The sequence below is a fragment of the Lygodium microphyllum genome, chromosome 16 (assembly GCF_053477565.2).
Source record: "Lygodium microphyllum isolate KBCC chromosome 16, Lygodium_microphyllum_v1.1.10, whole genome shotgun sequence".
Lineage (NCBI taxonomy): Eukaryota > Viridiplantae > Streptophyta > Polypodiopsida > Schizaeales > Lygodiaceae > Lygodium > Lygodium microphyllum.
In genome coordinates, this window is record NC_141150.1 from 60834269 (window position 1) to 60978447 (window position 144179).

The following is a 144179-nucleotide window of genomic DNA, read 5'->3' on the forward strand; positions in this document are numbered from 1 at the left end:
GAACACTTTGTAATTCTTCACTATTGTGCAAGTAGCAATTAAGTCGAGTCCATTGTCATGTATTTCATGTGAGTAGATTATTCTAGAAACGAACTCCATGTTTGATGTTTTGTCATTAGTCCCTTGTATACATTTTGATGGAATATATGAGCATTCACTTTTTGGCATGAATTGTTTGTCTCAATAGTTTAATATGGTGCTTATTTCTATTGGTATGCTTTGTAGTTAAGCCTGAAATGCCAACATACCCCTATGTTAGGTTTGGGTATGACAAGGCTTTGCTACCCCATAGAGCTTGTGCAACCAGTTTGTAGCTGGCGACCACACTTGGCATTTGGGCCCGATTATATTTTTACTTAGAGATAGGGTCTTCAACTCACAAACTAGCACTAAAAGTGTTGCAAAATCCTTGTCTTCTTGCTTTGCATAGACATTGTATGCTCCTTGTATGCTCAATGAAGAATGGCCTTGTACACACAAACAAATGGATAGGATGGTGTCTTCTCTTCATCTCAAGCTTTCCTTCTCTCTTTTTCTTGCTATATTGACGGAAATTCCTTCTTCAAAAACTCCTCTTTTCCTCTCCCTAAAATATCCCTCCTTTAGGTATACTTCCCATCTCCATATCATCATCTTCACCTCCCAAAAACAATGCCTTTTTCCTCTTTGTTCTCTTCAAACTCACCTCTCCCTAAAACCCTTATTGATGTGAGTATGTTCTCCTCCCCTCAATTCAATGTCTATCATGGCTTTTGTAGGCCATGATAACTTTCTTCCTCTCACATTAGCTCTTAGCCTACTATGGCATATTCATGGTCACCATAGATTGGAAGTCCACTAGTACCATATTGGTATAGGATGTGTGCAAACTAGCACCAATATTACTAATATCTAGTGTTCTTTAAAACATTATTTTAATTTATTTATTTATGTCTAAAACATACTATATACATACACACACATGTATGTATGTATGTATGTATGTATGTATGTATGTATGTATGTATGTATGTATGTATGTATGTATGTATGTATGTATGTATGTATGTATGTATGTATGTATGTATGTATGTATGTATGTATGTATGTATTTGCAGATAGATGTGCCAATGCTACTATAGGTTAAAGCTAGGAAACATGTTTTACAATAGGTTTAGTTCTTCCCCATGAATAAAATTTGAATCATTGACTCCACTGTATTAAAAGGGGGGGTTGTATCTTTCATATGAAATATTTTTCATACAAAAGATTCTTTTCTATGGTAACTAAGATAATGAAGATATTTTACAGATTATACAACTCTATTAACTATATAATGTATTTCTAAATAATACATGCATATACATGCAATGGACCAAACATCTTGCTAAAGGAAAATAAAAGATTTCTATAGGGATAATAGTGTTACAACCAAACTTAAGATAAGTGCCACTTCTTTGCAAAAGAACAGTAAAGCATAAAGGATGGTACTGATGTCGACAGGAAAGCATGAAGCAACCAACAACATAAGAGGACTCCAAAGCCTCCCCACAAAAGCAGCACAATACCCAAAGACATGGATGGTATTCTCAACATCCACAATATGAGGCCTAGGCAACAAGGTGAATGCCATTCCATTATTCACATTTTGCAATGAGCTTGTTGACAAACTTTAACTGAAGCTAGCCTTCTGTGCACTCAGTTTGAAACTTTTCATAGTCTTTTTGTAAAAGCACATCAACAAATTAGACATATAAACCCCTAACATCTCAAGCTCCATACCTACCAGTCAGATAGTACCATAAGAAGTAACAACAAACACCATAAGGCGGACAGTACCAAAATTACCAAAAAACTTCAAATACCAAAAAGAATCGAAAGTACTATAGACTAAATAACAAAGGACAGTATCCAAAGTACCAGAAGTACCCTAATAACAATTTAACAAAGTGAAAAAAGAAGCAATAAGAACCAAAAAGTACCCAACACTATCAAAGAAATTCAAGTAGGACTAATTAGTACTAAATAAATACCCTAAACCAAACATATAACTGGAGCACCTAAAGTTTCATACTTGTTGATTAGTACAAATGAAGTGGAAGAGGCATCAATAAAAACCATAAGCCAAGAAGTATAAAAAATTATCAAAAGTACTATAGACCAAATAACAAAAGACAATACCAGAAGTACCCTAACAACAATTTAACAAAGTGAAAGAATAAGCAATCACCAAAAAGTACCCAAAATTACCAAAGAGATTCAAATAGGACCAATTAATACTAAATAAATACCCTAAACCAAACATACAACTGGCAATAGTATAAAGAAGTATCGAACGATACTAGGAGCACCTAAAGTTTCATACATGTCGATTAGTACAAATGAAGTGGAAGAAGCATCAATAAATACCATAAGCCAAGAAGTAACAAAAAGTATCAAAAGAACCTAGCAAAAGGAATTCCAAAACATATCCAAAAGCTCCAAAGAATATCATAAAGCACCAAAAACTCACAAAGAGCATTGGAGAGTGCCAAGGAGTGCTAAAAATGTCAGACATCGTAAAGAGTGTCTTTCTTATCTTGAAGGGCTTTTTGCAACACATTTTGAGAACCCTAGGATTTTAACAAAGATTGGTGAATGTTAAATAACATTGATTGATAATATTGATGCAATTGAAGATTGCCACCCAAGTGTTTGCAATAACCTACTAGACCTTGTTCACCATCCCCAACAAAAAGTGAGCAACGAAGAAGTGGAATTAAAAGGTGGATTTAGCCTAGTGCTAGGGTCGTTAGGATACAAGGAACAGTCTACCCAAAGATTGATATTTTTCTTTCCCTCTAAACAATATTGGGAAGTGGTTGTTGTATCTAGGCCACACTTGCTATAATAAGGGGTATTTATAAGAGCATACTCTTCATCCACTAGAACATGCAAATCCACTTCCCTCTTACGATTACTTATGTTCCTAAGGGGTTCCATTAGGAAATGTAAGGTAGGTGAGAGAATGGAGTAGAGTAAATTTATCACTTAGAAGGATTAGAGAGCAAAACGATACATGAAAAATGCTTATATAATATGGTTAGACATTATTAGAAGTGAAAAATATTGATTTTTGTGACTGAGGAGGAAAAAATACACTTTTTAGGGTCGTAATTAATTCACCCTATTGATGTGGCACTTAGGAGGAGTAGTGGGACATAAAGAGGGAATGTAACTACCTTTGCAAGGTCCTAGGAACTACTTATGAGGGTATAAAAAAGTATGAACTAATTTGGAGGCTATTTAATGCAAAAAGGTGTATTAAAAATGAGTAATTCAACTTGTAATATGATTGAGCACATTTTGAGGGAAAAAAATCCATTTTCTATGAGAAATTTTAAAAAGACATTTTTGGGCAAAAAATAAATCAGAGTTACTCTTGCGATACTTTTGAAAGGGTGGTTGGAGGATGAAAAAGGCTAGTTACTAGAGTGAAAAGAAAAGGAGACCCCCTCCTTTCTAGGTGGAGCCTACAATAAAAAATAGGGGACAAAAAAGCATGAAATGATGACCATAGAAGAGAGACTAATCCAAGATTAAGGATTCCTAATCAATTTCTTATTGATGCCCTTTTTGAGTCCATATTTCCCTAATGTCGTGTTCTTCTCTTGACTCTACCTCAACAAGCTTAGTGGCCTCTTTGGGCAAAACATCAATGGCTAGCATATGCTCCTCAAGCGAACCATCTTCCTCTACAAGTAGATTTGTCATGTCTTTGCCCGTTAGAGACAACTCTTTTCGCAACAACGAATAATCATCACTTGACTCTTTTGATGACAATAATTTAGATTTCTTTCCTATTTGTTGAAATAAATCAACAAACCACTTTTTTAGTGGATCTAAATCAGCCTTCAACTCTTTTAGCTAAAATAAATTAGTCTCTTGTAATAGATTTGGCTGAAATATTTTTGCCTTCTTTCTTTTTTTCTATATAAAAGCAACCCTGAATTCTTTTTACCAAATTGGATTAGCTTTCGACCGCCGTTTTGTCTGAAATGCATTGGCCCTCTACAACTCTTTTGGTTGAAATAATTCATTCCTCTTTTATTTTTGCTAAAATAAATAAGCCGACAACCCTTTTGTCAAGAAAACTCAGCATCAAAATCTTTTTGTTGTATAAAATTAACAATCTCATGGTACATATCTAGGGGATGAACTTGCACAAAAGTGGAACCTCTCTATAATTCTAATTTCAATATAGCTAAAATATCTATAACAAAATCTATATTTGACAGTCCATCATTATCTTGCAATAAGCTGTCTTCTCATCTCTTTCTCTTTCCTGCAAACATACTGCTTGTTAAATGACCATAGTTTTGTCTTTTTTTATTTGCAACCCATATAGTGTATCTACCTATATAAGTTGTTTTTATAGACAAATCCTCTAAAAGTTTTTCCATGCTTCCTTTCCCAAAGTTTGTAGCAATGGGCATTCCTAACTTACTTCTTACACAAATCCTTCCATCTTTAATTCATGAACACTACTATCACACCGCATACATCTTCAAATGAAGGCTTCTCTTCCTGAACTTCTTGATGATGTAAATAGACATGCAATCTTCACTCTTTCTTCTGCCCTTGACATCCTCAGCTATAGCTCCCTCATACTTTTGGTTATCTCATCCATGATCTCATCCTTGGTAGGAGGAGCCAAAGAATCATGTGGTTTAACCATAAAAATAAGTAAAGGCATATGAGTAATTGCTGGGGAAGATATGGTAGTAGATACATGTGAAGGTATAGAAAAAGAGACTGGAGTAACAAAGTAATCTATAATCTAGTGTGCCACGTGTATCTCTTATTCAACATAGAACATCATCCTTCGCATCCTGCCAATTTGTCTTTAGATCCATCACTTTGGTTCCATCTTCAAATAACTTCACTAATTCTATTTGTAGCACATGATTTTCTACCTATAAAAATAGCTGTGCCTTCTTAGGCTCCAAAGTCATCTGCTTCACATTGTCTAACTGACTAAATTTAAGCTCCAACTTCTATAGGAGCTTCGATGTAGCCAAGGGCTTATGAACCCATTTTGGAAATACCAACGATGGGTGATCACTCTTAAGACTTCAAACAAGTATTCTTCCTTCAAAGTTTTCTTAAATTCTCACCATCCAAAATCTTGCACATAAATCTCTTTCATGCACAACTTCAAGACAAGAGTCACAAGTCCTACAATGTACTAGCTTATGTGCATAGGGACCCCAAAGAATTCCACCTTTGCTTCATAGCTTTAGATAATTGAAATTATTTCAACCATCAAATAGCTTCATCTACTTCTCTATAATCCCCATTGCTTTAGTTTTTTCAACTTCATATTGTGCATAAGACTATAATTGAATTTGTTATTGTAGTTATTGTTGATGTTGTAATTGTTGTTGTTGTAGTTGTTGCATGTACATATTGAAAGCTTATAACATCTATTTTATGTCGTCAAAAAACTCCCAATCCTATAGATCATGTAGACCTTGAATGTACTATTGAATCTTCCATCTTGTCGTAACTTAGATATGGCTTTTCACGTTAGGTTCACCAAAAGTCAAGAGGGGAGTATGTGTCAAGCCACAAACCACATGAGTTCAAGGAAAGAAGTAAGACATGAGAAAGAATCAAGAGTACCAAAAGAAACATGTAAATTACTTGGTAAATCACTACAATCTTGTTAGGATAAAGGAAGGTGATGAATGGAAGACGCCTTTTCGCAACACAAGGTATGGGCATTTTGATTATGTTGTCATGCCATTTTGTCTCACAAATACTCCAGGAATTTTTCCCAATGTATGACAAATGATATGTTTTGAGAATACTTGGATCACTGTGATCTATTTGGATGATATCTTGATCTTTTCTAAGAACCAAGAGAAGCATGAGTATCATGTCAAAATAGTCTCAAATAAGTTTTGAGAAGTAGGCATGTACGCAAAGTTGGAAAAGTGTTCCTTCCATCAAATTGAAGTTGAGTTCTTGGAATAGAACATTTTTGGGAAGGGAATTTCTATGGACCCTAAGAAATAATAGTAAGCAAGTGGAAGCCTTATGGAAGAAACCTTATACTAAACCCTAAAGTCAACAATCCTATCCTAAACTTGCTACTACTTGTTTTTGCTCTAACTTTCTTCTCCAAATTCAGAATATGATTGTTGGGGTACTCAAATTAATTGAAATAGACATGGTTTACCAGCTAATGTGGGCAAAACTACAAAAATAATCTCAAAATAGTCGTACAAGTCATAGACTAGAAGCCTTGTAATACTCAACATAATCCCTTGAATGTGTTTTAATCCATCCAAAATTGTCACTGAATTAACAAATCTTGAGAGATTCTTTCTCTTTACAACTCTACAAGATTTTGTCATTGTGCATATACACAAACTTCAAAACAGGAATGGAGGTGTGAACAAAACTCTCTTCATTATACTAGTCCACCATATCACCATAGAGAAAACTCCATATATTGGTTTGTGGATGATTTCTTTTCTATGCAAGATCACATCAACAAGATGGAGGATATGCGGGATGAGCTTGCATCCTTTGGTAGGATGATTTCATTAGAGGATGTGGCAATGATTTTCCTTATACTGAGTTGCCATCTCCCAAGTATGATATCTCCTACACTAGTTTTACTTACTTGTAAGGTTTGGGAAACCCTTCTATGGAAAAAACTAGCTCCAGTTGTTTTGAAGCATGATCCTTTGGTTCAAAAGGCTAAAACACTTTAGCAAGTGACTCTAGGAGATTGGTACTAGTGTATCCAACCTTAGTAAGGCTTTTATTGTAGGTTCAAAAGAGGGCAATAAGAAGGATAATAACAATAACAAGAAGCAAGTTAAACATTTGGAGACTAGAACTCAATAATGGATATTTAGACTATTTTAGAGACCAGTTATGAACCTAAAAAATCTATTAGGATCATGAATAAGTATCTCCTAGACATATATCTGGAATATTTATATGGATGTCTTATTCTTTCTTCATTAAACATGTAACCACATGACATCGTGGGTTCATATTTCTTCAACATGTATCCATTCACAATTTTTGATATAGATCTACCACTTGATAGGTGACATTAGCATATCTTCTCAGCACTTTGTACATACCCTAGAATCTCACTTAGAAATTCTTTTAAGAGCTATGATTCAACTTGTTATTATAACACATCACTAAATTACCTTCTTTAATAACAATATCCTTGTATCCTTGATTCATTTGGTCTTTCCTCTTGCTTTGTTGTACCTTCTCATAATGCTCCAAGACTAGACCTCTATCTAACTACATTTGTTGTACTGCAAAAGCCTTTCTTGATATACATCATTTGTCCCTTCATACATCTTTACAAGTGTAGCTATATGACGTTTTGTAATTATCTTTTTTGTTATTTTTTTGGGTTAAAGAAGGAAAACATAAGCGTACACCCAATATTGAAGAAAATCTTTTTAAGAAAAGCTTTAACATTTGAAAGCTTTTAGGCTTTTCATGTTTGTAAACTACAAAAGCTTTAAAAAGCTTTAAGGAAAACTTTGAACGTTGGGAAGCCTTAAGCCTATATAAAGGGGGGAGAGTTAAGTAATATGGCCATTCTCTTCATTACGAAATTCATCTCTTATTTGAGGAGAGAGGAAGGTCATACACAAGTGTGTGGAGATGCGTATGTTCGTTCATCGGTCATTGCGTTTGCAAACTAAAAGGTTAGATTCAAATCTTCATCATTCATTCTTTTTAGGATTAGTTTAAACAATTTTGTCCTTTGTCTTTTTAGTTTATTAAGGTTAGATTCAAATATTCGTCATTTGTTCTTTTAAGGATTAGTAAATAGTAGTGAAATGAAAATGATCTTTTGAACGCATGGTGAAAACAAAAGCGTAATGAAGTTTTGAATGTACCGAAAAAAATGAAAACGTAAAACTTCAACAAACTGGATATTTTGAATGGATGGGGGAATGGCACCTTCTTCCATAATTATTTAATTATGAAGAGATTTGTGCTAACTCTTTGGTATGCTATATAAAATATTTTCTCATTTCATGTCCTTCGTCTTTTTAGTTTATTAAGGTTAGATTCAAATCTTCGTCAGTCGTTCTTTTTAAGATTAGTCAATAGTAGTGAAACAAAAATGAAAGAAAACGATCTTTTGAACGTATGGTGAAAACGAAAGCGTAACGAACTTTCGAATATACAAAAAAAAACGAAAACGTAAAACTTCAACAAACCGGATATTTTGAATGGATGTAGGGGGGATGGCACCTTCTTCTATAATTATTTAATTATGAAGAGATTTGTGCTAACTCTTCGACATGCTATATAAAATATTTTCTCATTTCATGTCTTTTGTCTTTTTAGTTTATTAAGGTTAGATTTAAATCTTCGTCATTCGTTCTTTTTAAGATTAGCAAATAGTAGTGAAACGAAAATGAAAGAAAACAATCTTTTAAACATATGGTGAAAACGAACTTTCAAACGTACTGAAAAAAACGAAAATAAAAGAAAATGATCTTTTGAACGTATGGCAAAAATAAAAGCGTAACGAACTTTCAAATGTACTAAAAAAAAGGGAAACATAAAACTTCAACAAACCGGATATTTTGAATGGACGAGAGAATAACACCTTCTTCCATAATTATTTAATTACGAACAGATTTGTTCCAACTCTTCTGTATGCTATATAACATGTTTTCTCATTTCATTTAGTTTTTTAAAAGTTGTTGAGGTACTGTTATTGTTTGTTGATTTTATTTATTTATTTTATTAGAATTAGTATTAAGAAGAAAAAAATAATTATCCTCGCACGTCAAAAAAATAAAATGTCTTCTTAAAAAAATGAAATGATGAAGTATAGCATGTTCTTCAGTGAACAAGTGTATTGCAGTTTTATGATAAAACATATTGTTCTCATCAGCATCAATGGACGCTATGAAGAAACAAAGTCACATGGCATCCTTCAAGACTTCTAGAAAAAGGAAAACTATGGCTTTTAAAAAAAATTCACTAAAACCGTTTGTTGCAACTTGGTACGATATAGAAAAATTTAAATCATCTTGGGCGACAGAATGTGAAGGCATCATTGGAAGACTAACAATGTGCACATCCTGTATAGTCACAATACAACATCATGCTGTTAACTCGCAAAAGAACGATCCATCTACAGAAGAAATACAAGTAATTACAACAACTTTGTCAAGCACTATTCTCATCCTTGCATGCCAATAACACGAAGTCAACATGATGATAACTAAATGCTAACCATGTCTCGCGAAGAAAGAGAGAAACAAATATATGGTGTCACTCTTACTAGATACACAAAACGAGTTCTCAATGCAAAGCTGTCACAGCTTCAACTATTGAGCATCATTAATGTATTTATCTTGGTTTGCAAAACGACAAGAGTGATTGCGAACGGAACCTTGGATTGTCGATCTATTCTCAATAACCCTTTAGTCTCTTAGAATAATGGATCGTTTTCACAACCATCTACTAGATTTGAGTTGACTACATCCGATATTGCGGATGTGTTTACTTTTAAATGTTGTGGATGTGTTTACTTTCAACATGCTACATAATCCATTGATCTAGAAGTACATGGCTATAGCAGTATATCCACATCCAAGGACAGGGCTTTGCATCCTCAACATGCAATCCATCGAAAGGATTATAGAGCTCCATTGTGAAAGCTCTCCATTCGACCCCATGCTCCAAGCAGATCATGAGAATGAAAGATGTTATAGTTTGCTCGAAAATGTAGTCGAGCCCAGCTGAAGATAGGCATTTCAAAGAGCCAATTAGCACGAGTTCATATGTATCATATTATGGAATAATAACCGACTCGTTGAAAGAACAACAACGTTCAGGATGGACGGCTTGCCTACAAGAACCTCACCCTACCTAGATATCACCTTGGAAAATGCAGCGTTTCTGTTCTTATTCCCACATGGCCATAGCGCCTATGACCAAAAGAAATATGATGTTCAAAATCACAATCAATGACTCAAACTATATATGCATACATATTCTCCTTTTGACATCCTCCATGTATTTAAACAACACAAAAACTTATCTACAAACATATTTTGCTTCGAAATACGTTTCGCTTTGAAATACGATGCATGTCTAAACATCATCAGTGAAAATTACTACATAACAAACATGCAAGAATTGCATATAAAACTTCAAATTCCTTTACTGAGGTGCACATATAAATCGAGTTCTAAACAACCTAAAAGAGCAAATTTAAACTTCAACAGAAGCAAAGCCTCCTTACCAAACACCGATTTAAAAAGGAAAACAATTAAGAAAAAAAGATAAATAAGAATCAACGTTGGAGTACGTAAGAGTTGCACGTATAAAAAGCTATATTTTTAACGTCCAATTAAAATTAAAATTTAAAAGCAAAACAATTAAGAAAAAAAAGATAAATAAGAATTGTCTCTCCGCTGCACGTGTAATAAAAAAGGTTAATCTGAAGCTTGGACGCGTTCTCATCCAAGCTTAGGATCTCGAGCGGAGACGCGTCGTCGTTCAATTTCCATTTCAATCAAAATACACTCAGGTTCTCGGCATCTCTGGCACGAACCTTCGGCTGTTCGTTGGTGCTTCACGACAGGTTTCTAGAGCCGCCCTCTTCAAAGAAATTCTGTGTCTGGGCCAACACATTCTGTTTGATATCCCTCCTCTGTGACAAGAAAGAATGGCTTCGCCCCTCAATCGAACGGTCCACTGGCACAAGTTCTTCAGGAGGAAATCGCAGTGTTGTTGGGCCTCGGCTGATGTCGCGTCAATCCAAAAACGGTCAATTTACAGCGCCTTTCCTCACAATCCCGTGGATTCTCACACCTCCATCAATAAGGGTACAATTGGGGGAAGCCTTCCCAGGTCGCTGTCATCATCATTGCTTTACCGTGGAACTGGGCTACTCAAGGTATATCGCTTTGTTTCATGCTACTTTTGATGTCTAAGTAATCACAGAATTGTCTTCTCTGTTCGTGCATGTGTGCACGAGACTCTCTGTGGTCGTGTCTGTACATCCGCTTGCATGTTCACATTTTTCTAGTACCAGGGGTAGTAGGAGCACAAGTAACTATGAAATTATTGTGAGTAGTAAAAGAATTCTCTCTCTGTCACGCACACACGCAAGAGTCTCCGCACTTATCTGTGGGCATGCACCTGCACATGGCATTTTTCTAGTTTTAGGGTTGTAGGAGCATGAGGAATAATCAATTTTGGGCATATGACATATTTTGACAGAAGACTCAACATCGAACTGCCCGACCTTGTTCTTGGTGATCCATAGCCTCTGCATGAGCTACTATGTTGTTGGTGGACCTACCTTCAGTTGTCCTGTGCGGTTTAGTATTTTAGGTAATTGCGTAATGGGGAGTGAGGGAAGGACAACTTAATGTAGTGCACTAGCACATGGCAGTTTCATTAATTGGGGGTGGGAGAAAGAAGAACTAAGCAAATACACACTTGCCTACCTTCACTTTGGTAGATCTGGTGTAGCATTGAATCATTTACAACCTAAGTAGGAGCACATTGTGAGATCACGTGGTAGATTTCAGCCCTAGATACCATTGGCCTGAAGCATATGTGGCATTATATGTCATTTTATGTCCTTTGTGCGGAGCATTCATTACATGCCTATTTGCCTATGCTGTGAGGCTATTTCCAAGAGCTGCAATTCAACTAGGGATAGAGATCTGACACATGGGTAAGCCATGGAGAGCAAGGACATGGCTGGTTTTGGGCTGTTTAGTGGGAAGGATCTGGATGGTTTAGCAACTAGTTTCTGGGAGTTTTCATAGGGAAGAATTCTAGGTTTTTCTCCCATGGCTAGCAAGGTTTTTCTCGGAGCCATGATGTCGTGCTGCTACGCACGCACCGTTTAAAAAAATTCTAGAGTGTGGCTTTCTTATTGATTTAGAGCCAATGGCATTTTAGACATTAGTGTTAGTGTCCATGGTTCCAAAATATTAGATTTTAGCCAATTTTTGATATTCTAGATATTATCTCTTGTAAAAATCCATAAAACTGTAGACAACTTCTAGATTAGGATGACATGTAAAAGAAAGCATGAAGCTTTCAGCCAATTTGAGAGGATTTTATGTAAAAAGAGAGATTGACGAAATCACGTGATGTGCGATTGCTGTTTTTAGGCAGTGAACAACACTCTGAAGGGGGAGATGAAGAAGGAGTGATCTGGCAGAATTCTAGCCAGGTGTATTGGTATTTTACCCTCCCTTTTTAGAGCCAATGGAGGCATCAGATTGGCGATCTGAGTAGCATAGAGGAATGTATTATTTTATACACGTTTTTGTCTATTAGAGTTATATCTTCTTATAATGCTGAAAGAAACTGACAGGCTTCATCTTTGTTAGTATTATTCTACATTTTCTAATTCTTTTTGGGAGTATTCTTCTACGTCTTCAATTTCTTCGAACCCCTTCTCTTCCGTCTACTCCTCTCCCTGAATCTATCTTCACTCTGCTCTCTCTTACTCTCGTGGTGGACTCTCAACACCAAATGCACGGACACCGTGTTAGGGGAAGTTTATTCTATCATTACAAGTGAATTTCGGAAGATATTTGGGCTGATTTGGGGCTGATATCTTTAGCCATATTCAGAGAATTAGCTACAACATTGTTGTTTTAATTTATTTCTTACTCTACAGAAGACATATTGTCAAAATATGCAAGTATTATGTGCCCCTGTGGTAGGGCAATGTTTGTAGATAATTCATAGATGCTTTGAGTTGAATTAAGAGGAGCTTTTTCTCTTTTTTTTTGGCTGTGGTAATTTATCCTTATTAGGAACTCAATTTAAAGCTCTCTTGAAGCAAGTCTCTTTGCTCTACAAGCCTTGTAATTGACTCTTAAGCCTTTGTTCCTAACAGTCTATATTGAATGTAATCATGCAAAGTTGATTCATTCTATGGCATCATGTATGAATGATGGGATGTAGAGTTGTTTATGATACATGACAGCATATTGTACTTGATTTTATAATTGGTGATTGCTCTTATAGTCAAGAAAACAAGCTTGATTTGAGATAATACTCTTGTGATCTTTGCTAAGAACATGCAGCTAGAAGCTCTATCAACATCTTTAAGAACTTGGCTTAAAACCTTCAACCCTTCTCTTATCTCTACCATCTCCGGAGTCTAAGCTCTTGAAACCCTATACCTTCTTCTTTCTCAAACCGCTGTGATTGACCGTGAAGTACCTCTTGAACCTTCAAACATTCACTCTAATCTACTTATCTCTTGAAGACACATCTCCATCTATATTGTTCAGTTTTCTTGCCAAACCCCTGTGGTGACCTTCAACCCTATGCGCTGCGACAAGTATATTTTTTGAGTTTTTGACCGGATGCAAAACTAATCTTGGTGTTAAGGTTGAAGGCTCAATATCTTAACATTGGGAGCATGTGTATTGTCATAAAGGTGAATATGATAGCATGAAGGGCCAAAGATGGTGGTTGTGTGGATAGTTTGGATTAGTTGCATTGGAGATGGTTGCTTTTCAAAGTTGGTCTACATGTTGGTCATGTGCAAGACAGAATGAGGTATTGATGGATAGGGTATGGGCTACATGGAGAGAGAGTATGACAAGGGATTGGATCGGCTTGAGGGATCATAGGCATGGAATACAAGGATTATGCCGTAAATACTTATGCGATTATATGCTTTGACTAGGGGAGTTGTGCCACTTGAGGTGGACATGGCTCTAAGTTTGGGGCATGGGAGTGTGTCAATAGTGTGATGCTTAGAAAAGCGGTTGTCTATGTGGATGTTGAGTCATAATCTATGTTAGCATGATGTGGAGCTCTGACAGCCCAACTAGAAAATGGAAGGAGTTGAAACGTGCAACCTTTCGTAGGGAGAGAACTATCCTATGGAGGTGCATGGCGGATTGAGAGGCCAAAGAAAGCTTGTCTTATGATGGGCTTGTGGATGCTTGATACATAGAGCTGAATTGATGCTTATAACCAGTACAAGGGTGAGAGTGAGGGTGGCCTTAGTAGAGAAGATGAGGAGCTGGTGGTTTGCAAGCTTGTTGATGCAAAACAATTGTTGATTATCTTGATAGCTATATCTGATGGCTGTTTTTAAGGTGTCGCTCTATTTGTTGGGGAGCGTAAAATTTTTTAGATGCTTTAATCTTGCTAGTAACATTTGATTGAGTTACTAATCAAATGTGCAAGGTTGTTTAGCACTTGTGATGCACATGGCAGTTATTTCATGGTAATAGACTAAGGACTTTGAGGATACAGTGGGTGCCAAAGGCAAAAGTTGAGATAAGTTATGCAAGTTGGGCTTTGGTGATCGATTGGTGCCAGTTTGGACCCTAGGACAGTTTTTTGGCCACTAAATGTAACTGTTGATACTAGGGACTAAGCATTAATTAATTAATCAATGCTAGTCTAAGGGTCAATAGAGGTTGGGGACTACTCTAGAGTCTAGGTTGCAAATGGCCCAGCCAATTTAATTATGGATGGGCACATTTAATTTTGGGCAAGGTTAGAAGGGTTGAAATTAATTTTTAGAATTATTTAATTTTAAAAATCAATTTAATACTAAAAATTGGGTTTAGAAGGTTGCCACTTGTGGTAGAAACACCCATGCAAACTGAGAACTACATATCAAGGGATAAATTGGTTTGAACGCTTACTGGTCAGTTTTGATAGCAAGAGGCACTTGGATTAGCGGGGAGATAATAGAATATTAGTTGTACTATATCCATTTGCAATAAAGGCTAAAGAAGTACCGCAAGGGGTGTCTGTTTGGGGCCAACGGGTTGTCCATTGTCCAAGATTAAGTGGTAACAGGGGCAATGATATTGGACCCACACTAAAAACAACATTCCTTCTTTGAAAGGATGGTAATGACCTAATTAAGTACCAATTACAACAAGCATAAAATTTACGTAAATTGAAAATTCAAATGTTATCAATTAATCTTGGATAGTCGACTCCTGGTTGGCCCCAAAACCGGTGCTGCTCGCTGTATTTCTTTAGTTTCTATTAATATTAGATGAAGTACATAGATTTGGCTCCAATCTCCTTCAAAATCCAATACAACTTGTTGTCTAAAATAACCAACAAGCCTTCAATTTTATTTGCTCCTTGGTTTATAGGGGATTGATATCCAATTAACCCTTGGTTGGTCAAAATGAGCCGGATTGGGATGGTTGGCCTCTTGAACCCTTGGTCTAATAGGAGATTGGTTTCCAATTGACCCTTGGTTGGTCAAAATGAACCCAGAATTCGATTGAAATAGTTGGCTTCTTGAAAAATCTGGCAATTCCTTGAATTCCAGTTGCTGATTTCAAGTACTAGGCCTTCAATTTCCTAGCATGGGATCTGAGGTAGTTGCTAAACCCTACTTTCTACTGTAAATTAGGGTTTACAACATCTTGAATTCAGCACCTTCAATAGCTATAATGACTGAAATTTATAGCACATTGGAGTTGAAGAAGCCTTCTTTAACTCACTTTGCTTACGTGTGGTTATTGCTAGAGCACCTTTATAACGTGCGGTCTGCCTTGCGCTAGACAATGGTGTCCACTCTATGAAATGAGTGGGATGAGCATGAGACAGAGGAGGCCAAAGCCATGCAACGCTTGTGCCTTAATGAGTAGTTTTGGCAAAAAGTCTGTGCCGTTGTCATTGTCGTGACTTCCTTTTATAGGGTGTTACGTACAAGTGATTGTAAGGGGTACACTGTGCACCTTCTTGGTCACTTTTTTAGAGTGGCATTGGTGGAGACGCGTGCTTGTACAGTGATCACAAAGACACAGCATGCACATGTTTTAGAGATAGTAGAGAGGAACTTTAGGAAATAGCTAAAGAAAGAGAGAATGTTGAGGGGAGAGATTTTCAACTTTTATCGTGAGAAAGGTATCAAATCAATTCTCACCTGGTTTATGATAGTAAAAGTGAAAACAATAGCCAGTAGTCGATCGCTTGTAATCATCACCACTAGCCTTGTTGGAGTCTGTCCAGCCTTAAAGTACCAAAGGTGAATTGCGAGCATATGTGATATTTATCATGTTTTTACGTAGTTCTAGCGGGAATACTCCCTTATCCATGGACACTTTTTACCTTCTAGCTGGAGAAAGGTTTTTCTTCCCATGTGAATATCTGTCAGTGGGTGTGGTACTTATCACCTTAGGGATTGCATTTTCGTTAACATTTCTCACACAAAGGATGTGACCTTTCAGCACTCCTCTCTTGTTAATTTGTTCATTGAGTGTGTGTGAGTGCATGCGTGTTGTTGAATCCTAACTTACCAGTGGTATTAGAGCCATATCTCTTTGCCGCCACCACCACCGCCTTACCCACCGTTGAGCCCTACTCTCTTGCTCATCGGTTGCTCTGCACGTTGCTGCTTGACAATTCTTGCCCTTGTACTAGTGTTTGACAGTGTTCTGAAAGGTAGAGCCCAAGTGGAATAAGAAAAAAAGTGAGAAAGTACAAATGTACATAAAGTACAACAGGATAAGAAATAGACAGCATCTTATCCTGCGCCCATCATCTTCCTAAAGAAGGCAAAATGCTTAATTGAGAGAATTTTATGAGCAGATCTACAGGATTCTCATGAATTGAGATCTTAACAAGCTCAATAGACCTGTCCTTTACCACCTCCTTGATGAAGTGATAGTGCACTTCAATGTGCTTTGTCTTTGTATGGAAGATCAGATTTCTGGCCAACTAAATAACACTTATAGAATCCGAATGCAGTGCAGGAGTAACAATAATACCAAGGTCTACTAGGCCTAACCATAGGGCCTCCTTGCAAACCTCAGTGGCTACAATATACTCTACGTTAGTAGTAGATAAGGCTGTGCATTTTGGCACCCTAGACATCCAAGAAACACCACCTCCAGCAAAGGTGAAGACATACCTAGAGGTGGACTTCCTACTATTTGCATGTTATGGATACATAGTTAGTGTAACCCACGATTGTAGTATCTTGGTCACCATAGCAAATGCACATATTTGTAGTGTCTTGGTGGTATCTCATGATACATTTCATGGCGTCCCAATGTTGTTGGCTAGGTGTAGCTATATAGCATGCCACAACTCCCACTGCCCAGTGTGGATGCATAAGGGATCTTGGCCATCTTGACCTTGTACTCATCTGATTGAGGGAAAAATCAGCTTGATTGACCTTTACATGGAAATGTAAAGGATAGCCAATGGGTTTAACACCCTGCATATGGAATCACTCAAGCACCTTGTGTATATATGCTTGCTGTGATATATAAAGGAGCCCCTTAGAGCGATGCACATACTAAGAATATGTGAGGCTTGCTCCATGTTCTTCATCTCAAAGCTCTTCTTGAGCTGAGTCTTCAAAGTATCTAGCTCATCACTAGCTCTCCCAGCAATCAACATATTATCAACATAAAGGACCAAGATAATAAGGGTATTATCATGGGCGTTCTTCGCGTATAAACATGGATCCATATCACTGTGAGTATATCTCTGCGAATGTATGAAAGCATTGAACTTATGGTAGTATTCCCTAGGTGCCCGCTTAAGGCCATAAAGGTGGTTTCTCAACTTGCATACTAGGTGTTTCCTATCCTTTTCTTAAAAGCCCCTAGGTGGTTGTATATAAATCTCATCATACAAGTCTCCATGTAAGAAAGCCGTCTTAATATCTATTTGATAGAGATACAGATCTAATTGGGCAACCAAGGTCAACACTAAGTGTAGGGTAATCATCTTGACTATAGGAGAAAAAACCTCATCAAAGTCAACACCATGCTCGTGCTTAAAATTCTTAGCAGCCGATCTGTCCTTATATGCTGGCTTGGGGTGTCTAGGGATACTCTTCAACTTGTGTACCCACTTGTACGGTAATGCATGTTTCCCATTGGGCAAAGAAATCGAATCCCATGTATGGCTTTTCTACAACGAGTTATACTTTGACTGCATGGTTTTCTCTCAAGAGTGACTATCACCTCTACGCATGGCCTCCTAATAAGAGGTTCACGAGAATCTGTCACCATAACATAGTCTATGGAGGGTGCAAACCAAGCAAGTTGACGTCTATCTCTAGTAGATCGTCTCAAAATAGGTTGTGGGGTCTATACATCCTGTCCAACATCAGGATCATAGGCCACTGGAACATTATTTGCAAGCTGTTTAGCTAGTTGTACGATAAGAAAAGGATCCTCTTGAAATATCACCTTGCATATCTCAACTACCTACTTAGGCTGCTTATGTATCTTCTCCTCATGGAAGAAAATATCATGGCTACAAATGATCTTCCTAGCTTGTGGATCCCATAGGCAATAGCCCATCTCTCCTGCATCCCCATAGCCAAGAAAGATGCATTTCATTGATTTAGGATCCAACTTATTGCATTTGTTCTTGGGGACATGGCAAAAGGCCTCACATTCAAAGACTCTAAGATGCGCATATGAGGAAGGTTTTCCAGACTATATCTCCTCTGCAACGTGACAACCAATAGCAGTGCATGAGGATCTGTTGATCAAATGTACAGTAGTAGTAACTGCCTCAGCCCAAAAATGCTACAGTAAGCCTGTCTAGCTAAGCATATTACAGAATTTCTCGTGAATCATTCTGTCTATGTGCTCTGCAATATCATTTTGGGGTGGGGTGTAAGGGGTGGTCAATTGATGCTTAATACCCTACTCATCGCAAAACTACTCAATGCTTTAGAGACATATTCACCCCCATTATCAGACCTTAGGCATTTTAGCTTATATCTAGACTAGTACTAACTCAACAAGAGCAAGCCAACACTGAAAGGTAGCCAATACATCTGATTTTTGCTTAATGGGATATGCTCAGATCCTATGTGAATAATCATTAATGAAAGTCACAAAATACTTTACGCTGAAGTGACGGATGTATTGGCTACCTTTCACATATGTGACAGCCTGTTAAAATTTACCAAGGATAAATCTTTAAAAAAATATGAATTTTGTATGAAAAAAACAAGTTGATTGTCGACGGTTGTTGCACAACTTGCACTAAGCTGGGAGCTGCTGCGAAAGATGTCACCTGAGCTGATGGGCACCTGCGCTCATCTGCGGACTTGCAACGCCTAACTTGTGAACCGATGCCTGTGACCAATCTACAGCTTGCAACCTATTGAAGATTGTGATGTGCTATTGGTACAGCTCGAATTGGCTCCAGGAAGTGCGCTTGCGATAATCTTCAACTCTGGTACTAGTTTGAAGTGACCAATGCACAATGGAGATGCGATGGTTAGCAATGGCAATGGCAATGGCAGAGAGAGACAGAGTGAGAGGTGAGCAACAATAGAGAGTAGATAGTGTGAGATGTACAATGTGTGGATACAATTAGTTATGTACATCTTTTAGGTTTTTAAGATAGATATATGTAAAGTGCAAGTGCTAAGGGTGTGTTCATACTTCAGCACGTATAAAAGGCATGGTGGCTCTTTATTTCCAACACACGCCACCCAATGACTGGCAAGGCATGGGACCACATACATTAGAATGCATAAGAGCCAGAGGCTCATCCATGCACGTAATGCCAAACTTCTTATGAGAATTGCGTGCTTGCTTGCCATAAAGACAATGATCATAAGAATCAAAACATTTGTAATCAAGACTTCTTATGAGAATTGCGTGTCTGCTTGCCATAAAGACAATGGTCATAAGAATCAAAACATTTGTAATCAAGAGGCGGAAGATATTGCAAATGAGTAAGCATTTCCATTCCCTTTAAGGACATATGCCCAAGGCGATGATGCCATAAAAATACGTGTGGTATATCAACCATGGTCAAAACATGGTCAAGGGATCTAGATACAAATAAAGGATAGAGGCTACCAACCTTGGCACCTTGAAAAAAAATCAAGATTCCCATAGGTAATCTTCCATACGGAATCACCAAAAGATACATAATAGCATGCATCATCTTATTGTCCAACAAACAGAAGGCTTTTGGTCAAAGCCGGTACATGACGTATATTATGAAGAGTTGTCTGAAGGAAACTGCACTCGTACATTCCCAATGCCAATAATCCAATGCCAAGTCATTTCCTAGTCTAACAGAACTTGTCATGTTCCAATATGATTGAAACCAATCCCTATGTGAGGTAACATGAAAAGAAGCCACTGAATGAAGTAGCCAACATTGAGAAAAAGTGGACGAGGCATCAGCCAACTGACTAGAATCAAGAGAAGTTGCTATCAGGATGTAATCATCATCAGACTCAGGCTCCAAGGCATTTATCTCCTCAAATTTTCTGCTAGACTTACTAGGAACAATGTTGTGATCATCAAACTTATTTTGCACTTTGCCCTTGCCTTTCTCCTTGCACTTATCATTGTGTATCTTATGGCATTGTGGCCTAATAGGACCATACTTTCCACAGTAATGATATGTGAGAGAGGTCTTATGGCCACAAGACTTACTACGAGATTGTCTGTGAGAGTGAGACCTTTGTGAGTCTCTACTACGGCAGTCATTACTGTTCTTACCATCATGTCTGCTCCTAATAGTCAATACATAAGAAGTACATGCTATATCCACATTTTTTTTTGTTTATCCCCTTTCTAAGGCACCCTCAACATCTTGGAGTTTCAAACCATCCTTAGGTATATTAGCACACATGGCAGTATATAAAGTCTCCCATGACTCAAGAAGTATCATAAGAAATAACAAGGGAGACTATCCTTGAACTCAATACCCTGCGAAGTCAATTGGTTGGCTGAAAATAGAATGAGATTCATTCAAATGTGCAAGCACATTAGTCCCTTTCTTCATGCGAAGATCCATGAGCTGTTCCAACTAGTACATCTGTGAAGCAGGACTTTGCTTGTCATAAAGATTGCATATCTTTTTCCATAACTGCCAAGCATTATCCTCAGGTGCCACAACATTGAAACAAATGTATTTTGTCAAAGACAATTTAAGAGTGGATTTATATAGCTCATCCAATTCATCCCAAGTATCTTGATCAATGCCTTTGGGCTTTATAGTCTTGTTTTTCAAAGGCCTAACCTGTTTCTTTTGAACTAGTACTTGTCATATTTGCATCTTCCAATAGGTAAAATTTGTGCCATCAAGCTTTTTAATATTAAAAATAGCACTATCATTCGAAGAACCAGCCTTAATGTCAGTATACCAATGTAAAACCCAAGAGAATGGGCTGTTGTAAATGATTGCAAATTAGCCCCCAAAACTCAGCCAAAACAAGGGCAAAACAGGCAGGAATACCAAAGTATAGAGCTGTCCACCAACTGCAAGTAATAGACTACCAAAGTACAATGTTTGCTCTCCAAGACAATGCTGAAAACTGTAATTACAGCAATGCTGAAATAAAGACAGCAGTACATGTCAATCCAATTGTGTTTGGCAGTGTTTGCTCTCCAAGACAATGCTGAAAATTGTAATTACAGCAATGCTGAAATAAAATCCAACTGTGGGTAAATAGCCAAGAAAGAAAGCTTCTAGTGCTAGGGATATCCGAGTAACAACCAGGATACAAAGAATGCAACTAGCAATTATTAAGCATAAACCACCGGTACCAAAGATTGTACGAACTTAAATTGTTAGTAAACCATATATTCCATAAGCATATACATCACTGACAAATTGTTGATAGAGGTGAGTGCTAGTGTTCAAAGCGTACGGAATCAAATCAGCCCATAAGCATAGGTAACTGCATTCAATAGCATACAAGAGAGCATATACATGAACCAAGAGTCCCATTGTCTCAAAGATCCGAGCTCAACTACATAAAGAATCCAAAGCTCTAATGTTAATAGGAAGTGGCTCCCATTGAAGCAAATTTGAATGCCAAATGAGCAATACAAGCTCAAGATATCAAGAACATGACCATATGGAATCCAAGATACATCTGGGAGAATGAAACCTAAGTAAGTCTTCAAACTCGTAATGCCAATGACTAAAGCAATTAAAGCATAAAGCCAAAGCTCCAAAGCATCCAACATAGCTCAAATCCGAATGATAAAGCCATCCATAATCATATTTGGGTCCAAGTATCAATGCTAGACATCAATGCATATAAGTGGTATACCCGATGCAACTAGCCTTCCTTCTCGGATAGGGTGGTTTAACCTGATTGACCACTTAATTACAGCAATCAACAAATGAACATAAACTGAAATACTCACTTTACCTTCATAAACTTGCACAATAGACACCCTGTTGGCCCCAAAGCTGGCGCCCCTTTCGGTATTTCTTTAATTTCAAATGCTGATGGATAAATTACAAGCCGAGAGTGGTTTAACCTGATTAAGCCCTTAATTACAGCAATTAGCAAATGAACATAAACTGAAATGCTCACTTTACCTTCATAAACTTGGACAGTGGACACCCTATTGGCCCCAAAACTGGCATCCCTTTCGGTATTTCTTTAATTTCAAATGCTGATGGATAAATTACAAGCTGAGATTTCACGATCTCCTTGGCTGATTCAAAAGCCCCTTGCTGTTCCAATAATCAGCAAAGCATTTGGGCAAATTGCCCCTTGATTTTCACCCAAGACTTGCTCTAATGGAACCCCAACTGGTCAAATGCTGCCCCAAATTCACAATAGATGGGCTGGCATTTGAAATCCTCACAATTCCATGAATTTTCGGTGCTGATTTCAATGTACAATGCCTTTGACTGATGGCACGGGTCCCAAGGTGGCTGCTAAACCCTAATTACTGCTGTAATTTAGGGTTTACAGTAGTAAACTCTCTGTTGTCCACCAAATTTGGCCGTACTCTGCTACCAATGGCTGAGAATTGCTGAGAATGCTTGAGCATAGCTGAAGGAGATGAGAGAATGCTGTAGAAAGAGAGAAAATCAGCTGAAATGTATCTTTTGATTCGTAGCTCTGATGACAAATCCGATGGCACCAACAGCTTCAGAAGGAGGGAAAAACACTAGCTCGATTGGCGAGCCCTTCTCTTCTACCGCCGCCTTTCTTGAGGCGGAAGAGAAATCCTGCTGGCCCCTGTCCTGTCGCAGCGCACGATCAGTCGTCGTCGCCTCTCATAGCCAAATCTGATCACCTCCTCTCCCCCTACCAAGCTCCGAACGGCTACAATTCAGCTTCCACCACCCTCCAACAGCCTTCTCCCTAGTTGCATGGGAAAGTTTTGCCAAGTGGCAGCCTTCCTAATGCATTTTCAGCCATTAAATTAATTTTTCAAAATTAATTAATTCTGAAAATTAATTTCAACCCTTTTGACCCTGCCCAAAACTAAACATGCCTATGTGTGATGAAATTGGCTTGGCCATTTGCAACTTGGAGTGGTTCCCAACCTCTGTTGACCCTTAGACTAGCATTAATTAATTAATTAATGCCAGTCCCTAGTGTCATCACTGACACTTAATGGCCAAACAATTGTCCTAGGGTCCAACCTGGCACCAACTGACCACCCAAAACCCAGTTGGCATAACTTAACACAACTTTTGCCTTTAACACCCATTGCATCCTCGAGGTCCTTGGCCCGTTCCCATGAAATAACTGCCATGTGCATCACATGTGCTAAACAACCTTGCACATTTGATTAATAACTTAATCAAATGTTACTAGCAAGATTAAAGCATCTCAAAATTTCACGTCCCCGTGACACCCGAATAGCATCAAGCCTCAGTAGACATAAAGTTATTGTTAATAGCTTGTTATCCAAATTTTTATTATAGCAATGAAATTCTGCAAAACTAACTTAATTAAGCTCTAAACAATCCAACTAGCATCCCAAAGCATAGTCAAAGTATCCGGGCACCAAAATAGCATCATCAAGGCATTAAATATGCATAATGGAGCTCACTGTTTGCTGTCCAAACCGGAACGGTTTTGTTCTTTGTGAAACAGAAAACAAAAAACTACACAAAATCAACTTTGTGAGTGCTCAGATTTGTAGCTCTTGTCGCGCTCTTCATTTCTAGCAATAGAACATCTAAATCTGATATTGTATGCAAAAGTTAAGGCCAAAATATGAAAGTGTTGTCAAGCTGCCATAGTTGTCGACGACTTTTGTAGCATGCTCAGTATCCACTCAAAATGGATAGAATGGCTGCTCCGCAGTGTTAGATTTATTTATCCCTGTGTGTGAACACACATTATTATGTGTAAAAGTGCATGTTTAGGTGTGAATACCTTTAACACCACTTAGCATTTAATAAGGATCAAAGGTGTAGGGTGGATGCCTCAACTTATATATTCAAGTCCTATCACTTGTACTTTTTGTTGGGATAAAGGCCCGTTTTCACCTATGTGTATAGTACATGCACATTATTCAGTTGTACATGTGAATGCACCCTTATATGCCTTAAGTATAAATACATTTTATTCTTTGTGTACCAACACATTTGTTGGTACACTCAAATCTAATCGTACTTTCACGCTCTCCCTCTCTCCGTCACTCTCACTCCTCGAATTGTTGCTCATCCCCCCAGCTGAGCTGCAACTACTGATATTAGAGCACAGATTGTGCGCATTTTTCGAGACCATAGGCTCTAGCTACAAGTTGCAAGACTAACAAGTGACAAGTGTCAGCTTGCGAACACCTCGAGGCAGAAGAAGGTTAGTTGAGTAGGAGTTGGGGTGCCCAGTAAGTAACCAGTCGGTAGCTGTTGAGTGTGTGACGTGCAGGTGACAGGGGTCCACGAGCAGGCATGGTGACGGTTCAGCGCGGGGGCGACGGGGCAGCGAGCAGCGACCAGGCGCCAGTGCGACCAGCATGGGGCGGGTAGGCGATGTGATATCTAATAGGTCATGGACCCGGACGGTGGGTCAACGGATCCGTTACCCCCGTTTTTAAAAAAAACAGAAATCTTCTTTATTTAAAAGCAAAAATTTCCAAAATTTTCTCATTCCCTTTTCTTGATGGGAGTTCACGCGTGAAAGCACAGCCATCAATTATGTGCAAATTTGAGCCCGAAAATTTGGGGCTTTTCCCAGATTTAATCCTGTCTATGCCTAATAGTGACATTCAGGTCAAAAATTGCAAACATTGTGCGTGGTGACCTCAATCAAATTGGGGATTTTGCCAAATTTGTCAGAATTTTACTCTTTTGAGTAAAATTTCTTGACATTGAACCTCGGAAAATTGGGGCTTTTCATGTATTGGTAAAATTTTGCTCAGCTGGGTCAGATTGGCTAACATTTATGCAATATTGGACCTGAAATTTTGGGGCTTTGTGCAGAATTTAGTAAATTTCTGCAGTTTTTTGCTCGTGTGGTGGTTGGTTCATGTACAAATAGTAGAGATTTATTATTGTTTGAGGAAGAACAACAGTGTGTTTGCTGGTTCAGCTTGTGCTTCTGCAGTCCAGGGCATTTACTCGTGTTTGTGATAAAATGGTGCAACTTCTTCCAGTTCAGACATCAAGAGTTTGATGGAAATCAAACGGTTTGATGGTCATGGTTTTGACCTTTGGAAAGACCGTATGCAGGGCATATTGTTCCTAAAGGATTGTGAGGATGCTTTGTAGGAAGATAAACTCGCACAAATGTCTGATGCATATTGGGCTAGAGTCAACAAAAAGGCTGTGGCTTACATTAAGATGGGTGTCACTGATGACATTTTGACAGACATTAAGGGTTTAGATAGAGGTTATGCAATATAGGAGAAGCTGAAAACTACCTATGAGATCACCACACCTGCTAATCAGGTACATTTAATACTCAAGCTGGTGTATATGCGATTGGATGAGTCAAAGCCTGCAGTTGAGCACTTGAGTGCATTTACAGGCATTTTAAATAAGCTCAAGGATGCAAATTTAGATTTTGATGATAAGTTGAGGGCGATCTTTTTGATCATGACACTGCCTAATTCTTGGGAGACCTTGGTGGTTTCTCTCAACAATAACCCCAATCTCTCATATGATGGGGTGAGGGGTTCAATCTTGAATGAAGAAATTAGACGTATGTCTAGTGGAGAAGGCAGTAACTCAGCTTATAATGTAAGAGACAAGGTTGAAAAGAAAAATGCAAATACAGGATAGAGGAACAGAAGCAAAAGCGAAAAAAGGAAAAGAGTGACATTACTTGCTATCATTGTGGTTGGAAGGGCCACAAGAAGCTTGATTGCAGATAATACAAGAATGAACAAGAGAGAAAGAAGAATGCAGGAGACAAAAAGAAAAAGGAGGATAAGACAGATGTATCTGAGGTAGCCAAAGGCAAGGAAAATGCCAATGTGGCCTCCAGTGTAGTCATAGAGGAGCTTTCGGATACAGAGGCTGATGTATTATGTGCAGTTGATTATGATGCCCTTGTATGTCACATGCAGGATATGTAGATTACCAAGGCTGATGTGATTGATGTACTTTTGTCAGTTGATGATGGTGTCACTCTCAAACTTGGATTGTAGACTTTGGTGCCTCTTTCCATGTAACTCCTTGCTTGGAGTGTTTTGCTATGTTCAATGCAGGCAGTTATGGAAAGGTGTATCTTGGAAATAACCATGCTTGTAGGATTGATGGGATTGGCAATGTACACTTGTCTTTAGATAATGGGCAAGAGCTTGTGTTGAAAGATGTCAGATATGTGCCAGGCATTAAAAAGAGTTTACTATCTGTTGGTCAGCTCGACTTGCATGGTTACACTACACTATTTGGTGGTGGTTTGTGGAAAGTGAAAAAGGGTTCCATGTTGATTGCAAAAGGAACCAAGAAGGGCACTTTGTATTGTTTGCACTGTAAAGCTTTGAATGGCAAGTTTCTTGCAGTTGTTGAGATTGGTTGTCATTTGGAGTTATGGCTTAAGAGATTAGGCTATATGAGCTAGAAAGGACTTGATGTCCTTACCCCTCTGAAGAGGGTTGATGGAAAAGGCTCTAAACTTGGCTTTTGTAACGAGTGTCAGTTTGGAAAGCAAATAAAAAATTCCTTTTACTTTGGTGTCTCTCGTAAGTCCAATGTCTTGGACTTAGTGCATTTTGATGTATGTAGTATGCCTGTGAAATCGTTGGGTGGTGTTGCATATTTTATCTCCTTTATTGATGATTGTTCCAAAAAGATTTGGGTATACTTGTTGAAAAAGAAAAGTGAAGTGTTTGCTGTTTTTAAGACTTTTCATGCATTTGTGACCACTCAGACAAGTAGAAAGTTGAAATGCTTGATAACTGATAATGGGGGTGAGTTCACATCTACTGAATTCAAGTCCTTTTGCGACTTGCATGAAATTAAGAGGGAGCTTACAGCTCCTTACAACCCTTCTTCAAATGGAGTCACTAAAAGATATAATAGGACTTTATGTGAAAGAGTGCGGTGCATGCTTTTTTGTCCACTGCTAATCTCCCTCATGAATTTTGGGGAGAGGCACTCAAAATCGCGGTTCACATTTGCAACCGCTCTCCAAAGAGGTCTTTAAATAATGGCATCCCCGAGGAACTCATGAATTTTGGGGAGAGGCACTCAAAACCGCTGTTCACATTTGCAACCGCTCTCCAAACAGGTCTTTAAATAATGGCATCCTTGAGGAGGTTTGGTCTGGCAAATCGACCTCATATGACCATTTACGCATATTTGGTTGTGATGCTTTTGTACATGTTCGAGATGAGCTGAGGAATCATCTCCTAACATCTACATGGAAATTTCACCACAAGTCCAGGTTTTTCTTTCTAATTTGGGTTAACGTTATAATATTCACTAAAAGTCTCAGCAAAGCTCAGCATGATCATTGCATACAACTAGTGGGAGTTGGTTAGAGGTTTAGTTCGGACCTTTAGGTGGGAGGTTGTCGGGATAAAGGCCTGTTTTCACCTCCATGTATAGTACATGCACATTATTTAGTTGTACATGTGAATGGACCCTTATATGCCCTAAGTATAAATACATTTTATTCTTTGTGTATCAACACATTTGTTGGTACACTCAAATCTAATCGTACTTTCACGCTCTCCCTCTCTCCGTCACTCACTCTCCTAGAATTGTTGCTCATTCCCCCAGCTGAGCTCCAACACTTTCATCACAAACTATTACATCAATCTAGTCAGCTTGTTGTGTACTTAAAAGAGAGCTCTCTCTCTCTCTCTCTCTCTCTCTCCACCATGGAGCTTCACCCTCCATCGCTTGTTGGTCATTTTCATTAGCTCCATACCCAATAGTGGTATCAGAGTAAGATTACCATTTCAGCCCATCACAACACTATTGAGAACCCACTTCTTTAGTTTACACACTTCATTTGGGGTTTCGCATTGATAGCCCCAAAAAGGGTTGGTGTCCACATTTTGACTACCTTTTCAGTGGGCACCCACAGCGGTGCGCCACCCTAGACAGCCTATGCCTATACATAAGCAATCACTTCATTCATTCTACACCACTTTAGTCATTCTTCACCCCTCTTCCTCTGTCACTTTGACACTCTTCTCTCCTCTCCATTGCTGCTCATACCCTTACTAGAGGACATCGCAGATCATGGTTATCCTTCCGCTTCTCCTTCAGGCGCCTTGTTTACTCATCATTAGGTCTGTGTTTGGAGGCTTTCCCCATCTTGCCGACAGGTTTCTCAAGCTTGGTGTTGGTTTTTCCACGCAAGTGTTGATATTCTCTAGTTGGTGTCATTATCCACTTTGTGTTTTCATCATCCGGAGGCTCTCCACCAGCAATAGGCGTTAGATTTCATTTTCTTGGCGTCACCCTGGCATCTATGTTTTGCAATTTGGAGTCCTTCCTCCCGGTATTAGAGGATTGCACTTCTCTTCCTCGACAACTGGTGATCTTCTTTATCTCCAACGGCATTAGATGACTGTGGTTCACTTCCTCCACAACTGTCCTTCACCTTCCAATGATTACTTTGATAGCCCATTGTTCGGAGGACTGTGTTTGGCTCCCTTCACTGTGCAAATCCCCAGAGGTGTTGCTACTTGATTTAGATAGGACAATACAATTATCTTTTGAGCTTCGTCTCCGCTATATCAACTTTTCTTCTCATAATATGATTCAATGTATCATCGTCGTCTTCTTCTTGTTTTTTTGAGTTTCTCTTCTCTCTCAGTGTTTGCCATACACACTGTGCTTCTCCCCACAAACCCTATTGTCTCTTTGGTCTCTTGTCATTTTTTGACATGGTATTAGAGCTAGAGACGCTCATTGAGCCACGAAGATCCTTTGCATCAGAGAAGGCAAAGATAGGTTGTGGATTCAACATCATCTACTGATTTTCCCCTTCACTTCCATTGCATCACTAGGAGACAGAGATACCCTTCCCTTCCTTTCCCACACACTCCCTTCCTTTTATAGGTTGACACCAAGGTAATTGCGAAACATTTCACCTTTGGGCAAGTCCCAAGCGAAATGCCAAGTGAAATGGTTGAATAATGTATATGAGATAGTTTTCTTTATAAATAATCGGTTGCAACTTACATATTTATATGAGATGAATCCTTTCATGTCAACAAATGATGTCTATCCTATGTGGAGATCTATCCTATGTGCAAAGTGTCTAAAAGCTCTCAAAAGAGCAAGAAAAAATGATTTTTTTTTTTCAATTTGAGAATGTGGTTTCAGTCAGCTATTTCACTTAGGGCATTTCACGTCTCACTAAAACGGTTCAGGCGTTTCAGGTGTTTTGCGTTTTGGTGCCACCTCTCCCTTTTGGGCCACAGAGTTTATTCTGCACTGGCTTTTAGATTTTTATGCTCAAGGAAGACGCATCCGATGCACACTAAGTCCTATCGAGCAAAAGGATTGATTGGTGCCATGCCCCTCTCGTGACTGCCGCAATGCGCTATGGAGGTTGCTTTTACTTTTTCTAGGTTTTAGGAATGCCATCTCGACAACCCGCGGTTCTACAGTTTGCTCCATTGTGAGACAATGATTGTTGGATATTGTTCCCTTGGCAGTCTACTCCTTCACGAGACAATGACTGTTTGACACCTTTCATTACTTTGGCTCTATAGTCCACTCCATTGAGAGACGATGACTGTTACCCGCCCTTGGCTTTACTTGAGCCTCACCTTTCCCTACCCTCAACTACTCATGTTCGAGAGGCCACCTCTAGGAGTTCTTCGACATCTTCGATACTTGAGATATCTTCTTCGACACAATCGGCGGCGCTTCCTTCGTCATTTGATGATTCGGAGTCTTTGATCCATGAGTCTTCAGATTCCCTATCTCTCTAGAGGGGGATGTACCCTTTTTGCCCTCTGAGGGAGACTTCTACTTCTTCTTTGGCTTTAGAGGATGCTCCTACGTCTCCACCTTAAGAGGGGGCACCTCCTCATCATGAAGTTCGTCAACCACCATTTACTCTTTGGGGATGGCTCTCTTCGAGTAGTCCTTTCTCCTCTTGATTCCCAGGATCTTTAGGTACCACCTAGGTTGGGGCCTTGAAGGTTCAGTCGCAACTTGGTAATGAGGCCTTCACATTCCTTCCAACATGGAGTTATGGAGCTAGTGACTTCTCTCTTGAGGTGGAGTTAGGTTCTATAGTTCATCTCGTCTATTGTTCCTTACTACAAGTTACCTTTCAGGTGGAAATCTTGGATCTCGAGATCCTCTACATCTTCATTGCATCTCTCTTTGCTCCTCTTTCTTTCTCTCTTTTTGGGCCCGAGAAGGGGTGTCGAGAAACCACTTCTTAAGGTTACACACTTTATTTAGGGTTTCGCACTAACAGCCCCAAAAAGAGTTGGTATCCACATTTTGGCCATCTTTCCAGTGGGCGCCCACATAGTGGTGTGCCACCCTAGACAGCCTATGCCTATAAATAGACAATCACTTCATTCATTCTACTTCACCCCTCTTCCTCTGTCACTTTGACAATCTTCTCTCTTCTCTCCATTGTTGCCCATACCCCTACTAGAGGACATCACAATTTGTGGTCACCCTTCCACTTCTCCTTTAAGTGCCTTGTTTACTCATCATTAGGTCTGCGTTTGGAGGCTTCCCCCATCTTGGTGATAGGTTTCTCCAACTTGGTGTCAGTTTTCCCACACACGCCTCGGTCTTCTCCAGCTGGTGCCATCATCCACTTTGTGTTTTCATTATTTGGAGGCTCTCCACCAATAGGCATTAGCTTCCATATGCTTGGTGTCACCTTGGCATCTGTGTTTTGTAGTTTGGAGTCCTTCCTCCAGTTGGCGTCATGTCCTACAGCTTGGTGTCAGTTGTCTTGCACCTAGTGATATCATCCACAATCTGATGTCAGTGATTTCATCTACGTTTGCAACTTGTCTCCATCACACATTTGCGTTTTCAGCATTCAAGTCTCTTGGATTTGCAGTTCGTTGCCTAGGCCATCTCCTCGGTATTAGAGGATTGCGCTTCGCTCCCTCGACAACTAGTGATCTTCTTCTTCATCTTCAATGGCATTAGAGGTCTGCGTTTCACTCCATTGACAACTGTTGTTCACCTTCCAATGATTGCTTCGATAGCCCACTACCTGGGGGACTGTGTTTTGCTCCGTTCACTGTGCACATTTCCACAAATGTTGCTTCTTGATTCACACAAGGCAGTGTAGTTATCTTCTGAGTTTTGGCTCCACTGTATCAGCTTTTCTTCACATAGCATGATTCAATGTATCATCACCATGTTCTTCTTGTGTTTCGGAGTTTCTCTTCTCTCTTAGTGTTTGCTGTACACACTCTGTATTTCTCCTTGCAAACCCTATTGTCTCTCTAGTCTCTTTGTCATTTTTTGACAAACTCTAGCATTGCCACTTTGTCCATCAATCGGGTGTTGCCTTGTGTAGGGTTGCATGTGCAAGAAGAAGAAGAAGAAGAAGAAGCCTAAGAATCTTTCAATTGTAATGCCATATCTCGATATCCCCATAGTAGATGCCATTGAGATAACTTAAATTGAAAAAAGCATCACAGAATTGAAAAGCCCCAATTTTATTGGGTGGATGATGATATATTTTGATAAAAATAAAAAATCCCCAATTTCGCGTGAGCTAACCCTTAGTTTAAAGAAGGGATTTTGAGAATTTGGTCTCAAACTAAAAAATGTCCAAATTTTGTTCATAAAATTTTGAGAGATTGGATCAAAATGTAAAAGCCCCAATTGCTATACCTTGGAAAAAAAACTTTAATTATTAAGGTTTAAGCACCTTAATAAACTTCTCCCTTTGTGGGATAAGTAGATTTGACGGGTAACCGACGGAGGACTTGATGACGTGGTTGGAAATGGGCATGTGGTGACCAATAGCATGCAGGATGTCATGGCAAATCAAGTAGCAACCCAGGCCACACGTGGCTAACATCTCTGTCAGGAGCGAAGCACACATGGCACAAGACAGTCAAACAACTGCATTGTCAAGCAGAAGGCTTGCCTGGAGCAACAATAACCAAGACAAGGCTAGCAGACAACACGGTGTACTAGTGGGGAGTACTCAAGGCTGATGACATAGATTTCCAAGTGACAAGAGAAGCATATGACAAAGAAAGCACGTCTGTAGTAGGCGTTGATAAGACGAGCCACGATTTATGCTCTTGTTATCACATCTGGGATTGAGCGACATGAACAAATTAGAGATCTTCTTCTTTTCCTTATTCCTTTGAGCACTTTCAGGACAACACACAACTTCATCAAGAATGGCTCGAGAAGAACGAAAGTGTAGTCGACATCATCGGGCTGGCCCTCTTTGACAACCTTCTTCATGACCTTGATCTTACAAAAACGGAAAAAGAGGTACAGGATGGCCTTCAAACCACATTTGGGGGAGAGATTAATAATTCCAAATTATTTGTGAAGATGCAATTGTTTAGCATCTCCTATAATCCTTCAGGGACCCTTACGCAGCATCTCGATCATTTATGTCTTCTTTACCAACAATTGTCCACTTCTAATAGCCATTTGGATGACGATGATAAAAAGGCTATACTTCTTAATAGCGTGATGAAAGAAGCACAATTCCATGGAACTGCGATAGCTCTCAAGGTGTCTAGAGAAATGAAATATGAAGAAATGGTCGCCATCCTTTTGGATGACGAAAGACGCAACAAAGATGCTGGCATAGCACTGACAGCCTTCTACACCAAGAAACAATCACCCAAGTGTCGATAGTGCAAGCGTATTGACCACTATTGACCAATGCTACAAGAAGAAAGACAAGCAGCAAGACAAGCAACATGCACAATATGCCACCGCTAATAACTTATTGGATAGTGACCCTGACGAGCCACCTATTAGTTCTGACAAGGTTCTTAATGTAATCGTTCAATCATTGTCTCTTGGCAATGCTGAACCCTATCAGTATGCTTTTTGAATCAAGTCCTAAATTAATAAATAATGTTTTTTGGAATTAGACATTGAGCATGCCAATGCATGTGTTAAGACCTTTCCAGAATCCAAACACTTACTGTGTGGGCAGATGTTTTCTAGCATTTGAGCTATGCCATACCATGCCTTAGTGCCTTTACCTTTTGAGTCTCTTATCAATCAAGTTATTTATGTATGCCTCTTTCCCACCCCCGCCCGTTCCCCAACCCCCCAAAACACACACACACACACACAGCCATTACCCATCGAGTTTCAGCATCATAGCTCTCAGCAGTACCTTTTCACTTTTTTGTATCAACTACTTTAGGTAAAGTATAATTTGTTGAAATGTGTAATGCAACATATATTGCTTTGAGTTTGTAAAGCTGATTCTCTTGAGTTGCCTTTGGAAGTGCAAGATTTGATTTTGATGTTGTTTTCTTTATGTGTCACCTAGTTTGGTTCAGTTCGGCAGCAGAAAAGTATTTTCATTCAGACACAAACAACACCAAATCCTCATTCATTGATGTTTTATCCTGGCAAGCCAGTTATGGAAGTAGGAAGTGCAGATTTTCCTAACAGTCGGGCAGGCATGTCGTCACCGCTTGCAAAGGCTCTTTTCCGAATTGATGGTAATTCCTATTTTTATCACTGCTTACATTTGCTTCTGTGGAGAAACACCTCTAGTTTTTCCTCAATATCAGTGATACATCATGTTGTTTTAGCAGTTTAGAAAAGTAAACAAAAGAAAATGAGCCTTTGTGTTGGTGTTAATATGACAATGTGAGTGCAAGATGCACATAAACATGTAATTTTGTATTGATATGTGTCTCTATATGCAAATTGTGAATGCCTACCCTTTTATGTGGTGGAGAGATTTCATGTACCAAGAATAAGCAAAAGAGCAAGCCATAGAAGTTCAGTTTCATTGCATGAAGAGACTTTTTGCTTACAAGTTGTTGGAGAAGGAGCTTTGGCAGTCCAAGGCATAATTATGAAGTTCTGAGGAGATATAAGAGACTTAGATAATACAAATACACATGCTTGCAAACAATGGGTGAGCACCCCAAACCTTGAAATTGAGATTTTCTTCTATAACTCAAAAGAAAAGTGAGACAATGTGTGGAAGCGAATGAGGCATATATAGCAAATGTGCCATAGAGGCAAACATTATGGTACTCTTTAGGTGCACTAACACAAGTGCAAGTAAACTATATATTCAAACTCTTAGTTCTAGGTTACACAATGTTTAATATCAACAAGATTACTATGGAGGTACAAATCATGATGATATTGCAATATAGTGCATGAGTAGTAGTGTAGTGAGCTGTGGGCTATTTGAAACAGGCCCCTAGGATCCAAAAACTTATGTACAAGCCACAACACAAAGCTGTACCCATGACATGGAAACCATAAAGCGATAATAGAACACAACTAGGAGTAGGGTAATTTAGAGACAATGAACACAGAATAATGAAATGAATGAATTTGAATAAATTACAATGCTCAATGCAACAAACTCACTATGCAGTGAATGAATACTGACCCCCAAACTCCCGTGTCTCAAGGACTAGGGTAGAGAGTATGAGTTGGAGAGTGTGTTGTACTCTGACAGATCCCGAAATGTAGCAAAGCAATCTTCAAAAGTGTCCAAAAGCAAAAAACACATCAATGGAAGCTGGATTAGATAGACGGGTAGTGAGGTGAGAGAACATTGCAAACACAGGTGGTAGCTGATGTGGATGACAGTAGGCAGCAGCTGTTTGCTTGAAATGTAGTAGCAAGGAGAGGCTGGAGAGCAGGCACTAGTAGGTGGACAGTAGTCTGGGATAGCTCTGATTGAGATATCCTCCATGTACGGAGTGTGGACATTGAAGCTTTGGCACTTGCGAGCTGCGAAAACGAGATTGGGTTGAATAGAGGGCAGTTTGTCTATTTATAGAAAGTTTGGGGCCTCCCAAATTAGGGTTTGCATGTGGGATACAAAATCTCTCTAGGACTCCCTTTTTCAAATAAAAGGTTTTAATTCATTAATTAATATGAGTTTTGGGGCTTGGTGGCTAAAGGGTGGAAGTGGTGGAACGCTTAGTCCTTAGGCGTCGGCTTAGAAAGAAACTGGGTCATGTGGTAAAGGCCACTAGGTTGTGCCTCACTGTGAGCAACCACCAGATTAATTTGAGAGTCAAGGACCTTGATTGTGGTTGTTGTAAAGAAGACTTGTTTGCCCCAGCTAGCAAAGTTATTGAATGGATAATAAGTTCACCTTAAGTTGGGGGACATAGTAGACATGGTCCAGTGATTTGAGATCTAGACCTTGGTCAGTGACAAAATTGATGTGACCATGAGCTTGAATCTTGATTGAGGAGTTATTCCCAATCTGGACATGATCGGCTGCAAGGGCTCGAGTGAGAAAAATGTCATGGATGGGAGTCATGTGGTGTGTGGCTCCAGTATCCACAATCCAAACAGGAGAAGAAGTGCTAGGCTGCAAAGATTGGGTCTATGCAGTCACCTTGTCGAGAGAGAACTCGTAGATGTGGACAAGGCTCACATCCTCGGATGTCTTTAAAAAGACGAGGTGAGCCTTTGCAGAGTAGTTAAACAAGCCCTTTGGCTTTGAGAATGAAGTTGACTGAAAGGTTAAGCAAAATCAAACTTCAAATCAAAATCAAAATCAAAATCAAAATCAAAATAAAAAACAAGCAGGGGAATCACAAGGAAACTCCCAATCTCAACTCAAACCCGGGTGGCAGAATGTACCTAAGAAGAATAGATATTGTCAACATTGTCAAAAGACTGGCCATTTTGACAAGAAGTGTCGATCAAATGCAAGAGGCATAGCACCAAAACCCAAGTCACAGACCCCTGCCCCTCAGTTGGGCAACCCCTCTCAGGGGAGGTAGGGTGATGGTAAGGGGCAGTGGAAAGGTCAGACTTACGCTGCCACTGGTCAGCCATCTCAGTCGACAACGTTCTCAACTCCAGAGGGCTTGTCTAACTGGTCTGTAGAGGTTCACATTGTCTCCGTAGAGACATTCGATGTGAGTCTCGCCCACATCTGTGAGTTGCCTCTCGACGAGGTTATCGCAGAGGCCCACTTGTCATAGTCGAGCCCATCAGCATCTGTTTGGATTGTGGACAATTGAGCTACACATCACATGACTCCTATAGAGGACGTCTTCTGCACTCGAGCCTCTGCAGCAGCTGGACGGGTCTGTGTAGGAAACAACTCCTTGGTCAAGATCCAGGCTCAAGGTTGCATCAGTTTTGCCACCGACAAGGATTCGGATCTCGCTTCGCTGGACAATGTATACTATGTTGCTTAGCTTGGGGTAAACTTGTTATCTGTTCAGCAGCTTTGCCGGTTGCGGCGAGCAGTTTTCTTTACAGCAACCACAGCTGAGGTCCTTGACTCTCAGTTTGGTTTAATAATTGCTCGCGGTGACGCACAACCTAATGGCCTATACCACATGACCCATTTTCTTACCGAGTTGACAGCCTAGGACTCCATGTTCCATAGCTTCCCACATCTTGGGAGCCTACGAACAATGAGCATCTTTGGCATTTCCGCCTAGGGCATCTTGGGTATGACTATCGTTATGAGTTGTCTCGCCATGAGATGGTTGAGGGTCTTTCTCGCGTGAAGCTAGCTCGAGATGTTTGTAAAGCATGTCAGCTCAGGAAGCAGCACTATATCCCATTCTCTCAGCAGTCTACACATAGAGCTTAGGTGCCTCTTAAATTGATTCACATTGATCTTTGTGGGTCCATATCCACTACCACCTTGAACGGCGTGCTGTACTTCTTTTTGATAGTGGATGATCATTCGAGATACATGTGGGTGTACTTCCTTAAGCATAAGTTCGATGCTTTCACATATTTCTTTGCTTGGGTGTTGTTGGTTCATAACCAGATGGGTCGTCGTGTTGGTTGCATGAGGAGTGATAGCGGAGGTGAGTTCATCTTCCACGAGTTTTCTGAGTTTTTACACGCAGGATGACATCTCTCGCCAGCTCACCTCTACCAACTCTCCCTCTTAGAATGGAGTCATAGAGCGTAGAAACCGGATAGTCATGGAAATGGCATGTTCTATGCTGTTCGCAGTAGAGCTCCCTGAGCGCCTTTGGGTTGAGGTTGCTAACATTGTGGTGTACATTCTCAGTCGATGCTCGACTACTGTAAACGCCTTGAACAACGTAGTATGCTTAACGATTATGATATTTGCTTGTTTTCGAGATTTAATATAAAAGAGAATGAACACTTAAAGCTGAAAATGAAAATTACTCACAAAATTACAACCATGAAAATGTAAAAGTAATGGAGACAAGATTGAGGGTTGAAGATGGGCAAACCCCCCGGGCCCCCCGAAGGAATGTATTTCTGCTCAACCCAAGTCCCTTAGGGAAGAGCTCAGTTATAATCAACCTGAGAGTGAGGAGAAGTAATTCTCTCTCACAAGATCATGCAAAGATGTACAAACACACATGCATTATCTATTATGCAATGATAAGAACTGATTTCTTTACAGTATGAGAGAAGAAAGAGGGGAAATCAGCCTTTCTTCATCGTTGATCAGCAGTATATGGATAGGGCTTGCTTCTTGTTGCTAAAATGGAAGAAAGAGCTCGAGAAGGAGGTGCTGTAATGAATTTACAGGCTTGCTGTCTTGTAAAACAACAGTGATAGAAGAGGGAATATGGAAGAATTTGATAATGGAGAAGTGGGGGATGATGATGGGGATGGATGGGGCCGGTTTCTGGCTATCTGTGGGTGCTGTACATGAGTTTCCAGCAAAGAAAAATGATGCTGAATGAAGAAAAACGAGCTCTTATTTATAAAAGAGGGAAGAGCTAGTACAAAAGGGAAAAGTGGAGTAGCACAAGACAAGTGTCCAGCCACATGTCATGAGATGTGACAAGTGGTGGGACACTTGGAAACTTGTGTGACAAGTGTCTTGACACTTGTCTCTTCTCTATGGCCTTCCTTGGCTGAATATTGTCAAGAATAGAAACAACCAAATTTAGTAAGCACAGTCAGAGTACAGAATTTAATATTTTTAAAATGACATCCCTATTTTTTAGGACTAGCATTTTTAGGCTAATTCGAGGCTCCTAAAATTTAGGGACCCCCCCAATATGGGTGTCATATGAAAGCTTTTTCCATGTACATCGCAAAAACGGTATCAGAATCTTCATGAGACTTTCCTATGCAAAGAAATGTGCATTTCAAGCTTTCAGCCCACACATGCATATTGTACAAGCATTTCATGATCATGTCATCTTGTTGATTGTAACTGTCTGTTCTGGCGGATCTAGCCCACACTTCAAGGCATCAATCCTTTCTGTGTGCGAGTCTAACCCTAATATGCGTGAGTTCTGGTCACAGGCGCCCAATCGACCATATAGGTGGAAGTGTGAACTATCTTTTCTCTAACCCACTGCGTGGGTCCACCATAACCTGTGACCACTCATCAGTGGCCAGCTCCAATGCACTTTTCTTTATATCTAATTAGTGCAAAGGAAACAAATTTAATAAATTATTATTAATGAAAAAGGATACAAATTTTGTTTCTATAGAGTTGTGACAACTATAGCTCTTCCTTGGAAGATCCTATACGAGGCATTCTTTGGCTCTCGGCCTGTAATATCCCACTTCAGAGTCTTTGGGTATCGTGCATATATACACATGCCTGATGATAAACTAGGAAAGCTCGCTCCCAGAGTTGATCTTCTTATCTTTGTTGGATATTCCTTCGAAGCGAAAACCTACTGTTTATTTGATCCTTAGATGAACAAGGTGATCGTTAGGAGGGACGTCATCTTTGACAAGAGGGATATCGTGCAGTCCTTTGCATTAGATTCTGATCCGATTTCTCCTTTCACATCATTGGAGATCGTGTCTACTGAGCATGGTCTAGTATCCACTCCCAATCTACTTGCGGATTCTTCAGTTCCTAGGCCCCCTCCGCGAGACCCATTACCTCGCTGATACCAGTAGACCTTGTGGGATTCGGGGATCTTACCATTGGATTCCGCTCCAAAGGAACCTAGAAGATCTGCCCGCCGGCTTGCACCATAGGTATCATTTGCATCACTGTTTACAACTGATTACATAGCGCATTCTAAGCTGGATACATTGCAGGAGGCTTTCAGCGCCCTCAATGGCGAGAGGCCATGGAGAAGGAGCTAGAGAGTATTGACCGAAATGAGACTTGGACATTGGTGGATTGTCTGAGCCACAAGAAAGTCATCGAGACGAAGTGGATTTTTAAGACCAAGCTAAAGGTTGATGGGACTTTAGATAAGTATAAGACTTGCCTTGTCATGCAAGGGTTTTGACAGAAGCATGGTATTGATTATGAAGAGACCATGGTACCCTTTGCGCGGTTGACATTTTTTTGGTTAGTACTTGTGCTACCGCTCACCATGGTTTGGCCGATATATTAGATGGATGTCAAGAGTGTCTTCCTGAATGGTTATTTAGAGGAGAAAGTCTCTGTGGAGCAGCCATCCGGATTTCCTTCTGCGAACCCGAGGGATAAGGTATTTCGCTTGTAGAAAGCTCTTTATGGGCTGAAGCAAGCACCGCGGTCTTGGTTTCGTAGGATGGATGAGTTCTTACAAACTTATGGATACCATTCTACTCCTTATGACCCGAACTTATATGTTCGATCTATTGTAGAGGGGGTCAACTACATCTTGCTGTACATTGATGACTTACTCATCAAAGGCTGAGATTCTGTTGCCATAGCGGAAATCAAGGCAAAGCTTAGTGCTACATTTGAGATGACAGATCTCAATTTGTTGCCTTACTTCTTGGGGATGGAGGTAATTCGATTTGGGGGTTGTATTTTTGTGTCATAGCAAAAGTACACACTTTAGCTCGTGGAACAGTTCACTATGGATAAGATACGACCAGTGGCCATGCCTCTCGATTCTAGTGCCCACTTGTCGAAGGATATGCTTTGATGCGCATACCCATAGGTCTGTTGTAGGGAAACTTCTTGGTTGATTCATACTAGGCCAGACTTAGCTTACTCAATCAGCATTCTCAGTCAGTATTTCATAGCACCTAGAATGTCACATTGGATTGCATGTCTTCATATGTTACATTATTTATGGTGTACTTATTCTTATGGCCTCACTTATGGTTTTGGTTTATGTTTGCAAGGGTACATTGATTCTGATTGGGCAGGAGATCCTGACAATCGGTATTCTCATGGCAACTACCTCATCACCTTGGGCACGGCTTCCATTTCTTGGTCCAGCCGCCGTAAACAAGAGATGGTGGCGGCTTCTACGGCTCTCTTTGATGGCACCAGCGAGACCATTGACCTGAGGAGCTTACTGGCGGTACTTTACTTCCCTTGTGACTCTTCTACCATTGTCTATTGCAACAACTAGAGTGCCATTGCCCTTGCGGACAATCCAATCATCACACCACGGATTTAGCATGTGGGAGTCCACATTCACTTTTCCAGAGAGTAGGTTGATCCGTCTAGAGTTTGTGCCTTCATCAGACAATTTTGTAGACATTTTGACCAAAGCGGTCAACTGGTTGATTCTTCAGTACCTTCTACCCAGGATCGGCTTGGATACATTCTCCTCTACTTCTTTAGATTGACGGGGAGAGGATGCTTCCCTCTTGCTTTCCCTTCTAGTTTTGAGGGGGGGCGACTACTTCTCTTGATAGTGATATTGATGATGCTTACAGTTTTTAGACATTGATTTATTGATTTATTCTTTTGTATTGTACTTATGGACATTTGTAACTTCTTCTGCATTGTTAAGATGATATGATTATAAAAGGGCACTTGGGCAAGTGAATAATTTTCCTGCAAGGTAGTGTCTAAGCGGCACCATTGCATTGTATATTGTGTGTGCATGACATCTTGCATCTCCTTTTGCATTATCCCATGCATTGACGTTTTGTTCATGTAAACATGCATTTGTGTGCATTTATCCCTTTTCGATCTTTTGGAGTGGTCGACTCTAGATCCACCATATCCGTGGCATTGAACATGGCAGTCTCCAAGGCAGGTCTCTCTAGCTTGCTTGCTTACTTCACATCTTTGCTATATTTGCGTTACCCACACCTTAGCCATTTTCTTTCTTCATCGACACTTAGTAATGGTAGGGATAGTATGCTTGTTTTGTGAAGGTCTTGGGTCTGACCTGTCAAAAGATGACGTACCAGCGAGACAGTAGGGTTGGCGGGGAGGAACACGGAGTGAAGTCGGCAAACATGGAGAAGAGAAGAAAAGAGAGAAGAAACTCTGATGAATGGAATGATGAAGATCTGAATCATGGAGTGAATGTGATACAAGGGAACAAGGGTATCATAGTACAAGGAAGATGATGAAGACAGTCACGAACCACGAACTGCAATGTCCTCCTGAAGGGGTGTGAGGGTAGTGGGGAGGTTGGAGAGAAGAGGTGACGGACTGAATGAATCAGCCGTGAGGAATGAATGAGAGAGTGGCCTATAAATAGGCACAATCAGTCTGGGATGGCGCCCCTTTTTGGGGCTTCAAACTCTAAATGCAAAACGCAGAAACACAAAAAACGCAAATTGTGGGTGAAGGGTTTCTCAACACCCCCTCTCAGGCCCAAAAAGGGGAACAAGAAAAGAGTGAGGTGGAGATGCAATGCGTATGCAACAGGTGCCACCTGGACAATGTCCTTGGTAGGAAAATTGTTCACTTGCCCAAGCGCCCTAGTACAAAGATGATGAAAACATGCAATGCATAGGGGGAATGTCGGACCTTTGTGTGGTGCCAAGAATCATAAGGATATGCCCGTACTCAATCGCGGGAGGTGGCTCCATGCCGACCAAGTGACCAAGGCAAGAAGATGTAGAGGACCCCTAAGATCCAAGATTTCCAGTGGAAAGGGAACCTGCAGTAAAGACCAGTAGAGACAGAGTGAACTAGAGAACCCGAAACACATCCTCAGGAAAGAAGCTACTAGCTCTGTGCATCCATGCTGGAAGGAATACGAAGGCCTCGTCACCAAGTCGCGGCGGTTGAACCTTCGAGGTCCCGATCTAGGTGGTACTTGAAGATCCTGGATATCAGTAGAAGAGATGACTGGTTGAAGACAGCCACCCCAAGAAAGTACAGGATGGGTGAAGAGCTTCATGTGGAGTAGGTTCCCCCTCTGAGGTGGGAGATGGAGGGGCCCCCACTAAAGTTAAATAAGTAGACGTTCCCTCTGAGAGCAAAGAAATAATATCCCCCTCTGAATCCCCCTCTGAAGTAGATAGGGAATCCAAAAACTCATGGATCACAGACTCCGAAAAGTCTGATGACGAAGGAAGTACCGCCGGTCGGGCCAAAGAAGGTATCTGGGGTGAAAAAGAGCTCCTAGAGGTAGCCTCTTGAACCTGAGTAGTCGAGGGTGGGACTCAAAATGAGCAAGAGGTGGCAACAATCGCTGTCTCTCAGTGGAGCAGACTGGGTAGTCGAAGAAGAGGAAGGAGTCGAGCAATCATTCTCTCTCGAAGGAGCAAATTAACGAGGAGACAATATCAAACAATCACTGTCTCTCAATGGAGCGGACGGTAGAACCGCGGGCCGTGGTAGCCACTGTACCCAAAAATAGGTGGGAGAAGACTGCCGGTGGCATTGCGACGATTTCTAGGAGGTCGTAGCGCCAATCGATCCTCCATGTGCTCAAAAGGACTTAGTGCACATCGGATGCGTCTTATTGCCTTGAGCATAGTACTCTGATACCCGATACAGAATGATCTTTGTGGCTCAGAAAGAAGAGGTGGCATAAGGAGTGCCTGGTGGAAGACGCATATACTCCGGGGGGGGAGGGGGTGGGGAGCAAAGGTCGAAGTCGGGAAGCATCGGTGGTGTGTCCGGTGATGCCATAGTAGGAGCACCCAATAGTTTGGTTATCTGTTGGTAAAGAAGCCATGGATACGAGTGTGCCTTGCTGAAGAAGTAAGAGGTCAGCCACCATGAACCACGAATCGCAATGTCCGATTCTAGGGGTGTGAGGGCAGTGTGAAGCACGAACCGCAATGTCCGCCTTAAGGGCTGGAAGGGCAGTGGAAGGGCTGGAAGTGAGTTGCCAGTGGGAGGAGGATGTGACCAGCAGTAAGAGGTTGCAACCGGTAGAAAAACGCAGGTGAGGAGAGAGAAAAACTAAAAACGCAGGCAGTAGGAGAGAGAAAGGCTAAAAACGTAGGTAGGACAGCCTGTAGAAGAGAGAGACTAAAAACGCAGGCAACAGGACTGTGATGACGTGGCAGGCTGTACGGCAGTAGGTGCGCATAGGAACAATAGTCGCCTGGCTGGAATCAGCTCCAAACTGCGTGAAGAGGGTTGGGAATCAGGCGCCAACTGATGGAGACAACAATGGACAGCTTCGGCTAAGATGTCCTCCGTGAACGGGGTGTGGGCAGCAAGCTGAAACACCTAAAATCTGCAAAAACGAGATTTTGATGCAGCGGAAGAAGAAGAGAAATGGATGCTGAACTCGCCACCGATCTTTACCTTCACTGGAGTGGAGGATCTTCGCTGCTAGGTGAGCAGATCTAGCTCTGATACCATGTCAAAAGATGACGTACCGGCGAGACAGTAGGATTGGCGGGGAGGAACACGGAGTGAAGTCGGCAAACATGGAGAAGAGAAGAAAAGAGAGAAGAAACTTTGATGAATGGAATGATGAAGATCTGAATCATGGAGTGAATGTGATATAAGGGAACAAGGGTGCCGTAGCACAAGGAAGATGATGAAGATAGCCACGAACCACGAACCGCAATGTCCTCCTGAAGGGGTGTGAGGGTAGTGGAGAGGTTGGAGAGAAGAGGTGACGGACTGAATAAATCAGCTGTAAGGAATGAATGAGAGAGTGGCCTATAAATAGGCACAGTCAGTCTAGGATGGTGCCCCTTTTTGGGGATGCAAACCCTAAACGCAAAACGTAGAAACGCAAAAAACACAAACTGCGGGTGAAGGGTTTCTCAACATGACTATCCCTTTTTACTCTCTTGTTCGGGGCTCGGATACTCAATGGGACGCAAATTGATTTGAAACCCTCACTTAATGTTAAATCTATCAAAATAGAAAAAAAAGTCCATAGTTGATTCCATCCGCCTTTGTAAGACTTGGTAGGCCACCGGGCAGTCAACATGGCCTCTCCCTTGGTAAGATAACCATCGCCTTTGTAGTCTTAGTAGACCATTGGGCAGCCGATGTGCACCCTTTGTTTGATGCTTTGGCTGCTTTGGGATGGAACACTTTGGGATAAAAGATAAAGAAAAGAAAGGGCTTGGCTGGCCTACTTCTCGTGGCACCGTTGTTGGGCTTGAGAGAGGGTGTTGAGCTAAAAATGCATTAGCTTTACTTAAACAATCCAAAAACATGCTTAATTAAGAAAGAAACCTTGTTTATTTAAAAAAAATGCGTTCCTAGAGAGCGTATGTGTCCCGTAAGCACAAACCCACTTGGGAGGGCCCAAACTTTCTATAAATAGGTATGCTGAGAGGGATCCCATTCCTTCAACCTCAGAGGGGTCTCTCCTTATCTTGCGGCTCTTCACATATCCTTTACCTTCTTGGGATGGTTGATATCTCGATTCCATCTCACCCATTGATTCCTCTCCCCATTGATTTTCAATGATACCTTGGATCTATAGGTTCTTCCTAGTTCGGGGGTTTGGATGTTTCAGCCATGGCTTGGTGGCTAGACCTTTGTATTCCTTCTAGCATGGTGTAACAGAGCTTGTGGCTTCTCTCCTAAGGTTGAGTTTTGGGTACCATCAGCTCATCATGTCTATTGTTTTTCACTACAGGTCACCTTACAGATGGAACTATTGGGATTCTCGGGTTGATCTTCTCTTTCTTACTTCTCTTTTTCGTTCCGTTCTAGGCTTGAGAGGAGGTGGTGAGAAACCTAGTCATTTAGTACATTTCCTCTATTTCATTTCTGTATTGATTTCCATTTATAGCCCCGAATAGGCTTTATTTGGAGCATTAGTTAGTGTTGGGGTTTTACTTTGGAGACTTCAATAGGTGCCACTTGAGAGAGTTGGGGCAAGACTCCAGACTGTGTGTGCCTATAAATACAAAAATTCCCATCATGTCTTCACCCATCCCACACATTCATTCGTTCTGACACATTGTCACTCTCTTTCACATTCTTCTCTCCTTTCTGCATCCTCTCCACTGCCTTTCACACCCCGCGAGAAGGACATTATGGTTTGTGGCTTTGGCTTCCATCTCCAGCTGGCGACCATCCTCCTCCTCTGGTGTTATCTTTAGGGCTGCGTTTTGTAGTCCAAGAGGATCTTCTTTATCAAGCGTCGGTCTTTCTCTATCTACTGTCATCTTTAGGTTGGTTTGCAGTTTGGGAGGACTTCTTCCCATGTGGCGTCAATCTCTACCTACTTGGTGACATCATCAGTACCGTGTTTTGCAGTTTGGTGGCTCCTTCTTTTGGCGACCTTCCTATCCATCAAGTGTTGTCAGCATCTAGGCTGCATTTTGTTGTTTAGATACCTTCTTGACATCAGCATTGGCTTCGGTAGGCACCCCTATCCCAAGAGGCTGCATTTTGCAGCTCGTGCTTCTTTTGGGGTTGAAGCTCTTCATCTGGCAGGCTGTCCCATCCTTCATCATCCTTTGAAGTACGTGTCAATAGAGTTTGTGATCTTCTTCCTTGACTTCGATGGCCCCTGAAGATTGTGTTCTGCTCCCTCGGCAGCCACACTTCATCCTTAGCATTACTTGCTAGTCTTGGTGGTCAGAACAGTGTTGGGTTTTTGCATATGGATGCTTCCCTTCGGGTTTTGATGTTGGTCATGATTCATGTGTGTGGATGGTAATTGGTTTAAATGGGTGGAATATCACATGCAGAGAGCATGAGCATGGTGAAGCAATATGTATACATGTTGTTTCACTTTGATGCTAGCATATATTTTCAATAGCGGTAACAGATGCTTTTTTCAAATTGCCGTGCAATCGAGGGAAATTCCGAGGATTTTGAGGGGGTGATCTATCACAAGGACGTGAAAATTCGATGCTTTGCTTAGTATTTGATTAAGTGTTAATCAAATGTGCAAATGTAAGGTGCAAATTAGTTATTTTACAATGATAGGCCAAGGGCGTTTAGAAGTTACTGGGTGTCAAAGGCAAAAGTTGTAATAAGTTATATTAGTCAGGTACTAGGTTGTACCTAGTGATAGAGTTGGCCTAGAAGATTTTATTAGCCATTAATGTCAGTGATGTTGGAAAACGGCAGCTAGCTATGGAGAGAGAGAGAGGAGAGACAATGACAGCAAGAGAGTGAGCTGGAGCAAAAAGAGAAGAGTGTACTTGCTAGAATGAAAAATACAGTCAAAGTACAACTTATGTTTAGGTCAAGGGTTAACCTAACCAGCCTTCCACCAACTAACTAGAGTTAGGCTTATTTTACTCTAGAGCCTAGTGTCACTACTTTAAGTTTCTAAGACACTAGGTGTATACACCTTACATTGACACTTTAATAAGTGTCCACACCACACAAATTACATCGGGCACTGCCCATAGAATCAGAAAATTCTAACACCCTCCTGCAGTGCCAATGTGATGAAGTACGAGGATGATCAATTACCAAAGGGTAACAAGTTTAAGGACTTTCAAAAAGCCTCAAACTTCTCGCGTGGTAGTGCCTTGGTGAAAATGTTTGCAATATTTTTCTGTGTAGGTACATACATCAAGTTGATCTCTCCTGCATAGCATCTCTCTCTGACATAATGGTAATGCACCTCTACGTGTTTCGTGTGAGCATGAAACACAGGATTTCGTGCTACTGCAATAGCACTCCGACTATCAAAAAGAATGGATGTAGGACCCTCCAATGGTAAATGTAGATCAACCAACAATCTGCGCAACCATACACATTCCACTGTTGCCGTGAAGGTTGCCCTGTACTCAGCCTCACAAGACGAGGTAGCCACTATAGGCTGTTTCTTGCTTAGCCATGAAATGCACGAACGGCCTAGAAAGAAACAATGTCCACTAGTAGACTGCCTAGTGTGTGCATTACCAGCCCAATCTAAATCACTGTAAGCCTGTAAGTGCAAGTCTCTCCCCCTAGGAAATAATAATGCATGTGACTGAGTACCTTGCAAATATCTAAAGATCCGCTTAACAGCTTGCTAATGTATGGTCTGTGGGCTATGCATATACCTTTTCACCTAAGATACTGCATATTGAATGTTAGGGCATGTGTTGCAAAGATAAATAAGATAGCCAACAGCCTGGCTGTAAATTGCAACATTAGACATCTCTTCACCATCATGCATAGACAGCTTTAAGCCTGGCTCCATAGGAGTGCACTTAAGTTTTCAATCTTGCATACTAAACCTATGTAACAGCTTATCCACATATTGTGATTGTGACATGATGATACCATGCTGATTTTGGGTGAATTGAATCCCCAAATAATAGTGTAGGCGGGTATCTGATGTAGCAAATGCATGTTTTAATTCAGCCTTAAAATCTGCAATTTTTTCTTCTGTAGGTCCAGTGAGCAGCATGTCGTCTACATAAAGAATGATAATCAGCAAGTCCCCCCCTCATTCTTAATGTATAGAGTGGGAGTAGTTGGACTATTTTTGAACCCTTTGCTAGCCAAATAAGCATCAATTTTGGAGTACCATGTACGAGGAACGTGTTTGAGACCATAAAGAGCTTTATGCAGCTTGCATACCATGTGCTCTTTCCCTTTAACCACAAACCCTGGACGTTGTGACACACAAATATCCTTATGCAAATCCCCATTCAAGAATGCTGTCTTAATGTCCAACTGATGTACTTTCCAGCCATAATTTGCAGCCATAGCAATCACACATCTCACCGTACTCATACGGGATGTATTAGCAAAAGTTTCTTCATATTCTATGCCCTTCTACTGTGCATAGCCTTTTGCTACCAACCATGCTTTGTACCTGCCAATTGTACCATCAGCCTTGCGTTTGAGTTTGAAAACCTATTTTGTGCCAATGGCCTTCTTGCCAAGGGGTAAATTCACAAGATCCCATGTAGAGTTAGTGGCAATAGAGTCTAACTCATCTTGCATGGCCTGCATCCAATGTACATTTTGCTGAGCTTCCTCCAACACATGCTCATCACAATCATCTACTTTTGTAAAATCAATCAAATGTCCCCCCCCTGCATCATTTGCTGCATTTCTGGCAGTCCTTCTAGTGCGTTGAGGTATAGGAGCATCCATTTTACTCTCCTGGAGAGTCTATAACAGCCATCTTGGGACTGTTTTGGCTGCATTTACAGCAGCCCTTTCGTGCTGTACTGCTTCTTCCATTGCATGTGGCAAACCATCATTGATACCCTGCTGTTCGGGAGCATATGGTGCAGCAACAGCTTGCTGTATTAAGTCTATCCTGCCATTTACAGCAGGCATAGGCTCCAAAGTAAGTGGCAAAAGACCTCAAAGACATCGCAATGTCATGGGTGGCTGGTATTTGAAATTGATCATGTGAAAATGTAACATTTTTAGCAAATAGAATATCCCTACTGACAAAAACTTTCTTCGTGCGTGGGTCATACAAGCGATAGCCCTTGCTCTCCAAACTGTAGCCAATAAATATGTATTTTACAGCCTTGTCATCAAGCTTCCCACGAAGCTCTTTCGGAACATGTGCATAGGCTATGCAACCAAACACCCGAAAGTAGTCTACTTTGGGTTTCTTGCCATGCCAAGCTTCGAACAGTGTGATCATCTTCAATGCCTTAGTGGATGCTTGATTCAACACATGATTTGCACACTGAAGGCCTTTTAGTCAAAATTTATGAGGTAGCCCCTTGCTTTTTAGCATACAATGAGTCATCTCCATAAGAGTCCGATTCTTCCTTTCAGCAACACCATTTTGCTGAGGAGTCATTCTAACAGTGGTTTGATGCATAATGCCATGATCAAGTAAATATGTCTCAAAAGCATGAGATATGTACTCCCCCCCTGTATCTGTGCGAAGTGTCTGCACTTGTAAGTCAGTTTCAGCTTCAAGCTTTGCAACAAGATGTTTGAAATGCATTTGTCATTCTCAAAGATGACCTGAAAGCCATGCTTATTAAAAGCAGAGATAGACAACAAGTTCTTTGTAATGCTAGGTACAAACAAGACATCTAGAAGCATGAAATCACAACCATCTGCAGCAGTAATAGTGACTGTCCCAATGTCACATACATCATAATTGCTGCTGTTTGTACGTGTAACACGCTTCCTAGCAGGGGCTGAATGCAAAGAGGTAAACTAACACTTCTTGGAAGTGATGTGCTTTGATGCCCCACTGTCAAAATACCATGTTTGCTGCGTTTCAGCAGCATTAAATGCTGAATCAGCCATTGAAGAATCATAACTGCATGTGAGAAATGCATAGTCCTCCGGATCCAAAAAACTGAAGAGCCCCAAATTTTCTTGAGCCAATGTGGAAGAAATTGTGCAATGTCTATGAGTTTGGTAACAACTTGCACAAAGGGCCTCCAATCGGGCAAAAGCCCCAAATTTTTAGTGGGAATGTCTAAGAATTTGAGAAATTTCTTCGAATTGGTTGTCAATTCGAACTTCGGGAGCAAAAATTATTAAAAGCCCCAAATTTTTGGGCAGCACGAGCTGAGATTCGAGAAGAGATGGCTGAAATAGACTGGAAATTCCAGAAATTTCGAGAAAACCCCAAATCTGAAAAAATTAGGGTTTTTGCACTTTTTAGGGTTTGCAGAAATTGGCAGGCAGGACTGAGAAAATGGTGGGTAGAGCTGAGAAAATGGCGGGCAGAGTTGAAAACAGCATCAGCTCTTCCAAAACAGCAGCTCCTCGGGCTGCGTGTGGGACTGCGCGTTGGACTGTGTGCAGGGCTGCACGCAGGCTGAAAACAGCAGATCTGGAGCAGATGACTGAGCTGGACAGATCTGGAGCAAATGGACAGATTTGGAGCTGATGGCTGAATTGGACAGATCTAGAGCAGATGGACAGATCTGGAGTAGACAAGAGACGGCTCAACTACAGCTCCTCCTCCACTTCAGCAGCACCTCACAGCAGCTGAAGGAGTCCGTGCGTACGAGGCTCTGATACCAAATGTTGGGGACCAAGAAACTCAGGCATTACATTCTCTATGAGAAAGTCGTGCTTTATACGAAGGCGGAGGGACTTCGATTATTGATGAATAAGCTACAGCCGCCTGATCGTCTAGCAAAGTGGTTGATCACTTTGCAGGAATTTGATTATGAAATCAGGAGTAAGCCACCAAGGTTGCAAGGCATCGTGGAATGTCTAGTGGACTTTGGGGAGCCGAAAGAATCTGTGGCTGAAGGTAGTGACATGGAGTTGTTATTTAAAATAGATACGGCATCTATTCCCTCCTGGTATGCTGCAATAACGCATTATTTATCGACGGGAGTAAATGGGAGCCAGCTATGGAGAGAGGGAGGAGAGACAATGACAGCAAGAGAGTGAGCTGAAGCAAAAAGAAAAGAGTGTACTTGCTAGAATGAAAGATAGAGTGAAAGTACAACTTCTGTATAGGTTAAGGATTGACCTAACCAACCTTCCACCAACTAACTAGAGTTAGGTTTATTTTACTCTAGAGCCTAGTGTCACTACTTTTAAGTTTCTAAGACACTAGGTGTACACACCTTACATTGACACTTTAATAAGTGTCCACACCACACAAATTACATTGGGTGTTGCCCATAGAATCGGCAAATTCTAACAAGTGATGACATTAGGAATTAGACATTAAATTTAATTAGTTATTGCCAGTTCAGGGCTAATAAATGCTCAAGATTTTCTCATACCAAGCTTGAGATGCTTGGTTTAGATCATACAATGCCTTCTTCAATCTATATAGTGTACACTTTGTTTTCAACCCTCTTTTGAATAAAATCATGCTAATGCACAAATGCTGTGGATTGTGGTCATATGGCAAGTGGGAGCAAAGTCTCATCAAAGTCAATACCCTTTTGCTGAGTATAACCCTTTGCCACAAGTCTAGCCTTATAATGATTAATTCCACCGTTTGGCATATGTTTCAACTTGTAAACTCACTTAATACCAATGAACCAAAAAGGTGAAGAAATACTTGAACACAGAATACAAACACAATCGCATGGCAAAGCACAAACTGATAAAAGAACTCAGTAGCGTTAATGTAACTTAGAGACAATGAACATGGAAGATGAATGAATAAATACAATTTCCACACTATGCAAGGTGAACATAGATCCTCGAACTTTCATTTCTTTGAAGGACCGAGGTAGATGATATGAGCTGGAGAGTGTGTTGTACTTTGTACGGATCCCAAAACGTGCCAGACAGCCTGTGAATGTGATCAGTAGCTGCAAATGCAGATCTGGAGAGTCTAAATCAGGCTGAACACGATTGGGACAGCTTGAACAATGGGAAGTAGTTGGAAAAGTGCTAGAAGGAAGTAGGCGATAGGCTGGAAACTCAAAGCACAGCTGTGTACTGTTTTGCTGATGATGATGACTGCAGATAAGTTGCAAATGCCGGCAGTAGGCCACCTACCAGCAGCAAACACAAGGCATTGGAGCTTCTCTAACAGATGGTGAAGGCTGGGAACTGCCACCAGCATGCTGTAGTCTGTCACCAGCAGCAAATGAAGGGTCTAGAGGGATGTGGGCTCTTTGCTAGTGGCTGGTGGAAGGTTGGATGTAGGTGCTTGATGATAGATACCAACTTGAACTGTGATATCCACTAGGAAGGGGTGTGAACAGCAGAGAATAGGGCGGAAAAAATCTACAAACAAGGAAAAGGGTTGTTTATTTAAAGATGAGTGGATCCTCCCAAATTAAGTTTTGTCATGTGGGACACACAAACTCTCTAGGAAAGTGGTCATTTAATGATAACTTCTGGTAATAAACCCAGTAACACAAAATACAAGTGAATTAAATGACTGAGAATACAAGAGTCACAAGTGAACTATATGTTTGACAATGAGACTGAAGAAACTGCAGCATGCCAAGAAAGCAAAATCATCCCTGGGAAGAATGTCTGCAAGTTGAATGATGCTAAATTGATAATGAAGCAGTCCTCTCAGTTGGGCAATGTGGCTGTGCACTTTAGAAGTAGAATCAAAAAGTTATTCCATCTTTTAACAATACCAATTTTGATCTCAATTGTTGGATGATAATTTGTATGTGTGTTTCTTATTTGTTCGAAAGTAGTCAAAGTTTCTATATTTTTGGGGCTAGTGCAGCTCACATATTGTTTGTCTTGAAAATTTGTTTGTAATGCTTAACGTGGAAGATATATGTTGACTGTTTTTTGGGGGTATTTTTGCACAGGAGTCACTCGTGCTTTTTTCGGTTCAGATTTTGTGACAGTTACTAAGGCTGAAGATTTCTCTTGGGACCTTCTTAAGCCAGAGATCTTTGCAGCTATCATGGATTTTTATACGTCAAAGCAACCACTGTTTTATGATGCAAAAGCATCGGCTCCATCTGATACTGCAATTAAAGAGGTAAAATATAAATGGTTTATACTTTTTCGGTTGTCTGCTTTTGTATCAGCTGCTTCTTGTGATCAAGTGTCTTGATAGCGAAGGCTTTTTGTCTATCTATGATTTCTCAATCTAGTTTTGAATTTCCACTTGAAAGCTTGGATAATCTTAAAATTTTAAGTCAACCTACCTGTAACTGTGGAAAACACTTTACAAACTGGACATTGAACTCCTAATTGTCATATTAGCCGTTTATCAGCCTTCCAATCTTTAGAATGGGAATGTTCTTTTCTTGGTTTTTAGTGATCAGGGAGAGCTAAATATTTACTGATGTGTTTGTAGGATGATGATGAAACGGTGGCAATGATTAAGGAGTTGATAGAGACAAGAATACGCCCTGCTGTACAAGATGATGGTGGTGATATTGAGTACCATGGCTTTGATGCGTAAGTCTTTTTGGCTTGCTAAAGGGTAGGCGAATGCATTCAATTTTATGTTTCTCCTGTTTTTCCTTAAGCCATGTATTTTTTGTATATTTATAATTGAGGCAAGGATATTTAGATATTTTAAGAACTTAATGCAGAGTTAAATTTAACCCAAAGTCTCTAGATAATGAAACCAGATATTTTACCTACCTAGTAGCAAAATCTTGCAAATAAAGCAAAAAAAGTAATGATGATCTTCTGTGCTCGTCATTTTTAAGGTTTTTTGAATATTAAGAGCAGCTGCACTCAAATACACCTGCTGATTAGAGACATGAACATGACTATGAGATGTAACATTAGTACTTACAAGCACTCATCTCATAGTATATGTCTACAAGTCGGCTTTATCATGAGCTTAATGATGTTCACCAAGCGACTTTGAACCTGAGATGGAGCTTCGAGGTTTGCAAGAGACTCCACAAGACTTGAATCAGTGATTAGAATCACTATTAGTGTTAAACAGGTTGATTAATGTTGAAAGGAGAAAGTTTGAAGCTTTCTGGCTATGGCTGCCAGACAACCCACAGCTAGGGTTTTGCTCTGTGTGAGCAGCAGAGAAGGAATTTTGCCAAACCCTCATGGGTGGAGATAGCTCACTGGGGGGGTTAACAAAGCCCTATGGTGGCTTGGATAATTGTGACCTCAGGAGGTTGCGCCATCGAGCTGAATTGATTGCTGCAAAATCTGCGCTAGATTCACGAATTCCAGCAATGGCGTCCTCCTAGATGCCCAATGTTGAGGTTTGTTGTGGCGTGCTGAAGCATCCTGAGCTGGGGAGCAACTCTCTTGAAGAAAGAAAGGCAAAATATGCTCTCTTTTGTTCACCTTAGGTCCTCCAACAGAGGTGGGGATAGCAAGCAGCTATGGAGGTAAAGAGGTATAGTGAGAAAATGACAATGCTCATGTGCATTTAGTGGGAAATGGAGTTGAAGGAAGCTTGTTGGATCAGAGATGGTTCTGATGTCAGAGTGCAGCGATGCGGAAGCGTAGGACAAAGACTGAGAGAGAGTGAACACAGAGAGAGAGAGAGAGAGAGAGAGAGAGAGAGAGAGAGAGAGAGAGAGAGGAAGGAGACAGTGTAAACACAGAAAATCTGCGGTGTAGTATGCTGTATAAGAGTGTAGAAATACACAAGGGGGCAGAGGAAATATCTGCGTATGTCTCTGACTTGATGACCTCGTTCTCCGTCAGCCCAAGCACAGTTGTCTCAGCCAACAGATCTCAAGATCAGAATCTGAAATCACTGAATAATGTGCCAACAATGTGTTGGAGGACTGCTATATAAAGTAGAAATAAAAGGCATAAAATAAATAGGTCAGCTGCATTAAATGCAGCCGACTGCAATAAAATAGTGCCTAAAAAAACTGTCCGACTGCACTGCATGCGCAGTCTGCTGATGTGGCTGGCTGCTGACATGGCACTGTACTCTGTCTGCTGTCCGACTGTTGACGTGTCCTCTGTAATCTGTCTACTGTACCAAACCCTAATTGTGCAGAAACCCTAACACAGCCTGTCCAGGGGATGACTCAAATGCTAACACCCCCTCTCAGATCCTAGACGAGGCATTAGACTGAGGGATTTGGAATGCTGCCGAAGAAGAGCCCGGGAAAGCGCCTTTGTAGACAAATCTGCAAGATTATCCTCCGTCTTGCAATACTCTACATCAATGGTCCCATGTAGAAGCTTCTCCCGAATGAAGTGATACTGGATCTCAATGCGCTTCGTCCGGGCATGGAATACTGGATTCCGTACCAAGGCAATGCAACTCTCATTGTCGCACCGCAGAAGAGTAGGACGAGTTTGGGGGCAGCCAAGCTCCTCCAACAATCTCCGAAGCCACACAACCTCACATGTGGTGGAAGACGCAGCCTGATACTTCGCCTCAGTAGAAGAAAGGGCTACTGTGGGCTGCTTCTTGCTACTCCAAGAGATAACACCTGTACCCAAGATAAAAGAGTAGCCTGTCGTAGACCGTCGTTGGTCCACATCGCCAGTCCAATCCAAGTCACTCCAACCTGCAAGAACCAGGTTTGAAGCATCTGTACCTGTGGGATAAGAAATCCCTAAGTCAGAGGTTCCCCTCAAATAGCAAAGAATCCTCAGGGTAGCCTGTCAATTCACTTGTTTGGGTTCTGTCATGAACCTTGCCAAAAGACCCACAGCAAAACAAAGATCAACACGAGTGGTGAGAAGCCAAATCAAGGATCCAATCAACTGACAGTAGTGTGAAGCATCCATCACGGGAGAATCTGAGTGGGAAGTGGCCTTCCAATTCGGATCCATAGGAGTAGTAATGGGCCGATAAGTCTCCATCTCAAAAGTTACAAAGAGCTCCTGAATATACCTCTGTTGGAGATGAAAATCCCCCTCTGGGACTGATAAATCTCGTGACCCAAGAAGAAATGAAGAAGCCCCAAATCCGTCATCTCGAATGCCTGATGTAAAGCTGTCTTGGTCTCTCGGACCTTCTATGCATGATCCCCTGTCAAAATCAAATCATCAACATACAACACAAACAACACACGACCAATCTCGGAAGTGTGCACATAAAGCTGCGGATCGGCTTTGGAGCGCCGATATCCCAACTTTTGCTGAAGAAACGAGTCAATCTTCTTGTTCCATGCTCGCGGAGCCTTCTTGAGGCCATAGAAGACCTTCTTCAACTTGTAAACTTTTCCATCCGAGGATCCAAAGCCAGGAGGCTGCTCAATATAGATCTCCTTCTGCAAGTCACCATTAAGAAAGGCCGACTTCACATCCAACGGATAAACAGGCCATCTCCTATGGCCAACCAAGGCAAGAACATCTCGAATAGTCGCCATACGAGCAGTGGGGGCAAAAGTATCATGGAAATCAATGCCTGGGTGCTGACAAAACCTTTAGCAACAAGGCGAGCCTTGTGCTTGTCCAAAGAACCATCGCTAAGGTACTTGGTCTTGAAGATCCACTTGACACCAATCGCCTTCTTGTGAGAGGGACGAGGCACAAGAGACCAAGTGCCATTTCTCTCAATAGCCTCCAACTCGGCTTCCATGGCCTTCTGCCAATGATCAGACTACAAAGCCTCCTTCATTGAAGCGAGCTCTCGATCGTGCATAACACGGGTCAGTAAACAATAGTTAGAGCAGACAAGCTCCGAAGAATGTGCCTAATTCCTCTGTGACCTCCGTGGTCCATCTTGCGGTGCCCACTCCTCAGGGACCCCCTCGATCCTTGAATCTCGGAGTGTGTCATGGGCCCAACGAGGAGGAGGACGAACCTCTCACTGTCGCTCTCCATCTACTGAAGACTTAGGAATATCCACCGGCGGAAGCTCTTCGGGGGTGGCTGATGGAAGAGAAGACTTTGAATTCAAAGAAGAATCTCCATCAAGAGGCTCTGGCTCCAAAGAAACTATCTCGGGAGCCCAACTCTCCCTTGGATCTCCAAGGACGGGATGCTCCGCATCCCCCTCTGTGGTTGGTACTTCCACGAACCGCACATCTCGGCTCGTGTAGACATTCCGCTTAACAGGATCAAGCAAACGACAACCTTGGGACTGGGAGCTATAGCCAACAAAAACCTATCGTCGGGAAGCCACCTCGAATTTATCACGTTGCGTCTTCGGAATGTGCATATAAGCGTCACACCCAGAGATCCTGAAATAAGAGACGTCAAGCTTAGTCCCGAAGTAAGTCTCAAAAGGTATCATCTTGTCAACAACCGAAGTGGGAGAACGATTGAGGATGTGAACTGTGGTAGCCACTGCCTCGGCCCATAGAAACTGAGGTGTCTGTCGGTACTCCATCATGGTGCGTGCCATCTTGATCACACTTTGGTTCTTCTGCTCCAAAATGCCATTCTCTCGGGGAGTGTTGGTGTTAGCAAACTCCTGGTGAATGCCCCTATCTACACAAAAACGAGCAAACTCATTAGATATAAATTCACCTCCCTTGTCTGAACGCAAGGTCTTCAGTCGCCGGCCAGAACGGTTCTCTTAAAAGAGAAGCCAATCCTTGAAATGAGAGAAAGCCTCGGACTTTTAAGTCAAGAAATAGGCCCAAGTCATCCTGCTGTAGTCATCTACGATCAACATGAAGTACAAGCTTCCCTTCAGGGACTCGATCCTTATCACGCCACAAAGATCTATAGATACAAGCTCCATGGGTGAAGTAGACCTCCTAGAAGCTTTGTTGGGAATTGCATCCCAATGCAGTTTTCCACGAATGCAAGAGACACATGGCTGATGGCTCACCATTATGTCTGGCAAGCCTCGGATAAACGACCCTCGGGACGCCTTCCGAAGGTACTCGTAGTTCAGGTGGCCAAATCGAGCATGCCATAGCTCGGATTGTGTCTGAGAAGTAAGAAGAAGAGAAGTAAGAGGTGAAGAAGACTTCAATTTGTAGACGCCATTCTCCTCATACCCTGCAGAGAGAACTTTCCTCAATCCACGATCAAGGACTCGAATAGTATCACTGTCAAACTCCACCAAGAGGCCAAGAGCACAAATCTCATGGACTAAAAGTAAATGATATCCCAAACATGGCACATGCAATACCTCAGAGGTGTGGGTACCACCACATCCAAGTGGGATAAGCTGCATCTCACCCTGCGCAACAATAGACACAGAAGAGCTGTCTCCAATGAGAATTTGCCCACACGAAGGTCGCAAATGGGTAACACCAACAGAAGGAGTCATGTGCCGTGAGGCACCATTGTTCACAATCCACTCTCGAGCCTGGGGAGCTGTCATCGCAGCATCAGAAGTTGTTGGTGTAGAGTCCTCAATGACTGCTAAGTGTAGAAAAGCAACTGATGAGGGTGCAGCCACCGCTCCAGAGTCTTTCGTGTCCTTCTTCTTGGTATTCTTCTTGTCTTTGTCGGGGCAATCCTTCTTCCAATGACCGGTCTTTCCACAAATATGGCAAGTGGATTCCTTCTCCTTGTTCTTCTTGGATTTGTTGTCCTCTTTCTTCTTCTTTTGGTCCTTCCCCTTCTTCTGAGAGGCTTGATCAACCAATGCCTCCGATTTGGAAGCATTCTGTCCCTTCAATTGTTCCTCTTGGTCTAAGGCCATAGGAACCAACTCTTCCCACCGAAGAGTCGACTCCTGATCTGAAGCAATAAGAGCGGAATAAAAAGTACCGAATCGTGGCGGCAATTGGGATAGTAAAGTGATCGCCATGTCTTCGGAGGAAATAGACTTCCCCGCATTTTAAACCTGCATCTGAAGCTGCCGAAGCTTGTTGATGTGTTCCCGAATCGAAGAAGACTTATTCACGGACAAAGTCCGCATCTGCATCTCCAAAGAAACCCTCTTCATCAGGGTCATCCGGTTGTACATCTGATCGAGCTCCAGCCATATCTCACGAGCCACCATCAAGTGCTCGATGTGAGCTATCACGACTGTGGTGCAAGACAGAAATAGAAAAGATTGAATCGTGGCATTCTGTTTGTCCCAATGAGATTGGGCCTTGGTCAACCCCGCACGAGCATTGGAAGAGAGTTTGGACTCATCTCTCACCGAGGGCCTGTTAATCTCCTCCATCACCAGTTCTGCCAGATCATAAGACTCTAAAATGGCCAACATCATCACCCGCCAGATGCGGTAAATGTCACCATTAAGCTTTTGATCCGTTGGAAGAGCCAGTAGGATAGGCACCTTCCTGTCCATGATCGCCTGGAACTCCAAATCAGTCTCTGTAGACATATTAACTTGCAATACCTTCACAAACGCAAAAGCAGCCCCCCCTCTGACTGTGAAAATGCAGCCTTCTAGCACTGATTTCTCCGTTGCCCAAACCTTCTTCACCCGCCTGAGGCAATGAAAAGGTAAAATCTGCAATGGAAGGCCTCAAACACAGCCTTCCTTCCCTTCGAACAGTAATAACCTGCAGCAAATTCACCGATTAGTCTCCTTTCCCGCACGCCCATGCTCGCTTCAGCCTTGATCCGATACGCAGCCCTCCCACTCGCCCTTGAATCCTGGAAACGCAGCCTTGTGTCGCGCTGAAATCTCCTCTTTAGATAGGTTCAGCCCTTAGTCAGTCCATCTTCACCGCTTTGATACCATGTTAGAGTGCAGCGATGCAGAAGCATAGGACAAAGACTGAGAGAGAGTGAACATAGAGAGAAGAGAGAGAGAGAGAGAGAAAGGAGACAGTGTAAGCGCAGAAAATCTGCGGTGTAGTATGTTGTATAAGAGTGTAGAAATACACAAGGGGACAGAGGAAATATTTGCGTATGTCTCCGACTTGATGACCTCGATCTCCGTCAGCCCGAGCACAGTCTGTCTTAGCCAACAGATCTCAAGATCAGAATTTGAAATCACTGAATAATGTGCCAACAATGTGTTGGAGGACTGCTATATAAAGCAGAAATAAAAGGCATAAAATAAACAGGTTGGCTGCATTAACTGTAGACGATTGCAATAAAATAATGCAAAAAAAAACTGTCCGACTGCACTGCAGGTTGCCACGTGGCACCTGCGCAGTTTGCTAACGTGGCACTGTACTCTGTCTGCTATCTGACTGCTAACGTGTCCTCTGTAATCTGTTTGCTGTACCAAACCCTAAGTGTGCAAAAACCCTAACACAGCCTGCCCAGGGGATGACTCAAATGCTAACATCTGATACCATGTTGAAATATCAAAGTGAAAGCAAGAGAGTGTGCACAAGAGGGAGAGAGAGAGCTCAAGTACAAGAAGAAGATCTTGCTTAATGAGTTGTTCACAAGTACAACTAGTATACTCTCCTCTACATTGAGAGTGACCTTTAGGCTGTTTAAAAATCTCTAGATGGCTAGAGTTGGGGTCTCCTCCTACCCTCCAGTTCATTCACACTGAGCTACCCTTATCCACCCTTGTATACATAGGGTTCACATGCCTCTCTCTCAAACCACCCCCTCCAAAACAAAAACCCCCCCCCCTCCCCCTTTAAGGCACTTAATGAATATGCTTAAGACAGATGGAGACTAATCTCCTCAAGACTGAGATCTAGGGTAAAAGATCTTCCACCTGCTGATTAGAGACATGAACATGACTATGAGATGTAACATTAGTGCTTACAAGCACTCATCTCATAGTATATGTCTACAAGTCGGCTTTCTCACGAGCTTAATGATGTTCACCAAGCGTCTTTGAACCTGAGATGGACTTCAAGGTTTGCAAGAGACTCCACAGAACTTGAAATCAGTGATTAGAATCACTATTAGTGTCAAACAAGGTGATTAATGTTGAAAGGAGAAAGCTTGAAGCTGCCTAGCTATGGTTGCTGGACAACCCATAGTGAAACCAGTCTATGACTCACATAAAGCGGTAGTTTCTTCAATTAGTACCTGGTCTTTTTACATACACACACAAATAGAGATCTCACTCCCTCGCTTAACACCAGATTGGCCCCGAAGTCCGGCGCCCCTTTTGATATTTCTTTTTTTTTTCAATTAAAAGATGGGAAATTATGAAAAAAAAAGAAATGTTTCAAAGTACAAAACCTGTGAACAGTTGGCTTTCATCTCTTCTGAGTAAATCTTAGCTGCATAAGGACAGTACATCATATCTAGAACAACATTCCTTTTAGGAAAACACTTTCTGTGACCATAACTCAATGATTCATGTGCAGAATTGCTGTATGCAGAACTTTGTATTTACTGTTTTTACTGTCCAGCATATCTAGAACAACATTCCTTTAAGGAAAACACTTTTTGTAACCATAACTCAATGATTCATGTGCAAAATTGCAGTTTGCAAAACTTTGTATTTACTATTTTTACTGTCCAGCATATCCAAAACAACATCCCTTTAAGGAAAACACTTTCTGTGACCATAACTCAATGATTCATGTGCAGAATTGCAGTCTGTAGAACTCTGTATTTGCTGTTTTTACTGTCCAGCATATCTAGAAGAACATCCCTTTTACCTTGGCATCATTCTAGCAGTAAAACAGTCCCCCAAACAACACTAAATCAGAGTTGAAAAACCATGCTCCTGTGTGGTATAGTCATCACTTTCTTTAGTTCTTGCATTGGAGAAGCCATTAGGTGCTCCTAAACCTTGACAATGAGGCTGTTGCCACAGCAGAAGAGCAAAGAAAACATAGAAATGTACATTCGATGGAATCAGCCCATCATGTAAAGCATTTGCTCTAAGAATACAGAGAGAGTTGACGAGAGGAAGCAAGCTCTATGTCCGTACATGAGTCAAAGACGAAGTACTCTCCATAGCTGATGTACTTGCAGCAATCTGCCCTCAGCTCCTCAAAAAAACTTTACTCTCAGATTTGCCCCTCATGTCTATTATGTTTAAAAAAAAAATGCTCTCTCTCTCTCTCTCTCTCTTTTGGGAATTTGTGCCACATAGCATACATATAACAATTTTCTCGTTTAAACCTTCTAGTCTAAAATTCTCCATGATCGGTGCAAGATTTGACCTTGGCACAAATCGGAGAATTAATCCTCGTGCAAAAATGAAGATAATGATGTGAACAGATTTTGGGGTCCAAAAATAGTAACTCCCTAAATTTTAGGAATGGTGACCCGTGCATTCCTCAAGTTGTTCTGAGCAACTTTTATCATTGCAACCATATCAAAAAGTGCAATGTGGCTCAGTTACGGTGACTTTTATTTTGTGAGCATTCTTACATGTGGATCATCTGTCTTGGCCAAGCTCATTGTCCTGCACCATCTCCAGCGGCTAAGCACACAGTCCCAAACCATTCTTCAATGCCCATTCGATTTGGTCCCATGGATTAGGCAAACCATTAGTCCAATTTGTCCCAATGGTTGCCTCTTCTGGCCATGCAAAGATCTCGGCTTAATCCAAGAGAACTCTGGGGGTAAAAAGCAGCAAAAACTAAAGAAAAGAATTTTTTTTAAAAATATAAATAAATAATGAAATCAACTGCAAAAAGTATCACCACCTGGTGACACATAGCTAGGGTTTTGCTCTGTGTGAGTAGCAGAGAAGGAATTTTGCCAAACCCTCGTAGGTGGAGATAGCCCACTTGGGGGGTTAGCAAAGCCCTATGGTGGCTTGGATGATTGTGCCCTCAGCAGGTTGCGCCATCGAGTTGGACTGATTGCTGTGAAATCTGCGCTAGATTCATGAATTCCAGCAATGGCGTCCTCCTAGCTGTCCAATGTTGAAGTTTGTTGTGGCGTGCTGAAGTATCCTCAGCTTGAGAGCAACTCTCCTGAAGAAAGCAAGGCAAAATATGCTCTCTTTTGTTCACCTTGGGTCCTCCAACAGAGGTGGGTATGGCAGGCAACTATGGAGGTAAAGAGGCATAGTGAGAAAATGACATGCTCATGCGCATTTAGTGGGAAATGGAGTTGAAGGAAGCTTGTTGGATTAAAGATGGCTCTGATACCATGTTGAAATATCAGAGTGAGAGCAAGAGAGTGTGCACAAGAGGGAGAGAGAGAGCTCAAGTACAAGAAGAAGATCTTGCTTAATGAGTTGTTCACAACAACTACTAGTACACTCTTCTCTACATTGAGAGTGACCTTTAGGCTGTTTAAATAGCCTCTAGATGGCTAGGGTTAGGGTCTCCCCCTACTCTCCAGTTCATTCACACCGAGCTACCCTTATCCACCCTTGCATACATAGGGTTCACATGCCTTCTCTCAAAAAACCCCCCCCAGTCACTCTACTTTCTTATCTATAGATACACATGTGCACACCACCCCCAGATGCACCCACCCACTCACACCACCACACCACCACACACCATGTGGTTCTTTAAAATCTGCTTTCAGTTAAGTTTGTATCACATTGGCCCCCTACATGGGCTTGGTAGTGTATCCCTCGTAATGCTCAGTTTTATGCAAACATACCCATATATGAGGAACCTCTCAACAATTGATGTTGTGATATGTATTAACATTTTTAGACTTTGTCTTGCACTGCCATTGCTTTGTTTTAAAACACACACACACACACACACACACACAACCTGTGGATATGAGGATAGACAAGAGAGCCATTCCTTTCTCATCATTGGCCAACAACACTACTCGCAGGCACAGTGGACTTAGGGACACGATGGGAGCTGATTGCTAGTATTGTCTGGTATATTTGGATTGTGATTTTGCTATGCTATAGAGCTCTAGGATTGTCAAGACTCTCCACAATTTGGACAAAGAAGGGAGAGGTTGTAGGGTGGTTCTAAGAGGATAAGGAGGAGAGATGCTTTCTTGCAGACTTGCGATATTGACCCCTTTCACCTAGCCCCTCATGTGGCCTGGGATTATAGCCCATTGGAAATTTGACTTGGAAGTCAAACATGCGATTGTTAATAAAGGCCATCCAAACAAATCCGTGTTTTACCATCCTTGTGTGAATGAGACAGCCCATGGCCTAGAGTCCAAGTTTGGTGATCACACAAGATGTGGTACAAAGGAACCCCTGAGTCCTTTTTATAGACTCCTCAAGTGCCCTAGCTTGTAAGCGACCCCCAATGGCCAATGCTGTTGGCAGCATTCTAGGTGTACATACTTGGACATCCAAGATGGGCACTTGCAGCATTTGCTGGCAATGGACAATGCTATGGGTGCTCATTATGAATGTCCAAGTGTATCATTGGACATCTAGAATGTATGTGTGCAGCATTGACCATGGTGGCATGGGCATAAGTCACATAGTGACTCGGAGTGTGCTCCCAAGTCTAGAATTGTTGAGTGCCATAAAATAGGACTGAGGCTCTTTTGTGCTACATCTGGCTTGCTATACTGCTGACGCGAGGCTTGAGGCTCAAGGATGAGCCCATTTGGCTCTATAGCTGGGAGCTGAACTTGATGTCCATCCCTTTTGAGTTTCTTTCTATGATGGCTTGTGTAGGTTGGCTTTATGTGGGCATTTCACCAATGGTGGAGGATGTCTGAGAGAGAGAGAGAGAGAGAGAGAGCATGTGATTTTTAAAAAAACATTCTTGCCTATTTTTCAGTGACACAGGTATTGTCAAGTTAAAGATGCAAGGGGCATGCAGTGGATGTCCAAGTTCTTCCATCACTCTAAAAAGCGGGATACAAAATATGCTGATGCACTATTTACCAGATGTATGGATTCTGTTTGAACCCTTCAGACTGGCACTCATACAGATAAAAAGTTTTCAAAAGTTACCATAGCTGCTAGCTGGGATTTTTCTTCTTAGGATTACTGATTGCTTCATAGGTTTTTCAACTTACCTGCAAGGGTTGTGGTAGTCTGGTGTTATGTTGTCTTCCGCTGGCATCTTTTCAAGACTCTTCATTAATCACTAATTAGAATTATCATTTTTTGTTTGGCCCTTGAATGTCTCTCATAACAAGACCTTTGCTTTTCCTTCAAGGTGTTCTATGAATATTCATTTGCATATCTTAGGTTTCTGTTATGGCTTTGTGTGTGGTTAGTAGACACATTCCATTGTCGTCTATTAACTCTTGGATCTGAAGGAGCTAATGCAACTCATTTAAACAGGTAAAAGGTGTGGAAGAGGTCACAGATGCAGATTCAGCTGAGGAAGAGGCAGGGGCAAGTGGAGCATGAAGGAATTGTTAAGTAATGTACTTACATTCAAGTTCTTATGAGATGGCGACAATTCTGACTCACGTTTACAGGAATATTTGTCAATCTTCAACTAGCTTTTCAGATTTTGTTGTCATCTGAGGACACATCCATAGGTGAAAAGTTCACTGAAGATGGATCATGGCAGCTGCCACACATGTTACATGGATATGGAGAAAAAAGATGCGATGTAATATCCCTTGTTGCCTTTCCTCCAGCTTATCCTAGGTTCCTGCAGAGATATTCCAGGCACACCTAACTGGCAGTTAGATCATGCTAATTATCATATTTGTATGTTAAATCGGAAATAGTGAATCATATGAAGTAAAAATGTGAGCTATGTCAGACTTTGAAAGTACACGTTGAAATCACATCTGAGCTGAAGTTATACATTCTTTAAAGTAAAGAAGAAGATCGTGCAAAGCTTACTAATGAATTCTACACACCATGCATACTTCCCTGCCTGATGTCTGAACCTTAGCTGCCATGTGTTCACAAGCACCAGCACAAATGTTTCACGTTGGGACTGCCTGTGTGATTGATCACTCTGAATACTAGCAAGGTGAATAAGATCAATCATAGTGCATGCAGGGTTCAACAGATTACGTGTGTAATGTGCTTGCTGTGCTAGTACCTGAAACATGGCGTGTTTCACCATTGAAGCGACTCGATGGCTGACTTAATTTCCACGTTTTTCTTCTGATAATATTATCTTTGTATTCATTTAAGAAGGCCAATTGGGCCTTAGAAAAACAAAGAGGCTCCAAAGGGCAACCAAAATTCCCCGATACTCGTAACAGAACTGTGGTTGGCATCCTCATACAAATAATTTCCTCTCATACATGCATACATTTTTTTGGGAAGGGACACATTGACAACCCTATCATGGAGGGGAAAGATCATGCCTTTGGAACTCTCGAAAAGAGTTTATGACTCCTCATGGTGTCTTCTTGGTGTTTGCCCCTCCCCCCCCTTGAGAGGAGAGCACTGCAGAGCCATATGTTAATGCACTTCATTGGAATAATGCTTTTATACGTTATGGTGGGCCTTTTAGATGTGTCATGCCACTGTGGTGTTGATCATTTCCCTTCTTTGACTAACCTATCACTCTATTTGTGAAAAATCCAGGCTGGGTAGAAGGGCCAATTTATGATGATAAGTAGCTTTCTTACAAATTACTATAATCTCTCCCCTTCGAATGGACTTTGTTGAACCTCTTGTTCATGTGGTCCCATATGCAATGTTTGTGGCTTTTCATATGGCTAACCACATTTGAAGCGAATGACATAAGATGGCCTCTCACAACCCAAGCATCTATTGGTAGTTTTAGTAGGTTGTTAACCATAGCAATTAAAACTATGATGCATGCACCTCTATAAAAAATCTGAAGTGCTTGCTTATTTTGTTGGAAGTGTCTTGCATATTTCATTGCATAGCAGCAATTGGCGTTTATTGAATCTAGCCAATTTCATCCTCTTGAGCACTTGACAGATAAATTGTCTAGCACATTGGCATTAGAATGGGTTTCTCCAAAGCCAAGATATTTGTTCTCCTTGACCAACAAATCCACTAATCATTGTGTATTAGCAAAAGACATAGGGTCAGCATGAATTGACATAGGTTCCACCAATTTAGAGATGCTCACTTTCTATTAGCCAATCAAATCCAAGACCTTGTAGGTTGTATTTATAAAATGGTATGCTTTGTAGTTTGGACCTATAATGCAATGCTTTGGTCCAATCTTGGATAGATTCAGGAGACATTAGAGGTAGGGATACAATCTATTAAAAAAGAAAAGAAGAGAAACCAAAATTTAGAGAGGGGACTATCATGCATAGTAGGGTTCTAATGGGAACTAGCCCCTAGAGGGAGCGCATCAAGAGCAAGTAGGGCCAAAGGATTAGGCAAAGTGGCCATTCTATTTAGGAGAACTTTATCCAAGGATTAGTATTGTGATCAAAGACCTAGAGGTCCATTTCATGTGGATGAGATTCTAGGTGACAACTTAGGATGATACATATTATTGTGTGAACAATAATACTTTCCAATGAGCACCTCCCAAGAATGCTATAAATATAGATAATGCAAACATATCCGTAGAGGAGGAGAAGACGAGGGGCTACATCACCATATCACACACTTACTGATGATATCACACAATATATCTACATGTGAGGCATGTTGGTGGTTGGAAACTTTTAAGGAAGGATGTTGAGAAGATAGCACACTACATTTTATTTAAGGGGGATCTCATAGAGTTTCCTCTGCCAAGGAGGAGGAATGTGGATCATAAAGTATCCAATAACACCAAGGAAGTCAATCTATGTTTAGAGCTATTAGAGTTGGGATCAAGGCAACATATTCACATTTATGATGGGATGAGGTGGTAGTCATAGTCAAACAAACCACATCCCACATGGAGAGAACACTATAGTGGACTATATGTTGGGATCCCGAGAGTGTAACTCATATATGACTATTATTGTTCACTTCACCTATGATTGTAGCTGTGTACATCATATTGCTCTCCACCACATGCTTTATCATATAGATCCGAAAGCACCACTAGAAACCCATCACAGTTCATTGACCTATTACACTTATTTGTCAGTGCTAGCTTCCCCCACACTACATACTAGAAACCCATCAGAGTTCATTGACCTATTACACTTATTTGTCAGTGCTAGCTTCCCCTTTAGACCAAAGTAGGAAGGAACCTTTAATAGTTTGTGGGATGACGTGTGTCATGAAACTCATACACATTGAAGTAGCGTAAGGAATTACGAGATATTTATGAGTGTGCACCTTGACAATTGAACCTAATAGGGCCTAGAATATGATGGCACAAGATTAAGTAATGGTGGAAATTATATCACAATATTCTTGAGCATCAAATAAAAGGAGTCTTGGAGCCATATACATGAGTTGTTGGCCTCAATGAGCCCCCAAAAATGGAACAAGGACAAAACTCTTATTCTTTCAAGAGCTTCAACTTGCCTTGGCTCAACTACTTCTCACCTAGTTGGCTCATACTGTTGCTCCAAATTCAACAAAGCATCTCTTTCTCTCTATTCCACAAAATCAAGAATGTACAATAATTTTAATTGTAGTGGATTCCCTTTCTTACCTTCACATATGCACTAAAATGAGATATCTATTCATTTTTTTGCTTTTATTTATTAGGTTTAGGGTTAGGCTTTCTCACTTGAATTCGAATTATGGTTAGGGTTTTCCACTCCAAGTTGGGTATGTATCCTTCATTGTGGCTCTTGACTAGCCTTGCTTTCGATGTGCATACAAGGCTTAATTGGACCTATCCTAAGTGAAGGGAACAGGAGTTTCTTGAAACATTTATAGGTCTTCAAACTATGGCTCTAAAGTGGTTACAACTTGCATAGGAGTGAGTTTGACTAAAATTATAACCATGAATGATTCTCCTTAGAATTTACATGAGAAATTTATAAAAGAAAGGTGTCAAGGTTACACATTAATCTCCTTGAATACCTATTGTGATAGAAAAAGTTCAGCCTTTTGGCTCCATCCAATCTTCTTTTTCTTCTATGCCCATGCTATTTTAGTAGTCCTTTCACATTCTCTTGTGAGGGTTAACATGAACCATGATCATTTATTATGTGTTAGATATGTTCAATGCCCCACCCTTGTAAGGTGCCACCAATGATCTATGGTGCTCAAAGTTGGCCCCTATTATGAGGAGAAGCCATGTATGAGCTTGGACATTGGTTGGGTTGTGACTTCTATGTTAGATGAGCTCTATGTGATTAGATAGCAAAAATGTATCTATTTTGGGTTTAGCCTTTGGGTTAGGTAGAGTAGTTAAGCTGGTAGCAACTTGAGGTTCATAATATGGTTGGATAGACTAAATGGTAAAGGGAATATTCCCTAGCCACCTAGGGAAGGTTTATAATATGGTTGGATTTGCTGACTAGGCTACCTTCTCTAGCTATAAAAGGAACACCCCTCCAAGGCTATTATCTATCTATCTTTCATCCAATTAGAGTTCTTCAATATAGCCTTAAGCTCTTCGCTTATCATCTATCTAGATTGCCATCTAAGATTCATAGTGGAATCACATGGGTGGACATAACCATCTTTGTGTTTATTTGTTTGGAATTAAAGAAGTTTCTATTCTTCTTATATTTGTTGTGTACTCTCTACTCCTTGCTTATATTCTATTTGTTGCACCATGATATTTTTTACATTACCAACCTTCATTTGAACGTTATGTAGGGTTCCTCCGTTAGGTCTTAGATCATGCACCAAACCTGATCCCATACCTAGCCTATTCACCTCCAACATAGTACAAAAATCTATTATGAGGCTATATCAAGAAAAATCTACGGATCATTCAAGAATGCAAGGGGAGCATTTATGTTCTTATACCTCTACCATTATATCTTCATTTTTAGCACATATATATAGCACGATCACCCCATTCACAAATGTAGTGACTCTAAGGACATTGGGAATTACAAAACTATTGCGATCTCATATATTTTAGTTAAGATATATGGATACACACTTAAGGCAAAGATCAATGAAATGGAAGAGAAGAATGATCTCCAAGCCATTTGACAAGATGGTTTTTGCAATAATTTTTTCATGTAAGATCATATTATCCCATTGAGGAAGTTTATTTTAGCTGACAAAGGCATGGAGCCATAGAATTTATTGCTACTTTGTGTATTTTTGCAGAACTTAATTTCATAAGATTAGCTTCTCTAAAGGATAGTTTCTTGGTATACCTTAAGAGATAATTTTGAAATAATTTCATTCATAAGAGTGATGGGGTAAAGTAGATTCCATGGTGGTTTATCGCAAGAGATACATAGCAATAGGAGGGGTGAAACATGGTTGATCATCAACCTAAAGATCAATAGTTTTCTTTCCCTTTGAACAATGTTGGGGAGATATTATAGCGTCTAAGCCATGCTTCAAGTCCTTGTTATAACACACTCCCCATTACGAACATATACCTCCACTTCCTCTTATGATTTTCCCCACCAACTCATACACCTATTATACATCAACTTAGCTCAACAGATTCATACTCATAGCATAAGAATTCCAGCAAGAGCAATCAAAACACATCATTAAAAATTTCTAGGTTCACTCATATTCATAACCACTCGCTTATTTGTGCATAAGAGCCACCTTCTTTAGAACATGCACACTTCTATAGCACCCCACATAGACTAAATCTCTTCTATACCAGTGTGCATGTGCACTCTCACTTAAGATGTGCACTTGAGAACAAACCTTGGGTGGGGTTAATTCACACCTTAGGTATTCCTAGGTAATCTCTAGTTTCCATACTTAGCATTTTTAGCACCATTTGTAGGGTAGGATTACTGACGATATCAACAAAGAACCATTATCCCAGAGTATGCACTCAATCATCCCCTTAGACATGCATGCATGCAGTTAGGATAGGTTCCATTTAGGTGCAGCTCACTTATGGCCAACTAGTTCTTGGGATCACCTTTTGGACCATTAGCAAACTTCCTTGGCCATACATTACCAAGCACTTGCAAAGGGTAGCTTAAGAGTCCATGGGCCCAATTAGAGTACCCAAGTTGGTATACAAGAAAAATCTAGAATTATATGTGCCTAACTAGCCATACTAAGGGTAAAAAGGTAATACACCTTAGCATTTGGAGTGTTGAAGACCTCACTATCCATATGCACGAGACTTCCCACTATTGAAATTTTGCATAATCTAGTGTGCTCAATACCCTTAAATGAATATTTTCTTTGTATATGATAATGCTACATCATCATGATGTTTTTGGTGAAAATGAAACTTGATAAGAATTGCATGTGATCTACGTAGCTACAACTTGGCAATGCCTTTTGGTGTCCATTACATCTCGTCCCTTATAATTGCATATTGAGCTCAATCAATGATCATTACGTGTCACTTTTCCAAGGATTGCATTTACAAGTTTTTGAACTTTCCATTGCCCATGTATGTCAACTTGGCTTCTTGGTTAAAGCCAAAACAAGTATGAGGGTTGACCACACTAAATTTATCTAGTGCATGTCTTCATGGTAAAGTTTTAGATACAAATTTTATTTATTTGGAGTAAGTTGAATGTACATCGGCTTCTAAATCTTTCAATTTGATGGTATCATTGAAACAATCTTTTTTCCAAAAAGTTCCAGTTGCATCATATTGTGGATATGGATGATGAAGTAACCTACATTATCACATTAGCAAGAAGGTATCTTTTACATATTTTACTCGCCTGCAATACACGACACACATTTTGGCAATGTAGTTTCTGATAACCTTGTGGATTAGCACCATGCAAGGGGATTGTGCATATGGAAATTCAGAATTGTATCTCATTGTGATGACATGGATAGGGAACTAACTTGCTTCATTTCCTTTTGTTGGCTAAGCACCTTCATAATGTGTATTGCGTTATTTGATATAACTTGCATGCATTCTAGCTTTACAAAAATTTTCATTTGCATGTTTTTTTGAAAAGAAATGTAGATTTGGTAGAAGCTAAAAGGTACATGTTGAAATGATATACTTCATTTTGGCTTGATAATTTGTGTCATTTGCACATCCCCTTTACACGAATATAGATCATGATAGCTAACAAGATATAAGTATATACGAAGCTTCCATATGTTGTATAAATTGAAGTTAATGTAAATTCAATTTTGAGAGGGATAACAAAAATTGATAGTTTGTTGGTGTTACTTAGGTTTTACTTAAAAACATTATTTGCAAATAAAAATGAGGGCTTTGACATTAACTAACAATGTGGACATGAGAGCTTGATTTTAGGATTTGGACCTGTTTTTGGAGCGATGGAGCCCGTTTGGGAGCCGAAAAGTACTCGAGAGGCGCTAAAAAGCCAAATTTCATGCAAAATCAAATGATGGTGGATGACTGAGCTAGAGTTTTCCAAGATGCATTTCGATGCTAGGAATCCAATGCAAGTCTCGGTTCATCGATCGGAGGTCGTTTGACCCCCCATTTAATCCCTACAAGGTTTGGCATTATAAAGAAGCTACTGTATCCGAGAGCCAAAAAAGTGCATGAGGGGGACCAAGTCTATAGATTTCGATATCACGCATCCGTCCAGTTGGATCATGAATTGGAGTCCGGTTGCCCCCTCAAAACTGAAATATCCACTTGTAGGACAGTGTGAACACAAAAGGCTAAACTCGTTATTTTAATGTTTTAGACCTTAGACTTAATAAGAAGCCTCAAATTAATGCAAAAAGTGTCAAACAGAGAGGGAAGCATCAACACCCTCTCAAAATCTGATTAGTGCCTCTCTGATACACACCCGATACACACCCGTTTGGAGGGAAAGAGAGAGATTCTCAATCAGGATGACATAGAGAGAAATGAGATGGTTGTAAGCTTGCCCATTTCAACGGAGGATTTAAAAATCTGATTTTCTAGTCTTTCTCTCTCCTATCTTCTCTTCCTCTTAGCGGTTGTTCATATGCATCAATGAAAGAGAAAAGGAGATGGGGAGTGATGACGATTTTGAAGCAAATGATGCTGATGGAGCGGTAGAGGACGTAGATCGAGGCTAGAGAGTGTGTCAGCAGTAAGAGGGAAGTGTCAGTGGCCTCTCCATCTCGGGATATGCACCTTGAACATGCGGGTTTCTATGAGTAAGTGGTCTTTTTCTTTGTTTGATGAAAGATAATTGAAGGAAATGTTTGATGATGATTGATCTTGGTTGCATATGCTGAATTATCTGTGAAATGAAAGAAAAAACCAAAAATTTTGATGACATAATACATTTTCCTCCAAACATATAAAGCCCGCAAAGTGCGAATTTTGAAGAAATCATAAAAATTGGGGGTTTTAGTGAGTGTTTTGAGTTTCCATGGAGTAAAAGTGAATATAAAAATGGGACTGAGTGCTTTTGATCAGTGGAAGCTCACAAGTCTAATTTTTTATAATTTTTGAAAAATAAATAGAAATAAATATGAAAAAATGGAGAAAGTTAGGTTTTTTGCGATAAATAAATAAGAAAAATATGATTCATGTTTGTGAATGTGTAACAAGGCTAAGGCAAGAGGGATAAGCCTCAGTTCAACCTTATTTTTATATTAGAGTGCGTTTTTGTTGCTTTCTATATGAAAAAAAAAGACAAAAAATGAACCCTACACCTATGCAACATTGCAAAACCTAAACAGAGGGGGAAGAGAGCATTTGTGAGTGTGTTTAGTTGCTAGAAATACATAAAAGTATGATTTATTTGGTTTATGCGTAGCATATAGGCTGTCGATCATTTAAGTTTAAGGAGACTAGTAGCACGAGGAAAGTCGGTGCCAGTCTCTAACAAGCCGCAACAACGCACATGTTGAAAATCATTAAAGAATTGTTTTGCACACCACGTGGCTGATTTTTAATCATAAAATGGTTTCGCACAATGGTCATACACTTCTGCATTTTGCATGCCACATGGTATAAAATCTGGATGCATAGCACTTGATTACCTAATAAATGACCAACGTGGAGTGTGCAAGGATACCCTTTCTGCAGGATAGACAAATGGTTCCTTGGGGTAAGTCTAGTGAGAAAATATCAACTCATGGATTGTTCGATATACAAAAGAGTGGAGCTTGTACGTTTTTTCTCTATGTTGGAACAGCGCATCAAGGGGCCAATCCTCGAGGTGTAGGAGAGCTACAGCGAGGCCACAGTGTTTCAACCAAAAGGTTGCCTCCTATGTATGTGATACATGGTAGATTATACCAATGTGTGGGATCTCCCTATGAGGAGTAAGGGAAGGCAAATGTTGGATTGCGTCCTATTACAAACGCAAGATCTATATTTGAGTTTAGTGTAGTGTGTCCCTTAGATGCTCCTAGCCATGAGGCAGTGTGGGGTGTCTTGTGTGTCTTAAAGGTCAGGCTAGTGCTAGAGAGCTAGTGTCGGGGCCATTTTTGATCCCAACAAGTGATGCGTTTGCTGGGAGCTTCCTATAAGTGGCGGTCTCCAAATCTAGGTTGTGAAGGGACCTATGTTTATTGTGTCCATTAGGAGTGTGCTTAGCTTCCCATAAAATGGGGTTCGTTCAAGGATTGAAAACCTTGGCTTTCCCTATACAAAACTTACTAATGGAATTAGTTAGCTATGTATAGCATGAGTCTTCTACAGAAGATAATTTAGGTGATGAGAATACTAACTAGTTAGTGGTTACCCCATCCTCTAATGCAATGGCATGGGTCGAGGTTCGCCTTGGTGTGGTCTCTACCCAAGAGAAATCAAGTATAACCATCCATCAACCTAGAGGACATGGAACAAGTATGTTGGAAGCGGTCATGGCATCAACAAGTGATTATGGTAAAGTCATAGTGCCATGGGAAAAACTTGACATATAGTGGAGTGCAGTTATGGATGAAATATCCCATGTGGTGGGGCATCATGCAAAAATTTTAGGTATCACAAGGATGTTAGAAGCCCTAGCTATAAAGGGGAAACCGTTGCTTAAAAGGAACGGTTCCCAAGTCCTAAGTGCTAAGGATAAGTTTGCTTTTGATGAGGGGTAGAAGCTCCTAGATAAAACCATCATGGAACTACCTAGGAAGGGCTAAGATATGGAAGATTCTCTAAGAAAGGATCAGAATGACATGCTAAGGGCTATAGGCCTCCCTAAACCACTTTATGAGTTGGCAAAAAGGGATGTTAATGATAGTACTTACCTTCCTACACTAGTAGAGGTGGAAACGGAAGTTGTTAGAGACCCTAAAAGGCTCGGAAACTAGGTCATGAAGAATATGAAGATTTTAATGACCCAGTGCTGATCCCAAGAAAGAGAACTAAATGCCCTCCTCCTTATAGGGATCTTCGAGTGTTTCATGGGCTGGTGAATGAGGATCCGATGTTGCACTTATAGGAATACGACCTAATGTTGTCATGCCGTTATGCGCACACCATGTAAAAAAATCTAGATTGTGGCTTTCTTATTGAATTAGAGAGCCAATGCCATTTTAGACATTAGTGTTAGTGTCCATGGTTCAAAAATATTAGATTTTAGCCAAATTTTGATATTTTAGATATTATCTCTTATAAAAATCCATAAAATTATAGACAACTTCTAGATTAGGATGACATGTAAACGAAAGCATGTAGCTTTTAGTCAAGAGAATTTTATGTAAAAAGAGAGATTGGTGAAATCACGCAATGCGCGATCGTTGTTTTCAGGTAGTGAACATCACTTCAAAGGGAGAGATAAAGAAGGAGTAATCTGGCAGGATTCTGGCCAGGCGTGCTAGTATTTTACCCCCCTTTCGGAGCCAATGGAAGCATCAAATTTGCAATCTGAGCAGCATAGAGGAAGGTATTATTTTATACACGTTTTTGTCTATTAGAGTTATATCTTCTCATAATGCTGAAAGAAACTGATAGGCTTCATCTCTGTTAATATTCTTCTTCATTTTCTATTTCTTTTTGGGAGTATTCTTTTAAGTCTTCAATTTCTTTGAACCCCTTCTCTTTCGTCTACTCCTCTCCTTGAATCTACCTTCACCCTGCTATCTCTTATCTTCAAGAACTGGGTTTTTAAAACAACTTAATGGTCAAATTGTCTCTGTTTTTATTCACTTATATGTTGAGAAAATGCTCTTCTTTGGTATACCGCAACATGCATGGAGTCTCTATTTTGCTAGACTAGCCAAGCATGGTCTTCAAGAAAGAATCCATGGTCTTTTTCAGCAAGATGCGGATTGGGCTGCATTCAAAAAAGTCCTACGTGAAGAATTCTTCTTAGAAGACTCTGGCCTAATGACGAAGAAAAGTTTCACTGATTTGGTTGAGAAACCCAACAAAGGTTTAGTTGAAACAACTTTATACCATGAGTTTGAAAGTAAATTTGAACAACTTGATATTGAAGACCAACAAAGTATGGAAGGTCAAAAGATTGAATTATTCCTTAAGGTTGCAGATCCCATTTTGCAAGAGAAGCTTGCTGATTGCCTAAAAGATGCTACCTCCGAATCAAGAGTCAAGACTGTATGGACAGATGCTACAGATGCAGTTAACATGATTGATCGAAGAGAGCGGATGCAACTAAGATTGGGTTCTACTTCAACTTCAACTCCATTGATGGAGCTCGTTCCACCTTCAAAATCCCCTATTCCTTTGACTAATCAACCAACTCTTTCTTCTTCTATCCTTCTAAAAATGATGTCATGGATGAACTCATTAAAAGCATGCATAACCTTTATCTGAATATTATAGAAATTAGTTCCAAGGTGGAGAAGCTGGATGTCAAAGTTGAAGAACGAGGACGTTTATAAACTCAAAGACCCATGAGAGAAGGCTTTAAGAGGCATTGTATTTGGTGTGACATCCAACAACATGACAAGAGGGAGTGTTTTGCCTTCTGTGAGGCTGAAGCACATAAGCTCGTCTTTTGGAAAGATGGAAAAATTCATGCAGTTGAAACTAGTCTTCCACTGGAGCCAAATTTTGGCAATGGTGGAATGAATAAAAGATTAGAATATTTAGCTGTATAGAATGTGATCCGGGTTTTTTACAAGCCGGATTTCTACCACAAAATTTGGGGCCAAAACCCCTATCAAGAGCCTTACCATATCACTTTGGGTTTACTCTTCAAGCACTAAGTATACTATATTGCTTCTCGATTATGATAACTCTAGCAAATTGAGGGAACAAGTTCTTAGGAGGGATGTCAATGTAAAGGGTAAAAGGAATGGTTATCTTAGTGAAGATGAAAATTGATTACACCTAGAAGTTGAGTGAGTGCATAGATTTTTCAAAGGACTAGCCTCCAACTACACATAGGTTCCACCTGCATCACTAAGATTTGGAATCTATCACCATCATTAGAGGACATCTCACCCTAGTACGCAAGCCAATATCCACATCATGGTGTTATTTGGATCTTACACAAAAGCTTACAAGCATGGACCCCTTATGTCACATGCTTATATATATATATATATATATATATATATATATATATATATATATATATATATATATATAAGGAACTAAAGTCAAAGCAACTTTTGGAAGCCATTTTTTATAATCTCAATAACTCCCAAGGAAAAGAGAATTTCAAGAAAATTCCCACAATGCCCCATCAGTTTCGACCTGATCTACAAAGTTGCAGAAGAAACTTTTTTCAGATTCTTCATCGATTTGAAGTTATGAAGGCGCAGACTGTTGGCTACATGCAATTTTCTTCTCTCTTTCACTATATCAACTTTCTATTCTATCCTTCTTGTAAATATATTATAATAATGTGCTTTGGATACCCACCTCTTGTAATCTAGCTCCCTTTCTCTATTTTGTCTACCACCACCCTTGGATTCTTGCATGATGACCAAGGTGGGGACTTGCCCCATCCACTATTCTCTATATTTTCAAAGATGCCATATATAATCTAGGATTATGTTAATAAAAAAGGTTAGCTTAATCTAATCTCTCATGGAGGCTATATAAGGAGCCTATGGAGATGTAAAGAATGACAATAACAAGCACATGAGAGCACTCTAGAATACCCTCATGCCATCTCTTTGAGGTAAGCTATGAGTGAGTTCTTTTATTATGTAGGATAATGGCAAGCTTTCTCTACCTGTTCTCCTCTTGTCTCCCTCTCTTCTCATCTTCTCATTCCATGAATACATAATGGCAAGCTTCCTCTACCTCTTCTCCTCTTGTCTCCCTCTCCTCTCCTCTCTCTCTCTCTTATATTCTAATATGGTGTCTAGTACATATATTCTCTCTTGTGAAGTTGTGTCTTGGTTCTTTTGATTATCTTTGAGAGAAGGGATGTTCTAGCCCATTCTCCCTTTGGCTAGGTGGTGTCCCTCTTTAGTTCTCTTAGTGAGGATTGGAGGTTGGATGGGTAAGAGGCAACCCATTCATCATTTCAGCCCTCATTTTTGGTGCCTCCATTGAGGAGTTCTCAAGCTATGCTTTACAATTTCTATGAAGGAAAAAACATCTAAGGAGTTGTCCTCTTCTTCAATGAGTGTTTGTCAAGGAATCACTAAGGAGGAATCTTCATCAAACCCTATTCAAGGGATTCATTGCTTAAGAGTACCACTATGGTCTTCAAAAAAAGCTCAAGAGAAGAAGAATCTTTATTGGCAAACGGCACATATGCGGGTAAAGCAAGTTAATTACACACACCCTTCTTTGTTGCTTCAAGAGAAATCTTGCTCTCATCAAGTCTCTAGTTCAAGGCATTGTGTTGAGTTCTTGGTGTCTAGTGTAAAGACACTCCCTAAGGAGCCTCGTCTTCAAGTGGTGAAGGCGCTTTCAAATTCGGGAATTAACAAGTTTTTGGAGGGGGAGTTACACATCAATGGTATGCGGTATTGACGAGAGGTTACATATGGTGATGCGCTTCAACTACTACTAGCAAGAAGACTCAAAGTAATTGAGAAGATAGCTATCAAAGCCTATAAACTTTACAAGGATGATGATGGTCACACCAAAGCTACGCTAATCAGTGGTGAGCAAATCCTTTGCATCTCTCGAATGGTGGGATCTAAGAGGTTAGAGCTTGAACAACATGCTTCATGAAAGTTTGTAGTGGAAATTTGTAGTTAAATGTATAAATGACTACTACTTTCTATAACTTTCAATTGGTTCAAAACATTCGGGTGGATGTGTGCATTAGTAGAAATGTACATTTTCAGCAAAGATTGGTCTTCTATTTTGGAGCTGAGAGGTTGAGAGAGATCTTGTTGTCCCTTGATCCCATAATATTTCCTATTTTGGATTATAACATCTCCTTTAATGTGCATATATTTATTCTACTCTAAGTGTATCCCATGAACCTTAGGGATTTGTACAGACCTATCTATCCACTTGCTAGGCAAACCATGCATATAATAGTTAGCACAAAGCTCAGGTTTCAAAATATCATAAGGGGATTATTGGACCCTCGTTGTCTTGCTGAGATTAATGCATCTGTGAATCAATTTATTCTACCCTTAATAAGATATGACTTGGGCCTAGACGTGTTCATCTTTATTTTGTATTGAGCTAGATCAACATCTTCCTATCATGGCTTTTCCAAGTTTTTTTGGGCACAAAGGGGAGAAAGCTCTAGACTTTCTAAATGACTTAGAAATGGCATTCCTAGTCACAGGTTGGAACGATGAAGCAACCAAAGTACGTGCCTTCTCTTTAGTTCTAAAGGGTGATGCTCGAGTGTGGTATCAAGCTCTCCCGGAGGCTACAAGGGATAACTGGGAGAATCTCAAGACCACATTTATGCATGAGTACCAAGATACAGAGCCTCTTGAAGATATTTGGAGACAGCTCCTAGATCTTCGCCAAACCTTACCAGGGGAGTACCAAGCATATGAAGGTATGTTTATAAAATTGTGGGATAAATGGACAACCTCCTTAGCCGAGGGAGAGAGAGTACATGATTGTCTTAAGAAAGATTGTTTTCTAGCGGACTCCACCCTCTACTAAGGGAGAAGGTCAAAGGAAAGTCTCCCATATCCTATGAAGAATCAGTCACTTATGCCAGGGAAAAAGATAGATAATTGAAGTATCAAGCTCAGTTGAAGGGGGGGAGTTGAGCCCATGCAGGTTTTACCACCCATGCCAAGGCCTAGAGAAATAGCAGAGGCCCCACCTGAACCGGAGATGCCACAGCAAGAGCTCCTACAATGCATTATTAATAAACTTAAAAGCCTTTTGTTGAATTTAGTGCAAGGAGTACGGCCCCCTCCCCTTACAAATGATAGCAATCGAGGTCCAAGGAGACAAGAAAGAGAGTATATTTGCTATAATTGTGGGGAGACTGGCCATGGTATGTACTTTTGCCCTCATCCGAGGCTCTTGCCAGGAAATGGGTTCCAACCAAGGAGGAGACAACAAGTGACACCACCTAGGGAGAGGCTTGTTCTACCGAATCCAGGGCCTCCACCGCCGGTTCAAGTTCTCCAGCATCCTCGATCACTTGTAGAGGTACCACCTCCCTTGCCTGTCTAACCACTAGAGAATCGTGACATCAGGATGATCAGTTTGAATGAGAGTGATATCAAAGGGAAGGCCAAAGTAGTAGAGGTTGAAGCAATGCTGGTGAAGAAAGTCCGTAGAATTGAGAGAATGGAGCCTAGATTGGGCTGAAGAAAACGCTCTACTCACTGAGGTGCAGCGACTTTTGAAGGTAGGTTTCATCTCTCCAATAGGGGACTCAGAGTGGGTTTCACCTGTAGTGGTAACACCCAAGAAGAATGGCAAATGGAGGATTTGTGTGGACTACAAGCCGCTAAATGCTGCAACAAAGAGAGATCACTTTCCTCTTCCCTTTCAGGATAAAATACTCAAAGAGGTGGCCGGGTATGAGAGATACACTGTTTGTGCTGGGTATTCAAGTTATTTTCAGATCCGAATAGCTGAGGAGGATAAACAAAAGACCACCTTTGTCACGCCTTGGGGGTGTTTTGCTTACAAAGTAATGCCATTTGGATTAATAAATGCCTCGACTACCTTCCAACAATTCATGAATTATGTCTTCTAACCATATTTTGGTAAGTCCATCAGGGTCTTTATTGATGATTTTTGTATTTATAGCTCTAAGACTCTACATCTAGGAAAGGTGGATGAAGCTTTCAATCGCCTCACACAAATGGGGGGGTAGCTAAACCATGAGAAGTGTCGTATTGGTGAAAGTAGTGTAAACTTTTTTCAGATTCTTCACCGATTTGAAGTTACGAGGGCACAGACTGCTGGCTATATATAATTTTCATTTCTCTTTCACTACATCAACTTTCCATTCTATCCTTTTTGTAAATATATTATAATAATGTGCTTTGGGCACCCACCTCTTGTAATCTAGCTCCCTTTCTCTATTTTGTCTACCAGCACCCTTGGCTTCTTGCATGATGACCAAGGTGGGGACTTGTCCCATCCACTATTCTCTATATTTTCAAAGATGCCATACATAATCTAGGATTATGTTAATAAAAAAGATTAGCTTAATCTAATCCCTCATGGATGCTATATAAGGAGCCCATGGAGATGTAAAGAATGACAATGACAAGCACATGAGAGCACTCTAGAATACCCTCATGCTAGTCCATCTCTTTGAGGTAAGCTATGAGTGAGTTCTTTTATTATGTAGCATAATAGCAAGCTTCCTCTACCTGTTCTCCTCTTGTCTCCCTCTCTTCTCACCTTCTCATTCCATGAATACATAATGGCAAGCTTCCTCTACCTCTTCTCCTCTTGTCTCCCTCTCCTCTCCTCTCTCTCTCTCTCTCTCTCTTATATTCTAATATGGTGTCTAGTACATATATTCTCTCTTGTGAAATTGTGTCTTGGTTCTTTTGATTCTCTTTGAGGAAAGGGATGTCCTAGCCCATCCTCCCTTTGGCTAGGTGGTGTCCCTCTTTAGTTCTCTTAGTGAGGTTTGGAGGTTGGATGGGTAAGAGGAAACCCATTCATCATTTCAGCCCTCAGAATGCCTATGCAACAATTGATGCAGTTAACTATGGGCTACAAATTGAGACAACTAAATCAAGTTTAAAAGCATATAAAGCTAATGTGCAATCTAAAGTATGGATGCATGCATTAGATCAAATGGAACACGGCAAAGTAGCCAAAGATGATTTGAATGGTTGGAAAGAACCGGTAGATTCTTTTTTTGCCTTTGCATATTTGGCTGACGTCAATTAAATAGGTCTTGATTGAAGAAAAGAGAAGAAGAGAAGATGAACCAGGGCCTTTCTCTTCTGGCCCTTCGAAACGGGTAACTAGAAGAATACCTGAACAACCAAAGCTTCTTGAAAATATAACCCCAGATCAAGAGATGGAAGATGTGCCACAAACAAAGAAGACCGAAGGAAAGAAGAAAGGCAAGCAGCCAGGCTATAAATTGTAATCTGACATAGAATCTACAAGTGATCTCAAACGAGTCCTAGAAGAATAAATTCTGGAAAGGAAAAATGAATTCACCTCAGGAGAAATTCTTAGAATTGCCAAAAGTGAATTCCATGATGTAATTATTAATGTAATCAAAAGGAAAAGACAATATGTTGGTGATGAAGTTGAAGAAACAGTATATGTTTTTTTACAAGTTCTTCGAGTTTTTATGCAGGATGAAGAGAAGCCGACTTCACAAAGAATTCATATTGAAGCAGTGAAAGAATTAATTGCAGTAATTGAAGCTGAAGATAAAGAAAGCATTAAAGAAGTGAAAGCTAAAAATGTAATGGTTAGCTGGTCCAAACCAATTGGGCAGCCTACCTCTCAAAAAGAAGGCCGTCTACAGCGCATGCATGAGGAGGAAGAGGCTCGGCTCATTCCAAGCAGTCACTTCTCCGGTACTCATTGGGAAATAGCAACAATGGAGACAGTTGTCAAAATTGGAGAAAAAGAAACACCATGTATTGCACTCTTAGACCATGGCTCGGAGATAAACATCATGGCAAGGAGTCTCTATGAAAATGGCAGATGGCCCATAGATGTTGATCCAGGTTGGTGAATGAGAGTTACAAACAACTCTTCTGGAGAGTTATATGCTGCATGTCCTAATGTGCAGGTGACTATTTGAGACATAAAAGAAAAATTTCAATTTTTTGTTCAAAACTCTTATAGTTACCCTATCATTCTTGGGCAAACTTACATTTCTAAAGCCCGCTTAGAAACAAAAGCTCTTGATGATGGTTCTTCCTATGCTCGAATCCCAAGCAAGGATAATGAAGGAGCTATCCAATTTCTTGCTGTGTGTGTTAACCATCATCAAAACAGAGATCGACTGCGTGATTATCCTGTGCCTCCTAATGCCTGAGAATTCAAGGGTTTTCGGGCTACACTGCTATAAAAGGAGGCTATGGCAGTGCGTCATGTAAAAAAATTGAACCTCCTTATGCTACAGAAATTGTGTCTCTAGCAAATCTGTATGTATGTACAACCAATAGTATAGGTTGTTATAAGTCTCTTCCAGCCATGACTAAAGCTGAAAGAAAATATTTATGTCATGTAAAAAGGGATCTAAAAACTTATGACATGATGGTTGAAAATAAAGATATTTTGGGCATTTTTTTTGGACTGATTACTACTGACACATTGGCTGAAATATATGCAGCTGCTCGTACATAAAATTAGGTTGAAAATTACTCCATAGAAGTATGTACATTGGATTTTTGTCAAACAATTTAAGAATTTTTTGAGTAGCAAGACATTGGTTTACTCAACAAGGCTGAAGCGCAAGTGGAGACAAAATACAAGACGATGGATAAGAAAGTCAAGCCTATGGCAATCCCACTGCCTCCTAAAAGTGAAGGGTTGGATGATAGGGTAGCAAATTAGGCAAGTCTTTGTGATCCTTCCAACATTGGTCATAAGTTCACATCTGAAAGTATAAAAGAGCTCAAAATAAGTGAAAATTCTTTCCTTTCGTCAGCTGAAAAACACTCTTTTATGCAAATGCTAATGAAACATGGAAAAACTTTTACATTTCAACCAAGTGAAATAGGCTGTGTGGATCCAAATATTATGGCTCCTATGGTCATTTTTACGGTCCCACATGTGCCTTGGAACCTTAAGCCCATTCTCGTTCCAAGGGCGCATTTGCCCAAATTATTGGAACTTATAAATGAGAAGATCAAAATGAAGATTTTAGAACCTTCTTTAGCACCTTACTCAAATCGATGGTTTACCGTACCCAAGAAAAATGGATCTTTACAATTCATCCAAGATCAATAGCCTGCTAATCGTGCCACAATCCAAAATGTTGGTTCGGGTCCAATTGTTGACTAGTTTGCTTCAGCTTTTGTAGGTAGAGAAATTTATTCTATGGGCAACCTATATTCAGGATATGACCAATTTTACCTTTCATTAGAAAGCTGAGACATTATCACAATGAAGATACCTCTTGGATTGGTCTGCATGTGCACTCTCCCACAAGGTGCAACAAACTCCGTAGCCCATATGATGAATGCCATGCACAAAGTCTTAAGAGACTTTATTCCATAACTTACTCTTCCATTTCTTAATGATGTACCTATCAAGGGATATGAAGTCAATGAAAAGAATGAGGAGCTTGATGAAGATGGCTGTAGGACATTTATAGTTGACCATATTCATGATTGTGACAAGATTTTGACAAGGCTAGAAGAGGTACATCTTACCCTTTCTAGAGCTAAGTCGATTTTTGGAGTAGAAGAAGTTCTAGTGGTAGGACATCTATGTGGCCCCTACAGATGTAAGCCTTCACCAATCAAGATAGATGCCATCAGCAGAATGCAAGAAAAATGCACAAATATTTCAGAGGTGAGAAGATTTCTTGGCGCATATGTATTCTATCTCATATGGATACCACATTTTGCTCATGTAGCTCATGTAGCCAAAAATCTTTATCAATTATTAAGAAAAGGCCACAGATTCTCTTGGGGGGAAGAGCATACTCTCACTGTACGCAAACTAAAGAAGTTGTTAATCTCAGTCCCCACTCTCAAAAGGGCTGATTATTCAAATGGTCAACCCATCATCCTTCATGTGGATACAAGTCCTATTGGGATAGGATGGGCTGTTGGCCAAGAAGACCTTGAAGGTAACAGGTATGCAATTCGTTTTGGAGCAAAGGTTCTTAATGAATGTCAAAGAAGGTATACACAAGTAAAAAGGGAATTGTGGGGAGTTGTAACATGATTAAAGTGTGATTGTGAATACTTTATAGGTGCTTTCGTAGTGGTAGAAACTGATTGTCTTCCACTCTTGGGCATGATTGCAAATTCCTCTACACCCAACAATGCTATGCTAAGATGGATTGCATATATTAAATCTCCCAACCCCGAATTAAGAATATTGCAGGAAAGGCGAATCCAATTGGTGACATGCTATCACGTGTAAGATATGACAATGAAGAAGAGCTTATGGAAGAAGATGAAGCTGAAGAATCTATACTTGCTGAATTTCATTCCATGGTTGCTGAAAGTACATTTTCAGTTGCTGCATATACAAACCCAAAGCTGAATCTTGCAGGTGAAGCTGATATTTTTAATGGTATAGCATTAAGTACAGTAAGAACAGGAAAAGGTACTACTGTAAATCAACATACAACAACAAAGATCAAAGATTTATCTATGGAAGAAGGGTAGTCAACTAGAAGCCATCATGCTCATTGGATTGCTCAAGTTCTAGTTCATTTCCTTGAAGAAGATTGGCTGAAGATTGGCCAATATTTGAGCACAATGAAGAAGGAGGAGTCTTGGACTGATGAAGAGTTCAAGCAAATTAAGAGGAAATATTATGGATTTTTTCTTAAATAATGGCATCTATGGAAGCACGCAAAGAAGAAGAAAGGAGTGCCTGTCCGAGTTTTAGGTAACAAAAGATTGCAACAACAGGTAATGAAGGAATTTCATGAAAGCCTGTGGGCTGGCCATAGAGGCATATGGGGAACCTTTAGTAAAGTCAAAGAAAAATATTGGTGGCAAAACATGTATCGGGACATAGCACATTTTGTTGAAACTTGTTATGCGTGTCAGATGTATTCTATGGTCAAGCATCAAGATGGGTTACAACCAACTTATCCTGCATTATAGATGGGTTATTGATCTTATAACTATGCCTATAGGAATATGGAATATGCAATATTTAGTGCTTGTAAGAGAGGATCTAACCAATCAAGTTGAAGGCAAAGCCTTAACAACCAAGACCACTCAAGTTGTTTGTCGTTTTTTGCTTGAAGAAGTGTTTTATAGATATGGTTGTGAGGGTAAGGTAACTGCAGATAGAGGACAGTTGGATGCTGATGAGGCGCGCAATTTCTTTGCTCACTTGGATATTAAGTTGGCTTTAACATCAGCCTACAACCCTAAAGGCAATGGAAAGAGTGAGAGAGGACATCAACCTATTCTCAAAGCTCTAGCAAAGTCTTGTAGAGGAAAGATCAAAGAATGGCCTAAAATGCTACCTTTTGCATTATGGGCTGACTGGACTACTCACAGTACAGTGAACTTATGGATGGACAACAACCAGTTATGCCAATTGAAGAATCCATTCTCACATGGAGTCTTCTACCTTGGGAGGAAGGCATTAGTAGAGAAGAGTTACTGACTTTGCACATATGGCAGCTAGAAAGAAGGCCTAAAGATGTTCAAGTAGCTATTAAGAAGCTAAAGATAGTAATACTGAAGAATAAAAGAAGATTTGATAAGCGACATCGACTTCGGCCAAGAGCAATTCAAGAAAATGACTGGGTGCTTGTCTATGACAGCAATCTAGATAATCAATACAATGCTTCTAGGAAGATGGTAAAGCGTTGGTTTGGCCAGTATTTGGTAAAGGTCGTTCATGACAATGCCACATATTCATTGGCTGAATTGGATGGAACAAGCATGAAGATACCCATAGCTGGAAAAAGAATCAAGCTCTTCAAATGAAAAGAAAGTTCAACATATGAGTTAGAGGACTTGGATATAATTCAAGAGCATGAATACATAGAGGAAGAAGAAGAGGCAGAAGATGAAGACATTGACATGGTAGAACATACTTCTTCTAATGCTGCAAATCCGTAAGACTTTGGCACATGCCAGAGAATGTGCAGGTTAGGAGGGGGTGGATGTTGTGCCTTTATGTGCACACCATGTAAAAAAATCTAGAGCGTGGCTTTCTTATTGATTTAGAGAGCCAATGCCATTTTAGACATAAGTGTTAGTGTCCATGGTTCAAAAATATTATATTTTAGCCAATTTTTGATATTCTAGATATTATCTCTTGTAAAAATCCATAAAATTGAAGAAAACTTCTAGGTTAGGATGACATGTAAAAGAAAGCATGTAGCTTTTAGCCAAATTGAGAGGATTTTATATAAAAAGAGAGATTGGCAAAATTGTGCGATGTGTGATCGCTGTTTTCAGGTAGTGAAAAGCACTCCGAAGGGGGAGATGGAGAAGGAGAAGGAGTGACCTGGCAGAATTTTAGCCAGGTGTGCTAGTATTTTACCCCCCTCTTGGATGCAATGGAAGCATCAGATTGGCGATCTAAGCAGCATAGAGGTAGGTATTATTTTATACAAGTTTTTGTCTATTAGAGTTATATCTGCTCATAATAACTCTTCTCATAATGTTGAAAGAAACTGACAGGCTTCATCTCCGTTAGTATTCTTTTTCATTTTCTATTTCTTTTTTGGAGTATTCTTCTATGTCTTCAATTTCTTCGAACACATTCTCTTCTGTCTACTCCTCTCCCTGAATCTACCTTCACCTTGCTGTCTCTTATCTTCAAGAACTAGACTTGAAACCTTCAACCCTTCTCTCATCTCTACCATTTACGGAGTCTAAGCTCTTGAACCCCCATACATTCTTCTCTTGCCAAACCCCTGTGGTGACCTTCAACCCTACGTGCTGCGACAACGTGCCTTGCAAGTGGGTTTGATGACACACATCGGATGCTTGTGTTCTCTAGCACCCTGAAGGGAGAAGCTAGGAAATGGTACTAGAGCCTTCCAAGAGGGTCGATTAAATCCTTTGATGAGCTATGCGATAAATTTTTAGATGAATATGAAAAGAAGGTGCCTATGACCCATGTTTTAGGACAGCTTATGCAGGTTAGACAAGAGTCCTATCCTTCTACTAAAGAATACGCTAAAGCCTTCGATGCTATTCTTAGGCTTTGGCCAAGAAGGACTACTGTGTTCCCAGGTGATGTGCTATGTGAGCTCTTTATGAGAGGCTTAGAGATTAATACGCAAAATCAAGTGAGGATGGGAGGGCCTAAATCGTTAAATGAGGTCAACATGCATGCAGTTGACCATGAGCAATATACCCAAAGATGTTGAGAAAACTTTTGGAGTTTCCCCCATTCAGTGCAAGTGCATCCAAATATCCAGCCTTTTCTACAAGGAGAATATTCATTTGCTAATACCAAGACAACCTCGACAAGGGATCTCGATAGCTAGAATCTGCAAGCAAGAAATGTCAATTCAATGAGTAGTGTTAATATGCCTCTTGGGGATAAAAAGATTCCAAGCCCAACAAGTCCCATCAAGGCTTGCAATGCTTCCATGAGAGGTAGTTGCGATGGCCACATTGATAGAACCAATGGGCCCACCAGTATGGATGCGTGTCTAATGAGTGGTTCCAGTTTTTCTTTTCTATAAATAAGCAATTGGAGAATGGACAAAGGCAAGTAAAGACATCTCATATGAAGAAGATGCATCATGCCCAAGGTCCACCTATGCTCAATGGAAATCATAAGGATGTGAGGCCTTTTGGCTATAGCAATAAGTTTGCTTTGAGTCCATTAGACCAATGCGGCAAAATGAGACAGTATAAGAATATAAAAAGGAATATGAGATGGGTATGGAGACCCAAATTTCTAAATGTGTGGTTGGTGTGCCAGATGAAAGGCCAGGAATTCCATGTGGATATGCCTTGACGATTTTCCAAGTGGATGAGATCAACAACCATAATGACACATCTGACAATATGCATAGTCCTAAGTTGCATCTAGGTGATGGGCCTAGGGTTGAAATTCTACCTAGTTTGGGTTGTAACATTGACCTATGCCAAAATCCAAACAGGGAAGGTTCAAATGAGCACAAAGCTGTGATTCATGAGCCCAATGAGGTCATTCATTTAGCTCATAGTACCCAAGAAAGGCTTGGGCTAGTGGATCTACAAAAGCCTAAGAAGCTTTGAGCTGACTCGCATAAGTAGTATGTGGCTAGCCCTCACATCTCATGATATCTTTGGTCTCGGCTAGCCAGATAAGATGCCGTATATATGCTAGCCCTCACATCTCATGATATCTTTGGTCTTGGCTAGCCAGATAAGATGCCGTATATATGCTAAAAAAACCATCCATTAGATGCAACCAAATGAGCTATTTTTGTTAGGCCAAGAGGGCCAATTAGTTTGCAATAAAATGTTCTATTTCATTAGGCCAAGAGGGCCATTTGTATGTTTAGTGCAGATGGGTTTTACGGGTTTTGTTTTAGTGCTGTGCTAGATAGATTACCGGGAACTTGGGGGGAGCCTTTGCTGCACTGAAGCTTCTCGTGGCCCAATCCACATGTGATATCTTTCCTTTACGAGTACCTTATTTTTATGCTGCATATGTCTGTATACTTGTGAGGGATTTCTGTTGTTGGGGACCGGCAATCAAGGCATGAAGTCCCAGGTATAGGCCAGCTATGTCTGAGGGAGGTCTAAGTAGTTATTGCCTCCTGTAAAGGCATTGTCAAGCACACTGAAAAACCTATTTTAGAAGGCAATCCTAGTGACCCTGTTCTACTGACCTGCTATGTGGTCATTCTAGGAGTTTTTGTTAGTTGTGAGGTAGCTAGAAAAGCCTCCTAGAAAAAATATATGCAAACAAAAAAAATCATGCATATTTGAAAGAATAAAAATATACAGAGGTGTGTAAAAAAGGGTTCTAACCCCTATAAAAATAGAAAAAGAAAGAAAGAAAAGTGGTATGAGCTCTTGGTCATCGCCTTGCCAAGGCTTGGTAGGTTCCTCGGGATGAGTCAGACCTGAGGCCTGATGCCTTGTCTTCCTAGGGGTGGCATCTAATAAGAAAAAAAGAGAAATAAAGAAGGTTGGAGTGAAAATAAAAGTGAGCGGAAGATGAAAATGACAAATGATTAAGTGTCTCCTCGCGAGGGTTTGGTAGGTTCTTGGATACCGAGATAGGGCCTGAGACCGATGCCCTGTTCTCCTTGGGTCACTCTGCGCTGAGCTCCCTCCTTTTTACACGCCCGAGTATGAAAAAAAAACATTAAAAGCCTAAAAGGAAATGTATTAAATAAAAATATATCTTGATCAGGCTATAGAAGTCCTCTCTTAGGAGGAGCTCCCGGTTAAGTTATCCTAAGTTAGGTAGGTAGTTCATACCACCACTTCGGATTACCTCTTTAATAATTCTTTTTAGCTCATTGGCCATGTTGGAGCAGTCGGTTAGTGATTAGCTTTGGGCTTTCTGTCAGATTAGGCTAGGCCCACTCCTCCTGGATGTCATGCCTTGGTTTTGTTAGTGGATAAGGTGAGAGAGCTGTGATGGGTTTTATTGTGTATCTATTTCGTATCAACTTGATGCTCTTTGTGGTTGTGTTTATGTGTAGGTCAATTCGTGGGATTTGACGGGAAAAGTTTCCCTATCCCGTGGTCGCCAATGAGAGTTTGATTTTAGGACCCGTTCTTAGAGCGCCGGAGCCTGTTTTAGAGCTGAAAAGTGCACGAGAGGCATTAAAGAGCCAATTTTCATGAAAAATAAAATGATGGCTGATGGATGAGCTGGAGTTTTCCTAGATGCATTTCGACGTTAGGAATCCAATGCAAGTCTTGGTTCGTTGATCGAGGTCGTTTAACCCCCCATTTAATGCCCACAAGGTTTGGCGTTATAAAGCAGCTACTGGATCCGAGAGCTAGAAAGTGCATAACGGGACCCAAGTTTATAGATTTCAATGTCACGAAGCCAGCCATCTAGTTGGATCGTGAATCGGAGTCCGTTTGCCCCCTCAAAACTGAAATATCCACTTGCAAGGCAATGTGAATACAAAAGACTGAACCGGTTATTTTAATGTTTTAGATCTTATTTTAATATCCACTTGCTTAATAAGAAGTCTCAAATTAATGCAAAAACAGTTGAATAGAGAGGGAAGGATCAATACCCTCTCAAAATCTGATCAGTGCCTACACACCCATTTGGAGGGAAAGAGAGAGATTCTGGTTCAGGACAGAGATAGGAACGAGATGAATGTAAGCTTGCCCATTTTAATGGAGGATTTAAAAATATGATTTTCTAGTCTTTCTCTTCTATCTCCTCTCTCCTCTTAGCGGTTGTTCATATGCATCAATGAAAGAGAGAAGGGGATGGGGTTGATGACGATTTTGAAGCAAACGATGCTGATGGAGCAGTAGAGGACGTAGATCGAGGCTGGAGAGCACACTAGTAATAAGAGGGAAGTGTCAATGGCCTCTCCATCTCGGGATACGCACCTTGAACATGCAGGTTTCTATGAGGAAGTGGTCTTTTTCTTTGTTTGATGAAAGATAATTGAAGGAAATGATTGATGATGATTGATCTTGGTTGCATATGCTGAATTATCTGTGAAATGAAAAAAAACCAAAAATTTTAATGACATAATAATTTTTCCTCAAAACATGTAAAACTTGCAAAGTGCAATTTTTGAAGAAATCATGAAAATTGGGGGTTTTAGTGAGTATTTTGAGTTCCCATAGAGTAAAAGTGAATATAAAAATGGGACTAAGTGCTTTTGATCAGTGGGAGCTCACAAGTCTGATTTTTCATCATTTTTTAAGAAATAAATAGAAAAAAATGGAGAAATTTAGGTTTTTCGCGATAAATAAATAAGAAAAAATATGATTCATATTTGTGAATGTGTAACAAGGGTGAGGCATGAGGGATAAGCCTCAGTTCAACCTTTTTTTTATGTTAGAGTGTGTTTTTGTTGCTTTTTATATGAAAAAAATAACAAAAAGTGAACCCTATACCTATGCAGCATTGCAAAACCTAAATAGTAGGGGGAAGAGAGCATTTGTGAGTGTGTTTAGTTGCTGGAAATACATAAAAGTCTGATTTATTTGGTTTATGCATAGCATATAGGCCAACGATCATTTAAGTTTAAGGAAACTAGTAGCACGTGGAAACTCGGTGCTAGTCTCTAACAACGCCGCAACAACGCACATGTTGAAAATCATTAAAGGATTGTTTTGCACACCACGTGGCTAATTTTTAATCATAAAATGGTTTTGCACAATGGTCATACACTTCTGCATTTTACATGCCACATGGTATAAAACCTAGATGCATGGCACTTGATTGCCTAATAAATGACCAACGTGGAGTGTGTAAGGATACCCTTTCTGCAGGATAGACGAGTGGTTCCTTGGGGTAAGTCTAGTGAGGAAATATCAACTCCTGGATCGTTTGATATACAAAAGAGTAGAGCTTGTACGTTTGTTCTCTATGTTGGAGCAGCACATCAAGGGGCCAATCCTCGAGTGTAGGAGAGCTACAGTGGGGCTGCGGTGTTTCAACTGAGAGGTTGCCTCCTATGTATATGATAGGTGGTAGATCATACCAATGTGTAGGATCTCCCTATGAGGAGTAGGGGAAGGAAAATGTTGGATTATGTCCTATTACAAATGCAAGATCAATATTAGAGTTTAGTGTAGCATGTCCCTTAGACACTCCTGGCTGTGAGGCCGTGTGGGGTGTCTTGTGTGTCTTAGAGGTCCGGCTAGTGCTAGAGAGCCAGTGTCGGGCCCATTTTTGGTCCCAATAACACTATGGATTTTCAAATTCTAATTAGAATATAGTTTTTGAGCACAGAAGACCAAGGGTCCATAAAAAATTGATAGTTTGTTGGGGTTACTTAGGTTTTATTTAAAATTGACATATTTCCATATATCAAAATGAGGGCTTTGGCATTAACTAATTACGTGCACCTATTTTGAAGTTCTAGTTAGGATATATGTTTTGTCACAACTAGAGCATACATATGCCATTTAATATATAATGATGTGATGCGACTTGTAATTTAAAAAGAATGATAAATGAACTTAGTTTTATGTGATGCTTTGCAGTTGAATGCCACATGTGATGTTAACATTCTGATACACATGTTTGATTATAAAAACTTAGTTTTTAGTAGCTATTGTTTGAAATACACATTGTTTGATTATAAAAACATTTTGATACACATATTGTTTGATTAGGAAAGTAAGTGTTTTGAAGATAACAAGTAAATACAATTTAGTATGTTGAATTATTGGTATTTATACTCTTCCATCTTCCTACAACCTTGTATGATTGCACCATTAGCCTTGAAAGATAATGAAAATGAATGGTAAGGACATTGTGCCTTAACTATTTGATTATATGGTGAATTCTCCTTTGACTTGATGAGTATTCCCATGATCAAAGGGTTTTACATTAAATCAAGTAAACATAGGCTCTCAGGATGTTGAGGTGGCATCAATAAAAGTCCCTTTTCATTATAAGAATGACTAAATTCCAATTTTTACATGTGAGTGTAAAAGGGAATGTAACTTTCCTTCTTTCCTTTCATTTGATAGATAATTTTTTTTCAAAATAAATGGAAATAAGATCAATGCCTTTCTCGTTCTCATGTCACGAATACAATGATCTATATTAGCAATAAAAAACTCAATAGACACCAAGTACGAAGAAATCTTCTCATGCCCTTGGTGCTTCCTTCAACCCATACGATGTTTTCTTAAGCTTGAATACATATTTTTGATGCTCCATGTGTTCATAGACTTCTTCTTGCCATTCACCATGGAAAAAACATTCTTTTCATTAATTTGATGTAAACCCATATTTTTGATATACCACACATATAATAACACAAAAAGTAGCCCTTTTAACTATGGGGCTAAATGTGTCCTCATAATAAATCCCATATGTCTGTGTATAATCTTTTTCCACCAACCTTTCTTTGTACCTACTTCTGCTACCACAAATATCATGCTTATCTTTGTAAAGTCATTTGCACCCAATCATATTCTTACCCTTTGGCAACAACTCCAAGTCTAAAGTCTCAATTGCATTAAGTGTAGCCATGCTCACATCCAAGACTTCATCTCACCTCCATATAGGAAATGGAGAGCCACATAGACATCACATGTCAATAGCTACACAAGATTCCTCTATCTATGGTCATAGATCACTACAATATATTCTATTTCCTACTTGTGACCTTGCACCTAGATCTTCACAGAGGGCATCCCAAAGTCCTCATTAGGACTTTGCTCCAAATAGCTTGAGTCTCCATGTCATGATAATTAATTTAGTTTCATCTTCATTGAAAATAAGTGGATCTAATTACTAGATTTATTGTGCATTTTTATTCTATAAAGTTGATGCATAATAGCTCCATAATAGTGACCTATTGCATGTATAGACATGTAGCACCAATTGCATTATGTTAGCCAAACGACTAACAATTTAATATATTTCATGTCATTGGGAAAATATTCCTAGTGGTTAAGGAGACAAATGTTTCATAATTCTTATATTTTCCAAGAGAGCACTTCTATGGGTGCAAATAATATTTTGTATACCATCATTTGTTTGATGTATTATTTATTAATGCACTTATGCATAAGACTATTTGATATTTTTTATAACCTTTATTTAATAGCCTTATGCTGGGCATTCATTTAATTTATCTAGGTAATAGAAAAATATTAGAAAAGGCAAGGCCATTCATACAAAGGAATATAAAGTGGATGTAATATAATAGTTTGAGTGAAAAGATCTTGGAATACACGAAATACATGCATGATAGTGGGGCTTAGTCATGCATGGGGAGATATTGTACCCAATGGTGCGCCATGCTCTCTTATTTATCTTTCTCTCTCAATTTTCTATGTTCTTTGCAACTTTGGTTTAATTTTTGTTATTTTATGGTGGTGGAAGCTACAACACTCGTATTAGAGCAAAGGTTGAATTAGTGGAGCCATAATTGTGAGCTATAGCTTATTCACTACGATTCCTCCTCTTGTCTGTTGGTGAATAAAATTGTATAGTGCTCCATGGTTCAAGATTTCCTCTCATTCTTTTAGTTGAGAATAAACTTTCCCTTCACAAGGTAAACACATGAAAAAAACCTTATAAAATCTTATTCACTATTGCATTTTAAAATACTAAATAGTGTGCCAAACTGCTATCAAAGGAGGAGAGACGGCTCCAATTTCGATAAGCATTAGTTAAAACTTAAAGCCTTAATTAAATGTTGTCAAACACTGTAAGAAATTGAAGGGAAAAGGCCACGTATCATTAGGCCTATAAGGCTTAATTTCAAGCCCACTAATTTAAGCTATAATTTCATGACTCTTTCATATCTTGTATCTTTCATATCAACTTTCTTTTGTGAGGATATATGCATGTTAAGTAATCCCCGTGACAAGTAATAACTATGATTTTTATTTATGATTTTATATGCATGTTAAGTAATCCCCGTGACAAGTAATAACTATGATTTTTATTTATGACTTTATATATCAATGTGCTTGCAAATTTAATGCACATTTATATCAATGGATTTTAAATGAGTGTATTTTCCTTCATAAGTTGTCTTTTCACACTCAGAACAATACCAAAGGAGAGAAATGTTTTCAAGGACTAATCACCAGTTGTTTGTGTTTACAATTGTGTTTACTTTTGCATTTAAAACAAGATGAATTTAAGGATTTATAATAGGATATTAGTGTGTAAGTTTTCATTAATAAAAGCTTATAGATTCTATTAGAAGTAGTTCAAAAAAGTTATTTTGTATCCACACATATACACAAAAATCTTAATGCAAATTTAGATGCGCATGTAATTGCAATGTAAGGCAATTGTATATCTACTCCAATTTTGTTGATGTGGAAAAGGATATGCCCATTTAGGTAGCGATTTTGCATGTAGCATTGTTGGAGGGGTAGATGTACAGCTATTACTTAACAAATATTTCTTATTTATGCTAAAAAATGTCCATCATGTATCAGATTTAAAGAAAATCTTGATTAGCAATGGAAAATTAGATGAACGTGGTTATCATGTTGTCTTTGGTAGCTACTCTTGGAGGATATGGAAAGAGTTACTTGTTGTTGTAGATAAATGTGGTTATCATGTTATCTTTGGCCGTCACTCTTGGAAGATATACAAAGGGTTACAGATTATTGTTAAAGGATCAAAGTCTATCACTTTGTACTCTTCACGTGCATCTAGTGTGAACGATCTCATTGTAGTGATGACTAAGTAGCCATCCATATCTCTTTGGTATTGATGTTTGTGTCACATGTCTTTGATGACTAGAATTGAAACATACTTGACCTGAAATTGTAGGAAGGGTAGTTTTGTAGTCATCTAGGGATCCTTCAACCCTAGCCATCACTATATATGCTATTCACGAGGGTGCAAACTTAAGCAACTAGGTTTTATCTATACCTCACAAGTCAAGCATCTCATTTCATCTCACAAGGATCGACCTACAGGTTTCTAATGACACAACTACGATCTCTAATAGCATTCTATCATCAGTCTAAGATGGTCAATATTACACGAGCTATCAAAGACTCAATGTGAGTAAGCATCGCACTTAGTTCAATGAGAGTGAGATATGAGGGGGAGCTAAGCCTCAGCCCCTCTTCCCATAAGGCATAGTCTCACATGGCCTCCTAAAACAATGCTAAACTAGTTCTTAGACTCAATCCTAGGTTGATCACAATTTATGGCCCTTTCCTAATTTTTAGGACAAGCCATCCAGCTAACCGGGTCCACCCAACCATAGAATGCTTTCATTGGGAAGACCATCCACCCACTTCTCATTTTAAATGTAGCGTTGTCATATGGTTACACGTTCAATAAAGGAAAAATAAGAAAAAGACATCCATATAAATATTCAACATATATGCCTATGGAATACTTACTCATGAACCTATCAAATTTTTAGGTTTAGAACACGTCTCCAAAATAGCTTGAATATTCATTATTGAGTTCTATTAACTTAAGGACAATTTTGGGTGGATAAAAGACGTGCAAGGAGTTATCTTGAGTGCTACATGGCGTCCACAACTAAATAGAAAAAAGCAAAGTGTTTTACAAAAAGTGGTATTTTCAGCTATTTAGAGATAATTTTCATAGTTTTGGCATTGTTGGCTCATAGATCAGGTCTATTTCGATTGATTTGAGTACCCAAATGACCATATTTTCAGTTTGGAGAAGAACGTTAGAGCAAAAACAAGTTTAACAAGTTCAAGATAGAACTATTGACCTTAGGGTTTTGATACAATGTTTCTTCCTTAAGGCTTCTACTTAACTATTTTTGGTGGATACTTTGGGCTATCAAAAGAGTGTTTGTAATCCAAGAGGGTGTTTACAGTGTACAAAGTCTTTTGTAGAGTAATATACATGGTATTTTCAGTTCTCTTGATTCTTCCTTCCATCTTGTCTATTCTCTTGAACCCCTCTGGTTTGTTTGGCATAATTCCGACCACTTCAAAGAATAAAACCAACCCAAGATTGGGTTGCCATCCTGCCTTGTTCGTCCCATGCCTTCTAACACTAAACCACATTGGGCTCATATAAGTTTCCTTTCCTATCAAAGGAATAGGTTTGAGATTATAACCTTTCTATATGAACAACCATACACACCTAAGCAGTGGTTGACTACCTTAGATAGTTTATTACCACTTTGTGTAAAGAGTTTTTGGGTGTGGCCTTGAGGATAGCACAACATCTCAATCTCATCCGAATGTCAACTAGAATCATTTTAAGGATTTTTAAATAAAATTTAATCAAGAAAAATAATTGAATAAGACATCCCTTTTTAGACAAAGATTAAGAAAAATTTTACAATGAATTCCTTGTAATTTTTATTCAAAGAATAATGAACTCAGAACTTGAGTCTAGTCTATATGCGTGTGAATGCGCATATTAAATACTAAGGTGTCCTAATTAAATTTTCATTTACTGAATAAATTCCAAAAAAAATAATTAAAACACATGTAATTCATGAATACACTATACTTCTAAATAATTTCTAGGCTAATACCACAAAAAATACAAATATTACTTAGCTATTTTACTATAGTTTAATCAAAACGTATTCTTAAAAGACTAATAACTCTAAGTATAAAATTTTGAAATTTTTAAGGTAAATTTAAAGGATGAATATGTTTTTTTAGTTTCTTGAGATTTATTTACTAAATTAGTTAATATTCTGAAGAAACTTAATTTTTAAGTTCTAATCTAATTTACTTATAACTTATTTTGTTTATCTAAGATTTTTAATTATAATATCCTTACTCTTATTTAATTTAATTAAGCAAGCAAAATTTAATATCTCAACTCAATATTGTTAGTTTTCAGTCATTTTTAGCATATTACAACACTAAGGTTTAGTGATTTGATGAATTTATCGCTAATAAAAATTAATGGAGAGAATATCAGTGTAATTTTTAATTAATGAGAATTATTGATTACTTTTTTATTAATATGATTTATTTTAGATATTTTAAAAATAAAATAATAAACTTGTGTCATATCAACAATTGTATTAAAAAATGAAATAATAAACTTACATCATATCATTGATGACCATGTTTTTGGAATTAGGGGTAGAAGACGATCCTACCCTCTCGATGTGCTTATGTGGGCCCATGGTAGTTGTAAAAGGAAGCTATGATGAGTTCTTTTATTAGTATATATAGTAGTATTATATATATAATGTTTATGCGGTTTCACTTTTTAAAATTATTTTTTCCATATATATATATATATATATACAACACTACTATATATTTTTAAATGCAAAAACCAATATAATATGTATTTTTTTTAAAAAATGATGTTTAAATTAATTAAATAATTCATCTAAAAATATCATTAAATTTTGAGATAATTGAGGGAGATGTTTTGTATTAAAAAGTTAACAGAAAATACTAAATGATATTGGTAATTAGCTAAACATTAACATAAAATTAAAACTTTAGTTAAAAAATAATTATTCTTAAAAATTAACAATAGTTCGCAATAAATTTAATAAATTAAATATAATTTAAAAATATTTTTTAAAAAAATAAAAAATAATTTAAGAAAATTAATTATAAATCATTAAAAATTAAGAAAAATAAATTCTAAATAAAAAACTTGAGATAAAATATTATAATTAAAATAAAATTAAGAAAATATAAAAGAAATTTAATTTTGCGAGTGATAATTAAGAATAACTCAATTTAATTTAAAAAATAAAAATAAAAGCATAATAAGATATTTTAAATCACATAAATAGAAACGTGATTAAATTAAATTGGTGTGAGCTTATAGGAGAGTGCATGCTCATATATAAAATTGAGAAGTTTAGTGGTTCACGTGTGAGAAGGTGAAAATAAGGTGTAGTCATGTGTGATTGCTAGAAAGAATTTTGGGTATGTTACAAGAATGACAATCCTTTTTTGTTTGCAATATCTTTCTTATTTTAACCTTTTAGATATTGATATATCTTAGCATTATATATTTAGAAAGAAAACTAAAATACCACATGAGAGGAGCTTTAGTACTACAAGGAAATCTAAACCATTGGAATTCGTATGTAGTGACATATATGGACCTATGTCTAAGTTTCATTAGGAGGAGATTTTTTTTGTTACATTCATTAATGATGCTACAACAAAAGTATATGCTCATCCTATTTGCAAAAAGGCTTATGCAAAAATTAGTCAAGTAGGAAGCTCAAATGGTTAAGGACTAATAATGGCAAGGAGTTTACTTTTCATCTTTTTTAAAGCTTTCATAAGATGCAAATGCTAGTTAATTATTCTAAAAACCTAACTAACAATGGGGTTACAAAAAAGATGAATGGGACCATATAGAAAAGGGTTTATAGTATGCTATTAAGTGTTGGTCTTACTTATGGGTGTTTGTCCATGAAGCTTGTATGCATATTTTCAAAGGGCAAGTGTGTAATGGAGATGAAATAAGAGAAATATTTGAATAAAGTCTAGTATCACAATGACCTAAATATAAAAGGTGTGAAGGATACTTGTACATGCATCATTTGAATAACACATCTCTATCATTTCATCTTCTCAAGCTTCTCACCTATCCTTTCATGGCTACCAACCATCTCTCTCTCTCTCTTCTTCCTATTATTCTCTCTCCATTTCTAGTATTTCTCTCTCTTGATTCAATATTTCTCTCTCACACTCTCTTTATCTCTCTTATATAGCCTTCTCTTTCCTCTCAAGTCCCTTCAATACAACTGGTATCAGAGCTATAGGCTTTGGTCCTTTCTTCCTTCCTTTTCTTCATATCTAGTTCCATTTGCAAAGCAGGAAACCCAATTTTACTCACGTACAAGTACAAGTATAACAATGGAGGACCACAGAAGTTAGCAAACCCTCACAAGTAGCTAGTAGCTTTCTTGAAGGACACACAGGAGCTATGGCAAGAGTTATGGACATATTTGGAGATAACAAGGCTATCTTAGCATGTTGTCACTAAATTTTATGCAAATTTTAGGGCTTCTTGGTAAACAAGATTAATAGAGGAGTTAGAGGAGGATACTACTATTTTTCAAAAAGGACCTTCACTCTCTTCTTCCTTCAAGTTTGTTTCAATTGACATGGACTTACATGAAGAAATCTTGATTTTTCTTCTTAATCTTCAACTTCCAACAAAAAAGATTGAGAAGCCGGAGTGGAAGTACAAGCAAGCGAAATCAAGAGATGTGAGCTATAGAGGATGGAGTAAGATAGTAAGAGAGAGACACAAGATGTGAAAACTCCAACAGTCACCATATGTGATCAACCTTCCCTTATTCAATAGTCACTGATAGAATAAAGAATATAGTGATAGTGATGGGCATCTGTCACCTATAGTGTATAAGTGTACGATCATGATATATAAAGTAAATATAGGGTGGCGTAGCACAGGTGCCTTTATCCCCAACAACCTCCTACTTAAAGGTGAATGTACCTCTAGTGAGGAGAGAATAAGAAAAAAGCGACAAAGTATAAATGTACATAAAGTACAACATGATGAGGAATATATGTCATATGGTATCATACACCCATTATCTTTCTAAGAAAGATAAAGCATTTTGTTGAGAGACTTTTAGTGAGTGGATCTGCAGGATTCTCATCAATCGAGATTTTGACAAGCTCAACAAACTTGTCCTCTACCACCTCCCTAATAAAGTGATAGTGCACCTCAATGTGCTTTGTCTTCACATGAAAGACCGAATTCTCAGCCAATTGAATAGCACTCATAGAATATGAATGCGGTGTGGGAGTAATAGTAATACCAAGGTTTGCCACCAAATGACCTAACCATAGGGCCTCCTTGCAAGCCCTAGTGGTTGCAATATACTAGATAAGAACGTGCATTTTTGCACCTTGGACATCCAAGAAACAACACCTCTAGCAAAAGTGAAGACATACCTAGAGGTGCACTTATTACTATTTACATGTCTTGCATAATCGGAGCCAACATAACCCATGATTGTAGTACCCTAACCACCATAGTAAATAATAATAACTATAGTTCCTTTCATTTTGGTAACTCATGATACCCTTCATGCCATTCCAATGTTGTCGACCAAGTGTAGGCATATAGCATGTCACGACACCCATTGCAAATGCAATGTTAGTGGTACGAGTGGCTATCATGGTATACATCAAACTACCCATTGCATATGCATAAGGGATCTTGGCCATCTTGGTCTTCTGATCATCTAACTCTGGACAATCATCCTGACTAATCATCACATGGAAAGGTAAAGGATAGCCAATAGGCTTAACATCCTATAAATGAAGTTGCTCAAGCACCTTTTGTATGTATGCTTGTTGTGATATGTAAAGGGACCCCTTAGGGTGATCACTTGTAATGCAAATACCAATAATATGTTAGGCCTACCCCATGTCCTTTATTTCAAAGCTCTTCTTGAGCAAAGTCTTCAAAGCATCTAGCTCGTTAGGAGCTCTCCTGGCAATCAACATATCATCGATATAAAGTACCAAGATAATGAGGTTACCATCACAAGCCTTCTTTGCATAAAGACACGAATCCATATCACTGTGAGTATATCCTTGTGAATGCATGAAAGCATCAAACTTATGGTACCATTCCCTAGGTACCTACTTAAGGCCATAAAGACTCTTTATCAACTTACATACTAGGTGTTCCCTGCCCTTTATGGAGGGAGGGAGAAACTAGTCTATTCTAAAGAAAGAATGAGAAATTTTACTTCATTATTGCACTTTTAAAAAAAGAAACAATCTACCAACTATTCTAGATAATGACACTTAAGGGGCCAGTTAAAATTATGGAAGTCTATCATGTGTGTTTAAAATAAGAGATTAATTAATTCTCTTTTTTTATAAAATTTTTACATACAAAAGGGTACCAATAAAGTATATTTTCACAAATTGAATGAAAAAGGGGTGTGTTTTAATCCTAGAAAATTCATAGATAAGTGATTTGTAAATAGGCCTTGAACGCGCGTAATAGGGAGGGTTTATATATATTGAACCCCTTGAGGGAAAAAAGGCTCCAATTTTAATAAGCCTTATTCAAAACCTTAATTAAATGTTGTTGTGAATATTGCAACCAATTGAAGGGAGAGGCCACCTATTATAAGGCCTATAAGGCTTGATTTCAAGCCCACTAATTCAAGCTATAATTTCATGACTCTTATATATCTCATGTCTTTTATATCAACTTTCTTTGTGAGGATATACACATGTTAAGTAATACTAGAATAACCATGATGTTTATTTATGACTTTATATGTGAATATACTTGCAAGGTTAATATTTATCCATATTGATGGATTTAAATGAGTTTTTTTTCCCCACTTGGAACAATGCAACAAAACATAAAAGTTTTCAAGGGCTAATCTAGTAGCTGTTTACATTTACCAATCACATTTACTTTTACATTGAAAGTATTTATATTAGATATTCATGTCTAAATCCTTGTTAATAAAAGTGTGTAGATTCTATTGAAATTAGTTCAAGAATTTCATTTTGTACCCACACATATACACAAAAATTTTGATAAAATTTAGTTGCCCCATAATTACACATCAAGCAACTGTGTTTGTGCTTTAATTTTGTTGTAGTGAAAAAAATATATGTCCGTTTTGATAATTACTTTGCATGTAGTATTGTTGGAGGGGGAGATGTATAGTTATCACTTACCAAGGGTTCCCTGTTATGCTAAAAAATGTCTCTCATGTACCAAATTTAAAGAAAAGCTTGATTAGCACAAGACAATTAGATGACTATGATTATTAAATTATCTTTGGTGGTCACGTTTGGAAGATATGCAAATGGCTACTTGTTGTTTTTAGAGAGTCAAAGTCTACCAGTTTGTACTCTTTATGTGTATCTAATGTGAAGGATCACATTTTGATTGTGACAAGTAGCCATATCTATCTCTTTGGTATTGTTATTTGGGTCACATGTTTATGACCAAAATGAAAGCTCTTTCTTGGTTGCAATATTTATTTCATACTTTTAGATTTTGAGATATTTGAGCACTTAAGGAGGTTAGTCATACATATATGTATGTATCTTGTGGGTTCAACATAATAAATTTAAAAAAACCATTTTTATGCATTTTTTACATACAAAAGGGGTCCCACATAAAGGGGTTATTTACAAATTTAATAGAAAAGGGTTTTATTAAGGAAAAATTCAAAGATAAGGATATTTATAAATAGGCCTTGACGCACATGATATAGGAGGTACACATACATTGAACTACTCGGGTTTGAGCATTGCATTCATAGGAAGAAAACTAAAATTTCACATAAGAAAATCCTTAGTACAAATAATGAGATATGTGGGCCTATGCCTATAGTTTCATTGGCAAGGTCATCTTATTTTGTTACATTCATGGTGATGCTTCAAGAAAAGTATGGGCTTATCCTATTCGCAAAAATAATGATACATTTGATGTACTCCAAAAGTTCTTGGCTTATACAAAAAAATTAGTCAACCTCAAGAATCTCAAATACTTAAACAATAATAATGGTGGGGAGTTTACTTCTTATAATGTAATGAAAGTACCTAAAATGAACATTGTTAGTACATATTTTAGTAGCTTATCAAGAACTAATCAAGATTACTACAATTTAGAACTCGATAGAATTACCAAACATTTGTAATCTTGAACTACTTGAGTCTATAGCTCGCAATGAAAGCTTTGTCTCCACCCCACAAGGATCGACTTGAAAAAAAAAACTTAATTTAAATATTATAGTCTTCTATCAGCCATGTAGTGTCAACTTCTGAGATGGCTACATTACTATCATCCCTCAAGCCGAAGTGAACCATTGCCACACTTAGTTCATAGAGAGAGAAACAAGAGGGAGTGATGCACTTCAACCCCTCTATCCATAAGGTAAATTCTCAACTCCGGCCTCCTAAAATGGTATTGGTTGGGTTCTAATGATAACACGCTAGGATACTCAACAACCCTTCCTAACCTTGCGTAATCTAACATTTGAGTTATGATGGAAGTCTCTTGGCTAACTAAGATAATCATACCATTGGAAAGACCTATCGATGATCTAACCACCCACTTCTCTCAAGGGTTTTTAGTTTTCCAAATAAGCTAGCATAGTTTAATTAGGCATATAAAAATCAACTTCATTAATTAACCCTTTTAAACAATGTTTATTCACATAACTCAAGCATGAACATGAATACAAAGAAAAACAATCTTTTCAAAAAGAAAATATTTTTTCAATTCTTATTGTCCTTACTTCAATAGCTATTCTAGTTTGTGTTCAAACTCTGCCCAAAGGCAAAAAATAAACCACTAAGTCAGCTAGCATCGAGGCCTTTTGAGAGATCCATCCAAGCTCACAAGGGATAGGTAGATCCTAGTCCATCCAAGGAATTATAGCCAAAGTCCCCTTGGCTCCTTGGCTCCTTGGCACCTCCTAGCCTATGACAAGTCCCTACAGAGAGACCTCTAGTGTTTGATGTCAGTCCTAGCAATCTAGAGTCGTAAACTAGCTCCATTGGTATAGAGCTAGCAAAACTATACTTGGGGAAGGCCTAGTGTGCTCAACCACAAGTTCAACCTATATTTAAGTATTGTTTTTAGAAATCACAAGCATGTTCAAATAATATTTTTGATGCAACAAGCAATATGACAAATGATATTTTGTGCAAGTGCCCATATAGGCCCTAAGCTCACAAACATTGGTTTTGTAGTTTCAAGTCATGATTTTTAGGTCACTTGCCAAGTTGACCCACTTTTAGGCAATAGTGACGGCTCTATTCTAGCATCGAGGTTTATTCCTAGATGATCAATCCTTATGTTTTTAACCTTGATGAGATACTTATTAATATCTATCTTGGTGAATTTAGGTTAATATCTCCCTTAATTCCTTTCATAAGGTAGTTAGATTTAGATTAAATGTCACATAATGTATTCTCTAAATCCATAATTCATCAATAATATTAAAACATCTTATTTATTTAAGGATTTCTATATGAGGACTAAGTGCCATCCTGGGAGGGTAATTCTAATTTGATCTTAAGCACCTAGTGTATTGTCCTTCTACTCTGGATCTTGAGTATCCATAAGGATTCTGGACTATCTAGTAGTTGTAGTTTGTTTAGATAATCGATGTTATTAAATAGATTTTTCTACCATTATTAAAAAATGATCACTTTAAAATTTAAAGAAACAACCTAGACTTGGGGTTGCAAAATGGGGGTGTCACTCGCACGTACTACCTCACATCTAGCTCGAGTGCTTCTCCACTTAGGGTCCAACTTGTCGATATGCTCCTTGCTTCCTTCTTCTCCGGTCTTCATTAGACTTGTAGCCTTAAACCAAGGTTTGTCAAAGTGGGAGAAAAAGTTTGAAGGAATTGTAGGTGGGGTAAAAGTAGCAAGAAATTCGGCTTGAGAGGATAGGCTTAGTGATAAGGTTATGACTCATTTTTGGAAGGGGTTACTAATATATTTCTCGAATAGAGAAGGAGGGATGAAAAGGATAAGGTGATGATTATAGGGGACAAAGAGGAAGTGCTATAGGTAGTTAGGTTTACTTTAGAGTAGGTGGATGGGCACAAAGAGTGGCAAGGTAATTTAGTATGATGGGAATCTCCAAAACCACGAGCATGAACAAAAATAGATTCTTGAATGTGAGCCAAACTCATGGTCCTTAATCTCTTACTTCCTCTATGCACGCTTTCTCACACACTCTCTCTATCTCTATCTTTTCTTCGCCATTATCTCTCTCTCATTGTCCTATCCCTATCCCTCTCACTATCTCTTTCTCTAGCTTCCTTTCTTCTTACTATTCTCTCCTCTCTTACTATCTCTCCCTCTATCTTCTTCTTTCTCACTACCTCACCTTCTCTTCTTATTATCCTTCTCTCTCACTATCTCTCATCTCTATCTCGTTTCCACCTTACTATCCTCTTTTACACAATCTCTCTCTCTCTCTCTCTCTCTCTCTCTCTCTCTCTCTCTCTCTCTCTCTCTCTCTCTCTCTCTCTCTCTCTCTGTGTGCTAAAAAATGTAATGATCTAAAAAACCATCCATCCAAGCCTTGTAGTTTAAAACTTTGTATAGCCTTTCATCTCCTATTTGTTCACTGACCCCCTCCCCCCTTATACTCAATGTACTTTGCTCCCTCCACATTCGAACTTATTCAAGAAGGGTGATAGAGTGGTCTTCTTGCTAGGAGCAAAGAGGTAGGGCCAGACCAACGAGCCTATTGAAGGACTTGCCAAGGTCAAGGAAGTCAACATGGCAGGGCAAGATGAGAAGCCTTGACCTGTATTCATAGCACACGACCTGACCAAGGATGAGGAGGCTAGCCTTGTACCTTTTAGAGTCCATGCCATCAGTAGGACGAGCAATGTCAAACTTGAAACACTGGAAGGCAAGAGCACAGGCTTTTTCAATGGCAGTTGCATGAAGAAGCACTATCCCCCCAACTCTATTATGGTTGTAGTAGATATGCTCACCAAGGTTGCACATATCATCCCTGTCAAGACAAACTATATCCCTCTACTAATTTGATTTTATGGAGTTTTTTTAAGGCATACAAAGTGTAGTGAGATGATGACGTTGATTTTGATGATAGTGTTCATAGCAGAGATAACATCAAGGATGATGACATCATAGCTTTGTAAGAAGGCATGTATTTTTTCCCTTTAAAAATGTTTTAACTTAGGTCATTACATCCTCTCCCCCTAAGAGGAATCAAGATGTTCTCATCTCAAGAGAAATTAGGGATATTGTTTACATGGAGCTTCCTCGTTAGTCTATATGGCATGATCTTTAGGATAGTCCTTCCATTAGATGAGGTATTCTCTTAAAGTTTTTGTTTTAAGGACTCTCTCCTTGACATCAAGGATTCTCTCATGTTGAAGCTCAAGGCTTCTTAACTTGGCATTGCAAATTTTTGATAATATAATATATGATTGGGATTGGGTACATAAGGTTTTAGTCTATGGATCTTTAAGTGCTCGAGAAGTTGCAACTTATATGCATTGGTCCCTAGGCACTTGCGATCTTATAAGGTCCACAATATTTGGGGCTTAGCTTCTTGAATTGACCCAATGATAGCGAACTCTTCTTTGGATGGACATTGAGGAACATCATGTCTCCTGTGAAGATTCACTCTCGTCTTCCAAGGTCAATGTAGGCTTTTTGGACTATCCTTGGCAACTTGGATATCCTATCATACGACTTTGACTTGCTCACCCATTTCCTCCAGCATCTTCTTGGAGGCTTCTACCTTTAGTGTGGGATCAGAAAAGTTTAGCAAAGTAAGGTAGACTTTTCCATACAAGGCCTAAAATGGAGTCACCTTAATTCTTTGGTGGTAAGAGGCATTGTAAGAAAATTCCACTTTATGTAACTATTACATCCACTACTCAAGTTCTCTACAATAATATGCCCTTAGAATATGCTCTATGACTTGATTGACTCACTCTATTTGGCCATCCATTTTTTCTGGATGATATGCCATAATGAAGCATAGTTGTGTGCCAATAGCTTCAAATAATCTCTTCTAGAACCAAGAAGTAAAGAGAGAATCTCAATTAATTGAAAATTCTTTTTGGTAGTCCATGAAGTCTAAAGATTTCATTGGCAAACAACCTTGTAATGTTAGAAGCCTTGTAGTTTGTCTTGACTAGAATAAGATGAGTAACCTTGATTAGCATGTCTACAATCACCATGATAGAGTTGTATTACCCTCCTTCAATTCAAGGCAAACCTACTATGAAATCCATGCTAATTAATTCCCACTCCATCTAGGGGATATAAAAAGGTTGTAGCTTGCATGCATTTTAACATGCTCCATTTTCACTCTTTGGCAGCTTAAGCATTTAGTGACATACTTTACTATATCACCTCTTAATTTCTCCCAGTGATAGATTTTTCTTACTACATTGAGAGTCTTAAGATAGCCATGATGCCCTAAAAATGGAGAATTATGCACCTCCTATAGTATTTTCTTCTTCGGAGAACATAGCTAGAAGGAATACATAATCTTTTCTTAAAGTACACAAGCTCTCTCTCAACAAAGAAATATCATACTTTAGTTGTGATTTAGGAACTTGATCCTTTAGTTGCACTTCCTTCCTTAGCTATTGATACTTAGGGTCCTTTGTAGCTTCTTCCTTTGCCATTTGAATGATGGGGTTACTCAGCTTTAATACTATAGGAGCTAAGGATTCTGCATTTAAGGCTCCTTTCGTAATGGATATTAAGGGACATCTTGCAGCTTAAAGCATGCATAATTACATTCTCTTTACTCGGCCTATATTTTATTTCAAAGTTGCACTCTTGTAAGACTTGAATCCACCTTTGTTGCCTTATGTTTAGATCTTACTAGATAAAGATCCATTTGAGACTTTTATGATTTGTTACTAAGGTGAATTTCTTACCATGTAGTTAATGCCTCCATAGCTTGAAAGTTTGGATTACAGCTACAAATCTAAGTCATGAATAGCATAGTTTCACTCTCATGAATCTTTAGCTTCCTTGAGGAATAAGTGACACGATGGCCCTCTTGCATAAGTACATAGTCTAATGCGAGAGAGCTTGCATATGTCATAACCTCAAATTCTTCATGTAGGTCTAGATGCTTTAAGATAGGGGTTGTTACTAGGCTCTGCTTAAGTTTCTCAAAAATAGATTTCTCAATTGGAGTCCACACAATAGAAACTTCCTTTTTGAGTAAATTAGTAACAGGTATAGCTATCAAGGCATAGTCCTTAATAAACACCATGTTGTTGAGATGGCAAGCTCAATACATGTGGACATTGACGATGGACTGCCTATCTAGATGGGTTTGCACATCTACACTTAGCAAATCGGTGGTCATTATGATCCTCACATGGCCATTAACTTATCAGTTATTATATTTAGTCTGTTGCACCTACCTACAACTGGCATAGTTAGATCGCCCCATCAATTAACATAGTCAGTTATGCAATGTTTGATTTAGTAGGCCACTTTTCTTTATGTTATATCTCATCTATACTTTGTGTATAATATTTTATTGTGTGTAAAAGAATAAGAAAAAAATAGTAATAAGATGTTTTGGTCTCCATCTCTCTTTTTGTGTTCTTAAGTGAGCTTCCTCTTATGTGTATGGTGTGTATTTGGTGCAGTAGCTCAAGCAAGTTTTCCCTACTATGTGATTATTGACATGATATTAGAGCAACACCACTGAGAGAGGTTGATTTTGAAGGCTAAAGAAAAGGAGAAGAAGCAAGGGTTTAAGCAAGCAAGCAATGGGTAAGAAGCTCTCCCATTCTTTCACTCTTTCTCTTAGATAGTACATGTGGAGGCATCAAAAGCAATATAAAGTAAAAATCTTAGATTGCTGTGAGATTTTGTGTACGAGAAAGCACTATATATTTTGTAGACATTGCTTATAAAGGTCTCTCATGCAAGTTTTTTGGTCATCTGAGGTTGTTTCAGGTCTCATTCTAGACACATAAGGTTTGCAGACAACAATTTCAGGGCATACTACAATTTCGGCTATATCGATTAAAAGTAGATGCATAGGCTAAAAATTTTAAATCTATAAATTTGAGGTGTTTTCCAAGGAGCAAACATAAGTTTTGTCTACAAATAGGTTATAGATTACATATACTGTTGAGCAGTTAGTGAAAAAGACTGCTTGTGTACTACTGTGCACTTGTTATAAAAGGTTGCAAAAAAATTACGTACTATTTTGTATCATTTTTGTGATAATGACTGAGAATAGTGGAAACTCGATCATTGAAAAGCTGAATAAGAATAACTACCCATCATGGAAGTTCTGTGTGATGAACTTTCTTATTGGAAAATGTCTTTATGAGTTTGTTTTAGGTAAAGAAAAGAAGCCTCATGGAAGTTCCGTGTGATGGACTTTCTTATTGGAAAATGTCTTTATGAGTTTGTTTTAGGTAAAGAAAAGAAGCTAGACCTAAGAAACCCTGCGATTGTAAATGAATTAAAGGCATGGAAAGAATAGAATGAAAATGATAAAAATGTGATATATTAGCTATTTGCAGTCATTGATAATACTATGTTGGAGCGTATCAAGAATGCAAAAACTTCACATGGAGCTTGGACAATTTTTGAGAGCACATTTTCAGTAAATACAAAGGCATAGAAGATTCAACTCAAGTAAGACTTGAATACTTTGAAGAAGAGAAAAATTTCTATCAATGAGTATGTTTTGAAGGTGAGGAGTATTGCAGATGCTTTGATAGTGGTTGATGCAATGCATGATGATGATGATTTGGTTTCATCTACTTTGAATGGTCTTAATAATGAGAAGGCTTGAAAACCATTTATCACTTCTGTATATATATGGAAGCCATTTTTAAATTTTGATGAGTTTGTCTCTCTCATGATTACCGAAGAGATTAATATGTAGGGTGACTCATCTGAAAGAAATGGTGAACAAGTCTAAGCATTTTACTCAAGTTCAGGAATAAGATGTGGTGAATTCTCTTCGAGAGGCCATGATATGGGACATGTTGGTGATAACTAGCAAAATAGATTAAATCAGCAATTCGGTGAAATGTAGGTTTCATGAGGTCGTTGAAAGTTTAGAGGCAAGGAGAGCTCTAGAGGAAGAGATGGATGGAAAAATAGAGGTTTTGGAGAATTTGCTATTGTTTGCCATTATTGTGGAAAAATATGACATATTGCAGTTCATTGTTATGCCAAGAAGGATGATACACGCAATGGTAAATTGCAACATAGAAACTATGCATCGTCTTCACAATAAAATGAACACAAAAATGAGCGTCTGTTTGTTATGCGGCATATGATAAATGCTATTACAAGAAAGGAAATGCATGATGATGTATGATATATTGATTCAAGTGTATCTAATCATATGACCAGTCATATTGAATGGTTTAGAGAGATGCATGATTTATAAAATCTAGATTATATATAGATGTGTGCCATCCAATTTCACACATTAAAAAGATTTCCTTGTCCTTGCATGATGGCTAGACAAAAAGTTTATCAAATATATTACATGTACAATCACTCATAAATAATTTAGTGTTTGTTAGCCAAATGGTAGAGCAAGGGTTGTAGGTTCGACTTAATACAAAATGTTATTTTGTAGAAGACTTTAATAATAAAATGTATATTGGTTGAAAAGGAAGTAGAGTTACCTGTGTGTTCACTTTACATGTTGGAATCCCTGCTATGAATGTTGCTATGTATGCTAAAGAGAAAGAAGCAATCGCAGACATATATGACATAAATGTATTGGACATGTAAATGTGTAAAGACTGATATTAATATAGTTCAAAGGATTAGTTATAGGGTTGTCTGTCTTTAGAGTTGTAGAATTTCACAAAGTGTGTGAAGTATGTTAGTTTGGTAAGTAGGCAAGACAACCTTTTTTTGCATGACAAAGATGTGAGAAAAAATATAGTTGATATTATGCATACAGATGTTTGGGGCCTACACAAAACGTATCTCTTAGTGGCAACAAATATTTTGTTACATTCATTGATGATTGTTCAAGGAAGTTATCAATATATTTCATGAAGAAAAAGAGTGATGCATTTGAGTACAAAACTTTTCAAGGCTGTGGTTGAAACAAAAACAAGGCTTGAAAGTTAAGTGCTTGAGATCAAATGGAGGAAGAAAGTACCTCTCTAATGATTTTAGTTCCTTCTTGAGGCCTCATGGGATAAAGAGATAGTTTACTTATTGTAGATATATCCCACAGCAAAATTGGATTATAGCATAGGCATATTGCAAAAGTTACACGTGCACTGATGGTTGAAAAGAATATGCCAAAATATTTTTTGTCTGAAGCTGTTCATACCGGTATTTATATTATAAACAAAACTCTCATAGCTGTAGTCCATGGGATGATCCCTTAAGAACACTTTACAGACAAGAAGCCTGATGTGTTACACTCAAAAGTGTTTAGTTGCATTGCATTTGTTCATGTACTAGATGAGCTTTGAAAAAGCTTAATCCAAAGACTAAAAAATGGATTTTTATTGAATACTCTTTAGAGAAGAAAGGGTATCATTATTATAACCCTATCACATGTGAGTTCAAAGTGAGTAGGGATATTATTTTTTATGAGATGAGTAGTTGGTATGCATCTAGTGGTGATACATTGAATGATGATGATGATCATGTTAGTTATGTGTAGAAAGAAAAGAAACAATCATAGATACTTAGTGGACTAGAAACTACTACATCTACAATTAGCCCTTGGTCTGGGAGACAAAGGCATTAGGAAAAAAATGAACTCACAAATGGGTCCTTAAAAATAATATAGTTTAAGATGTGGGCCTTTTGGATTGTCTAATAAGAAGGCTAGATGTTGACATCCATGGAGGGTGAATCTTCTCTCTCCAAATATTGGGTTTTCTATTAAAAAAAGGGATAGTGGGGGATTTAGAAAAATGAAGAATGAATAGTACACAAAATTTGAATTTCTCTCACCTCATATTTTTTTTCTTTTTTTAAAGAATTTTTAATTTTTGTTTTTTCTCTCATGAAATCGGTTTGACCCAAAAGTTGAGCAACAAACCACTTTCCCTCTCTTCTCTATATTCGTGAATTTTTGTCTCCATTGAAACTCCATGCTTAGAGTAATTAGAGTTTTGAGCGTTCTGCTTACATCGACACTTTCTTCTCCATGCAACTCCATATTTTGGGCAAAACATAGATGCCCATCTCTCTTTGCATTTTCTCTTGTTTGCTATTTTTTCAATAGGGTTTAATGTCGTTTCTTATTGTTATTGTTGTTTTATTGCAGAGGTTGTTTGGATAGGAGACAGACGTGCTCATTCTCTCTCTCTCTCTCTCTCTCTCTCTCTCTCTCTCTCTCTCTCTCTCTCTCTCTCTCTCTCTCTCTTCTTTCTTTTTCCCCTCTCTCTATGTGTTGTTTCTCTTTTATGTTGTGTTTTCAATAGAATTTGATGTTGGTTCTAATTGTTGTTTTCTTGCATAGTTTATTTGGAGCATATGCAAAGGCGGTGATCTCTCTCTATTTGGTTTTTTTTTGCTGATATATTTTCAATACAACATAATGTTAGTTCTAATCCTTGTTGTTTTACTGCAGAGATCATTTTGGGTAACATTGCATAAGTGCTCATCTCTCTCTCCCTCTCTCTTTCTCTATCTGTGTTTCCTCTTTTCTACTATTTTTTCAGTATACCTTCATGCAAATACTAACTCTTGCTATTGTCTTTTGTAGAGATCAATTTGAGCAAGATTAGATAGGTGCTCATTTCTTTCTCTCTCCCCCGTACTCACACACTCTCTCTTTCTTCCTCTCTACATTATCTCTACTATCTTTACAATAGGGTTTGATGCTAGTTCTAACTTAAGGATCAATTGTTGTTGCAGCACTTAACACAAGGTAGAGCAAAGATTTTGTAGCTCAATTTACAGGTAAATCTGCCATATTTTGTGATACCAAAATTTATTCATTTAATTAGTGACTTTTATATTTGATGGGATTGATGTTTTGTTATGTTCATCATTTGCAATGGGTTTTGATTAGCAACGATTCAATATTATCTTCAGCAAATCAGCTTATAGGTAAATTGGCGCTGTTTTATATTGCTTCTATTCATGCAATTATCTAGATATTTTTGTTAAAAGAGATTCATGCGATTATTTTTGTTAAAATGAATTCATGTAGGTATTTTTTTGTACATGCAAGTATTGTACAAGGTTTAGGTGAAGCACGTAATTCTTGATCAACTATTTTGATGTGGTGAGTGATTCCTTTGTGCTCGATGATATGGATCTGCTAGAAGTCAATAGTTCAAAAATCCTCTACTTTATTAGTCCTATGTGTCCATTTGGATCTTCATGCCAATTGGTAATGATCCATGAAACTCTTGTATCATATCATCCATATAACAGACAATGTGTTGAGTCTTAGAATATCTCAAGTGTCAATCCAATGTGCCTATTAAGATCTGCATGCTATGTGACTATTATCCTTGTAACAACTACTCTATAATACCCACATTTCATACAATATATTGAGCCAAATTAGACTCCTCTTCATTATAATAAAATTTATTTTTGCAAAATTATCTGAGTATTCTTGTGCTATTCTTTTCATTATATTTCATGTAAATTATATGTTTAAAGTGATGCCTTAAAATTGAATTAATACTTTTGTTGACATACATATCCACATGCGTTTCGATATCAATGTTTATGTTTGTTTACAAAAGTGTAAACATCTCTTAATGCCATGTTGATTTGTATGGCATATTGGTGATTAATAAACAGACTTAAAATGCTTATTATTTAGGGGTTAATACATACTTCTTTACATCTAATGTGTAGGTTATAATGCCTAAGAGAAGAACAAGTATTCTCTCGATAGAAGTACGTAACAGAAAAGATGAAGAAGGGAATTGGATCACTAATACGTATCATTGCTTGTCTTGGGTACATATGTGTCCAAGTATGAAGGGAGCTTTCAGAGTGAAAGCATCTGCAATTATAGATGTATCAAAGCACTGGAAGAGTAAAATTTTAGCTCTCAGACAAAGGAATGTTGATTCTCACCTTGTAACAAAGGCGCTTGTACAATATGTATTCATGCGAAAAAAAAACATATTGCGCCCACCATTGTACCCTTTCAACGAAACATTGCAAACAGTAAGTATTTGCAACTCATTGAGAATGAGAAATTTCATGATACCTATATAACAACTTGTCTCCTATTTACAAAAGTATACCCTTCGGATTGCTGTGAGTGGCAAAATGTTGAGAATTTCACTGGTTCTTTTAAGTGTTACCACCTCGAAATTGGTAGATTGCTCTTTGAGGGGCGTATAGCTAAGCAGCTCATAGAGGACCTTGTTTTTTTCTATGAATCCAAGTACATATTGCCCAAGGGGGGTTAAGAATATGGAACCCTTGAGTCTATGTACATATCGAATCTCAATAGCATAGAATGGCCATTGTGTAATAGCGACATTTTGCACATGTATAGCACAAAAATTTCAGCAGATATATTAAATTCTATTAAGCCAAGGACCGGCTCAAAGGTTGTGCCTTGATTAAGGCATGCATAAAAGTGCAGTTGTGGATGTTACTGTCATTTGTGAGGGCCGTGAGCCCCAAGTGTTGCAAATGGAGGATGATTGGCCTTTGAGTATAATGCACCAAGAAATTACAATGTTAATGCAGAATCTACCTGTTAGCTTCTATTTTAAACTAGAAGGCAAGAAAATTTGAAGCCGAGCTAAGGATACTGTTACCAGTGGAAAGTGTGTGGCTCCACATTTTTTAGAAATTATAAAGTCTTCCTAAAAATCCCAACACCACAAGTTGTAATATCCAACACCTATAAATTTTTTTATTTTTTGGCCAATAGAATATTGTTGCTTGCAAACTTGCAATATTTAAAAATTATGGTATTTATGTAAAATCATACACTTGTTATACACTTTTCACATCAACACATTTACATATGTATGTGAATTTTACATTGATGTAAGTAAAGCCATAACTAAATATCGTATGCAAACAATCCTTAATGGTTTAATACCCAAGGTTTTAAAGGTAGAACTAGTTTAGTTCTTGTTTCATTGTTTCATTTCACACTTTCTCTCTTCATCTCTTTATATCCACCACATCCTCCTACTTGCTATGATGGATGCTCGCACACACTTTGATGAGTGGATCCATGAGACTATCTTTGCCAACCAAGGTGATGAGATATTCTAGGTTTTCTCTAAGAACTTCAACCTTGAAAGCGTGCTCTCATTGCTGGATTCCCCCCCTTCAGGTTTTGGAAGACTTTGAAGAGCACCGTTGCTACCTACACATACTCTATCGAGGGATTTGACATGACTTGGGTGCCTCTGAAACAACTCATGGTATTTTAGGTAGGGAAGAATCACCAAAAAGTGGTGAATAGGTATATGGCCCATGTGGATCCTTTGCACAGAGTACACACAGTTCCCATGGGTAGTGCAACAGGTACATCACCTTTGGATCTCATGGAGTGTGATTGCGCATTGGCAATTTACCTCCTTGCATTGGATACACCCCTAGAGGACGAGAGCGATGAAGATACAACTCCACATGTTGTTGCTATCACATACATGGGAGAAGAACCGATTGAAGAGCTCATAAATCTTGAAGAGGAACATTGGGTGGTCCCAGAGCAAGGGTTGGCTCTCATGGTGCCATCTTCTTCAGAACAACCACAAGTCAACAAACCCAACCTTGCCTCCTTGATTGAAGTAGATGGTGTACAATACTTGCTTCTATTAGATGTGCTGCAATACTTGAAAATGAAGGAAAAAGAGTTGTTTTCCATCCTAGTCAAGGATTCAATGAAAGACCTGATCGATTATGATTACATGGATGTGTATCTGACGATGGTAGAGATTGGAAGATATGATGACACAAGCTTAGATATAGTGAGTGCCATCATAGCAGCAGAGGAGCATATTACCACGGTTGAAGAAGATTACCCTGTGTCAGATGCTGAATTTGAAGCACTATAGCATGATTTGTTCAGACCAAGGCCCCAGCTTCCTACCAAGGAGTTTGTAGATCCCTCTACCCAAAGAGGTGCCTCGCTGATACATAAGAAAATGAAGATACAAGATTATCTATATATTTTTATGTAATGAAACTTGACGGTAGGGTGTTTTGGGTCCCTCAGAGTCCATTGGTCAAATATTGGCAAAAAATGATGCCTACAGCTACCCTATCTGAAGTCTTGGAAAAAAATGATACATACACTGCCAGACTGGGTACAGATACTAGACTTCGGACAGGGCAGCTACATGCATCATTTTTTGCTAAGATTTCACTGGTGGACTCCGCAGACCTGACGTGCCCTACCATCAAGTTTCATCACTTTCTGATAAATCTAGATTAATCACTAAATATATTGTTTGATTTGACTTTGTCATTCAGGACATACTGTATATAGATGAGTTTGCATCAAGGCAAGGAGGAGACATTCGGATCGACGGAAGGATTCAGCTCTGAAGGAGTACATTGGCAACCTTGTTGCAAACTTGGTGGTCTTCTATAAAAAGTGCTCACTAGGAGGGCAAGAAATAATCATGAAAATTTTAGCTTTTGACCTTTTCAAGCGATATCTATGACATCTAGCTTGGAGAAGGTGGTGCTAATCAAGCGCTCAAAGCTTCTTTACTTTTTTGACCAAATGCATGGTAGAGCAATGTGTGTGCTTGCAAAATTAGGTAACCTTGCTAAAGTGTCAGATCAACTTCTCCTAGAGAAAAAGCTGAAGGGGGAGCACATCATTTTTGAAGCAAAGAAGGAACTTATATTTTCATCAGAAGCTGACCCCTCCTCTCCACCGATGAAAAATCCAAGGAACAATTGAGAGTTCTTGTTGGCTATTGACTTTTTGTATCTACCATCACTAGCAGCTATCACATGTATTTTTCTTGATGAATATAAGATTTTTTACTTTGTCCCTATAAATAAATATTTATTGAATAAATGTGTGGTTCATATAAGTGTGATGATAATGTGTGATACGTAAATGATACATTCGCATACATTAACATAATTCAATGTGTAGTACTACACTTGCGATTGTGTAAGTGTGACGATAATGTGTGGTACGTGAATGACGCATTCACATATATTAATATAATTCAACGTGTAATACTACACTTGCGATTGTGCATAAGCAATAACGTAACTCGTATTTGTACGTATTACTACTTTCGATGCATTCGTACGTTAAACAAAAATTAAGAGTCGTGCATTTCAAGAAACAAAACAAAACAACTTTACTCAATTATTTGAATTCAGTACGCATTGCATGAGATATTATGTATATATAAATAAATATTCCAATGTAGCAGAGTATACAAAAATTTTTGGCCTTCCAAGATGCTATGGTGCTATAACACTCATTACAAAATCTTGCATCATTAATCGCGTAACCTATGGAGGAGTCCCCTTGCCGTGTTGAAGCCGAATGATAATGTTCATGTCTTTATCTGTGATTGTGACACGCTTTGCATGGATGGCCGCAAGTTATATATCGTCAAACAAGTCGATGAGAAACCCCTCTGCAGTTGTTTGTAGGGCCTCCATAGCTGTAGCAGTCCACCTTCCCTGCTGATGGGCCATCCCGCACTCACACCCAAAATATTTTCATCCCTTTCAGCTCCAAGTCTTACATGATTTCTTGAACAACCTTATGAAAAGAAATTTTCGAGATGAGAAGCTCGTATCCGTGTTGGATTCTCCTTATCTCTCGAAGGGTGATAGTGCCTAGTTTCCATCTTCTCTTTTTCTGTGTGGTGGTCCTTGTGCTCTATGGGAAGCACCTATTGCTACACTAGAGGAGGCTCCATCTTGTGCTCCAGGTGGTGGGCCTTGGCGTGAGGTCTTCCCTAGGCCAAAACGACGACATGCTTGCTTGGCGCATGCCATGTAAGCTCGAGGAGGACAAGACAGAGAAGAGACAGAGATTGGGGATGTGAGAATGGAGGAAGCAAAAAAAGCAAGATGTGAAAATGAGAAGAAGAATGAACTTTCAACCCATTTAAACCCCAAAATTGGGTTAGTGCAGTGGCTCCAGACACTAGACTTCGAACTAGTGGCCTGTAGACTTTCTTTTTTTTTTAACTCTTGACCACCTAACGAGTGCTCATGTGAAGTTTCGTCACATTCTGATACAATTTAGTATTTTAAAAATTATCCCACACTAAAATTATGGATGGATTGATATTTGAGAAATCAACATCGCAACTATTGGCCCTTAAAAACTTCACACCACATAGACTATACAGAGACATCAGGAGTAAAGTCTGCAACAAGAAATTGCAAATTTTTACATGTTTTTCCTATTGAAATTGACAATACTAACAAAAACTATAAGTAAAAATTGAAAATATAGCGAAGATGCACAGTCAAAGTTGAAAGCGAAGGACAATAGTAAATTTTAATTCATATTTTAAGGGCGCATACAATAGTTTTGCACTGGGACATAGTCATATGTCAAATGCACAAGGATAACACTATGCCAAAAAAGATAACATTACAAACTGTGTTCATTCCATTTGAACGAATGCATCCTTCACTACTTGAAGATTTCTTACAAATTGGAAGTCCTTGGGAGTTACAGTGATGTGCTTTGCATGTATTGTACAACGCTGAGCATCAGTCATCAAGTCAACTAAAAGGCCTCTGCAGTACATTGTAGAGTATGAAGACATTCTTTTGTGAAGCGATCACGTCTATCCTGACCTTGTGCCCAAAACCATCTCCTGCTTTCTTGCACGATCTTGTGAATAAGTCTCGAGAAGCTCGCCTTCGGAATGATGAGATCAAAAGAGCATTGATACCTCCTAATTTCTCTCAAGGCCACTCTAACAGGCTTCCACTTGCATTTCTTGTGGGGATGGTGAGAAGGACCCTTGTGAGGGCGGCTTGAGGAAGGTGGGTTAGGTTGAGAAGGGGATACATTTGAGCTAGTAGATGCTCCAAGGGACTGAACACGATATGGGACTCTGAGCGAAAGCTTATTTGCAACAACCTTAGACCTAGCCATCTTTCCTGCACAAGAGCTGTGAGAACTCAATGAATAAGATAGAAAGTGAAACCCTCTTTTATATAATCCTAGACTGTAAGACTCATTCACATAGATGCACACTCTCTCTTTCTCTCTTAAACTATGAATTGCATTCACACTGAACACATTGTTCATCTTACTATCTTAGCTCTCTTCCAACCCATTTGCTGCCTTGTCGAAGCCTTTTTTGTAGCCACTTGATATGGTTTTATTTGACACTTGAGGCTTCATAACACACTCTTTCCATCATGTTTACAACCGATTAATCAACACTTTCATTTGCTCTCTTTTGTGAGAGTTTAGCTTCATCTGCTACTATAATCCTATACTACCAAGATAGCAATTGGATTATTGGATTGCTACCATTCACTGCTACACGATGATCAGTTTTTCTTTGGTATGCACCACACGCTATCCAATGTGAATTTCCTATCCCTTGTGTGGATCAAATTCCGATGCTTCCCTTTTCTGCAAAGTATGGCCCATGTACCTCAAGGATATGCTACAAAGACACATATCACACATGAGAAAACTATACTCAATAGTTTATACGATTCATACAATTTTAAAATATTAACTTAGTATGCACCATGTAATGTGTGATAGAGCTTTCGCCCCATGCTTCCACCATGTTTTTGTAGAAGCTATGCATAACATTGATAGATTCTTGCTTATCTTCATTGTTAAACACCATCTTGAGAAGGAAGACAATTTGTTAAGACTTATCCAAACCTTAGCTTTGGCCAACCTTGTTTTTCCTCCATTACTTTGATCAAGAACTGCAAAATGTAACTTTTTTCGCCCATCGTAGTCCTACGGCCTACGAACCATGACATTCCCTTCCTCATTGATGGGGGTGCTGAGAGAAACTTCCTAGCCTTTGCTCCTCCAAAGCAAGGCTTCTTTGACAAGTTACTAGATTTTTTTGATCTCTTCTCATCTTTTTCAATCGTCACTTGATGCTTGTGTAGCCCAATTTCTGATAGCACTCACTCCACATTCCTACACGTTGCAATGGCTTCTTCTTTTTTATTGCATCCTATAAGCAAAGAAAATGTATTCATATACAAGTTTCTCCATGATTATGATAAAATCATGCAATGAATAAATGTAAATACGATCCAATGGAATGTTGAAGATGGGCTTCCAAGTGGGATCTTCTCTATTGTGCATCGGTGCAGCACTTGTTACCCTTTGCCAATTCTTCTTTCTGTCCTTTCCTTCTACCCTCTCTGTGAAAAAATATAGGCATGGATTCTTTGTATTTGCACCATTGGAGATTCCACACATGCATTTTAAAGTTTTCAAGTCTCTTGCAAGATGCCATTCAACCAAGTATTGACCATACCCTTCAACCGAGAGTATCTCACCATATTCTTGACAATCGATGATGCTTGGAATGCTTGTGTGCATAAAAAACAACTACATCACTTAGGAACTTCAAATGCAGCAAGCCACCACACATGGTGCTCGGATTGAACACTAAAGTTTCCTAGGTTATTCTTGTTGAATTATAAAGCTCTATTCATCAGAGTTACACTAACTCTTTCAAGCTTTACTCCTTTGACGACCTCACTTTCATCTAATTTTGTAACAAACTGCAATTTACCATTACATTCCTCAACAGACATATTGTAGTACATTGCCATTGTCGACTGCACCTTGTACAAATCTAAATAATAATTATTGAGTTCGGTGAACTTCACCTCATATGCATTTTTGGTCCTAACTTTTAGTGTTTCCATTCATTGAATATGCATGGGTTCTCCTATCAGCTCTCCAAAACCTTTGTATTAAGTTACCGTCGGGCCTCTATTAACTTTGAAGGTTGAGGAAGAGGCATGATTCTATTTCTCTTCAGTACACGACCAAACCCAACGTTCACACCTTTGAATATCTTTGAGTAAGTCATTGTGCTAATACCAACCCTGTCACAAATAGATTGTGCATCCACAACTGAGAACTCATTTGACACATATTTTAATGTGCACTCAATCACCTTTTCTTTCACAGCCTTAAACTTAGGATTGCTCAAAGAATTTTCCAATGTACTTGCCTTCAGTAATCTATTAATACACGATCCAACCTCACCCTCACCTAGGTTCTCTTTTTAAGCTACCTTACATGCTTTGATATGTCGCTTCCACTGGCCGCTATTCACAATTAACTCATTGATTGGCTTCTTCTTTCGTTTGTGCTCTTGTGTTAGCTTGCTATTGATCTTTCTCAAATCGTTCAATTGTGCCTTTGCCTCCTCACATGGAATACCAATGTCATGGATAGTGTCTTGCATTGAAATAATTTGATTGTTTTGTTGAATTATACTGTCATTCAGTTGTACCACTTGTCCTATGAGCTATTGTATATGAAGTTGATGTGCAACGATTACATCATGGCAAATTTTTATGGTTACTTGGCAAGTTGTAAATACTTTGAACGCCTGAGATCATTGAGCCGCCTAGTATATCCGAGCAACCCATTTTCACCCTTGCATACATACTTCCGCAAATTTGTGATTCCTGAGAAAGTTGGAGGTCTATTGTTTAAGGGGTCAATTGGGTAGATTCTCCCATCAACCCACAAATCCACATGTTTCAATCCCATCTGTAACTCTACAAAACATGAGGGTTGACACTCGTACGCTTGGTTTTTTTGAATAATCGGGCATATTCAATCTCTATCTCAATATGCAGCTCCTTCTTTCATGTATTCATTTTACTATTAATAGAAATGGGGAGCCTACTTGGTTGTCACAGGAGGTAGAGTGGAGATGCACAGAGAGGAATCTGAGTATATCTTTGTAGATAATATAAAAAATACAAAATAAGATTGCAAAAGCGGAGAGAGAATAGGATTATTTTACTATTCTTCTCTCCTCTTTTCCTTGTTTTAAGGAGGAGAGGGGGGGAGGGGAGGGGGACTAAAAGACCCATTTGTGAGTTCATTTTTTTTCTAATGGAGTAGTCCACATCTTTAGGTGGATCCAAAAGTGGTGTAGGTAAAGACAAAGGAAAGAATGGATCTACTAGTCATTTGGGGTTTGGTGGAGATTCTAGTGGTTTAAAGAGTTTGGATGATGAGCTTGGTAATCCTTTAGTCAAAACACCAAGTATAGAGAGAGCACATGGTAATGTAAAGGCTCCATTAAGTGATCCAATGGTATGTAGGTATAGCAAGATTAGATATCTTATTAAAGGATTTGATTTTGAAGGTTATTAGCTCACCATTTTGCTTATATGGTAAAGGTAGTTCAAGATGTTGAGACCACTTATTTTGAGAATGCTATTGGTCATGTTCATTGAAATGCAACAGCAATGGATGAGGAGATGACTATGTTAGAAACCAATAGGACTTGGGATTTGGTATCCTTTCCTAAGGGAAAGAAAGCTATCGATTGTAAGTGGATTTACAAGATCAAGCATAATGAAGATGGTTCAATTAGTAGGTATAAGGCTAGGCTAGTTGCAAAAGGCAATGCTTAAACATATGGCATAGATTATGAAGAGATATTCAATCCAATTACTAGGATGGGAACTATTAGATGTGTGATTGCTTTGGTAGTAGCCAAAGGTTAGAACTTGTAGCAAATGGATGTCAAGAATTCCTTCTTGCATTAGAGGAGTTTTGAGGTCTCGAAAATGCCTTTTAGGAGAGAGAGAGAGAGAGAGAGAGAGAGAGAGAGAGAGAGAGCGCTCTAGACCAATAGGAGCAAAGCCTCCATAACGAAACTTCTATTTTAAAAAATAAAAAAATTATTTTACAAAAAATATTTACATAATAATATTATGAATTTGTATTATCGATATCTATTTTTAGCCTCTTATATTCGTGATTATGACATTCTTTACATCAATGGCATACGGTCTTGGCCACTTTTATTTAATGATATATTTTGATTAATGATAATGATTAGCTTAATCTAAATTTAAATTAGTAAAAATCTTGACACTCTTTTTTTTTTCTCATTTCTTTTATTCCTCTCGTGTTTTTTCCTCCTTTGTGGTAGCCTAGTCCTCTGTGTGTGTGTGTGTGTGCCATGGATATAAAAATTCGACCTTTAACAAGGCATCCAAGCTCCCAAGTCACATCCATATTAGTGTTTAACTCATTCCAAAGAGATGAAAGATGGATTTCTACTATCATTAGCAAATGTAGTTGGATTACCATGCTGTAGACACAAAACGTGGGAAAAGATGAAGATATGAGAGCTCGTTCATCTCTCCTTGAAAGAATAGAATCCGAGATTTCAAGCTTGGAGTAAATTGAATAGCATAAAATAGGTACTGGTGCAATATATGTTTACGCATAGAGAGCTATATTTGGAACCCGGAACTTAAATCTTCCAATACATATACCAAATTAAGAATTTCCATTATAACACTTGTTTGTCTTATAGATATCTACCCCTCTAATCTTGAGAAATAAAATCTGGTCGAGTCTATTTTTGATGCTATTGATGTTATATATGGTTTGATTGGAGAAAAAATATACAAAGGTAGAAAAAAGACATAGCTTGCAAAGAATGGAATATTCCTTTATGACCATTCTTATATTGTCCCCATGCAACACAACCAACGGGGATCAATATCCCCCCTTCCTTTGCCATATTTTTAAAGCTTTGGGTGACCTTTGATAAGTCCCAGCTATTAGTGAGGGCTATAGATATAAAATATTTATTGAGATATAGAGAGTATTAAAACCTAATATCTCAAGTAGGCTAAGCAAAGTTACTTTGTTTATGCCTATTAATATATTTGTTGATTTCTTTTCTAATGCTGAGATAAGAAGATCAAAAGCCATGTTTTAAGTGAAGAGACTAACATATAATCATGTCACAAAATTTATTGATGAAGAATGGGACATTAGGACAGAATGAAAAATTATATGTAAAATATATCAAGACTCTATAGCTTGTAAATATATGGTTGCTATTCAAAATCTCATCCTTAGCTTTTATTATAGTAGATCACTTTATGTTGGTGGTATTTTGGTTGCTTTGAACCAAAATCTTGATAATTTTAGCAAAGATCCTATAGTGGATCTTGATTTTTAGTTCAATGAGGACAATATTGCAATCCTAAAGGTTAGATCATCATGTACGCTACATCAAGTGAGGATGGATTTACAGAATGAAGATATTGAACTACCATGCTCATTTGTGTTCCAACTTAATAACAAAGACTAAATTTTTATACCATATTATATCCACTTAAGTGTATATCTAATTTCACTTCTTGATTAACAAACATTTGTTAACATATATTTTGCAGATATCAATAAGGGGAGAGAAGAATATACAATGCAAATATATTGAAGAAATCATGGCTATGGATAACCCGCCAAGCCTACAGATCCCATAGGCAATAGCCCATCTCAACTACATTTTTGTAACGTGTCCACCTGTTCCCATCAGGACACGTCTTAGCAGTCCATCAAAAAGGAGGTCTAGAAAGCTCCACCCAGCACTCCCATGGAATGTACGGGGTTTGCGATCTAGGACTTTCCGCGTTTGCCACGTAGGAGAAGTATCCTGGCTGTTCCCACTTAGGACCGACCTGAATCAGGGTTTTCCCTAACGGTCATTTTCTAAATGGCAACTCGCGTCGAATCCCATGCGAACTACTTTACACAGAAACGCCAGGGATGAAGTGGATTCATGCTGCACTTGGTTCAAGGAGAATGGGAAACGAGAGGGATGCAAGGCTTGACCTCTCTACCATAGGACATAGTCCCATTCCGTTCCCCTAAAACAGCATAAACCAGGATTATTATAACCTAGACTTTAGGTCAACGCCCTTGCTATTCATTTCCTTTGAGAATTTCTCCTTGCTGTCCATTATGATTGAGAAAAGTTTCCGGCCAACCGGGACCACCCATCCGTAGGACGGACCCATGGCCACATCCACCGCACTTTCCTCAAGTTGTTTTAGTTGTCTAATTACCTACCACATTTAGTTGGACAGGCATCAAGCAGCTTCCTTAATTAGCCCCACTGGTTCCTTCACATAATCTTAGCACTTGACATGGAAAAGCAGTGTCAAACCAGTTTCTTTTCAACAGGTTATCATATTTATCTTTGGAATACATTCATAAAGTTCAGCCCGTAGGCTTATCCATAATCCGCCCAAAGGCTATCTAGCAATCCACAGGGATTACTAATCCAAGATTCCGCCCGTAGACTAGTATGCGGGCCTCGAGATCCAATCCCGAGTCATGTTGGCCTCTTGTGTAGGGCCCGGAAGGCGAGGGATTTACGGCCAGAGCCCCCCTGGCACCCAAGTGTCCTCCTGCTCCAAGTAGTGCTCAACGGAGAGACCTCATGCGGCAGGTTCGATCCACGTTCCTAGCGCGGCTAACAACCCCCTTGGTTAGGGTCAAGCAGATAGTCGGGGATAACTGAGGCTGCCTCACCCTTCAAACCTTCAACCTAAAGCATTAATCCACTTTGTCCCTGGCGTTTCTGCGTAAAGTAGTTCGCTTGGGGTTCAATGCTAGTTGCCGTTTAGGAAATGACCATTAGGGAGAACCCCGATTCAGGTTGGTCCTAAGTGGGAACGGCCAGAATACTTCCACTACGTGGCAGACACGGAAAGTCCTAGATCGCAAACCCCGTACTTTCCATGGGAGTGCCAAGCGGAGCTTTCTAAACCTCCTTTCCGATGGACTGCTAAGACGTGTCCTGATGGGAACAGATGGACACGTTACAGTTGGTATCAGAGCGAACCAACGAAGGATTTATTTTTAAGAAATCTTAATAAGAAGAAGTAAAGAAAATGTTGTTATTCAGAACATTTCCTTACTTTCGATGCTGTATTGCAGAATTATGAAGCATGGAACAAGTTCTTAGTGTTCCGAGTTATGTTTATGACCGCGATGCATTCCCCGGATTATCGACAAAGGATCGATATGATGAACATCCTAGATCGTATTTATAGTCCATCGCCTTTGTACGTGGAACGGAGGTGGATGAGTGACTCAGGAATCTACTACATAGCTGCCCACCGGTTTGTATACCTTCGAACCAACCTAAAGAGGATCAAGTGGTTAAAGGACCTTAAGATCGTGAAGCTGTTCATTTTTGTGGAGGCTCACGTAAACTCAACTTTACATATTGAAGGTCGAAGGGTTGAGCTGAACTCATATGTATACGAGGAAGTGACCCGCATAATCCCCGCAGACAGGATCAAGGTGTTGGGACGCTATGAGAAGAATGGGTTCCAAAGGAAAGGATACCCTAATCTTCTGATGACTTACTGATTTTTTGAAGATCCATGATCTGAAACCATATTATTATCCAGTTCCCGTAGCTAAATGTAATACAACATTATTCTCCCCGAACTAAATGTAGCAGTTGCTCTATCATCCCAGTAAATATTGTAATCCGAAAGGGCTATGCCCATATAAATGAAATAAGACTTCTTTTTATCAATGTCAGTCTTGTCTATGAGAATTGATAAAAAGCTAAGTGGCTAGGTTTCTTGGTTGATAGAGCTGAATTGGGTATGAAATATAAATCATAACAATTAGCGAGTTATAATATTAAGAATCCTCTACCCAGGCACAACCCCAGGTACAGATTTCCAGTTCGCCCCCTACATCAAGTACTGCCGTGATCCAGGAGAAGAAGTTTCTTCTCAAGCAGATCAAGCCGCCAGAATTTGACGGGAAAGGTAGGACTGTCCAACCGGATGCTAAGATTTGGATAGAGTCCATGGAAGATTACTTTAAAGCAGCCAGTACTGCACCCGTCAACCAGGCTATGCTCGCCAAGATAAAGCTTACCGGCAAAGCCAGGCTTTGGTGAAAGCAATGGTGCAGAGATCAAGGTATCTCAGAAGGATCCGTTACCTGGGAAAAGCTAAAGAAAGCTGTGCAAGAAATATACTTACCACCTATGTATCGCACATAGAAAATGAATGAGTTCTACGAGCTGAAACAGCTGGGACTCACTCTTCACGCATACTACTCAAAATTCATCTCACTTCTTAAGTATGCGCCACAGATGGACATGACACAGCAGGTGTCGAAATTTTGTGCTGGTTTAAATCCACCAGTGAATACCCGCCTCAAATCTATGCGCCCAACAGATCTACAGAACGCACTCATTCGAGCTGCACCCATAATTCAGGAGGTGCAGGCTAGGCCAAGAAGTAACAAAACTTGGTCTTATAATGACCAGAACAGAGGAGCATATAGGCACCAAGTGAAGAGAATTCAAGGTCAAAACCATGGACAAAGAAAAAAAGAAAGGACGAATAATGTCAACAACCTTGTCCCTACCCAAAGCAATGGCCAAAATCTCCATTGTTTCCACTACAACGAGCCTAGTCATTTCAAGAGGCAATGTCCAAGTTTGGCAGAGGACATCGTCAAGCATCTTTCCAAGGAACTGGCCGTGGTCAGGGAGCCGCCACCCAAGGTAGAGGGAGAACCGCCTGTGTTGCCAACAGGGAAATGTGCGAAGAAGAAGATCCAACCATGGAAGCAGAGTTTGAAAGGGTGACAGTCCATGCCGCTCTTCACAAGAAAGGCCCGAATCGCCAGTTTTCGGTGATTCAGACACCATCGGACTATCAAGGTAAAGGTTTCAAAACCTTGATTGATTATGGCAATATACATTTCTTTATCTCACCAGCTTCTACCTTGCTTGTGGAATTAGCAAATGGTCGTGAGGTCACTTACACCAGGCAAACTGCTAAGGTGGAATTCTTTCTGGGAGGAAAGACGACTTCGGTCAAATTCAGAGTCATGAACCTAGGTATCCACGAGTGTCTACTCGGAATGGATTGGCTTAAACCTAAGGATGCCCACATTCATTGTAGAAAAGGGCCAAAATTCCTTTCGAAACTTTGAAGGAAAATTGGTCACAACTCAAGGAGAGGCTGGGAAGCCGAAAATTCAATTGGCCAAAGCATATCGGATCATAAAGGGAGTTAGAAAGGGACTATCTGTCTACTTGATTAAGCTCAATAAGTTAGATCAGAAGCAGGAGTTTAGTGAAGAACCTTCATGGCTAAAGGAGTACGCAAACGTATTTCCTGAAGAGCTGACAGAACTCCCGCCTCAAAGAGAAGTGGATCATGAGATCAAGCTAGTGCCAGGAGCTGCGCCAATTGCAAAGAGACCTTATAGGATGTCCATCCCGGAAGCAATTGAGTTGAAGGAGCAACTCAAGCAACTGCTAGATCAGGGCTACATCCATCCTAGCAGTTCACCATGGGGAGCTCCAGACGCTTCTACTGTGTATTGATTACAGAGGGTTGAATCAATCAACTGTTAAGAATAAGTACCCTATTCCTAGAATAGATGAGCTTCTTGATTATCTTCAGGGTGCGAAGATCTTCTCCAAGATTGATCTCAGGTCTGGTTACTATCAGATAAGGATCAAGGAAGAAGATATCCCAAAGACGGCCTTCAACACAACATATGGACACTTTGAGTTTCTAGTTATGTCATTCGGGCTTACGAATGCACCTGCCACCTTCAACAGGTTAATGCATGATATCTTTAGGCCATATCTTGATGACTTCATACTTGTCTTCTTCGACGGCACCTTAGTCTATTCCAAACAGGAAGAAGATCATGAACCCCAGCTTCGCATTGTCCTTAAGACAATGAGGGCACACAAGCTCTACGCTAAGATGAAGAAGTATACATTCTTTAAATGTCAGATTAAATATCTGGGATTCATCGTATCAGCGAAAGGAATCTCAGTGGATCCGGACAAAGTCAGAGATGTTCTAGAATGGCCAATACCAACATCTGCCAAAGAGATATGCAATTTTCTTGGATTGACAGGATGGTATAGGGTCTTCATCAAAGACTATGCTTTGATTGCAGCACCTCTAACGGATTTACTGAAGAAGCAAACATCCATTGCATGGTCAGCTGCCGAACAATCTAGCTTTGATAGATTAAAGCAAAGTTTGGTATCAGCACCTATACTGAAACTTCCGGACCTCAGTAGGAATTCAAAGTAGTAATTGATGCTAGCACACTTGCCTTAGGATGTGTGCTCATGCAAGAAGGTCATCCTATAGCCTACTCTTCAAGGAAACTGAAGAGCCATAAGAAGAATTATGCTACCCATGATCTAGAACTGTTAGCTATCATCCATGCTCTAAAGCTTTGGAGACACTACCTATTAGGTAACAAGTTTACTCTAGTGATGGATCATAAAAGTTTCAAGTGGATCTTTACCTAGAACGAGCTCAACATGAGGCAACATCGATAGATGGAAGTGCTGGAGGAGTATGATTTTGAAATCAAATACCGACCTAGAAAGGAGAATGTAGTTGCCGACGCACTCAGTCGCAAGGCATTCCTTAATTCTCTAATCTTGCAAAATCCATCAACAGCTAGATCTCTAGCCTCAAAGGTATCCATGCCAAACAACCCAATACTTGAGCTAGCTAGAGAAGAAGCATGCCATGATCCAGCCTATCAAAAGATGATAAGGGAGATCCCTATCAAGGAACAGGACCAGAAGCTACAAGCTAAGTATCATGAATTCTCTATCAATAGTGGACTTGGCTACTATTGAACGAAATTATGTATATCGGCAAGCTAGTCACTTAAGCAGAAGATATTGTGGGAAGCTCATGATTCCCCTTTCTCAGGATATCATGGCTATGCCAAGACTCTCAATGCAGTTAGGAAGAGCTACTATTGGGAGAGAATTAAAAGTGTCATTCTCAAATATGTCACTGAGTATTTGTCTTGTCAACGTATCAAGGCCGAACATGTCAAAATACCAGGGAAGTTACAACCACTTGACATTCCCCAAATGAAATGGGAATTCATCAGTATGGACTTTGTTGTTGGCCTACCCCAAGTTCAGGGAGGATACAACTCCATCATGGTTGTGGTTGACATACTTACTAAGGTTACACACCTTATTCCAATTAAAACAAACTATAAAGCCTCAGACATTGCAAGGTTGTTTATCAAGGAGATATTCAAGCTACATGGGTTACCCGGAAGAATCATTAGTGATCATGATTCTCTCTTCACATCACACTTCTGGAGAGCTATCTTTGAAGCCATTGGGACTCAACTCTGTTTTAGTACAGCTTACCATCCCTAAACTGATGGCCAAACGGAGCGAGTCAATCAAGTCATCGAGGATATGCTAAGGGCACACTGCTGCCGTGAACCAAAAAGGTAGATTCAATACTTGCCCTTGGTTGAGTTTGCCTACAATGCTTCTTACCAACAAAGCATTCAGATGACCCCTTACCAAGCATTGTATGGGCATGACTTTCGAAGTCCCCTAAACTTCTCAGATCCAACCTTGAGGGTTGAAGCTTCAAGGCAGATGCTGGAAGAGATAGATGAGCAAATAAAGTCAATAAGACAGGACATCCAAGCTGCCAAGGATAGACAGAAGACATATGCGGATTTGAAGCGTCAAGATAGAACCTTCGAGGAAGGAGACATGGTCTTCATTCGTGTACGGCCAAAGAAGAGTTCCCTACCCTTAGGAGATTACAAGAAGCTAAGTCCAAGGTATTGTGGACCATACAAGATCCTCAAGTGCCTAGGACCAAATGCTTATAGACTGCAACTCCCTGAGAACCTAAAGATTCATAATGTATTCCATATCAGCCTACTGAAGAAGTACCTAATCCTAGCCATGTACTTGATGACCAACAAGTTGTAATGCCTAGCCAAGGAGTCCTTGAGCTACGGCCTAACAGGATCTTAGATGTTAGGGAGAGACAATTGAGATCCAGAACCTTGAGAGAATGCCTCGTCCAGTGGAAAGATTATCCCGAGGAGGATGCCACTCGGATGGATGAAAGCACTCTCAACCAACAATATCCCCAGTTTATCTCGAGATTAGGACATCTCGATTCCTCCAAGGGGAAGAGAATGTAATATTTCCGTTTGAAAAATATTACTAGACCGACTTTCCTCACCCCGCCTGAAACTCATGCAAAGGTTATTTTCGGCATTGGAGTTACCAAGAGTGCAACCTGTAAATTGTACACGAGGGATCATGACCTCCACATTGGCAAACCAGGACCGGGGTTCAAAACCGCAGGTGAACTCCCTCTTGGGAGGAGATTAAGAGGATAATGTTGAGATAAATTTCAATTTTTTTAAATTTATCTTCCCCAGCCGATGTGTGGCTGAGGAAAGGGGATGGGCTAGTAGGAGCTCCATAAGGAAAGGAAGAGAGAAGGCCATGTAAGATACCAGGGGGGAGGTCCCCTCTCCCCCAGACTATTAAAACACCACCTTAGGGGGGGTGTGGAAGAAGGGAGAGGCTGCGACTGATCGCCGTGCTGCGCCGTGAGGAGGAGAGGGAGCCGCCAGTTGAGAGAACGCCGCCGCCTGAGGCTCGATAGCCACCACCAGCCCCCGCCAAATCCACCCGAGAATGACGTCGTCCATCTCCACACCGCCACGTAGCTGTCAGAAGCTGTTAGAAGCTCCTAGGAAGCTTCTAAGGGGGCTTCTCTAAGCCCCCCTTCCCATTGGATCTCCATAAGTCCATTTTTACCCCCCGAGATTTAAAGCCCCTTCCCACCAATCATCTTTACCCCCCCAAGCTTCGAAGAGGAAGCCTATAAGGCCTTCCCATTAGTTTCCCAATAAACCCTTTCCGGAACTTTGAAGGAGAGGAAGCTACAAAGCCCTTTCCATTAGATTTCCCCCATAAGCCCATCCCTATTTTCCCCCTCGGGTTTTGTATAGAAGAAGAGGATTTTCTTAAACCCCCTGTCCACAAGATCTTTAATCCCCGGGATTTTGAAGAAATTAAGGTTAAAGCCCTTTCCACCAATCACCCACAAGCCATAGGCTTGGGATTTAGAGTTCCCTTTTCCGCAAGGCCCATAAAACCATTCCTAACCTTGGAATTTCAAGGTGAAGAATAGCTCTTAAGCCTTCGTTGCCGCAAGGGCCTTCACAAGAAGCCTAAGGCCTTCCGAAGCCAAATTTCGCAAGTCGGTACTTCTGTCAAGGAGCCGAACCTCAAAGGAAATTGCGCGTACGAAGGAGATGGCCAAAGATCATAAGGCTGCAAACCAAGGCAAGTAATTCAAATATGCAAAGACTAACCAGAAGTCGAATTCACGATGGCCCCTAAAAAGTCACAAGGCGCAACCGCAGGAGGATCATCTCCTAATATTCATGTGGATATTTCACCGAATCCACAAGTCTAGGTTTTCTTCCTATTTTTGATTTACGTTGAAGTATTCCAATTATGCATGGTTAATTCATGAAATTAGGATGCACGTATGCTTGTCAAATCCACCTAGTTTGATGAGATTGAAATTCATTGGCTATTTTAAAAGAAGTAACTCATGATTAAAGATTGGTCATTTGTATTTTTCAATGGAATGAATGAAAAAGAACATAAGATACCTATGCATTGTTAGCAAGTTGCCTTTGTGCATTGCAAAGTAACGAATCTAGAACAACTAATGACTATCATTACAAAGTCGAAATTATTGTAGTACACCTTTGATTATGCATTGAAAGATTAAGTCACATGTCGCAATTTTTAGACAAATCTTCTTCGTAATGATTCATTAGAAAAAGTAGTAATCAACCATGGGAAATTGCAAGGCATTAAAAGATTCTAGGGTTACGTGAAGTAGGTTAACTCTAGCTTCAATTGGCATAAAAATCATTTAATTGCGCAGTAGTTAGGAAAGGTTGCATAATGCCCATTCGTCGTACGAATAATTTCATTTAGAAACGTAGTTATGGAAAGGCTGCATGGTTTGTTTTAACATAAAACCTTAAAAGCTTGTGGCATGAATCGTGAATGCATGTCCTAGTAGGATCAATGGAAATTATGACGTAACTCAACATACGCTTTGATCTTAACAAGAAAAGTTAGGGTTTGTAAATCTTATCATATGTAGAGGCAATGAATCGTGTGCTTACGAGAATTGTATCGTAATGCAACTAGTTTTTCCCCTTTTAGATCAAGACAAGTAAAACAAGTAAATTGGTTTACCCAAAACACCTAAACCGCAAAGGATTCATTTAGGATGGTTAAATCGATACAATATACTCCAAGTGCTAACTAGGGTTTAGCACGTTAAGGACTTGACCTGTCGCACTTATTGCCAAGCCGAAACTCTCATACCCTAAAGTCCTGCCCACATTTATGGAATGTAGGGACAATTGGACGCACTTGCAAGAAACAATCTAGGGTTTCTACCCTAAAGATCACTCTTTAAAAAGATGAAACTCGGATTAAGTTGGAACCCCTAGGACCGACAATGTCGGCCTAGTGTAATCGGTAATGGATTAGATATGAAGACACCCTAAACTCTGTTTCTTATCTAATCATGATTCCGTGATTAGAAGACGCCATTCGATGGGTGAAATGGTCCCATGGATTAGATGGGACACTTGTGCAACAAGTTACAACGTCGCATGATCTTGCAGTTTGATCACAAGAGAATGGCCAATTCCTCGGAATGAGATTGGAAGATTCTTGCACAAGTTTAACTCGCAAGAGGATGAGTAGTCATCCTATTATAAAATTGCCAAGATAAGGGAATTAGGTATTTGCTTGGAAGCAAAGGACCAATCAATAATTTGGAGCAACATATTCGTCATGATTTACTGTTAATAGAACTTAAGGTATTGGTTAAGTTGGGTTAATAGGGTACGGCCCTAACCCAAGGACATAAGGGATTAACAAACAAACCCTTGGGCATCTTGCCTAGTCGCAATCGATCCCGGATCGAATACTGGATGCATTCGGAGAGAAGGAGTCACTCCTTAGCAATTGACCAAATAACGACCACTGGAAATGATTGTGCTTGTAATAGTTTAGAGAGCACTATTTTCTTTGTTTACTCAATGAACTAAAGGATGAAAAGATATCTAACGCTTTAGGTTGAAGGCCTAAAGGGAGAGTCAGCCCCAGTTACCCCCGACTGTCTGCCTGACCCTAACCAAGGGGGTTGTTAGCCGCGCCAAGAACGTGGACCGAACCCACCGCATGAGGTCTCTCTGTTGAGCGCTACTTGGAGCAGGAGGACATTTGGGTGCCAAGGGCGCTCTGGCCATAAATCCCTCGCCTTCCGGGCCCTGCACAAGAGGCCAACGTGACTCGGGATTGGATCTCGACGCCCGCATACTAGTCTATGGGTGGAATCTTGGATTAGTAACCCCTGTGGATTGCTGGATAGCCTTCGAGTGGATTATGGATAAGCCTGCGAGCTGAACTTTATGAATGTATTCCAAAGATAAACATGATAACCTGTTGAAAAGGAACTGGTTTGACACTGCTTTTCTATGTCAAGTGCTAAGATTATGTGAAGGAACTAGTGTCTAACGGGCTAATTAAGGAAGCTGTTTGATGCCTGTCCAACTAAATGTGGTAGGTAATTAGACAACTAAAACAACTTGAGGAAAGTGCGGTGGATGTGGCCATGGGTCTATCCTACGGATGGGTGGTCCCGGTTGGCCGGGAACTTTTCTCAATCATAATGGACAGCAAGGAGATATTCTCAAAGTAAATGAATAGCAAGGGCGTTGACCTAAAGTCTAGGTTATAATAATCCCGGTTTATGCTGTTTTAGGGGAACGGAATGGGACTATGCCTTATGGTAGAGAGGTCGAGCCTTGCATCCCTCTCGTTTCCCATTCTCCTTGAACCAAGTGCAGCATGAATCCGCTTCGTCCCTGACGTTTCTGCGTAAAGTAGTTCGCTTGGGGTTCGAGGCTAGTTGCCATTTAGGAAATGACCATTAGGGGAAACCTTGATTCAGGTCGGTCCTAAGTGGAAATGGCCAGAATACTTCCGCTACGTGGCAGACACGGAAAGTCCTAGATTGCAAACCCCGTACATTCCATGGGAGTGCCGGGCGGAGCTTTCTAGACCTCCTTTCCGATGGACTGCTAAGACATGTCCTGACGGGAACAAGTGGGCATGTTACAATTTCCATAACTAAGAAAGATGCATTTCACAGACTTAGAATCCAACTTATCGCACTTGTCCTTGGAAACATGACAAAATTCCTCACAACCAAAGATGTGCAAACAAGCATATAATGGAGGTTTCCCAATCCATCTCTTTGCTATAACTCGGCAATCAATAGCAGTGCAAGGGGACCTATTAATCAAGTGTATGGTAGTAGTAATTATCTCAGCCCAAAAGTGATATGATAAGCTTGCCTTGCTAAGTATACTATGGACCCTCTCCTGAATCGTTCTATTCATGCATTTGACAATACCATTTTCAAGAGGGGTGTAAGGGATTGTCAACTAATGCTTAATCTCTCGCTCATCAGAAAATTGCTCAAAAGGTTTCGAGACATACTCACCCCCATTATGTAACCTTAGGCATTTTAGCCTATACCCAAACTGGTTCTTAATAAGAGCAAGCCAAGACATTCAATTTCTACTTTAATAGGATGGCCCAGACCTTATGTGAGGAATCATTAATGAATGTGACAAAGCACTTTGCACTACCTAGTAACTAACAGGGCATGGGACCACATACATCCAAATGAACAAGAGCCAAAGGCTCACCCATGCGCTTAATGCTAGACTTCTTATGCGTACTACATATCTGCATGTCATATAAACAATGATCAGAAGACTCAAAGCACTTATAGTCTAGGGATCCAAGATACTACAAACTGGTAAGCATTTTTATTCTTTTCAAAGACATGCGGCTAAGGCCACGATACCAAAGAGAAACATGTGGAATTGTAGCGATTGCCAAAATATGGTCAATTAACCTAGATACAAGCAAGGGATAGAGGATACTAGACTCAACATCACATGCAAGAACAAGATTCCCATGGGTAATCTTCCATGAGGAATCACCAAAAGAGACAAAATGACTTGCATCATCCCAGATGCTAGTAGAGATTAGGCTCTTTGTGAGAGCTGGTACATGACATACATCATGAAGGTTCAACATGCTATCTAAACCGAACTGCAACTAGACATCACCAATACCAACTATCTCCAATGCTAGGTTATTACCCAAACAGACAGATCTAGTCATTCTGTGATAGGAGTAAAACCACTATCTATGAGAGGTCACATGAAAGGAAGCCCCTAAATCTATCAACTAACACTGAGTATATCCTAACAAAGCATCAGTCCCAACTGTGAAACATCCAAGGTTGCTAATATGAGATCATCAAACACATCAAACATCACCACATTAATCTCCTCAATCTCGATGCTAGACTTGCTAGACACAATGTTACAGTCATGATTCTTCTCCTGCGCTTTCTCTTTACCCTTTTCCTTGCACGTGTCTTTACGCATTTTATGACACTGGCCGAATATGATATGCTTTATCATAATAATGACAAGTAAGACCGGAACTTATGGCCATGAGCCTTATTGTAGACAACCCACGAGTTCTAGACTAAGACCTTTGAGAGTCTCTACTATAGCCCTTTTCATCCTGCCGACCTCTCATAGTTAAATCCATGTGACATATAAGAAGCATCCATATTCTTTATGTTCACCTCTTCCGTCAAGAGGGCACTCTCAACATCCTACAATTTCAATCCATGTGAGGTGTTAGCACATAGGTCAACAACCCACTGTGAGCAATCAAGATGAAAAATGTAGGAACAAGTGGCATTGAAGATTATCACAATTGTAATGTGTCAATAACCATACATGCAATAGGCATAGATATCATGCACAGGATAGATATCAAGGGTAAATGAAGAGAATTGACAGATGCATAACCAAATGAGAAAAGCTCAATATATAACCAAGAAGCATATAAATACCACTTATAACACCCTATCAGATATAAGTGCCATGTCCAAGTTAAGAGATCAAACCAACCTATAATAGGGTAACTTTATTCAATACATATCAAGAGAGTATGTACATGTCACAAAAATGAGTTTCAATATCTCACTATAATACACTCAAGCTCAATTGCAAAGATCAAGTGCTCTATGCAACATCCAAGTGTCAAGTAGTAGCTCCCACTAGAACAAAGGTCAAATGTCAAATAGACATAAGAAGCTCAACACATCATGTGTGTGGCATTTAGACATCTAATATCCATATGACAGACATCCAAAAGCATGGGACCTAAGTAGTCTACAAAGCTCTTACTGTGGCATCCAAGTAGCATCCATAACAGTGAATGACAGTCAATGTCAATAAAACCAAGCTCTAGTCTCAACTCAATAGCATGTTATGAGCACAACCAAGCATGTAACATCAATGTTATACACCAATGTAGCATCCAAAGTGCTCTGAAAGCATCCAAAGTGCTCTGAAAGCATACAGGATCATTGATAGAATAGTATGTTGCCATATTATTCTAGCAATGAAACCCCTGGAAGCTGATCCAAATGAGGTCAATGTGGCCTACAAAGCATCTCTAAGAAATAACCGAATATTTACCAGTGTGCCAGTATTAAATGAGTAACAATAGAGTAATATAGGAGCCATTATCTCTAAGTAGACACTGTTTTAGGTTTATTACAATAGGTCTACTATTGTATTATGGCAGTAAGCAAGGAGTACAAAGCTCAAATGGTGCTCAAAAACCACAAGACCAATGTTGGGGAAGTGGCCACAAGGGTTGCAAAGTGTCGGAAGCAATGCCAGAAGCTTGAATGAGGTGAGATGAAGCAGTAAAGAGAGCAAGAGAGCTAGGTGCAAATCACACTAGCTGTTCCTGCTAGTTTTGCTGCTCCTTCTAGCCTCAAGGATGGCTTCTCAATGTTGGGCAAGGTCCAATGAAGCCTTGGAACAAGCATCAAGTGAAGGGAAGAAGCTAGGTAGAAAGTGGAGCTCAATGCATACCTCGAGGTGAAGAAACCACAATTGCCTTGAAAATGAACTTGTGTAGGTTTTCACGGATTGAAGCAAACTAAAGGGAAAGAGCTCATCAATCTCTGCTTTGATACCAATTGAAAGGAGTGAGCCTTGAGTGGAAGAAGCCTTGAGTGGAAGCAAGAGCTATGGTGAAAGGAGCAAGAGAGCAAGAGGACAATATGTGGGAACTCAACAATCACAATATGTGACTGGCCCACCTTATCTTATTCAACCACCTTATCTTATTCAAATGTCACTGAAAGAATAAAGAATGAAGTGACAATGATAGGCACCCACCACCTGCAGTGTATAGGTCTACGAGTACTATGAGTGTAACTAATACGTGAGCGGCTAAGCACAGTTGCCTTTACACCCAACACCACATATTTCAAGGACCACCTAATTCGAATAGTAAGTCTTGTGGCCTAATGACTATAGTGTCTTATTAGTGGTTCCCATTAAAGGATAAGTACCATGATGCGCTACCCAAAATGACACCCACGAATGTTGTCAACACTTGTACTTTTATACAGAATATATTTGTTATGGATGGTGGCGCAACCAACTTATATACAATTCATAGTATGCTTTACAAATATCTAGAACACCAAGATTAACCACTCCCATGAGTTTACTATGAATGTGACTATGTTGATAATATTTGTTTTGACCACATTAGTAAAATCCTTAGAAGTGGTTGGACTCCTCTTTGAGATGTACCTATGAGGTTGACTTTAGGTAGAAAAAGAGCTCCATGAAGTAGAGGATAAATGGCAAACTCTTCAATTTTCCCCACCATAGCCTTCTACCTCTTTTGAATGCACAATACTAAAGTGATATACTCAACTCATGTGAATCCTTCTAAAAAAATTAGGAGGTTTTTTCAAATCTTGAGGTTTATAGGATGAACAACTCATTGCTAAAAGAGATTCATGGATGATGGAAAACTAAATCCATAAAATGGAGCTTGAGTATCCCATAACATCTAAGTGTCGTACAACAAAACCATGGAATGGAATATGATAGGATGATACTTAGTAAACTAAGCTAACCTTTAAAAACTTTAACCAAATTATTATGAACACACTTGCATCTGACCATGAAGTTATCAACTTCATCTAAGCTACCATGGTCTTAGGGAGCAATTGTGATAATCAAAGAGTAAGTGGCATGATCATTACTAAGTAGTGAGCTCGCTACAACTAGAAACCCAACCATGAGAGGCCATACTAGTTCTCGTTACAAGACCACGAGGGCAAAGCCAACCTCCAAGTGGCACTCTTAGCTTTTTTAGCAAGATTCATATAAACCTTTTGAATACTCTAAAGCCATCCTTTGAATTGAGATTTATCATCTCCTTTCTCAAGGCATTGTAGTCTAACTTCACATGGCTCAGGAGGTAATCATTAGATAGTGGTCAAGGAAATGATGAGAATGTGGACAATGGAACCTGGATTCTTCTCTAAGCATCTTCCTTTGACATAAGCCTTGACATAAACCTAACTTTTATGTCCATCAAATACAACCCATTATATAAACTTTTCAAAACTGCAGCAATGCATTCGCTTATGAATGGCGTGATAAATCAAATGAATAGCATCCTTCAATGAATCAGCAATGAAAATACAAAGGAAACCACAATACAAGGATTAATTCTTCAATGAATTAGTAGGAACAAGACTCGTAAAGATTTGTAAGACACCACAATATAATGTCTTGGACATATACAGTCAATTTAGAGAGAGAGATTATATTTACGAAAAAAAAGAGAGAGAGAGATTATGAAACTTGAAGACTCTATAAGCGAAAGAGAGCTTATTTCAAATTATAGAAGCATGCAATAGGGTTTATAATATCCTCTTTGTATAAGACAGTGAAAGCTCTTTTTATAGTGTGTAAGTTTGCAAATACCATTATTTGATGTTGATAGATTGTAGATTAATGAGAGGTTAATGTCTAAGAGCATTCTTCATTACAAAGGAGAGGAAATTATTCAGATATGTATGTGAAATTACAATTCATTTAGTAGGCCTAGATGGAAGGTCAAATTCATAGAGAGCAAGGGATACAATATTGCAAACATGAGAGCATAATGATGATCAAAAGTTAGTAGGATATAGCCTTCAGGAACAAGAGGTTAGAGATTCACATGAATAGAAGGGATAAGATTACCTTTGGAAAAGCAAAATCATGATCAGTAGCTGATGTGATGACAGAAGATTATTGTTGCAACTCAAATTTGAGCCGATGCCAGTTCCTCTGCAGCAGTGGCTAATCTAGAGTAGGGCTTTTCCAAGACAGCAGATAAGTAGACCTCTTGCAGCTCAGCACCCCTGTCAAGCTTATCACCAACAGCCCATTTGAGCTTCTTGTAGCCCAGCTTCTCAATCAGGGGCACATAGGTGTTGGTGAGCTCTGGCCGGATGCAGAAGAAGTGGTCCAGCCAGAAGATGCCCCCAGGCCTCAGGATCCTGTCTATGTCAAAGAGGATAAACTCCAATGTCTCAGTGGGGATCCAGTTGCTGAGGACATGCATGGAGTGCACAATGTCCAGTGTGTTGTCAAAGAAGGGGAGCCTCTGAGAGATGGACACGTATAAGGGCACCACCCCTCTCAGTGCAATCATGTTGTTGAAGGGCCCATCAAAGTTCATGGTGGTAGTCACTATGGTCACTTGCCTCTCCCTCATCCTCACTGCAAAGGTCCCTGTGCCCCCCCCAATGTCCAGCCCCACCCTGATGCTTCCATCCTCCTTCAGGACCAGCACCTCATCTATGGTAAAGTCTGTGGGGCCTCCCTCCCTCACCCACCGTGTCTCCTCCCGCCCGTCCAGCTCGAAGCAGTCCAAACAGTCAGCGAAGATGTGGTGTTTCTTCCGGTCATTCAGACATTCAAAGCTCTTGCAGGTGTAGGCAGTCCAGTGGATGTTGTTGTTGGGTGGGATGGTCCATAGGCATTTGGGGATTGGATAGGGATCAGTGAAGTTCCTTGGGCTCCTTTCAAAACATCTCCTGAGAAATTCACATTAGAGGTCACCTTGTATGGCATCGTGGCATAAAACAGCATTTATGGATTATTTCTAGTATGGATTAGAGATCACCCAGGGCCAGCTACATATACACTAGTTTCACATAGGTGCTGACAGATCGGATACATCATACATAATCAGAACATCCACCTGACTGTACATGTATGTTTTCATGCTTAACATGATCAATATGAAACCGTGTGTGTGGAATACTATAATCATGCTTTAACATATGCAATCCAATGTCAAAAAAGCATCAGAAAATAAATGTCCTCTACCTAAGATTCTTACCACTGTGATAGAATTAACAGGCAACACAACAAAGCTTCTTGCTTGAAAATCTACTTAGTTCAATTCAATACATCAACTAATTAAGTGCAAGCGAGCATAACCTCTTGACCAGAACAAACAAAACAATATCAAACACTGACCAAAGAAGCTGATTTTTAGTGAATGCTATAGATATGCTTACCTGCGTGGTAGTGGCTCACAACCATGTAAAAGCAGCCTTTGTCCCAGATCTTTATCATCTGGGCATTCTCCACCCACCTCATATTCCATATATCTCTGCAAGTCATCTCTGTTCAGAACACAAGCATGGCCAATGGGAGAGATAAGACTATTTGATGCAAGACCACTACTCCAACCCAGTGGGAGTTCCCTCACAGCAATGAACTCTTGCAGCTCTCTTATAAAATCACTCCTACTCCCAAGCTTTGCCCATTCAGACCATGGATTCCCAGGATCATTGTCCCCATTTCCACTTTCTTTAATGGCCTCAGTTGCCCCTCTTATCAGCTCCATAGCTTGTTCTATGTCCTTGGCTAGACTGTCACACCGCTGAACTGACTCATTCAGCTCTTTCTCAATAGTGAGCATTGTCTGTTGGGCTCTAAAGAGCTCTAGCTGTGTCAAATTAAGCTGATATGCTAGTTCGTTGGCTGGAGTCGAGAGCAAGACACGCGAGTGCTCATGCACTTCTGTGTTAGGCTCATTGTAGTTGCCATGACCCCCACCTCCAGAACAAAAGTAGTAAGTCATTAAATTTGTTCCCAATAGTGCAAAAATAATATATAGCCTGTCAATAGGAACTTTCCTAGACTTATCAGCTACCATGGCTTTGATTGTTTCTTCATAACCCATCCTGGTGGATAGACTCTCCAGGCAATTCAGAATGACAACAAATTTAGTGGTTTACACCCTTTCGCATTAGCAAGAACAATCTCAATCCTGCAATAGGCTGATACTAATTAAGCTTAATCACATTTCATATTGGAGTTCAATAAACAATCTCAGTATCAATCGTGCAATAGGCTGATACTAATTAGCTTAATTACATCCTACAAGAGGCTGATATTAAGCTTAAGTGCATTTCCCATTGGGGTTCAATGAAAATGGTTCTCAATGTGTATTTGCCAGAATAAGCCTTCTGAAACTTGATTTGGTGCTTCTTACTCGTGGATCGTGGTGATAAGCAGAAGGACAATGAGTTTTAATTATACACTTAATGCAGCCTGTAGAAGTGGGGGTAATGGATGGGTTCAGGTGATGGTTGCAATTGTGCATCGAAATGAAGAACTTAAGAGTGCAAATGTGATGAGGAAGTTGATTAGATCTGCAGGGCTTGAAATGGTTCAAGCTGATGAGGCTGATGAGGGGTAATTGTGAAATGTGTGAGAGAGAGAGAGAGAGAGAGATTTTGAAAGAAGGAATCCAGCGTTATGATATCTAGGCCACTTGCGGAAGCAATTCAAGCTGATCTCAAGCAAGAACAGATCAGATGCTGGAGGGTGTAGCTGTAGCTGCAGTAATAGCAGCAGTAGTAGTGGAGTTTGAGTGAAAGGTTGGCTGTAGCCTACATATTTTGGAGGAGACAGAAGATACGTATACGTATTGTAACGTGCGGCTGATTATAAAGAAATGCGAGAGAGAGGGGCCGCCGGGGGGGGGTTGTTTTCTTAACAGTCCCTTTATGGAAATGAGTAGAAAAGTGCATCACTCAGCAGCACGTTCTTGGGGACGAGAGAGAGAGCGTGTGGGTGTGTGTGTGTGTGTGAGAGAACCAGTCGCACCAGGGTTAGTGGGGGTGAAAAAAGCACACCTGTGTACCTATAGCAAACAAAGAAAGCTTCACACACACACACACACACACACACACAATGTAAAATGAATGCAATTTTTGGCGCATGCAGAGTGGAAGAGGAACCCAATACATACACTTCAAATTATCTATATTGATCAAGGGCATTGGCTGCAAATCCTGTCAAAGAGAGAGAGGGGTTTTTGGGGGGGGGGGGGGGGTGGGGGGGAAGAGAGAGAGCTTGAAACATCTCCCCTCTAACTGGGATAGGTACATGTGATTCACATTCATTCGAACAAAGTTGCAAAGATCGTAGACAAACCTAGCAAGCCTGCAATTGACTCAATCGGTAAAACTAACAATCCCCCCTTCGATATTTGCAGTATCCACTAGATGCAAATGAATGATTCCTACGTATACAAAATATGATTCCTCTAAGTGCAAGAATTCCTGCATGCAAGGTGGATGAAAAAAAAAAAGTATTAGTTTTTTGCCATGCAATATGGATATCCAATTTGTTGCATGCAAGGCAAGAAAATCGTTTTTCATATCAGACTCACAAGATCTCATGTATGCAGAATCTAAAATCTTTTATTTGTGTAAAGTGAGTGCAATTTTTGGTGCATGCAGACTCAGTGGGAGAGGAACCCAATACATAGAGTTCAATTTTTTGGTAGATGCAGAGTGTATCCATCCAACATTAGGGTAAACAATTGCAACAACCCAACAAAATAATCATTGGGAGAGAAAGAGATGGATGCATAAAAAAGAGGGGAAATATAGTGGAGAGATCTCTAAATGCATCCGCATAGAGTTGCACACAGATACCATGAAACAGAAGCGCAGATTAATCAAACACAGATATCCAAATAAAAGAAGGATGATTCGCAGAGAGGCGCATACCTGGCTTGTCTTATGGAAAAACCACGAAGTTATACTTGTAGTGCGACCCTCCAACCTTGTTTTATGGAGGCATGCGGGGAAGGCAAGGTTCCGGCATGCGCTTAATGCAGTCTCCTTGTTTTATGT

General features: G+C 39.5%; 2 protein-coding genes across 5 annotated transcripts in view; one reads left to right on the forward strand and one right to left on the reverse strand.

Annotated features, from left to right (window-relative positions):
• The first annotated feature begins 10489 nt into the window (after positions 1-10489).
• LOC148022896 (nifU-like protein 5, mitochondrial) lies at positions 10490-65028 on the forward strand. Of its 2 annotated transcripts, none has more exons than XM_087695841.1 (6): positions 10490-10936; positions 33653-33827; positions 52510-52685; positions 53007-53110; positions 64072-64183; positions 64584-65028. In XM_087695841.1, exons 1-6 carry the CDS (start codon positions 10706-10708, stop codon positions 64650-64652), a joined length of 867 nt encoding a protein of 288 aa, XP_087551967.1. In that variant the 5' UTR covers positions 10490-10705; the 3' UTR covers positions 64653-65028. The 2 variants fall into 2 exon arrangements, with proteins under 2 accessions (XP_087551967.1, XP_087551968.1); XM_087695842.1 differs by having other exon boundaries at positions 10797-10936; positions 33663-33827.
• Positions 65029-139932: 74904 nt separating this feature from the next.
• LOC148022897 (putative methyltransferase At1g29790) overlaps positions 139933-144179 on the reverse strand; it is a 4428-nt gene continuing 181 nt past the window's right edge. The window contains exons 1-3 of one of the 3 annotated variants that reach the window (XM_087695844.1): positions 144054-144179; positions 141543-142300; positions 139933-141053 (exon numbers count right to left, since the gene is read on the reverse strand). The exon at positions 144054-144179 is cut by the window's right edge and continues 181 nt beyond it. In XM_087695844.1, the coding sequence (XP_087551970.1) occupies positions 140276-141053; positions 141543-142213 (1449 nt within the window). In that variant the 5' untranslated portion in view covers positions 142214-142300; positions 144054-144179 and the 3' untranslated portion in view covers positions 139933-140275. The other 2 variants (XM_087695845.1, XM_087695843.1) reach the window with 2 other exon arrangements.

What these genes read in the sequence shown, in the direction of transcription:
- LOC148022896 (XM_087695841.1), top strand. Translation starts at nt 10,706, where the DNA reads ATGGCTTCGCCCCTCAATCGAACGGTCCACTGGCACAAGTTCTTCAGG. An exon ending in CTGATACTGCAATTAAAGAG is followed by an intron (nt 52,686 to 53,006) that starts GTAAAATATAAA and finishes ATGTGTTTGTAG; the next exon opens with GATGATGATGAAACGGTGGC. An exon ending in TGATGCACTATTTACCAGAT is followed by an intron (nt 64,184 to 64,583) that starts GTATGGATTCTG and finishes TCATTTAAACAG; the next exon opens with GTAAAAGGTGTGGAAGAGGT.